At 37.3% G+C, this 136,875-nt stretch overlaps 14 protein-coding genes and 4 pseudogenes across 20 annotated transcripts; 10 read left to right on the forward strand and 8 right to left on the reverse strand.

Annotated features, from left to right (window-relative positions):
* Positions 1–6,769: 6,769 nt before the first annotated feature.
* On the forward strand, positions 6,770–9,308 carry LOC149385446 (CASP-like protein 2B1). The gene is made up of 3 exons (XM_089625094.1): positions 6,770–7,147; positions 7,245–7,377; positions 8,836–9,308. The coding sequence occupies exons 1-3, from the start codon at positions 6,924–6,926 to the stop codon at positions 9,088–9,090; spliced, it is 612 nt and encodes a 203-aa protein (XP_089481220.1). The 5' UTR covers positions 6,770–6,923; the 3' UTR covers positions 9,091–9,308.
* A 6,200-nt stretch (positions 9,309–15,508) lies between these two features.
* Positions 15,509–18,804, forward strand: NAR1 (ferredoxin hydrogenase). Its single transcript, XM_089627441.1, has 11 exons — positions 15,509–15,690; positions 15,855–15,925; positions 16,080–16,233; positions 16,403–16,589; positions 16,736–16,862; positions 16,949–17,126; positions 17,235–17,284; positions 17,359–17,530; positions 17,809–17,935; positions 18,027–18,118; positions 18,215–18,804. Exons 1-11 carry the CDS (start codon positions 15,565–15,567, stop codon positions 18,365–18,367), a joined length of 1,437 nt encoding a protein of 478 aa, XP_089483567.1. The 5' UTR covers positions 15,509–15,564; the 3' UTR covers positions 18,368–18,804.
* Positions 18,805–22,328: 3,524 nt separating this feature from the next.
* LOC149385448 (uncharacterized) lies at positions 22,329–23,922 on the forward strand. The gene is made up of 3 exons (XM_089626938.1): positions 22,329–22,569; positions 23,153–23,309; positions 23,626–23,922. The coding sequence occupies exons 1-3, from the start codon at positions 22,567–22,569 to the stop codon at positions 23,670–23,672; spliced, it is 207 nt and encodes a 68-aa protein (XP_089483064.1). The 5' UTR covers positions 22,329–22,566; the 3' UTR covers positions 23,673–23,922.
* Positions 23,923–24,099: 177 nt separating this feature from the next.
* LOC149385449 (structural maintenance of chromosomes protein) lies at positions 24,100–26,450 on the reverse strand. Its single transcript, XM_089626936.1, has 5 exons — positions 25,699–26,450; positions 25,116–25,334; positions 24,826–24,924; positions 24,621–24,725; positions 24,100–24,528 (listed from the first exon to the last, which is right to left on the reverse strand). Exons 1-5 carry the CDS (start codon positions 26,257–26,259, stop codon positions 24,316–24,318), a joined length of 1,197 nt encoding a protein of 398 aa, XP_089483062.1. The 5' UTR covers positions 26,260–26,450; the 3' UTR covers positions 24,100–24,315.
* Positions 26,451–26,775: 325 nt separating this feature from the next.
* Positions 26,776–27,937, reverse strand: LOC149385450 (serine acetyltransferase 1, chloroplastic pseudogene; annotated as a pseudogene).
* Positions 27,938–36,598: 8,661 nt separating this feature from the next.
* On the forward strand, positions 36,599–41,487 carry ADA2B (ADA2 2B). The gene is made up of 13 exons (XM_089625270.1): positions 36,599–36,893; positions 37,428–37,483; positions 37,869–38,044; positions 38,336–38,401; positions 38,546–38,671; positions 38,760–38,835; positions 39,103–39,148; positions 39,276–39,322; positions 39,411–39,467; positions 39,998–40,217; positions 40,293–40,503; positions 40,583–40,783; positions 40,884–41,487. The coding sequence occupies exons 1-13, from the start codon at positions 36,847–36,849 to the stop codon at positions 41,073–41,075; spliced, it is 1,521 nt and encodes a 506-aa protein (XP_089481396.1). The 5' UTR covers positions 36,599–36,846; the 3' UTR covers positions 41,076–41,487.
* Positions 41,488–41,597: 110 nt separating this feature from the next.
* Positions 41,598–47,420, reverse strand: LOC149385452 (uncharacterized). 3 transcript variants are annotated; one of them, XR_016301218.1, is made up of 8 exons: positions 47,176–47,420; positions 46,526–46,915; positions 44,199–44,269; positions 44,001–44,117; positions 43,084–43,893; positions 42,711–42,921; positions 42,000–42,443; positions 41,598–41,878 (listed from the first exon to the last, which is right to left on the reverse strand). XR_016301218.1 is itself a non-coding variant. In XM_089625269.1 (7 exons), exons 2-7 carry the CDS (start codon positions 46,815–46,817, stop codon positions 42,058–42,060), a joined length of 1,887 nt encoding a protein of 628 aa, XP_089481395.1. In that variant the 5' UTR covers positions 46,818–47,009; positions 47,176–47,420; the 3' UTR covers positions 41,598–42,057. The 3 variants fall into 3 exon arrangements, 2 of the variants coding, with proteins under 2 accessions (XP_089481395.1, XP_089481394.1); XM_089625269.1 differs by having other exon boundaries at positions 41,598–42,443; positions 46,526–47,009; XM_089625268.1 differs by having other exon boundaries at positions 41,598–42,443; positions 47,176–47,419.
* A 2,086-nt stretch (positions 47,421–49,506) lies between these two features.
* On the forward strand, positions 49,507–50,245 carry LOC149385453 (uncharacterized). Its single transcript, XM_089626615.1, has one exon. The coding sequence runs from the start codon at positions 49,647–49,649 to the stop codon at positions 50,106–50,108; it is 462 nt and encodes a 153-aa protein (XP_089482741.1). The 5' UTR covers positions 49,507–49,646; the 3' UTR covers positions 50,109–50,245.
* Positions 50,246–55,339: 5,094 nt separating this feature from the next.
* Positions 55,340–59,755, reverse strand: LOC149385454 (TPD1 protein homolog 1-like). The gene is made up of 3 exons (XM_089626338.1): positions 59,671–59,755; positions 56,661–56,744; positions 55,340–55,737 (listed from the first exon to the last, which is right to left on the reverse strand). Exons 1-3 carry the CDS (start codon positions 59,753–59,755, stop codon positions 55,385–55,387), a joined length of 522 nt encoding a protein of 173 aa, XP_089482464.1. The 3' UTR covers positions 55,340–55,384.
* A 13,750-nt stretch (positions 59,756–73,505) lies between these two features.
* LOC149385455 (uncharacterized) lies at positions 73,506–74,129 on the forward strand. The gene has a single exon (XM_089625398.1). The coding sequence runs from the start codon at positions 73,594–73,596 to the stop codon at positions 73,918–73,920; it is 327 nt and encodes a 108-aa protein (XP_089481524.1). The 5' UTR covers positions 73,506–73,593; the 3' UTR covers positions 73,921–74,129.
* Positions 74,130–77,185: 3,056 nt separating this feature from the next.
* On the forward strand, positions 77,186–77,831 carry LOC149385456 (uncharacterized). Its single transcript, XM_089625399.1, has one exon. It carries the CDS (start codon positions 77,397–77,399, stop codon positions 77,829–77,831), a length of 435 nt encoding a protein of 144 aa, XP_089481525.1. The 5' UTR covers positions 77,186–77,396.
* Positions 77,450–82,517, reverse strand: LOC149385457 (putative protein FAR1-RELATED SEQUENCE 10). 4 transcript variants are annotated; one of them, XR_016301235.1, is made up of 6 exons: positions 81,217–82,517; positions 80,333–80,776; positions 79,525–80,181; positions 78,750–78,901; positions 77,776–77,853; positions 77,450–77,670 (listed from the first exon to the last, which is right to left on the reverse strand). XR_016301235.1 is itself a non-coding variant. In XM_089625397.1 (3 exons), the coding sequence occupies exons 1-3, from the start codon at positions 82,261–82,263 to the stop codon at positions 79,579–79,581; spliced, it is 2,094 nt and encodes a 697-aa protein (XP_089481523.1). In that variant the 5' UTR covers positions 82,264–82,517; the 3' UTR covers positions 79,084–79,578. The 4 variants fall into 4 exon arrangements, 1 of the variants encoding a protein (XP_089481523.1); XR_016301234.1 differs by lacking the exon at positions 78,750–78,901 and having other exon boundaries at positions 77,452–77,670; XR_016301236.1 differs by lacking the exons at positions 77,776–77,853; positions 78,750–78,901 and having other exon boundaries at positions 77,452–77,670.
* A 6,639-nt stretch (positions 82,518–89,156) lies between these two features.
* LOC149385458 (two pore potassium channel a-like) lies at positions 89,157–97,568 on the forward strand. The gene is made up of 3 exons (XM_089626339.1): positions 89,157–89,645; positions 90,219–90,569; positions 97,418–97,568. The coding sequence occupies exons 1-3, from the start codon at positions 89,182–89,184 to the stop codon at positions 97,566–97,568; spliced, it is 966 nt and encodes a 321-aa protein (XP_089482465.1). The 5' UTR covers positions 89,157–89,181.
* On the forward strand, positions 92,195–93,113 carry LOC149385459 (microtubule-associated protein 70-5-like). Its single transcript, XM_089625472.1, has 3 exons — positions 92,195–92,517; positions 92,607–92,761; positions 92,870–93,113. Exons 1-3 carry the CDS (start codon positions 92,209–92,211, stop codon positions 92,880–92,882), a joined length of 477 nt encoding a protein of 158 aa, XP_089481598.1. The 5' UTR covers positions 92,195–92,208; the 3' UTR covers positions 92,883–93,113.
* Positions 92,930–95,712, reverse strand: LOC149385460 (pentatricopeptide repeat-containing protein At4g16390, chloroplastic pseudogene; annotated as a pseudogene).
* Positions 97,569–118,271: 20,703 nt separating the features above from the next.
* On the forward strand, positions 118,272–121,257 carry LOC149385461 (microtubule-associated protein 70-5-like). 2 transcript variants are annotated; one of them, XM_089625177.1, is made up of 10 exons: positions 118,272–118,500; positions 118,767–118,852; positions 118,961–119,026; positions 119,119–119,460; positions 119,564–119,719; positions 119,807–119,953; positions 120,029–120,100; positions 120,192–120,659; positions 120,749–120,903; positions 121,014–121,257. In XM_089625177.1, exons 1-10 carry the CDS (start codon positions 118,389–118,391, stop codon positions 121,024–121,026), a joined length of 1,617 nt encoding a protein of 538 aa, XP_089481303.1. In that variant the 5' UTR covers positions 118,272–118,388; the 3' UTR covers positions 121,027–121,257. The 2 variants fall into 2 exon arrangements, with proteins under 2 accessions (XP_089481303.1, XP_089481304.1); XM_089625178.1 differs by lacking the exon at positions 118,272–118,500 and adding an exon at positions 118,508–118,574.
* Positions 121,258–121,450: 193 nt separating this feature from the next.
* LOC149385462 (pentatricopeptide repeat-containing protein At4g16390, chloroplastic pseudogene) lies at positions 121,451–123,837 on the reverse strand (annotated as a pseudogene).
* A 2,008-nt stretch (positions 123,838–125,845) lies between these two features.
* On the reverse strand, positions 125,846–128,328 carry LOC149385463 (pentatricopeptide repeat-containing protein At4g16390, chloroplastic pseudogene; annotated as a pseudogene).
* Between the last annotated feature and the right edge of the window lie 8,547 nt (positions 128,329–136,875).

Below are 136,875 nucleotides of genomic sequence, written 5' to 3' on the forward strand. Positions count from 1 at the left end.
AACCAAAGAAATAAACGAGTTAGCAACGAAATGAACTCAAAGCCAAAGATGATGATTATTAACTAAAAACGCAAACATAAATAAAACACAAAATAAACGATGGTTGAACATATATGAGGAAGTCAAGGGCAATGGTTTCGCTAACTTTCCTATGGTCGAGATTCCTAGAATTACGCACGTACGATCTTTCGATTCTCTCTCTTTAATAATCACGCTTACGTATTAATATCGTTAAATCTCTCTCGAGCATCTAACAACTTATGTCAATATCTAGAAAATGATCTCTCGATCTCAATTCCTAAAAGCATGATAAACATTATGATTAAAAGTGTACACACGACTTCGTAGGAGTCTAACTATCTAGTCTTACAAATGTACTACGGTTATCTAATTCTTATGTCCGATCAAGTATTAATCACGGAATTATGTCCGATCTAATTCTTATCTAATTCCTAGAAAACATGTATAAGGTTGCGAATCTCACACAAGTATTAATCACGGAATTATTTAATAAAGTAAAAGAGATGATGAGCACAAAATATACTTCAATCAATAAATAATGAAGCCGCAACCATAATCAAGCACACTAAGCCATCACTCTCTCAGAGTGTTCATGGCGACGAGAGAGTAACAGAAGAAGAAGAAAAAAAACCAAACTAAGACAAATAAACACTATTCTAAAACCTAATATAAAACCTAGATTGTGTTTATGAACCTTATGCGCCTTTAAATATGATTGGACGGTCGAAAAAGTTTGAAAATCGCGAATTAATTGAGATGGAAAAGTCTTCTCTGCGGCGCGTCCACCCATCTGCGTGGAACGCTGATGGAATTGCGCGGCACGCTGGACTGCGAGCTGGATATGTCGAGTGATGAAGTTTAATTTAGCAGCGTTGCTGTGACGCTAAAAGAGAAAGCATTTAATGGCACTCAAACAATGAGCGCCACTAAATATGAAACTTATTTGAATTAAATAAAACAATACCTACATTTATTTTATATAAATTATTAAAAAAATAGAGAGAAAATTTGGATAAAATATATTTAAAAAATGATGTCAATTAAATACTAAAATATAAGAAAATGACTTTTTAAATAACTAATTTTAATTTAATAACCTAAAAAGTACAAAGAACAAACTCACCTCACCGTTGGCCTGTGAGAGTAAATTCGAAAAGAACGTACGGAAGAAAGTTTGTAAGGCATGTACAATCCAAGGCAAAAATTCAAAATCAGCACTAAAAATAGCATCCAAAACTATTTAAAAATCTAAAAACACAAGAAAACTTGATATTAAAAAACACCTACCTTATAAACAAGGTGAACTATGGAGACCGTAGGCGGAGTTCGAGAAGAAAAAGGAGAGAAAATTTATGCGGGCTGCATTCGAAGCTGTGAAGAAATCGTGCTGGGCGAGTTGAACATGGCATCGAGAATGTGCGGGTGGCAAAAATTGTAAAGCAAATCGTCGCAGAAGAGAGAGTACTGGGAGCGAAGAACAAATTTGAAAAGTAAAGTAAAAAATTATATTTTAAAATAATTTTAGCAGTGCTCAATATTTGTTTATATACGTCTACCACAATGACATGGCAGATGCTAAATAAGCAATATTTTTAGAGGCACTCGCAATTTAACGGCCTCTAAAAATGCTTCTTCCATGCGGGATCAACCTCTCACGGCAGTACGTTCTCGTTCTCCCCATTGCAGTACGTACGTTTTAGACAAAGTATTTGGAGATACTTTAAAATTAGGGTTATACAGGTGTATAGCCATTTTTGCTATAGGGGATTTATATTTAGCCAACATTTTCTTAATTTTTAGTAAATAGTCATACCAACCAATTTACAAAATGTAAAAAGACCAAACTAGCCTCAGTTTGAATCCCGCCCAAATTGAACTAGATATTAATTAATAACGACAAATATTTAGTCAATAACTGCTCCCGCTATTCGAGGTAAGAAAATTAAATCCCCTTAAATGAGGTAACATGCAACCTCTCTCTCTCTCTCTCACAATCTCACCGCTGGAAAAAAAAATCCCTAATTTCCGAACGAGATCTTGGCCGCGGAAAAAGCCCCGACTTCGAAGACCTCGCCTTTTTCCGACTAGACGAGTCCTCGCTTTCTGTGCCGTCTCTGACTCCAGCGTCCTCCGCCACGCGCGCGCGCTCTCTTCCCGCGGGTTTTGGTCGCAGTCGCATGCGTAATGGCTCTCGTCGGCGAACGGGTTTTGGTCGACGCACCGCGACAATGTCAGCGTCCTCTGCCACGCGCGCGCTCTCTTCCCGATTTCGTTCGCTCGATTAATCTTTGTTTTTTGTTTTTGTTTTTTTTTATATCTTTTGAGATTAGAACTGATTAGAGCCTTGATTCTGATATATCTGGATTGATCTTTGGAGTTATAATGGCTGTTTGTGTATTGAAAGTTTATTGACAGTTTTTTTTTTTTTTTTTGGTATTGGTTGTTGCTCACATTTTGATTTAAGCTTCGGTTTAGGTTGGCTTGGCTTGGGATAAATGTTGGATTATAGTGACAGTGTTGTTATTTATTCAATAATGGTGTATGTTCGTGTAAATAGAAAACATATTTACAGTATATTCGTGTAAATACAAAGCATATTTACAGTATATTCATTGTAAATACAAAACATATTTACAGTATATTCGTGTAAATAAACTGAAAAAAATTCTGGAAATATTTTGGGCCTTCTAAAATTATGAATATATGGAAGACAAAATAATATCAATAAATGAAGAATATATTTACAGATTTTATCCATAATGAATTGCCACGAAAATAGAAACAAATTAACTAAAGTCAACGCTGAAAACTTCCAAATACATAACAATAAATGCCCTGAGAACTTTCAAAATCTGCTGGAAATTTCAAATTCGGTTTCAATATTTGATTCGAAATTTAAAAAAAAAACTGCCTAATTAAAATAGCGGCCGAATTAAATAAGGGCAAAAATGTAAAACTAATTCAATTAATAAGATGCCACATAAGCAAGATGGCTATTTACGGGAAATTAATGAAAGATTGGCTAAAACCAAATTGTTAGTGTTTAAGATGGCTACGCAACCAATTATTTGTTAAAATTAACAGCCTCTAAAAATATTTCAGTCTCCCTCAGTGAAGCTGATATGGCACGTTCCAATTGACCTATTCGAATATTTATAATAAAAAGGTAGCTTTAGCACCACATTTTTTTAGTAAGCGTCTAAGGCATTTGTAATAATGGGTTTGGTAAAATTAGTAAAATAATCAAAACGAGTACTAGATTTTAATAATTATTTTTATTTTGTGATTAATTTTTTTGGAACTGATCAATTTCTTATATAAATCGTCAAAAGTTTTAACGATAGTACTGTAAAAAAAACATTTTGACAACATAACTTTGATTTTTTATTGAAAACTTTAATTATTTTCTCAATTAATTATTTTCAAATTACTATTTTATATAATTTTTCCCCAAATAAATCTTCTAAATGTAGTATTTTTGCTCGTCCAAATAGTGCCACAGGTTTACGATTTTTAGAAGATGATGATCCCTAATTCCAATCACTTATACTCTGAATAATTCAAATATAAAAGATCTTAAGTAAAAAATAATTTAAAGAAAATGGGACCACGGTGACACAGTCTATAAATTTATATCCAAATTAATTTCTGACTGACTCGGGTTTAGTCTTGTTATTATTATTTTTATTTTTTGAGAAAACATTACTGATCTGTAACAGTGGCTATGTTTTTTTTTTTTTTTTTTTCAAACCGTAACAGTGGCTATGTATGTGGTCTTGATAGAGATGCCTTACTGTCTGGTTCCTCATTTCTTTAAGCTGATAACCAATTAAATGATTTCATATTAAAGTAAAATTGAGCATAATAATAACATTTTACTAGCTACTAGTTCAGCGTTGATCCAAAAATGTTTTAGTCGGCCATTTGAACCATGCAAAGCATGTTTATCTTTTGTATATATTATTAATCGTGTTTTTTGGTTGACACTTAAAACCGTCCGTGGTTCGATCAAGGGGCCGGATCCTATGACCGCATGTAGGTTGAGTGTGGTAAAACTCTTCTCATATCGTCGTCACGGCCTCATCAATGAATCTCCTTCGTACTTCTTGGGTTCGTCCTACTCGCCATTCTCGTCGTGTTATATGGATCTTCGAGTCTCTGGTCTTCGGATCTTCCACGTCCTTCGTCGAGTCTCCGGATCTTCAAGTTGTTCTTGGATCTTCTAGTTTTTCGTGTTCCTCTCGTCGAGCCTTCAAATCCTCGCACCTTCACCTAGCACATGAGAAACGTGAGTCTAGAGGGACGTGGATGGTTTCACTCGTGCTCTGATGCTCAACATTAGTCATGTTGTATTGCGTTCTTGGAGAACGATTTGTCATCGTCTCTTTATTTTCCAGAGAGAGAGAGAGAGAGAGTCGTAGTCTCGATTGTGTAGAGTTTTGACAAGTTGAGAGAACTTATCTTATGTTGTGAGTTGAGGGGGTATTTACAGCCTTCATATTTTAAGTTTGAGTAGGTTTTGGAGGCGATTGAGCCTTGGAGGTTGGCGATTGGCCGATGGTTGGTGTCTGCCGAAGGTTTAGAGGCTCGTCGATAGTTTCATGCCTATAGTTCCACGCCGATAGTCTCGGCCATGAAGTTCGCCGATTTCGTGTCGATAGTCTCGGTCATGAAGCTAGTCGATGATTTTCATCATGCCTAAGGTTTCTTCTTGCCTAGTATTCTATTTGCATAAGGTTCCTTTTGCCTAAGGTTTGAGGCTGATAGTTTTGTTCGCCGATAGTCTTGGTCGCCGATAGTCTTGTCTGCCGATAGTTCAAGGATTCTTGTTTTCGCCGATAGTCTTGTTTTTCTGAAAACTTTGGGACGCCGATAGTCTTGGTCTTGAATTTCGTCGATAGTATGGCCGCCGATAATTCAAGGATTCTTTCCTTCGCCTATATTTTTATTTTTTCAAAGGTTTTGAGACGTCGATAGTTTGATCTTGAACTTTGCCGATAGTTTGCATGACGATGGTTAAGCACGCCAATAGTTAGATCTTGAACTTCTTCAAATTTTGTCGTTTTTGCTCTCGAGATGTCATTTTTATCTTGTGAAAATGACATGATATATATATATATATATATATATATATATATATATGGAGTGATATATTTGGAGGTTATGAAAAGGTTTAAATAAGTCTGGCCTTGTTACGCAAGTGGAATCCTGAACTTTAATTAAATTGTACATATTGCTCAACGCTAATTAAATCCTTACATGACTTTCCTTAATGTTAGAGCTTGTGTATAAGCAGCATAACACAGAGACAGGACATACAACTTTTTATCGCTCGTGATTCTCCTATATTGTCTGATTCTACTACTAGTTAGTTATGGAAGATTCTTAGTTATGTCTTTTCTTTTTCAAACACTCTTAAATATATACACACACGGCACCGTATTAATATTAACCACTTAACCCCATTTCACCTACCGCTCTTTATAGTGTCTTACCCACCACAAACCATTAAGCAAAATATATATAAATAAATAAATAAAAAGTTAGCAACTTTAATCATTTCTTTTCACCAACAAAATAAAATAAATCATTTCTACCCCACGCCTTAAACTTTTAGATACACACTGAATTGAGATTAAAAGGGAAAACAAAAAAAAGTAATATTAAAATGGGGTATTAATGAATATCGTATGAGATGGGTCACATTTAAGGAGGGCGATAGGGATAGCGACTATTCTAAGTGTAAAACCACCATACTCTTTCTCTCACATTCAATGTTACAATTTAAGATACCTCACCTTATCACTCTGACCCCCACAACCCTTCTTTTGCCTTGGGACAACAAACTTTTGCCTCTTCCCATAAATTCACTAACTATGAAATTTCGACAAGTGAAAGAGCTACATCAAAAACGCCAGAAGAAAAAAAAATGTGTAACCTGAGATAGGCTTTAAATACCACACTAATCGCTGATTATTATTATTATTAGGGAAAATATCAGGAGTATCCCTTGTGTTTAATCGAAATACGAGATTTATCTCCTCTATTTCTAAAAATATCAGATATATCCCTTCAGTTTAATATAAATGACATATAACTCCCATAAAAAATGTTATATTACAAATCTCACCATTTTCGTTTATTTTTTACAAAAAAATAATTTGAACTCCCCAAAATACCCTTAATAGAATAAATATGTATTTACTATTTTATTAAAAAAAATCAAAATCTCTCTTTATAAAAAAAATCCTTAACTTTTTATAAAAAAAAATTTTAATTTAATTTTTTTTTGTATAGAATAGAAAATAAAAAATTATTTCATTAAGGGTATTTTAGGGAGTTCAAATTATTTTTTTGTAAAAAATAAACAAAAAGGGTGATATTTGTAATATAACATTTTTTAGGAGATGTATATGTCATTTATATTAAACTAAAAGGATATATCTGATATTTTTAAAAATAGAGGGGATAAATCTCGCATTTCGATTAAACATGTTTTCCCCTTTTATTATTATTATTACGACTCTTTCATTGCGTTTCTTTGCCTTTCACCACTTGGCAATAATCCATGCAGCCATGTCACTGTAGAAAGCTCCATCACCAAACATTTTGGAATTCAAGGAAAAAGAAATAAATAAATGAATGAATGTGAACATGGGAGAGTGAGACAAAAAATATTTACAAGAAAGCTCTAGCTTACATTTAAAATGTATTATTTTATTCCTTAGAGTGGGACTATATAACTAGTAGTGGGAGAGAAAAGTACATAGTGGGCACTAAAAGCAAAATTGTTGGTTGTTTCTAGCTCTTAGTCTTCTTTGGGTTGTTCATTTCTTCCTTGTTCTTTTTCTGTTGCTTCTTTTTCTGCGCGTGTGTACTGTGTGTGTGTTTGGTGATAAAACATGAGTTATTTGGGCGTAGGAGTGAGTCCAGGGAATGTTCCGGTGTACCACAGCACAGACTCGAGGGTTGTGGATCGGAGAGTGAGAGTGGCTGAGCTGGTTCTGAGGTTTGTGGTTTGTGCCTTGGGGATTTTGGCTTCTGTTCTCGTGGCCACTGATACCCAAGTCAAAGAGATCTTCTCTGTCGAAAAGAAGGCCCAATTCAAGGACATGAAAGCTCTCGTGTATGAGATCATGAATAATCTCTCTCAAATCCCTCTTGATGATATGGAAAAGACGAAAATGACCTTGAGTTTATTATGTATTGATTTCTCGTTGCAGGTTTCTCGTGATAACCAATGGGGTTCTTGCTTCATATTCTCTGCTTCAAGCTTTGCGGTGTGTTGTGAGTATGGTCAAAGGACATGTTTTGTTCAATAAGCCTTTGGCTTTGCTCATCTTCTCTGGTGACCAGGTATTATTATTTTTTCTTTTTCTTTTCTCTTAATTTTGTGCCATTTCCATATATGCAAGGATTTTAACAGAAAATAGAAACCTGGAGCTATGTAGAGAATCTAAATTTGGGGTCATTATGACATTTGACTATCGTAGTATATGATGTTTTTGGTGGATATAGAATTACTGAGGTTCATTGCATTACATTAGAAAGGGGAAAAAAAGAAGAAAGCATTTCAACAGGGGTGCCCATTTTTCAATTTCACACAAGATCATGTTCTTTGTTGTTCTCTCTCCTAAATAAAGATTTCTAGGCGAGCTACTTTGAATGCAATTAAAGAGTAATTAGGTATATCCTTAAAAAAAATAATAAAAAAAGAAAATGAGTAGTTATGAACCTCCCATGCACATCACGTCCTTAATCCTATATACAGCTGGCACAATTTAATGAGCCGCCATAAACATAGTATGGACTTGTTCGAAATTGTGTCAATTTTTATTCTCTTTGCATGTTCCGGGCCCGAGAGATTAAATTATGCACACTACTTACAGGCACGAGCCAGTAAGTAGTGACTTGGGCTAAATCGTGTAATTTAGAAATACATATATATTATTAATTCGTATTTGATAGCTTTATACTTGTATTGACAAAATTAAATTAAATTGAAATATTAATTTTTAACAATTTTGAAGTTCTATAACTCATTAATCACAATCCTCATAGTCTATGAACATATTTTTGTCATTTTTTTTTGCTATATGATACTCATTTGTTTACACAAGTATTCGCGCCGTATATGTGATTCGTTATACTTGAAAAGAGATGCATACAAAATCAAACATATATCAATTGCAAAAATATGGTGTGAATATATATGTAAGTACTTACTTTTCATCTTAAATGTTGTATATTTAATCATACAATCAATCATTACATTGTTATCGAGTTTAACTATTTAATCTATTACATTATTGAGTTTCAAACAAATATATAATATTATAAATTTATATTAATTCTTAGCTTCTGATTCATGACTCTGTCACTACTTTTATCTTTAAAAAAAATCAAAATATTAGGTAATTAGCCAACTAAAACGTTTGAGATTACTATATAGTCAACGTTTCGTAAATCTTAGGTAAATAGTCATAAACATGACGTGACATTTTTTATTTTCCCTTTTATTGAAATAAAATAACTGGGTATTTACGTCAATTTACACGTGCAAATACGTGGACGTGGTTATTTACCTAAGATTTACGAAACGTTGATTATATAGCAATGTGAAACTGTGAATATGACTATATACCTAATGGACCCTAAAAAAATTAATAATGAATTTATCCGTACGTAAGAACACTCTATGAACGACACTTCAAAAAATCATTTCGTAAAAAACATAATTTTGTGTTTTGCATTTATACTAGTGATAAATTTTGAAATGGGGTTGGATTTTTTTGTTTTTTTTTTTAAATATAGGTAATGGCCTACGTGGCGGTGGCGGCGTTGGGAGCGGCGGCGCAATCGGCGGTGTTTGCGAAGATGGGACAACCGGAGCTGCAGTGGATGAAGATATGCAATATGTACGACAAGTTTTGCAACCAAGTCGGCGAAGGGATCGCCAGCGCTCTCCTCGTCAGCCTCGGCGCGGTGGTCCTCTCCGGAATCTCCGCCTTCAACCTCTTCCGTCTCTATGGCGGCGCCAACAAGGTCAAGAGTGTTGCCACGTGGTAGAAAAAAAAAAAAAGGGTTTTGACATTGACGAAAGTGGGCGTGTGTTTGTAAAGTTTACGTACTTACGGCTTTGTTTGTGACACTCTCATCAGAAATAAACGCAAGTTTTTTTTTTTTGGTCTTATTAGTTATGTAAGTGTGTGTTTATTTTTTCAGATGCTTTGTTGGTCCAAAAGTAAGAAAAACTATGTGGAATTAAGCAAAATATAATGTAATGGTTTATCAAGAAGAACACGATTCCAAATATAACTAAGGAAATTGAAAATAGGATGGAAAAGAGAATTTGAATAGAATATTAGAGGGAGGATTAAAATTGTGTATTGTGTTTGAAAGTCGTGGAAAATGAGAGAGGAATAAGAGGGTAAGTTGTTTACCAGAAAATAATTTTTTTTTTATATATTAGAGTATATTTTAGGTTTTAATTTCTTTTCTCTGTCATGCCTAGTGCCGGCAGAGATTGGAAATGAGTTTTCTGTTTTGATTTGGTCAGAATTGGCTATTCTAGTGTAAATTCGCTCGTAATTGTACTCGTTGCTATTCTTAACTGTAACCAAAACATTCTATTCCGGTCGCTCTCAAAACTCTAGTTCGGTCATAACAACTTTTTTGTGCGGTTGAACGCCCCAAGTTAGGGGTTATATAACTGATTTTAGAATATACCCTCTACTAATTGACTATATTTAAATCTAGATAAATTAAAACATATAAAAAGGAAATAAATAATTTTAAAATATCTTGTTTCGTATCAATTAGGGCTGCTGTTATATCAGATATAGCGATATTTAGAGAAAAACGTGATCATTTTGTATATGCACATTTTGTGGTGTCAATAATGTTTTTAAGATCAACACTCACTAGTTGATGTGGTTTAATTTTTAGCATCATACTACGGATCGCATGTGAGCTAAAACATGGTAGAATTCTCAAAGTCGGTCATTCTCTTCTTGCAAAAAAGCAGTCTCCGATCCTCTGCCATCTGTGAAAACAAGGAAGAGGAGATATCCGGGGCAAAATATTTCATTTGGCATGCACACCGACGTTTAACATTACTTCAGTTAAAACATGAGGCGAGGGATTCTAACATTTATTTTTATAATGAATTTTTAGTTCAAAACTTTGATTTCGATATGCAGTGACAAAGTTGTGGGTATGAATACTTTACATCCTCATTTAAATTCTTCCATGTTGGGATGAGGAATATATCTATTATTGATTAGGTATTGAATCAATACATATAAAAAAAATAAAAAATTAGTGTAAGATTCTCTTTTAATCAAATGCTCCATCTCCGATAAATTGAGACTACCAATTCACGACTCTTTACTTTCCTACCAAGACTTGAGATACCAAAATTATCACGCACTAAATCGTTTATATAGGTAACCGGTGGCGGTATACCAAAAACCGCAAAATTTTGTAAATACTGTTACTGGGCGGGTTAATGTTGATAGGTTTTTTACTCAACCTAATGCATTTATGAAGAAAATCACACCTTGCCATTAGAAAATTGTAGTAAAAATCTCAAATCCATCCCTTATAATGCCTCTTACCGCACTTTACAGATTTTGCGATTTTATTTTATTTTTCTGATGAATTTTTTTAGTTTATGGAGTTGTTTTAAGGTATTATATATGATTCATATATATATATATATATATATATATATATATATATATATATATATAATTTTTCATACCTCCAATTTTATTTGAATTTATCAAATATTTATTTTTATTTTTATAAAGGATTCGTGGTTCTAATGTTTGATTTCAACAAGTGACCAACGGTATATGTGCTCAATACTTTGAATCATGACTTTCGAATTAATCAGTAGTTCTGATGGTGTTATTTGTGGCATTCCATGCAACTAGTTCAATATTAAAAAATACGATTACTTTTAGCAGATGATTCTACTCTAATTAAATTATCCGTCTTAAAAAAAAATCGGCATTGCCAATTTAATAAATTTTGTAGCATTATGAAAACATCAAACAAATTATTTTTAGAATAAATAACACTGTTACTCCCTGTATTTATGGTCAGTGCTTCAGTTCGATCCATAAACTCTCAAATCTGTTTTAGTTGTTGTTAAATGGAGTTTGGAATTTTGGTTCCGACAATCCTCTTGTCCCTCGTGTTGTTCATCACATCACACGGGACATCTTTTATTTATCTATGTCAGGATGCAACGTGACTTCGCTGACAACTTTTTAACTGACCACGGTGGATGTACGCCATCTGTCTCTGTTTCGGATCAGAGGACATTCTTTTTGCTTGTCTCTTATAAAAGAGAATGTCTCACCCTTGGTTAGCGTTACACACTCATGTTGCTGAAATATTTTTGAAGAAAATGTGTGTCTTTTGTTATCTAGTGTTTGTGTTTTTCCGACGAGAACAAACATAGGCTTTTACAGTGGTGGCTGTTGGTTCATATATATTGATACACTGAGAGAGTGTTGGGGTGAAAAGTGAGGGGAGCTCGAGTCTAAGGGATGCCTTGATTAGTGACTATCTAGAATAGTTTGGAGCTAGGAATAGTGGAAGGTTATCATCCATGTGTATTCCGTTTATGTACTCATACTATTGACTAGTGAAGTTACTCTTTTCACTGAGATTCATATCCCCCAGAGTAGGCAGTTGAAGCCGAACTGGGTTACCATCCTTGGTGTCTCTTACTTTATTTGTTTACTTGCTTTTGTGGCTTGCTGTCTTTATTGTTGTTACTACACCTCTTAACAACACTTAACAGGTGAACTACTTCAGATACGTCTGGTCTTTCATTAGTGATGTATAAACTTTATGTTTTTTACATTTTTGGTCCTTCCGTCAACTTGTGAGTGAATCCATCAATTAAATTGACACACTTTTTGCACGTGATAGCTGATAAAAGAAAATTATTAAAATGACATCTTCTCTCTTTTCTATCCTTTTTATATCAAAATTTTTATTTTATTTTATTTCTTGTAAATTCCTCTCTCTCTCTCACTTCTTCTTCTTCTTCTTCTTCTTCTTCTTCTTCTTCCTAACTCTCGTCGGTCTGAGACACAAATTGCAGCAAAATCGAGAAAAAAAAAAAAAAAACTTCAGAGACAAAATTAAAAGAAAATTATTGTTTTTATTAATTTGTTCATTCTAAAGAAAATTATCACAAAATCGAAAAGAGATTTTTTTAAATAAAAAGAATCAACAACCACCACAATTGCTCTGTCGCTTCTCAATCTACCCCGTTGTCGCCTATACTAGCCGCCGTAAGAGACACACAGAGACATTTCTTTTTCTTCCTCGTCCGAGGATATTCGTGGGCTGAAGAAATTAGGTGCTGGATAGGGTGGAGAAGGAGCGGTGGATGTGGGTAAGCATGTCGGCGTCGCGTTTTCACTGCCGACAGGGGCTTTGACAAAGTGGGCGTAGAGCTTGTTGTTGGCGAGGTGCAGAGATGAGGCTGTGGTCCGACTCCGACTCGATCTCATAAATGTAGTACAACTGCCCCCATTCTCGATCTAGTCGGAGGTGACCTTGTCGGCGGGTGCGATCTGGGATTTATTCGCGCAGAATACTCCGAAGCTCCCTTATTATGATCCTCACCACGCTCGCTGTCCTCTAGGATTTATTCGCCTCCGAATACTCCGAATAAGCTCCTATCGCCTCCGGTGGATCGCTCGCCGTCAGCTCCAGAGACGCCGAAGACGGATAATTCTACTAGGCTAGGTCCTGAAGAAATACGTGTTCATCATCCTCAGAGCCGACGACCACGGCGAGGGAAGAACTTTCACGCTCTACCCGCTGCTCTGTCGCCACGCTCGCGTGAGCTCTCTCCCAAACGATCAGCTCGCCGACCAAGACTTGTCGGAGTACAGAACGACGATGGGAGCGAGAAAAACGACAAGCTTTGCGGTGGCTCGGCCATGAAAACGACATTGGAGAAGTACCAGGCTTTGCAGACCGATTTTTTTTGTACGGATTGGATTCATCACGGGAGAAGAGGAAGAGAGAGAGAGTGTGTGTGTGTGTCGAATAAATTGGGGGTTCTATATTTATTTTATTTTATGAATTTATTTTGTAAGATTACAAATTCGCCCTTACTTAAGAGGTACATGACACGCACATGTGAAATTTAACTGACGGATTGGGAAAAAATTTAGACGGAAGGAATAAAACGAAAAAATATTAAAGTTCAAATACCATTCAACCAGATTTTGGAGTTTAGGGACCGAAGTGACACAGCATCCATAGTACAGAGGGCAACAGTGTCATTTATTCTTATTTTTATAACAATTGTCGACGTCAAAGCCTGATTTGAATTTGTGTTTATAAGGACTCAATTATCGTCAATGAGATTCGAGACGATACAAATATAAACTAATGACAAACAATAAGATCTCATGAACATTATATAAAATTAAATGGTAAAATAATAGTTTATTTATAAGAATCGAGTATTTGAATTAGAAATCAAATATTTTTTCGACGAAAAAGAAAAAAAAAATAGATTTATTTTTACGTTACATACACTTAATTATAATAAAAACACATAACTAACGAGCTCCACGACTTGCGGGAGACATGTTCTCAACTCAATGGCTCTTTTTTGTAAATCCTTCGAGACTAATGGATGAACCAAAATGCTCGAGGACCATCGACCGTGGAGAGAGACGTTCGAGTGCCTGTATTTCCAAATTACTAACAGAGAGCTCTAACTGTAAATCCGATAGATGACTATATCATTTTTAGGACACAAAAACCACCAAAGATCCGTGAAAATGCATCAAAACATAACCATTCTAAATGCGAATTATAGACTTGACTAAATAAAACACCAAACAACAAGAACAGTCCAACAAACAAAATTTTAAAATAAAATATGACTCAAAATCAATCCTATATTTATCAACCAAAGATCACCCACATACGAGAAAAACTCACGAGGAGAAAGTGAAGAAACAGGACAGACGAGGACGACGGTTAGAACCAAGTAACCATTGTAGAGAGTGGGCTCTACCTCTAAGTGGCGATCAGAGTCGGCTAACAGGGGGCCATCAATCCCCTCCGTCCGGGGTAGCGACGGAAACAGGATACACCGATTGAAGATGATGGGTACCAATGAGATGTTCAGCCACGATATAAGAGTAGCATTGTCGTACGCCACCCTCGAGAGTGAGCGCCAGAGTTTCGCAAGCTTTCCTAGGAACAACGAGAAGATGAGATTAACGGGGTGAGCCGACACCCCGAGTCTACCTACAATGAGGGTATGGTTGTCGGTCAGAGTATACCCAAAAGGGCTTTAGCCATCAAAACGAGTGTTGTCCAAACACAACACCCAAAAAGACACTAGAATTATGCCTCAAGACGGGTCATCGGTGAACTCACGGATATGGATCTACTGTTCAACGACAGCGATAGAGGTGGCGTTACCAGGAAGTGATGACAGTGGCGGTGTGACCAGCAGAGAACCGATGGTGGCGACGTGACCGGTGAGCATCACCAACATCAGGCATGGTTAGAGATGGAGAGGAAGAGAAAGAAAGAAAACTCAAACAATAAAAAAATCGGCGAAAAGCACCGGAGAAAAAAGGTGGAATAACGAGACTCTAACCACCCCCCAAATCGGAGCCTTACACCCTAATTTGTTAGAGAAAAACTTCTTTTTTTTTTTTTTTTTTTTTGCAACAAGAACTTCTTTTTATTGACATAATGATTTGATTAGTGAAAAAAGTAAAGATAATATAGTTATATAATCAGTTTGAAACGTTAAAATTGTATTTTAACCAAAAGTTGGTTAATAATTAGAAATTAATCTCTCTTATTTTTAACCAAATTAACACATCATCAAATTAAATAGTTTCTATATTAAACAACGGTTAGCTAAAATACAATTGATAAGTTTCATCTAACTCAACTAGTTATGATTTTGAAAAAATTAATAATATACAAGTATTTCCTTATGGGTGTCGTGTATGGAGTAATATGAAGTATACTATATTTATATATTGTATGTAATTTTATGACAACTCTTATTTTTTTTTTGAATTTTTAAATTTTATATAGCGGTATCTCAATGTTTGTTTAACAGTACAAATGGAAACGGGTACGAGTCAGGCCGGATTCACCTATTCTATTTTTCCAATTCGGTTAAAAAAATTGACGCATTACCTAAACCCGTTTACCCGAAGTTTTAAAGCGGGACGAGTATAAATAAACAAGCAGAATAGTGGACCTATCGTTTATTTGCTTCATGTTTTCGGGTACCGGGTCGCAATCGGATGGACCGTTACCTGTTTGTATTAATAAAAATGTTTATATCTTTCACCGCCTCGGGGAAAAATTGACCTGCCGAAATTCCGTCTCCATATTTCGCTCCAAATCAAGTTTGTTGCTACTAAAGCCCCCCAAGAACCCTAAAAACTTCCTTAGACTCCAATTCTGAAAATCGTTGTTTCTCACAGAAATTCGAATTTGTACTCCTCTAATTCGACCATGGAAAAGTTCTCGCCGGCTCTACGGATTAGTGATCTGAGCGATTTCATTGCTCCTTCTCAGGGTTGTATAGTCTCTCTCAAAGGTCTCAATGGCTCTTCAGCGAAGCCTTCCGAAAAACCTCAGGTTCGAATTTGGTTTCTCATTCTCCTGGTTTGTTTTGATTCGTATTAATTACGACCTTTTTATGTTCTAATCATTTTGCTAATGAAAAAAGTCGGACCTTTTTCTGCTGGACTTATGTGTGTACAGTAAATTATTTACATGAATATTTTGACTCTTGTTTGAAGGTTTCGACTTCTAAAGACCTGTTGAATGACGAACCTGTCAAAATTTCGCTTAAGGATTGCTTAGCATGCAGGTAATTTGTATGTTAATGTTTTTATGATATGCGATTATTTTCAATGAAAGTAATTTGAAATCCGATTAAGACTTTTGCATTGATTTTATACTGATATAACTAGTAAGAAATAAATACAAGTACCTGATGTTGAGGATTTCATGTGCCGTTGTAGCGGGTGTGTCACGACAGCAGAGGTGTTCTTGTTAGAGAAGCAAAGTTTGGAGGAGTTTCTTTCAAATGTTGAGACAGGGAAGATTATTATTGTCTCTGTTTCTCCACAGTCAAGAGCTTCGCTTGCGGTGCATTTTGGTATTTCACCACTTCAGGTGAGAGAAAATATGTCTCCACAGTCACAGATCTCCCTGCTTTTTAATTTCCAGTAGACAGAAAGAGATTGTGAAACAGCTCTTGGTTGATTGTGTTATTTGATTCTGGAGCGTGATTAAGATCTCGGCATGTAATTGTTTTTGGTCTGTTTGTTCTTATGATTTGTAGGTGCTTAAGAAACTTACAACGTTTTTTAAGTCGTTGGGTGTGAAGGCGGTGTTTGATACGAGCTGCAGTAGAGATTTAGCGCTTATCGAATCTTGTAATGAGTTCATCACACGATACAGACAGAGCCAGCTAGTTGACAAGGAGCAATGTAAATCTTCACTGCCAATGATTTCTTCGGCATGTCCAGGTATTAAATACATGGACTAATAATGGATTTGTTACACTGTCACAGTCAACATTGTAAATTAAGTTTTTTTTTTTTTTTTTTTTTTTTTTTTTTTTTTTTTTTTTTTTTTTTTAAGTAATCTCGTCCCCAATCTTATTCTACTACAGGTTGGATATGCTATGCTGAAAAACAGCTGGGATCATATATCCTGCCTAACATTTCTTCAGTGAAGAGTCCCCAACAAATAATTGGAGCTATTGTGAAAAAGCATATTGGTGAAATAATGGGTTATAGGTAACTTATCTTATCACTCACTCTAGTTGGTTTTTATTTACTCCCTTACCTGAAGTATGTAAAATTGGCTAATGTGGATTCAACAGGCCAGAGGAGATCTACCTTGTAACAGTCATGCCGTGTTATGATAAGAAGCTTGAGGCTTCTCGGGATGACTTTGTTTTTCGACCCGAATCTCAGGGCAAGGCTAATGGCAATGAAGGACCTATGATTACAGAGGTAGACTCAGTGTTGACGTCGGTGGAAGTTTTGGAACTAATTCAGGTCTGAACTCTTGTATCAGAATCGCAACCTATTTCTTTATAACGCTTAGTTTTTTTTTCTTCTTCTTCTGAAAGATGTTAATACGAGTCTTTGGGTGGTTCGTTACAGTTAAAAGGAGTCGACTTTGAAACCTTGGAACAGTCTCCCCTTGATAGCATGTAAGCAGTAGAAATTTATAGCTTTCGTGTTTGAGTTCCTACTTACAAAATTGCTAATAGTCCGGTTCTTGCAGGTTAACAAATGTCACCAAAGAAGGGTTTTTGTATGGAGTCTCAGGAGGCTCGGGTGGTTATGCAGAAACAATATTTAGACATGCTGCGAAAGAGCTATTTGGGAAAACGATTGAAGGTCCTTTGGAGTTCAAAAGGATAAGAAATTCAGATTTCCAGGAAGTTACTTTGGTGGTAAGTTTTTGGGGATTTTACTTATAATCGGGTACTTAGCATAACGTACAGATTCATTCATAACTTTGGCTGCTTTGGATTAGAATCACACCTCGTGTACAAAGAGAATCTTTGAATCTAGAGACGATCAGTTCGTGATTTATTTCAGTAATATGAGCTTAATTGTTTGATTTACTAAAAGCATCCAGTGCATGTGCATCGCAATCGGAAGTTTGTTTGGGGTACATTGACCGTGCAACACATTCATGGATCACCGATAATTTCATTTCTTAATGCAGGTTGAGGACAAAACAGTGCTGAAATTCGCACTATGTTATGGATTCCGGAACCTGCAAAACGTTGTTAGGAAAATCAAAATTGACAAATGTGATTACCATTTCCTGGAGATCATGGCTTGCCCGTCGGGTATTTTTTTCTTTCCAACGTCATTAGTAATGTTAGTAAGTTTTGAGTTTATTGGTTCCATTAATAACTTGATTGATATGGACCAAATTAGGTTGCTTGAATGGTGGTGGTCAAATCAAGCCAAAACCAGGGCAAACCGGGATAAAATTGCTTCAGTCATTGGAAACTGGTTATATGGAAAACGTGAGTGAAAAAATTTCAGTATCCCATCCTGGAATGAGTCTGATACCTGAGTGCTATCTTAACAAGTGACTTGTTATCGTCGTTCAATTTCTGCAGGTTATTGTAGCGGATCCTTTTGAAAACCCTATTGTGAGGAGTTTGTACGAGGAATGGCTCGAGGAACCGGGATCAGAGAAAGCTAAAAAACACATGCACACAGAATATCACCCTGTTCTAAAAAACATCACTTCTCAGCTGCACAATTGGTAAAAGGTAAAACGAGGAGCTTCGCTTGTCCACCAAAACTTCACATTTGCTGTCAGGGTTGCTAGCTCTCGGAGTCCAATTTTGATTAGGAAATTCCAATACTTTTGTTCAGTTTTCACGTATATAGCTCGTGCATATATTTTGAACCGTCTTAGATAGGACAGAAACAAGAGAAGATGACGATATATAGTTTCCCGAATAAGTCAAGCTTGACTGCATTTTGCCTTTCTTTTGCTATTTAAATTGTCTTGATGCAAAATTATTTCCTTAATTGTATGGTTGGGAATAATGCATATACAATAAAATATTAAAACAATATTCCCGCTGTTTGGTCTGTCGATGTTAACTTTCGCATTTCTACATTATTAGATGAACTGCATTTCAAGTTTTGATGTATTGAAACGATTGAGAATAAAAATATAATTATGTGAATCCAACTGCCATAAGACTACGAAGACTTCACAACGAGAACTATATTGTAAGAGCATTTAGTCGAAGGTATTTTGAAAATTTCAGATGGATAGTCCTAATTTTTCTTCATATAAACTATGAGCGCCAATGTATGTTTTTTTTTTTTTTTAGAAGAGAGAATTGTAAACATACCTCTTGTTTTAGGTTTTTTTTGTAGGAGAATTATAAACATAACTCCCGTTTTAGGTTAGTGAAGACTTTGCGAGAGTGAATTACTATAAATACTAATATGTGTATTACTTTATTATTTGCGATTTCAATTGTTTGTTGATTAGGTTGAATTTTGGGGCTCAACTCTAGCGCATCGTGTATCATGGATTTGATCAGGTTTCCTACAAAATTGTCCATTTGTTTGAAGCAACAATTAAAATCTTGCATCTCGCGGTCGTACCGCACTTCTAATTTTGAGGTATCTCGTTTTATACCGTGGTGTCCCGTGGTATTTGATGAACATTCGGAGTATCTCGTACCGTGTGGTAAACCGCATTCCGCGGGATATACCGCCCAAAAAAAGGTATTCCGCGTGGTATTTAAACAACTTTTTAATTAGGATTTTGTTTATATTTAGGATACACAAAAATTAAATTTTAAAATAAAGTTTTCAACATTTCACACATAGAATTCTAAATAGAGTACAAATCAATACACATTTAGATCAAATTAATTACAAATTACATCTAAATCAACAAAATAAATATTTAAATTCGGATTAAAAAAAACTCATTTCAAAACAACAACATCAACATTAACATCTAGTTATTCAAATAACTACTTAAATTCGGATTATAAAAAATCCATATAAAATTAAGTGAATAAATACTCAAAAATTAAAATCTATGTCTTCTTCTTCGTACATCATAATTTCATCAACAAACATTCAAAAATCAACATCTAAAGTCTAAACCGGGCGGAAAATTCATTCAAAAATCAATTAAAATAAAAAATAAGACCTGAACACTTACCTCGCGGAAATGGCGGAAAACGGTGAGATTTGAGCAGAAATAGACATCCGGCGGACGGTAAATGAAGATCTCGCGCGAAATCGAGGGAGACGCGAGAAATATGGCGAGATTTCGTAGGATTTAATACACTTCGCGAGATATTCACATACCCCTCTCGCGCTTCTTAAAAACGCGAGATCTCGAGCGAGATTTTAATACCTTTTTTCAGCCACTGACAATAGTATTTTCAAAGTTCTTCGTTATGCCATCTTTTTTCACGACAGAAAAACGACACTCCTAACTAGAAAAACAACCCAAATCGCTTTGAAAGCTGAGCAACAAAATAGAGGCCTGAGCCTTAAATGACTATGAAGGCTGAGCAAAAAAATAGCTTGGAGGACTGAGCCTCAAAACGACACTGAATGCTGAATCTCAAATCGGGTCTGAAGGCAGCCACAAAAACGGCTCTCAGTTCTCTCTTGCATTACCAATAACCCGTCGTGCGTATTTAGATGAAAATTCTTGGGCAGACACTGTCCAAAAAGTTTTTCTTGGAATTTGGGCTGTCCAAATTTCAAAATAATTAATATGGACAAATTGGATGGATCCTTTATTAAATTGGAAAAGTTGGACAGATTCCATATTAATTCGGATTTCCAATTTTCCATATTAAATTTATTTATTTTTTTAATATTTTTGACCATTGATCCAAAGGCCAAAATTATTTGTTCATTTTATTACTTTGGACCTCTAAAATATTAAAAACAATTAAATTTTAAATCAAATTATTTTCTTCTTATAAATACATCCCATTAACACTTATTTATTCACACATCTCTCATTTCTCTCTCAAATTCACTCATTTCCCTCTCAAATTTACAACAAAGTTTGAAAAAAAATGTCATCTTTACACAACACATCTTCTCCTTCATTTGAAAATTTAAATTTGAATTTTAAATTTTGTATTTTTTTGTGACACTTTGTATTTCTCATTTAGTTGAATTTTTTTTATTCGATAAATGATGATGTTATCATATGATTTATATATTTGTATTCATATTTATATGTTTTTAACCGCTCAAACATATTTTATTTAAGTTTTAAAAGAAATTTCTTTATTTTTTACATTTTTTTTCGAATTTTTCCATAACTATAAAAATCTTTCAAACAAATCCCTTAATATAACATTGAAAATAATTATTTAAAAAAATATGAAAATATGAAATTTCCTATTCCATTCCAAATTTTGATGGAAAATAAATTATGGAATCCATAGAAAGTTGGAATAGAATCTTCATTCTCATAAATAGTTGAATTTTTTTTTTTTTTTTTTTATGGAATTTGGACAATATGGATGTCCAAATGCTCAGGATTGTACATCATACCAAGAAAACATCCTTAACGACCTGAAACCACACTTTTGAACAAGAAATAGGTTCAAAACGTCTTATAAATACCACGTGAATAAATGAGATGACAATTGAGACATGCTCACAAGGCAAAAACTATGCCAAACCCACTTATCTCTGAAATTTTCTCAAAATATACCCACCCCAAGGAAAAATAATGCTAGAATTACTCCACGTCTCTCAACTTCATTCTTAAAAACACACAAGAGATGAACAATCTTCTTTCTTTCTCTCTATCATTAAAGGAGAAACACTTCCTCTTTCTCATAATCAAGAGAAACTCTCTAACCTCAAAACCCAAAGATGAATGATTTACATATCTTCTCTCTAGAATTGAAGAAGAAATATGCTCTCTCTCTCTCTCTCTCTCTCTCTCTCTCTCTCTCTCTCTCTCTCTCTCTCTCTCTCTCACAGATTTCCTTTCACAAACAAAGGCTACAATTATGCAATATTACATTCACTCTAAAAAAAGTCTAAGTACTTGAGAAATCTAATTCTCATGTTCTTCACTTAATAAGAGGAACATTTCTTTATATCTCATCATTTGTATCTTCTCTTTCAATTAAGAGAAAAGAAGAGCACATAGAGTCACATCACCTACCTCGGTTTCTTAGGGTCTCCAACGCTGTCGTAATGCTAAGAGATATTCTCTATTCATTACGATTCTTTCGGAATTATGGAAAATTTGACACTCGCAACTCAAAATCGATACACATCACAAACTCGCACTCTGACACATGTCTCGTAAATGTTATCCGAGAAATCGTCACAATTTTATTAAAAAAAATGTACAGGCTATGATAACTCACAGTATCAAATCAGATTCTTACCTTGTTATTTCGATAATCAATTTGAATAGCTTACAAAATAGAAACGTACTTATAAAGCACATACTTAGCACCATCTATTTTATTGATGTATAATCAACGGAACGTTGTATCTTGATTGTGGCAAATGTAAATAAGGTTCTTTCTAATATGTTAATATCATATTAACATATAACTGAAAAAAAAAATTGTAATAAAGAAAGATAAAAAAAAAGACATGAGTACCAAGGTTTTTGGGTACAGGTCTTATGTTAACAAAGGCAGCTTGGAGGCGCGAAAAACGCAATTTAGTCAACCGTCAAAGTGTTGTGAGCAAAAAAGTCATCCGTCAAAATGAAAGGGTAAAAATGACATTCACTTTGTTTTTGGCATATTTTTTTATTATTTTCTCGTAAGTATGTCGTGTGAGGAAGGCCGATTTATTTGCCCAGGTCAGCGTCTTTCCTTATATTTGGCTTTGGAGGAAAGAAGTTTGTTTTTCATTTTTGAGAGCCAATTTCGAAAGAGGGTTTCATTCTTCTGTCGCCAAGGCAAATACCAAAGAAAACGCTGGAATGGTAATTACCCTCGAATTTTCTTGCGGTGTCGCTATTTCGTGTTGTGTATACAAGTATTGTATGCTTACATTTGCTCGAGTGAAATCAAAATTTGACAGCTTTCCTTTTGTATGAATATGAAGCTGTTATTCGGATTTCAGACGAAGTTAATTTCTTGTTCCAAGTCCATGATATTTTATTCAATTTTCTCTCTAGTTCTCTTTTTAATGTCTATTTTGTTTGAAAGCTGATTATTTGTTAATTTATTATTCAGAATCAGCTTGCATGCAGTTTCTTTTTTTTTTTTTTTTCCTTTTCTTTTGCTGCTTGCTTGAAATGAGAATCGACGCGCTTCTGAGTATATTTATTGACTAAAGTACATATAATAATTGAATTATCGTCCTGAAAATGAAACCCTGAAGCTTATGAGATTACTTAAATTGCTAATTCGACCAAAAAAAAAAAGGGAAAGTCATTTCCCAGTCAAAGATTTGGCTCTTTATCTGCGTACTAAGGTGAATGGCTCTTCGGAAAAAGCCATATCCCTTACATATTAATTTTATTATTGTGTATGACTCTTATTTGATTGTTTAAATAATGACAGACGACCTCAAAGCGAGTTGCAGAGAAGAAAGTTAAAAAGTTTCAGAAGAACATAACAAAGAGAGGATCGGTGAGTGAAAGCTCACCAAAGAAGGGACGTGACTACCCAGTTGCCCCAATCCTCATTGGCTTCTTCGTCTTTGTTGTCATCGGATCATGTAACTTCTCTTCTTTATTTCTCTCCATTTCGCTAAATAAATCATCTTACCATGATATTCATTAGTTCATTCGCTTATACAACGATCGTCCATGGGTTTGTCCTCAAGAACAAAAAAATGCTAATTACATTACCTTTGTATCAGTCAGAACTTATGTCATGTGGGTTCTTGAATTCATCTGTAAATATAACTTTGTCTCTGACATTGGAGCTTAAGCATACTTTTTATACCACATGATTTGTGCTGTTGTATTTTGTTTCAAAAAACCAATAGTTTGCTTTCTTTCCTTTTTTTTTTTTTTTTTTTTTTTTTGCAGCCTTGTTTCAGATCATTAGGACAGCCACAAGCGGAGGGATGGCTTGAGGAGAAATGGCCTTTGTGAAAGAAAATTTGCAAGGGTGGTTAAGAGTGTTGTATGATATTACAGTATGTACCACTTAAAAAGCAGTTATAACATTTGGGTCACTGCTATGTGAGAAATATGTTGTAGTGCTGGTTCCTTTTATCCTATAATGGTAATTAGATCTTGACACTAGTTAACAAGTTTGGTAAGAAATGTTGAACGTTTGTTGCTTCATTGTATAATAAATAAACCATCTTTCTGTCAACTCAACTGTTGTTCCATTTTCAGCTATTTCATTGATATAGTAGCAGAAATACTTGTTTCGGTGAGATTTTTAAAACAATCCACAAATAATGTATTTGATTGAGCTGATAGGTAAAATCATGACCAAAAATAAAGGAAATCGATATTAACGAATATTGAGTAATGACTCGGGTAAAAAATTGGTTGACCTCAACAGAACTTATTTAGGCTATTGAAAAGCACAATTTACAGCATGTAAATCGCTTTAAAAACAAATAATCACAATCACATTCCAATGCGAAGTACCTTGAAACTTTCTGGCTTTAGCTATATAGTATATGAAAAAAAAAAAAAAAAAACAGGCCGATCAAGTGCTGAATCATGGCCTAGAGAGAAAATATCAGCAAAAATGAGAACAATTTAAAAGAGTTTATGGTTGGTTTGTCTTCCATATGTGCATTTGGGTTCACCGGATCTTCTCGCTGTTTGGGAGATTGTACTTCCTGATTTCGAGCTTTGATGACAATCAGAACTCTTGGACAATTTCCGGTTGAAGGAGTTGAAGCCAAACTCCTTTTTGACTTCGGACAAGATTTTGCCCCGAGGAGAATCGTATCCCATTCTCTCGAATTCCTGATATATTATACCACAGCTTAATCAAAAACTTATAAACGCATAAGACTGAATAGTGATGAGGGTGATAATTGCCATGATACTAAAATTACCTTAGATTTAGAACTAGAGTAATAGGGCGTCAAGCAGGGATTCAAATCTTTGAGCAACATGTCATCGGGACTTGCAGGACTAGCCGGATCGTCCAAGCTAAAGTCCTGAGTGGAAAGAACAGGTATTTGTTTTAGAATAATTGAACCTGACCCGACCAAAAATACTTCTTAGAAAATTGAAGCAGGTGATATAATAATGACTTACCGAAGAATTGGACGCGTCGTTGTGACTGTATCTTGGAGTTCTAGGAGAACCGCTTTGACGATGAAATTCTTTCTTAGCCGAGTACTTATCGGCCTTAACCTGTTGAAAACAATAAGCATCTTAAATCTACATCCCTACCATTATGAAGAAAACAAAGAGCAAGTGCATGTAAAGTTAATCATTATTATCTTTTCAAATTTGGATTCTCATCATATTTGTTGGAGATTGAATTTCAAAGCAGACGTAACACTATCGAGTGAGCTCTGAGAGAAACAAGATCAATGTTATACCTCTGCGAGATCTTCAGCTAGACATTGGAGCTGGCCTGTAAGAGAAGTGACTTGTCTTTGAAGTGTCGGGATTAACTGTTTTGCTTGCTTCAACTCCGAGCTCTGCTTCTCTAACACATTTTGAAGCTGAGTGTTATCAACTTCAGGGAACAATATTGCATTCTTCAAAGCCTTGATTTCTTCCCTTTGCTTTAGGCACAAGTCCTTCAGTTTCTCCACCTATTCATTCCCAATTAACCAGTTAAATAAAGACTACTTAACTGAGAGAGAGAGAGAGAGAGAGAGAGAGAGAGAGAGAGAGAGAGGAATTAAATAAACCCATGTTTAATTACTTCAAATAGAAACTATATCCCAATTACTCCAATAAAGACTGAAGCTTTAGAGGATTAAATCTGATCTGTGGCGTGAATCAATGATATCGAATTCTTAGCTGAACCATTATGTTTAGTTAAATATCATAGTTACATATATCTTTCATTTTTGATCAATTAGTTCCACAATTCTTGGTTTAATATTGGCAATAGAAATATGGTCTTAAAATTGAGCACTAATAAGAAAGGAATCGAAAATAGAAAGTACAGACCTCAGTGTTCTTGTCTTCGAGCAAGGACTTGAGATCAGAGATCTCAATCTCCTGATCCTTGGTCAAGCTCAACAGTTCTCTCTCGCTCCTCAAAACCATGGCAAGAGTCCTCGTGTTTCCCTTCACCTCCGTCAAGGCCTTCACTTCCTTGTTCCTCTTCTTCTCCTTCTCCGACGACGAGGACGACGAAGGCGTTCCCTTCCCGAAGAGCTTCTTGTGCATCGTCGTGAAATTGGAGCCTTTCCTCGCCGTCTTTTTCAGATCCTCAGCGATGAAGTCCGACGGAATTACGAGACACGTCCGATTCTCCGCCTTCGTCTTCGCCGGCAAGGTGGACCGCTTCTCCATGAACTTCTTCACCATGGCGGTGAACGTCGGTTCCGACGGCTTGGACTTGGGCTTGGAGAGATCGGCGGGCTTGGCCTTGACGAGCGCGCGTGAGGACGACGTGGACTTGGGTTTGAGCTCAGCGGAGGACGAAGGGTCGGAGAAGTGAGACGAGGTCGAGGACCGAGTGTCGTACGAGCTGTACCGCGACGAAGCTTTTCCGAAAGACGCCATTGTTGCTCTCGGAGAGATCTAGACTAGAGAAAACGAATAAGAGACGTTTGGTTGATTGACTTTGAAGAGCTCAGATTGAGAGATAGAGAGGTTTGAAGAAGAAGGGACACGTGGCGGGTTTTCCAGGCGGGTTCTGTGGCGCTGTCTGAATTCAAATTTTTATGTCACCTTTGTTCGCGTGGGTCGCGCTTCTGTGCTTTTTGTGATAAACTTTCTCTGATTTGTGTGAACTGTGATTACGAATTTGCCCATTCCCATCGGATTAAATTACGTAAAAGCCTGGGATAGTGTTGGCGGGAAGATTTTGTATCCGAATCCAAACGGAGCGCTTACTAAAACGACACCGTTAAGAACCATCGGGAGGCTTTTCGTCGTTTAGTGCTTGGACATTATGGGTCCCACTTCCATTAACAAATCTTTCAAAATTGTGACTTTTTATGCGAACTCACTCTAGTTGACCAAGTAATTTAGTGCGACTGATTAAAAAAAACAAAGTAATTTAGTGCGACTAACTCGGAACTTGAGTTTACTTTATAGTTTATGATTATGTAGAGAGCCAGAGCGTTACAATGAAAAAACAAAAAAATGAACAACGTATAAATACAATACATGTTTGTTTATTACCCATATTAAAACAAAATGATGTCACCAGAGAGTGACTACATTACATATCTTTGACTTTGACCCTAATTCTTCCGTTCTATCAACCGCGCCGGATTTCCAACGGCGGTGGCGTACGGAGGCACATCCTTAAGCACGACGGAGCCAGCTCCGATCCTCGCCGAATCCCCAACCCTAACATTCCCCAAAACCTTAGTCCCAGCTCCGACGAACACCCCGTCTCCGATCTTCGGATGCCGATCGCCGCCGACTTTCCCGGTCCCGCCAAGTGTCACACTGTGTAGAATCGTCACATTATCCCCAACCACGGCGGTCTCTCCGATCACCACTCCGGTGGCGTGGTCGATCACGACGCCGCTCCCGATCCTGGCACCGGGGTGGATATCCACCGCGAAAACCTCCGAGACTCGGCTCTGGATCAGAGCCGCCAAGGAGGCTCTGTTTTGGGCCCAGAGTTCGTGGGCCAATCTGTGGGCTTGGATCGACTGGAAGCCCTTGAAGTTGAGGAAACAGTGCGCGTGGGAGAGGCACGCCGGGTCTCGCTCCTTCGCCGCCCTCAGATCCTCCCTCGCCGCGGCGACGATGGAAGAGCCTCCGTCTCCGGCGAGGACGCCGAGGAAGAGCTCCCGGAGCGCCGTCTCGGATATGCTCGGACTGCTCAGCTTGGCGGCCAGGAGATTCGCGAGCGCGCTCTCCAGCGAGGCGTGCGAGAGGATTGTCTTGCAGTAATGGTGTCTCAGGATCGGCTCTCGTTTCGCGTCGGAGATTGCTTCGTCGAAAATCTTCCTCCATATCGGATCGTCGTCGTTCGGCCGGGGAAATGCGAACTCCGCCGAGAAATTAGGTTTGCAGAGTTTGGAGAATCTACAAGAGGAAGTGTTGATTCGGAGATTACAGACTTTTTCAACGCTACAAGCTCCCATGACTGATTTGCTCTATGTCGTGGTGAGTGAAGCGATATCAGAAATTCCTGATGCCATTGGAGACTGAAGCGAGTGTTTATATAGGTATGTGTGTGTGAGTGTAGTGCTCAATGGTGAAAAACGAGAAGGTTCTTAGGCAGTTACTTTTTTTTAGATTTTGTGGTTGCAAAATGCGTGTGACGTTTGAGATGACGATTGGTGTTTGTTTTTGGTGGTTGGACTGAATAATGGAGGAAGAAGTAGGACTTAGACAACTCAAAGGACCCAAAAGTCAAAACTTATTTCAATTCAAATGCTTGCCCAACACTTCAATTCTTTCATTTTTTTTAACCCACTAATATTATATTGGGAAAATAACACATTTATACCATGTGTTTTAGTGAAATGTTGAGTTTAACCCTCGGTTTTCAAAAATGTCGAGTTAATACCCTCTGTTTAACTAAAATGACGAAATTATACCATCTGTTTAACTAAAATGACGAAATTATACCCTGAAATGAATAACAGCGTCACAAATATCCCTTTCATTGATATTAACTCTTATATAAGAAAAACCAAATCAAATCTAAATCAGTGCCCTAACTTCCAAATTCTCAATTTTGATATAAAAATAGCCTTAAATTGAAATTAAATAATAAAACTCATACCTCCTAAGAAATGACTTCATTCCGTGTTCGAATTGTAACTCTAAATCCTGGATACTCTGTTCGAATATGCGATTTTTATGACTATCAACTATCGATGTTTACCCCTTTGCCTCTTTCTGTGTTCTTCACGATTAAGAGACTGTTGTTTATTTTTTAGTTTTTAAATAAATTACATATATGGCGCGAATGAATAAAGATAATTGGTGTTTATATATAAATATTATAGTCAACGTCAATGAAAAGTCAATAAAAAGAATATTTGTGACACTGCTGTCTATTTCAGGGTATAATTTCGTCATTTTAGTTAAACAGATGGTATAATTTTGTCATTTTAGTTAAACAGAGGGTATGAACTCGACATTTTTGAAAACCGAGGGTTAAACTCGACATTTCACTAAAACACAGGGTATAAATGTGTTATTTTCCCTATTATATTATGCTTCATTCCATCCCGCTCTTCTGTTTTTACGTATTATAAATCGCATACGTTTCTATTGATGAACATGAATGATGGGTATGGTAAGGGGGCCATGGCCGTATGGGTACATATAAAACATGATCTTCTCTATTCTAAGAAAAAAATAAAATCAGGATGGTAAATAAAAAGCTCATTTAATTACAATATATTACTCACTAAAGAAATATATGTTACAGTTAGGATAATGTTCTCTTCTAATTTTGCTAATTGTCTTTCACACTTGATCCTTGATATTATGATTGAAAGACTTTGCTTCATGTTTACCATATTTTGATAAGAAATGGTATTATTCACTTCTAATAAAATGGGCCAAATTTTTAAAAAAGTCAAAATTTGTTTGAACATTGAAAATCGGCCAGATTTGTGAAATCGAGCAGCTTGCTTGTCACTAGTATTAGTAAATTTATCCCTATTAACAACAAGTGTTTGACCACTATTATGCTAGAAGATAAGGAATAATTTCAAAATTATGATCATTTAGAAAGAAAAAAAATTAAATCAAAATTCATTCAATACTCTATATTCCAAAAGTACGATCACAAGATAATAAGAGAGATACAAATTTTTGTTACCAAAATACTCTTCGTCATTAACCATATGACACCTATTTTTTTCCTCTCTCTCGGGTTCTTCCTCGCGCGCACAATTGAGTTTTGTTCTTCTTCCTCACAGTCATTAGACTGTTTGGAGGCGAGGTAGGATTTATTTTTACTCTTCATATGTATATTGTTCTTCATGTTTATTTGATTCTTCCTTTTTATAGTTTAAGTTTAGAAATCTTCATTAAACATATGTTTTATGAGAAATTAATTGGTATGTGAAATTAAAACTACACTTTGAGGTATTTGTTTTTAGTTTTTTTTCAAATTGGGAAATTTTCGTTGAAAATTTATTGATATTTTTGTCGATAAACTCATAAATAATATAGGGGAAATTAGACTAGTAGTCCAATAGCTTATCATTTTCCCGAGTGATTGACCTCTGTACGATGGACTGTTGAACTGTCTTTTCGGGGTGCTTCTGGGAGTTCGACTCATTTCAGCTCGCCTACAGCGAACTTGGCTGTGAGCAGATCCTTGACCAAGCGGCAGTCCTCTGTCTTGTGATCGTGGTATTTATGATGAACGCAGTACGCGTTCGGATCTCTAACCCACGTGTTCGTTCTCTGGGGGAAGTTACCATCTGTTTTTCAGTCTCCAGCAATGTTAAACACGAATCCTCCTAAATTTCTTCTTCCCTTGAAGGGGTGATGTTGTCCGTGCCCTGTTGGCCGGCTCACTTATTGTTTGTGTACTTGGTTGGCGTCGGTGCGTGGGTGGAACCCTTGTTGGAACCAAATTTCTTTGTTAATGCTGCCTACTCTTCTTTGACGATGGCCCAGTTTGAGGCCTTGGGAGTGCGTCTTCGATCATGGCTGGACGGTTGATGATTAGTAATTCTCTGAATTTTGATTCGTACCATAGTGCGTTCTTCAGCGCGGCTATGCCTCATGCGTTGTTGATTCCATTGACTTTGGACAAAACCATTTCGAAACGAGTCATAAAGGTGTGCAGAGATTCTCCTTGTTCTTTATGCAATCCCTAGAGGTCCGCATCCGAGGATCTTGTTTCAACGAACATTGAGTAGTGTTTCAAAAAGGTAGTAGAGAGCTGGTCGAAGTTGTCTATGGAGTTCTCCTTTGAGCTTTGAGAACCATTCCAGAGCTAGACCAGATAAGTGCTCGACGAAGAAGCGACAATATCCTGCTTCCTTCTCATCGAGCCTGTCGATCTCCGAGGTTGTGCTAGTCGCCTGTTGCACTCGGGGATTGACAACTCTCAGTCCCGCCTCCGCTTCTATCACAGACCTCTTAAGCTATTCGACTAGGATGGCCACATCGGGCATGTCGTCGATTAGTACAAACTCTTGCGATCTCATCCCTAGATTAGGGTTCTGATAAGTTAAGATGATATTTGAATTTTCAGTTCGCTGGGGAGCAGCGCCATTGTCTACATGTATTCCCAGGGGGTTGTTTCGATCTAGGGGTCGAGATGAATTTGGATCAACCGTCGGAGCTTTGGATTGACCGTCGGAGCTCCCCAAAAAACGGCACAAAACAGTTGAAGTCGAAAAATTGAAATCAAAATAGTCACGAAAAGATTGACTTGTTATATTTTTTTGGGGGTCTCGAATTCACGTTAACGATGCTCGAACTCAAGAACGGATGATGAAAAAAGATTAACACGAAAGCAAGAGATTTGAATAAAGGAAGAAAAGCTCAAAAGGCCCAATCGAGATTTAATGGCCTCTACAATAAGTTACTAAATAGATTGACTTAGATTTTAGAAACGTGATCATTGCATTGCAAATTAACTTGGGAGGAATAAAAAAATCCATTTTGCAAATCATAGTCTCATTAATTAGTAAAAAATCTAAAACGTTACCATAGTTAAAATATTGTTGATACAAATATCATATCATAAAATCTCTTGAGCGGCCACTTTAAATAAGATAAAAAAGTATTTAAACCTTAATTTCCGTATCATGAATTTATGTTAGTAATATTTCTTTTGGAAATGTTGTGTGGATTTATGAATTCGTGTTTGCAATTATTTTCCGTATCATGAATTTATGTTAGTAGTACTACTATATCATGAATTCATAAATCCACATCCTTTTTAAAACAAAATACACACACGAAAAATTCTATAAAAATCCACTAGCAAAACTATAGTAATATCACTAGCAAATCTTTCTACCAATCAAAATGGAAAAAATGTCACAATCACTAACCAATTCTGCTATAGTAGTATCGATGTTACTCTTCCAAACATTCCATTCCGGTGATTCTAACAACCCTATCGGATTTTCCATGAAGATGATAATGAGAGACTCTCCTGCATCGCATCTACACCCCGAAAATCTGACCAATTGCAAAGACTAGAGAGACTGGTGGGATTCTCCCAAGCTAGGGATAGGTACTTGGAGATTTCAACCAAAAGTAGTTGGAGTAAGATTGATCCTGAAAACGACGTTGTGATGGCTTTATTCCGGGAATCGTTCTTCTACTTTGTGAATTTTTTGATTGGGGAACCCCCGGTGGGCGTGTACTTGGTTATGGACATCGGCGCTTCTCAATTTTGGACCCAGTGCCTTCTTTGTCTGCAGTGTTATTCACAATCCGTCCCTATTTACAATTCCATCGCTTCTTCTACTTAGACACTGCTTCCTTGTACTTACACTTTGTGCACAGCTAACCCTAATTTCCCTATTCATACTTCTCTCCATAATTTTCTATCACTTTCTTACACAAATGATAAAATCTCTCTCTCTCTCTCTATAACATACTTTTTTTGTTCACTAATTCTTTAATAAACCATATTACTTATAAATATATAATAATCTGTATATCTATGTATTGAAAAAAATATATTTAAAAAGGAAATTCATATATACTAATTAGGGTTGAGAGATTTTAGTTTCTTTACAAAAAAAACATGAATATTGTGAAACCAGCAGAGAGTATAGCACAATAGTAAAAGACATCTACAATGCGTGTGAGTCTCACGTTATAGTGGAAAAATGAAAACCAAATATGTACATCATATGAAATGAATGACTCAAATATTTTTTTTTTTAATTTATAAACATGTAATAATTAAAAAAAAGGCTCTTGAGCGTTGTTCCAATGCCTAAGAAACAAATGCGTGTACAGCGTGAGATACGACAGCGGAGAGATCTCGGAGGGCGTGGTGGCGGCAGAGACCATCCGTTTCCTGCGCAGAGACACGACCGTCGGCTCCGCTGCCAACATCATCTTCGGCTGCTCGAAAACCACCACAGGCTTCCAGAGGCTGGCCAACACAGCCGTGGGCGGTTTCATGGGCCTGAGTTGGGCCCCGGAATCTCTGGCGGCCCAACTCGAAAGCAACCGCCGCAGCTTCTCGTATTGCCTCTCTTCCTTCGCCCTCCAAGCCACCGTCCCCAGCACCCTCGCCTTTGGTGATGCCGTCCCGGCCCCGCCACCACACCTCTTAGCAACCCATTTTCTCCGAAAGCCCGACCCGGACAACCACCACTTTTACCTCAACCTTCTCGACATCACCGTCGGGTCGCGGAGATTAGGATTTCCTCGGGGCACGTTCGGATTCTTGGGCCGCGGGAGACGCGAGGCCGGTTTCGTCATCAACTCGGGTGTGGCTTTTAGCTATTTAGCCGATACGGGCCGGATCTACCATTTTTCCCGAGTCGAGGCAGCTTTTCGAGGGCACTGCGAGCCCGAAGGGTTAGTGAGGACCGCGGTCTCGGGCGGGCTCGACTCGTGCTACAGATATCCCGACGGGTTCGACCAGTTTGTATCCATGACGTACCATTTCGAAGGGGCTGATTATGTCGTTGACGCCGTGTCGGGTAATCTTTTCGGGAACGACATTGACATAAAGTTTTTGTGCATGCCTGGTCTCAATGGGGGAAAGATTTCCATCCTCGGGGCTGTGCATCAGCAAAACATTAGGGTTGTTTATGATGGTGTCGTCAATGAGCTTCAATTTTACAGTGAAATTTGTAGATGAATCAAATTTTAGTGAAACTCTTGCTTAGTTAAAGTAATATACAACCTTTTCATTTTTATTAGAGCGTGTATAAGTTATATTGTGAATGATAAATACTTGTTTCAGTCACATTTTTTGTTTAATCAAGCAACGATGACAAATGACACTTACAAGCAAAATCTCAATTTTGGCCTCTGATCAAATGCGAAAACTCACGTCTAACAACTAGGGAGTCTAAAAGTCTTTTTTTTTAATCGCAGTGTGTATCATTAACATTCGTCATTGGTCACATATGACGTTGTTGACAACATTGCGCTTTCTTACACAAGCCAGAGATTAGAGAGTGCCAAGTGACACTCCATTTTTTTTAGGAGTGACACTATTGACCAAGATTACATGATATATTAGCAATGCAAAACGCATGTGACACTATTGTCCAAGATTACATAATTTAGAATAAATGCTAAGGGGGCATGCATTTCTGCAGCCCATGAGGCTTGAACCAATGACCTCTCCGTCGAGATATGTGCGAGATTACCACTAGACCAAGCTAGCTATCACGACACTCCCTTTATTACACATACTTAAGCTTGTTTTATTTTTTGGGTACACATTAGTTATAACTTATAAGTAGTTCACCTCATTCGTTTCTCCTTGATCTGACTAGTTTTCTATACAATGCCACTTTTGTCTTTATTCGCAAAGCATTCCTATAGGGCAATGTGTATCTTGGATCAAACTCCAAATCCAAACACTATTGATCTATGAGTAATTTTGGAAGAATTTTCTTTTATTATATAAAAAGGACACATCTATGATCACTTATGACAAATGTTATCGCTAAAACTTAATGATTATGTGACAAAGTTATCACGAAGTAATCGTATTGATCATTTTTAATGTATAAAAAAAAAGTTAATTTTTTTCAAAGATACGTCGATATCCCGACCCCTCTTGACATTTTACCGTCTTGCAAAGAAAACGACACGAAAATGTTGTGTTTGTCAAATGATCGTCAAAAGCCACTCTAGGCACGTTGACCAACGATATCCATGCAAACATGCACAATGATTCAACTAGCATTGAATGATGAGAAAATATCGGAAAAATAAACTCTTTTTACCCGGTTCCAATATTTGGCTTTCGAATTGCCTCGCCCTCTTTGGTTACGAGACAACTAGCATTGACATCTCAAATAGATTTAAGGTACATTCATGGTCGACATAATGTTGTGCCACTTCCTATGGATGGTTACTTTATGGGACCGGGTCAGATAAGTTTCTGGACAATGATGTTACTGATGTTGGTATACAACAAGAAGAAGCAAGGACAAGAGTGTAGTGAGGAAAACCAACGCTGAACATGCCAATACTATAATCATGATGACCAATTTTCTCTTACGAGTTGACATATGTATTTTGTTCACGTTATGTGTTGGTGTTATCTATTTGGCTTGTTTCTTTCAATAATATATAATTTGAAAGGAAATGCCAATTAAATGATTCTTTCAATTGTTTTCTTAATGTGACTCTTATCTCCAATGGCTATAAATAAAGTATATACTAACCTTGGTGTCTTTCAAAGGAACGAAAAATAATACTATTCGTTTTTTTTTTAACAAAACAAACGTGTCTAGTACTAATCTAGTTGTCGCTTAAAAGAGTGAAAAATTAACCACGTGTAACCAGTGACGGATCTAGGATTTCAATCAAGGGGGGGCAAATTTGAGAAATATTTTTTAGGAGGGGCATTATTGAAAAAAAACTTACAAATTTGGGTCAAAAACATAATTATTAATAAAATTTAGGGGTAAAATTATAAAAAATATAAAAATTTGGGGTTAGAAAAATAATTTTCAAAAATTAAGGGGGGGCATTGGCCCACCCTGACCCCCACCTAGATCCGTCACTGCGTGTAACGATGTAAGTTATAACTGTAATGTTTTTAACGAAAAACTCTAATGAATAGTGTGAAAAGCTAAACACAAACAAAAGAAACATATTCGTCTCTGTTTCAAAAGTTTAGCGGTCAAAAATCAAGTTTAGTGGTCAACTACACCAGACATGTCTTTGTTTATATCGTATTATAGTGGACTCATATAAAAAAAAACATTATACAACATAATATTGGAAATTTATTGATTAAGAAAATAATCCTAATTTTATTTAGCAAAATAGCTAATATTTAAAGTTTTTATAGTAAAATAATAAAATATAAACATATAAATCATATACAGAAGTAAATAAAATATTATACTCGTATATGTATGGGTACACAATTTATTTACATTTAGCACTTACAAATATTTTTAAAATTTGATTATTGCATTAATATTATATAAATTTTGACTGCTTATATGTAAAAAAAATTGTTGCAACTAACAAATCCCCTTAATTTCTTTTAAGATTGAAGTCAAAATTTCATTTTATTAAGAAAATACCTCATCATGCTGAAATAAATTAAATTATTTAAAATAGTCAGTCTGATGAACTATTTTTTAATAAAATGAAAACTTGATTATTTTTTAAAAAGAAGACAAACTATTAAACTATTGGTTTAATTGTCTAATTTATACATTTATTAGTTTCGATGTGCTATTTAGCGACGGGAATTTTATATAAGCATTTACTTTAATAATATTCTATAATTAATTGGCCTCCACAACAAAGAAATAGTGGGAGGAAACTAGACTACGTCCACGGTCCACTCTTTAGAGAAACTGGGGTTGACTTTTTGAAATTTTATGCACTACAGAAAACGAATAAAGGCAACGATTTTCTCTAGCGCAAATAAAAAGCCAAATGTTTGTGACAATAAAAAAAAAAAAAAAAAAAGGTTCAAATGTACAAATAAACTAAAATAAACTACTAGACCAGTACAACCACCGAGCAACTTGCAAACTCAGATTTCTCAGCCTTAAAAACCTTTTATGAACACACACACACAATGCTGGCTTTGTTGGAAACTTAGCTCTCAAATTGCAATAAAATAAAGTAAGTCTCCAAAGTCAATATATATATGTACTATATGCATGTAGCCATGTACTATTCGAAAAAGAAAAGGCTGTAACAAAAATTTCAAAAAATACCCCTCAAGTGTTTAAGCATTTTTGCTACTTGCCCAATTCCAACCAAAAAGGAAAATAATAATAATAAGTAATCTAAAACTCTCAAAACAGAGCCAAAAGTATTGAAAACCTTGAAAACGAGTGAGAAGTTTTTCAGAACTGACCCATTAATACTCAGTTTTGGAAGGTATTGACAGAACCAACACCAATTGCTATATCACCATTCACCATCCAATTCCTGTGCTCTGCCAAATTAAAATTAAAAAATAAATTGAAAAATAAAATAAAAAGCACGCACAGTTCGTGAGCTCGCACAGCAACAATGGGTCGTTCTCGTTTTCACTCGGCCGATGAAGACCCAACTCAAAGGTCTTTACTTTTAATTAAGTTTCGCTCTTTTTTTCTTCTTGTTACTATTACGCATTTTTTACTAGCTTCGTGGATGTTAAGGTTTTAGAAATTACGTACTTGTTTTTATTTTATTTATAAAAAAAAAAATTGATTTCTGGGTAGTCTTTTTTTATTTTGTTTTATTTTAAATTTCGTTTTTGGCTAATTTTATTTTTAGCTTTTAGTTTGTTCGTTGCTGAATTTTCAGTTTGCAGAAGTATCATGAAAATCGAAAGCTGCGTTTAGAAATAGTAACAGTTTGATGAACTGGAATTTGGAAGTTCAAATTCTTGATTGGTTTTCAATGCAATGTTGCCCCAAATTTCAGTTTATAGATTACTTAGAGCTATTTGAGTGTGATGATCACATAAATTTGTATATGAATGATCATAACGCTATGGTATTTACTCGTATCATGAATCCTAAACTATTCATGTCACTAAAATTTGACCAATTTGCTTGCATAATTATCACATTGTTTGACCCAATTTTCAACCGTGTTGGTTGTTACAGATCAAGGAGAAAGAAAAATGCATCCAGTGGAGAGAATTTAGAATCTTCTTCTGCAGGTAATTTTTCCAGAATTTCATCGATTAGGCTTCGCAATGCACATTTGCCCTCACAAGTACTGGCGATTTCGATTATTTATTTGTTCACTGTAATGCTTTTTCAACTGGATTATCATATCCGTGATTTTTATTATTTGGGCAACTTTGGATCAAATCCTTGCTTAAGCTTAACGAACTCACCTCATTTAATTTTCATTTCTTCTAACATAATTTGAAACGCACATTGGGGAATCTTAGGAGTACCTTTGCACTGGGTCTCAATGGAATGATCTCTCATATGAGCAAAAATATAAAAAAGAATTGCTGTCAATAGAATTTCACTTTTTAAATTTTCTCTCATTTTTATTTTTGTGTTGCTTTAACTTATCATCTTTATTGTCCTTAGGGCAAGGAACTAGTGATGGGAAAGCTTTATACCACTGTAATTACTGCAACAAAGACATTACAGGGAAGATTCGAATCAAGTGTTGTAATTGCCCTGATTTCGACCTATGCATAGAGTGTTTTTCAGTTGGAGCTGAGGTGGTTCCTCATAAAAGCAACCATTCTTATCGGGTCATGGTTAGTATTAAAATTTTTGACCTGTTTCCCTGTTAGAAAGTAACGTTTTCGAATTCTATTCTCCTTGAATTTGAGATCAAGTTTGGGTCAACATGATCCTTTTTTACTTTTTACCAACTTGATTGTGTTTGAACAAAACTCTTTTACCATCAGAACAGAAAAACCAGAAAATTTCATCTCCCGAATTTAATTTCAAAATAGCTCAAGTTTAATTCTTATTTTCGTGTAGTCATTTTCATTGAGTGAAAATATTCTCACGTACTTGATATTTTCATGTAAAAAACTTCACAGGACAACTTGTCTTTTCCTCTCATCTGCCCCGATTGGAATGCAGATGATGAGATTCTACTCCTAGAGGTATTCTATTTTTTTTTTTTTTTTTACATTATATATACAAAAAATTAGTCACTTATTTATTAGTACTCATTTGAGTGAGATGTCATATGAATCGTGATGTAATTTTTTCTCCTATGACTGCTTACTAAATCTCCTTTATGTTAGGGGATCGAAATGTACGGACTAGGAAATTGGGCTGAAGTTGCCGAGCATGTGGGAACAAAGGGTAAAGAGCAGTGTATAAATCACTATAAGGATGTATATATGAGCTCCCCATTCTTTCCTCTTCCGGTACGATGTGTTCTGTGGTAATCTGATGCTATTTTTAAAATATCAACATTCCATAAAAATAAATAGGTTTTTGATGTGTGTGTTCAAGGACATGTCTCATGTTGTTGGGAAAAATAGAAAGGAACTCCTTGCCATGGCTAAAGGGCTCAGCGGTGACAAGAAAGGTATGTGTAACAAGTTCCGCTTCCTCTATAGTTCCTCTTTAGTAATTTGAAAAGGGGGAAAAAAGAAAAGAAAAAAAGAAGCAATTATGTTATCATTAAATCTGCAGATAGGTTTATTGATCCCGTGGTAATAAATGATTTCGCAATTTAACTAAAGAAATAAACCAGGATGATAGATGTTGTCCGACTGTCTCGGTTTCCTATTTCATTATCAATATTTTAACAGTGTCTCAGTAAAATATTTTCCTATTTTTCCTACAATTGCAGAGTTTAATTTGAAGGCGGAATCTCTGCTTTCTCCTTCGCGTATCAAGTATGGTTATAGCTTATAACACACCTCGATATAGATTCATGGACTGTAATAGTGTGTTTTTTTAAACAGTTTTCTTGCTTTCTTATATAACGAGTGAATAACCTGTTTATTTTTTCCCCGCACTTAGAACTGAAGATTCTCTCAAAGGTGGTTCCACAAGTCGTTTAATGTCGGGTCAGACAAATTTATGTTCTTGTCTTTTTAAGTTCTACTAATTGGTACCACTTTTAGACTGTGATTCTAAGTTTCTTATTTCATGCAGAAACCGTGGGGCGTAATAGCTCAAATAGTGTTAACAAGAAGCCACCCAAACTTGAAGGTATGCCTTAGTGCTGTCTGTGATATGTTTATGGTTCCGTATATCTATGTGTATGTTTATATGCCCCTTTGGGTACAATTTATGCGTTGGAGTGAAATTTATCTCTGATTCTTGATTCTTGAAATCCTTGCAAACATATCCCAAATTTTTAGACCAAGAATGTGATAGAAAGTATAGAAGCTGTTACTCGGTATCTTCGTATCGATGATTATAAGCTTCTATAACTTTCTGTATGTGAAACCAATTTCTGCTTAACTGTGAAGGAGTCATGGAAGTCGGAACAGTGCATCGTTCTATTGCAGAAAAAAAAAAGATAAAACAGAAATCGCGATTAACAAAGTTGTAGACTTCTCGGAAAGATGAACATGCTTGAGTGATATTTGTTGCATATTTTTACGAAATAGATTGTTGTTTGGCCATCCAAACCGATTTTTAGTTACATTTGAGGAGTCCTATTGATTCAATTGAGAAGTTTGTTTTTAGGACAAAAAATGGCAAATACTTGAAAGCTAATATAATCGTGGTTTCAGATTCTCAGCCAGAGAGACCCTTCAAGGGGAAAAAACCAGTTCCAAGCAACGACGGGCCTTCCTTGGTCGAGTTAAGTGGTTATAACGCCAAAAGAAGAGAATTTGATCCCGAGTACGACAACGATGCTGAGCAGTTATTGTCCGACATGGATTTCAAAGAAGCTGACACAGAGGAAGAGCATGAACTGAAGCTGAGAATTCTGAGAATCTATTCAAAGAGGTAGCTCACAGGGAGAAAAAAAAATCAATCTTTATTGTAGTTCGTTCATTTATTCATTCCTGTTTGTGATGGCAGGCTTGATGAGAGGAAGCGAAGAAAAGATTTCGTCTTGGAAAGAAATCTTCTGTACCAAAACCCATTCGAGAAGGGCTTATTGCCAGAAGAGAGAGCGATGTGCCGGCGTTTCGACGTCTTCATGAAGTTCCACTCCAAGGAAGATCACGAGGATTTGCTTCACACCGTCGTCTCGGAGCACCGGGCTCTGAAAAGGATTCAGGAACTCAAGGTCTTTATTCGCACGTTTGTTTATACTTTTTTGCTCAAAAACAGACAAATCACGTGATCTATGACGCGACACCATTCAGGAGGCCCAAGCCGGTGGATGCCGAACGTCCAGCGAAGCGGAAAGATTCATTGGACAGAAGAGGAAAAAGGAAGACGAAGAGAACGCCCTTAGGTCCGAAGCTGCAGCCAAAGACTCAAACTCAAGGCCAGCGCCGATCTCGAGCTCTGTCGCCGATATGGATTTGATGGGCTTCAATGGTGCCGATCTACTCTCCGAAGCTGTAAGCATCGAACACGTTCATTCGCTTCGACTCAACTCTCATCTCTCTCTTTTTCTCAGTAAGTTTAGCTGAGTCGGCTGCGCTGAATTGAATTTGGCAGGAAAAACGGGTGTGCGGAGAGATCAGGTTGGCGCCGCCGATCTATCTGAAGATGCAAGAGATAATGTCGGTACAGATATTCAGCGGCAACGTCACTAAAAAATCGGACGCTCACCATTTATTCAAGATGGAGCCGAGTAGAATCGATAGGGTCTACGACATGCTCGTCAAAAAAGGAGTCGCTCAGCCATGAAGCCAATATCATCATCATCATCATCATCACATGCTTCTCTATGTATAGTACTATTGTTGTAATCATTATTCAATTCGTCCCCATTTTGTCACGGGGAATGAAAAGAAGACTTTCAGGATTCAGGATATGGCATGATAATTAATTTTGATTGAGTAGTAGTAGTTTTTATCAACTGTATACCGTTTGAAGAGGAGTGTAAAGCAAGTGATGACTTGTGAATTGAGTAACAGTATTTAGTATTTAGAGATGAAAAAAAAGTAGGTGGGTCCGGTTGTTATCAAGGTAGTGCTATTGGCAGTAATTTAGTATAAAAGAAGGGAATAGATTAGAAGAGTGAGATCATTCATTCAAAATTCAATTAGAATGCGGTCTACTTGGGAGAGAGAGAGAGAGTGGCCAGATTCCATCCTAAATTCTCCATTTTTATTTTAGTAAAGTACACTTTATTATCATCTATTTTTATTTTCCCTCTGTTATTATAATATAAAGCCATGCCAACTAAACAGAGCAATGAGACCGCACTAAAAATTAGATATTGAATAAATAAAAATGGTAACACATTTCATCCCTGTTGTTTCATAAAACCCAAAACAGACTTTAGGCTTTATCATGAAACTCAAGAGGTCATGTCTCTACATGTGTATAACTATACCTGCCAGAAAAAAGAACACTTTTGCTGCAAAATTGCAGATACATAAAAGAAAATTCCCAGACAACTCCTACAAAGGAGCTACAAACTGTCATTACAATTGCTAATTCTTTCTCGTCCCAAAAAATTTGAAATCTACCAGATTTTGTGTTCCCTGTACGCCACCCAATTCTTTGATGTTAGGAAAACTTCGGCTTCATCAACCTGTGTTTTATTCCTCCTGTGTGTCTATCTACAAAAAAGAAAAAGAACACCAAAAAGAAAAAAGAGAGAACCTGCTTCAAAGCCGGGCCTATCAAGCTTAAGACAGTCCCTTGTTTGCTTTCAACTACTTCACTTCTCTAATGAACAGAACGATGATCTTCCTTCAAGACCCGATTTACCCTCACTACCAGCACCGGCACTGTCACCTTCGGTTTTTACACTAATTGTTAGAGGACCGTCTCTAGAACCAGTGGACGACTCAGCAAGTCTCAAGCCCTGAACTCCTACAGCTAAATCTTGCGAGCCTTGACCACCTTCATCGGAAGCCCCATTGAGTTTGGACGGAGGTAACTTGGCAGTAACAGTCGAGCAGGGCTTCTTATTGGGTGGGTTGGCATGTTCAGGCAGATACGAAAGTAAGTCTGGCCTGGTTTCTATATCAACCCATTTTCCCCCAACCCAATCTCTCGAAACCCTTACAGCCTTCTTCTCGACTATCATATACCTACTTTCTCCTACAATAGCAAATAAAGAGATTCACAAGCGGTTACCAGAAAGAAAACGGCCATTATGTTGATGTGGCATTGTTTGGACGTTTTTTACCATTCCATTTATGCCATTGGAGTCTGATGATTTATTTACAATTATTAACGATTATTTACAACTAATAACGTCTTTTTGGCTTTGTCAATAAAATCTCGTGGCTATTCACTTAAAACTTACCAAAGGTTGGTTATATATCTAGAGCACCCATAAATAAATGTACCAGTTCCAGAACTTACCAGGAAGATAGACTTGGAGAGAATCAGGTCCGGAGATACCAAGTTCAGTAACGACACCTTCCCACCAGCCATCGCACCACCATGCATCCACTGGTGACCCAATCTCGATGGTGAAGTTAGTCACACTTGGAGGGCTTGGCCGGATTGTTAGCCGGCCTGGGCTTCTCGTGCCCAGTTTATCAGAAGCAGCCACTTTCTGTGTTACCCACTCCTACAATACCCACAAAAAAAAAAAAGAGAGTTGATTACTTTGTTCCCAGATCAAGCTTTCATATTATTCAAGGACCACACTTATAGAAGAAAATAACAAAAGCTCAACACTTTATAGAAGAAGAAAAAAAAATAGTAGCCGGAATTCAGAAGCCTTTCATACCACTAAGCGACCCGATCCATCTGCGTCTTCCACATCTTTATACTGAACTTTCAGAAGCTTGGGAGACATCTTAACGATCTTGCATTGAAACCAGCAGCCTCGAATTCCACTGTCTTGACAGAGCACCTCTAACTTCTCACCGACTTTATAAGAAGGAGGTCGTTGGGTCACAGGTCCAGCGGTTTGAGTCTTTGTTGGTTTACTTCCCAGCTTAAATTTCAATTTTGTTCCTGAGGGTTCAGACTTCGTCATCTGATTCTTCCCACCGGGATTTTTAAGAGCATGACTACCCTTTTCAAGTTCTTCTCCCGCGTAATTCCTGTTTCTCTTGGAACTCACTCTTACGTTCTCGCCGTTGCTCTCATCCTCCCCGCAAAACTTACTGCTCTTGGTAATTTTCTCGGGGGAAACATCAGCATCTAGAGAGGCAACAATGGCTTGAGAGGCGTATCCACGTAGTTTAGCGAGTGTGAATGGCCTAAGCTTGTGGCTTTTGAACTGCCTAAAGCACATGTGAATTCCAGAGGACAAGTTCTGGCCAGTCTCGGCCATGCATTTCTCGTAATGCTTAGGAGTCAAAACTATTGCGGGACCATCGATACACTCTGCACTGATCACTTGGACATTGGGTGTGATGAAAACTTCTCTGGGGTGTGGATTCAACAGAGGGATTACATCCTTGACTTCCTGATTATGATGAAACCATCGCACTTTCACCTTTTTCTTCCCCTTTTTGTCCTCGTACATGTCTTCCAAGTAACCGAGGTACGGATGATCCTCCAAAGCCATTATAAATACAAAGGAATGAACCTGGCCATAAGAAAGAAAGAAAAAAGTGAAAAGTAATTAGGTTGCTCACCGGTAAAATCACTCCAAATTGATGACAGAGATTCGAGTGAAGATATTGGGCTGCTCACCATTATTGGAATCTCATTCCTGATAAAGGCTGGGTAGTGCTTGAGCTGTTTGGAACATATCCAAGCAACGCCAGACCATTCAATGGACGAAGACTGAAATTTGAACTTTCTTGAACCCTGGATGACATAAAATGAAGTCAATATTTCCTTCAAACAAGCGTACAAACCAAATGAAATAAAACAATTGTGAATCAATACCATTTGATCAGACATGATGTTGTTCCGAGCACTGGACCCGGAAGCAAGAGTTGAGTGGTTTATCGGTGAATCTGTAAACACAAATGCCAATAAGAAATCTAAGCCGAATTCAATTGAATAAATGAATTGCAGTTACACGTGACACTACAAGAATTCTTCATCAAAGCTTTATTAACACTTCGAACAGCATCGAAATGCTTGACTCGATTTTAATGGAATAACAATCAAATAATCTAGCCCAGTTTTGAACATCAAAACAAATAACAAAATCAATTATGGTTGTCTTAAGCAGTGCAGCTAATGGAAGTACTGACTACAGAGGAACACAGGCGCTCTAAATGTGGGACCTCTAAAGCTACACAGTAAAATAACAGATGTGTGTGCTGCGACTCAAATAAATAGGTTATTTTCTTTTTCATATTTGAATTAAATTCTTTTGATTGAAAAAATATGAGTACCAACTGCGCCCGCTCGTTAAACGTTAAGACTAATATATCTTATTTGAAAGTACTTATTTTCCAGATCACCGAAGAAATTCCATATGCGAAAACCGCTTTATTGTCACTGAAAATTCTGATGATTGAAAAAAAAAAACCTAGTAACGTCAAATGAAAAGGCCAAGAATCACTTATGGAAAACGACCTTGACAAAATTAAATTCATAAAAATTTAGAAAACTAGATAAAAGAAAAGTAATTTCTTTTTAACGGTCACACAAGATAAAATCTATTTAAATCAACACTAACGCATCAGTCACAGCGCAACTTTACTATGATTTTCAATCTTCTGTAGTTGGCTATCATTTTCTTTAGGATATAACTTAGAAAAAGGTGTGTAAAAGAAACTGACGCTTAACGCTATAGCTAGGGCTCTATCGATATTTCTTCTCACCACCCGGCCTATCTCCATACCCAAAAATAAATAAATTTAATGGAACCAAACTATTAAAGGCTAAGCAGGCCTTTTATTCCCAAATTTCAACAGCATAGTAGAAAACAAGCCATAAAGAATGATAAATATATAAATAACTAAAGGAATGGCGTCATTTTGGATTGTGTACCAATCTCTGCGAGCTTGAAAAGCCTGTTAACTCTCCCCTTCTCTGTCTCTCTGTCTCTCTGTCTCTCTCTCTCTCTCTCTCTCTCTCTCTCACACACACACACACACAATATATGTTTCTCTCCTTTGGTAAACTCTTATCGTATGAATAAAAGGAGAGTTTGTTGGGTCTTTGAATCCCGAAAAGTAAAAAAGGAAAGAAGGTCTCATATGACAAAAGGACAGGCTGTAGCGAGTGCTTGAAGAAACACGATATGCAAAGACACGTAAATAGACAGCCTTTTTTCTCTTAACAATATAAGAAAGCAGAATAAATGCGTCTTTACCACAGTAGGCATATTGAGAATCTTTTCACCAAGTAAAAAAAAAAAACACTGAGACTCCATACAGTTTAGTCGTCAAAAGATTGACGTGCATTTGGTGCAAGAGATATTAGTTAAAAAACGACATCGAAGTAACCAGTTTGACTTCATCAATAATATTTAAATACCTAGATATAGCACCCTCCGTAAACAATTACTAGACACCACTACAAACTAACCAGAAAAGGATGTGTAAAATCTTGCATATTCACATATATAATGTTAATTGATGCGCCGCAAACGTAGAGAATTGGGGAGAATTTGTAGTGATTGTTATCCAAATATATTCTTCAGAAAATTTTAAAACAATTACTTGAACAGGTTAAATGAGCATTTTGTTCCCAACATATATATTTCAAGGAAAATCTATATGGAAACTTTTTTTTGACAAGGCATTGTCTTGCATAGAATCTATGTTTCTAGAAACATCTATCTTCAGTAAATGAGTGTAAACAAAAATTTGAATACACAAAAGAGGGTAGCTCAGTGGTAAATGCCTCCACCCACACATAAGAGGTCACGGTTTCGAGTCATGGTGTACTAAAAAAAAATTCCGAATAAGTTCATTCCATTTTCGAGGAACTACTTATCAATCCACAAAACTCAGCAATCGATTCTCCTTTTTTCTTAGAAGATCAATCAATATCATTTTAGGAAAGCTATTAAGTTACAAACTTAACTTTTAAACTAAAGTCAAAAAGCTATTTCATCAGAAGTAACGAATAACCGCCCGAAAGGTAAAAATAACACATACAAGCAAATCATGATTATATTTTCTTCAGCAATACACAATGGACTAAACACCATATCATATATTTCATTCCAAAAGGCTTTAAAAGCTAAAAACCCAGAACATGAATACAAAAAGTAAAAAAAAAACGTAACGCACAAGTGAAACGAGACGTACTTGGAAGTTCCGAGGTGTCCGGAGCGGAGACCAAGGACGAGAGCCACTCCACAACTTCCCTTCTGGCTCGCCATTTAGTACAAGCATTGACTAAACCTTTGGGTCCGAAAGTGGCCACGAAATCGTCCGTAACGACGTACATCATATGCCTGATGCTCCTCTCTGTGCCCACAACAGCAAGAACCAAATCGCCTGATTCTTGCTTCAGGAAATAGTGAACCACTCGGTTCCCACGCTCGTGGCACAGAATGTGCTCTTCCCAAGCCACAAACCCTTCCTCATTCTCGTCCATTTTTAAGTTAGGTTATATGATCGATTAAGCTTTCAGTACCAGTTTCAGTTCCAGTGACTCCTTGTTTGGTGTCACATCGATTTTTTATCATCTAAATCCTGAAACAAATATCAGTCCTTTTTATCAGGTTTCTCTATATATTCAGTGGGTTTCTTTGGCTTCTCCCAAAAATCAAACCCATTCTGTTCAGGACTGCGATCATAAAAAAAAAAAAAAAAAAAAAAAAAAAAAAAAAAAAAAATCATGTGTGAAACTGTGAATACCAGAGAACCTCAAACAGCGAAATAGTATTCACTAAAAATAAAATAAAATAAACGGGTTCAGGAGAGAGAGAGAGAGAGAGTGAAACACAACGTACCGAAGCGCAGGGGATATGAGGCGGAGAATCAAAAGCTTATCCGTTTCGGGGGTTTAGAAGAAGAACAAGAAGAGAAAAACGGAGACAAAAGATGTGAATTGAAAGAGAGTTTTAGAGAGAGAAAGATAATTTTGTTGTTGTTGTTGTTGCAGAGAATGGTTTGAGGTCGAAGACAAACACAACCATGAGTCCCTTTGAGTCTCTGGGAGTGAGGCGGAGAGAGACGTGGGCAGTGCCGGAATATCCGCTTTTATACGAGGGTATAAATGTACCTTCCATATATGGAATGCGAAATGATTTCATTCGATATGGGCTTTTCTGGGACACGTGGCGAATCACTTTTGTCGTTTCGTTATATCTCTGTCGTTTCTGATGGTTTAAGAGCGAAATTGACAAAAGCCGCATAGCTTTGCTGTTTTTACTATTTTTCCTACTAATGAAATTTGTTTACGAAGGTAAGATGATAATAGAAATCTTTTAAATAATTTAATAGTCTTTAGATATTTTGTTAAATATACAAAAGCGTCATTTATTTATACTCATTTATTCTTGATTTATTTCTACTTATTCATTCTGTGATTTATTTCTTATTAATATTATTCATGCCCCTGTTTGTTCATATATAAATCCATATCATCTTGGACTTTTTGTTTTTTTTTTCTTGAAACCTTGGACTTAATTACTCCTCCTTGGTTACCTTAAATATATACCCCACCACCGCCACCACCATCCCTTCCATCACCACCACAATCACTCCGACCCACCACCACCACCACCACCATCACCTCTCTCCGACCCACCTCCTCTCCGACCCACCATGCCAACATCATCACCATGCCTCTCTCTCTCTCTCTCTGTTTAGCCACGCTCGCAACCCTGTCAAAGCCCCGGTTGAAGCCCCGTCGCAGTCCTAGTCGAAGCACGTCGAAACCTCATTTTGTGCGCCATATTTTTAGAACTAGAAGCCGACTTGTCGCTTCTAAATATGTCTCTTCTAATGCTAGACGTGACTTTAGAAGCGACTTACTTTTAGAAACGGACCTTTATCGCTTCTAACGTCGCTTCTAATGGTCCATTAGAAGTGACTTTTTGACTTCAGAAATGACTTTTGTCGCTTCCAAAGGCCTTATTTGTAGTAGTGCAAGGTGGTTTCTGGAACGAAATATCTTAAGACGCTCTCGAGTAAAGTCATCGAGACGACTTATCGAGCGAAGATCTTAAATAAATTTATCGAATGAAGTCCTTAAGTTAAACTCCTTGACAAAATATTGAAGACAAAATCACGAACAAGAGCACTTGGCCAAAACCACTTGGCCAAGACGTACCACCCGGCCATCTCCATCACTCGTGCAAACGAGACCACTTGTCCACAAGACCACTCGTTCATGAGACCATCGCGGGTGACCTCCCACGCGTGCATGTTACCACCTACATGTGACCTCCCATGCTCAACCCGCACATGACCACCAGCGGGTGACCTCTCATACAAAACCTACTGCACATGACCTTCTGCAACCCCTCGCACACCACGACCTCCTGCACGCGACCTCCTGCGCACGACCTCTTGCGCCATGTACCTTCAGCACCGAGTACCTTCCGCGCCAAGTACCTCTCCCCAAGCCTCGAGGGAAAAACTATATATACCTCTCACTCATAACTCAAGGTAAGTGTCTCTTAGCTTAAAAAACCTATGTCCCCTCTCACATCAGTTACTCTCATTATGCATATACCTCATTTAAACTCATTGTTAAAATTTTACTCGAAGTTTATAAAAATTTAAAAAATAGCTCAAACTCAAGCGCATGTCGCCGTATGATGGAGACATTTACACGAGTTAGACTATTTTTTTTTAATATTTGAATAATTGAAGTATAGTTCTAATTTGTAGTAACCCATTGGCTATTTCATATAGTTCTTTTCGATTTTTTTTTTGTGAGAATTGGAGTGCCTCCATTTGACCTTAAACATTTAGATTGTGTGACATTATCTCTTGCCTGTGAGATTTTCTATCTTTTATGAGATCTTCTCATGCGCGTAAGAAGATAAGTTCAATTCCTCAAAATAAATTTTTTTTATTAATATTTTAAATTAAGAGCTCAAACATGTTCCATATGAATAAAAAAATAAATAAATAAAAACGCCACCATTTTAAGACTTAAAATTGGTGTTTCAAAGTTTTAATCGTTTCTTCTGGCATCGTACATGTTTAAAATGAAGAAAATGGGCAAGATGCTCTTTTTTTCTTTTCTTACCAGGAAGTTAATATTTATTTTTATTTTTATATTTTTATGTCCCTATAAATTATCATATCGCCTATGCGTAAAAGAAACACACAGTATGTCACATATGCACATGTCAGAGGATAAGGATCTATAGAAAGAACAGAAAACCCAAACTAGCCACACATTAACAAAAAAAAAAAAAAAAACTCACATAGCTCATGCCCTGAAATCTCAAAATCACCAGTGAAAATGTTGGCCTTAAGATATCAAGTCCACCTCCTAATAAACTGCTCTAATCCCACCACAAATCCCCCCAAAAAACTGACCCCAATCTCACGCCTTAACAACCTCCCAAAGAAACAGCCAAACATCGCCGCCACAAACGACCGTCGGGTCTCGAGGCGCTCGGTCTCCGTGGGGCTCGCGGCGGTTCTGATGGGCCTGGGCCGCGACGACAAAGCGCTGGCTTTTGGGCCGGAAGGCCCATTAATGGAGGAGTTTTGGGACAACGTGAGAAGATATGCTCTCTACGCTTTGACGGTTAGTACGGGTGCTTTATACGCTGTCTTTGAGCCGTTAAGCCAACTGTTCAAAAACCCGATCTCTGCGATCCTTGTTTTGGTCATTTTGGTTGGAGGGTTCTACATTCTTACCCAGGTGGTCACGGCCATGATCGGTCTCGGTGATTTCAGTTACGATTATAGTTACTAACCTAGTTCAGTCTTTCAATATGTGTTTTTCTGTATCAATTATTCATACAATTTTGGTTCGCCCTGTAGCTAAAGCACGAGTTCATGAGAACAGTTTAATATATATATATATATTTTTCAATAAGCCATTGCTTCGAAGTTTGAAGTCTGATAATTGTTTTGATGGACACGCTTTATCTTATAGTCACACACACACACACACACACACACACACACACACACACACACACATGTATGCACCTTTGTATATATGTATATTTTGGTAGTTAAACCTGTAGAGTGTAGACAATTAATTTAACACAGTGGGAAAGAAACAGAAATGACTCAGAATATTGATTTTTGCTTATGTGAATATTCATATGAATTGTAAATTTTATTGTTCTTAAGGGTGGGTCTATTTGATGCCCAGCTTAATTATGGACAATTCTAGGTTAAAGAGCACATTGTATAACATAGATTCCTAATGGATTTGGGACATTCCGGTAAATCTCAAAGATTCCATCACCTTTGCCTAATTTTTATTTTTATTAAAATTTAAATCTTTGTTCACACTCTATATATGTTTAAATGCGTTTTAGAAAGGATAACTAAATAGTCCATTAGAATAAATAAATTTGTAAAATAGTCAAAATTTATTTATAAATAAAATAGTCAAAATTTTAAAAAGAATTGCAAATATTAAATTTCAATATAAAGGATAACTAAAGTCGCACCTATTTTCCTGCCAAAAGCAAAAAAAAAAAACCTTCAAACCCTAGAACACACAGATTCGGCCAAATCAATTCCAAATTCAGAATTGAGAGCGAGAGAGAGAGACGTACGTCACGGTGCCGGGGAGGTCACGGCGGCAGAGAGACGCACGGGCGGCGGGGAGGTCACGGCGGCAGAGAGACGCACGGGCGGCGGGGAGGTCACGGGCGGCGCGGGGAGGTCACGGGCGGCGGGGGACGACCGGGCTGAGCTGAGGTGCTCACGGGCGGCGGGGAAGACCGGGCTGAGCTGAGGTGGTCACGGGCGGCGTTGGGGACCTGCAAGTCGGAGAGTCAGAGAATAAGAGAGAAAGAGAGATAGATAGAGAGATCGAGAGAGAGATAGATAGATAGAGAGAGAGATAGAGAGACGTACCTTGGTCCGGGCGGCGCGGGGAGGTCACGACGGCGGCGGAGGAAGATAGATAGATAGATAGAGAGAGAGAGTGTTAGATAGAGAGAGGCGCACAGTTTAGGCGAGAGAAAGAAGACGCTCGGTATTTAAAATACCCTAAACTATTAGGTGTGACATGTCGCACCCAATATGACTATTAGGTGCGACATGTCGCACCCAATATGACTATTAGGTGCGACATGTCGCACCTAATGTGAAATTCAAGAACCAAAAATTTTTGGGGGGAATTTCTGACCGTTTTAAATTTTTTAACTCATTAGGTGCGACTCGTGTCGCACCTAATGGTATTAGGTGCGACATATGTCGCACCCAATAGTATCCGATGCGACAATTTCATATCAGGTGCGACAAAGTCGCACCGGATAGCCATAATCATCAGCGAAAATTTTAGGCGCTTGGAAGACTATCTGGTGCGACATGTCGCACCTAATATGTTCTTAGATGCGACATTTAGGTGCGACATGTCGCACCTAATACCCTTCCGCACCTAATATGCTAATTTGTAGTAGTGCATGTGATTTCCTTTTTCTAAAAGTATGTGCGTCAATTTTTGTTGACTATTTTACTAATCAAATGTCTACTTTGTATCATGTTTTTTTAGAAATCTATAACTCAAAATAATTATAGTGGATGGTAAACATCAAAGATTCGAATACCACCGTTACCGCTGTTGTATTGGAATTCAGATTTTGTTGGGTTACCGGAAGATACGCTTGGTTTACTGGAGTATACAGTGAAACTGAGGGTATATCGTACCAATGAACTTATCGTTAGCGATGTGATTTACCGACAAATATCGGACTTACCGATGAGGTATCCAGTGAACAAATAATTATAAAATGTCATATATAACATAAGCTAAAAATGAAAATAATTTACAATATTTTTACATAATCAATTTGAAATAGTTCAACACAAACCTAATGAAAATAGTTTAACACAAACGTAATTAAAATAGTTCAACAATCTACCAAATATCCAAGTGTTCAACAAAAAAAACCCAAAAAATGACTACTCCGGCAATTTCCCATAGTTAACGGTCATACAATAATCGTACCAACTCAAAAAATGAACGTATGAAGTTTGATACGTTTTCAAATGATAGTCGCATTCCCATTGAGTCATACATGTAGAGAAAAAGTATGCGGGATAATCTTGTAGCGATCAGACTGGGGTAATGATGGGAGGTGGTGATGGACAATATTGGTGAAGACCCTTCATAATATGGGTAAGAGTACCCCGTGTCTTGAGGAGTAATTGCCACCGATCCGAAGTTGGTCGACAAGTCATCAACGTCATTGCTAGACTTAAATGACATGACATCGTTCATACCTCCGTCGTGGCCGCCCCCATAACCTGTGTAAAAAAATAGGGTGGAAACAGTTACAATCTTCATCACTTGGTACGTATCCACCGCCACCACTATAGGAGCCTCCACGTCCGTCACCACCACCACCACCAACACCACTATAGGAGCCTCCTTCATAGTCACCACCACCACCTCGATCGTCACCACCCCCTCCAACTCCACCTTCTCCGGAACCTCGACCTCCTCCATCATCGCCATCACCGCCATCGGAATCAGAATTGTCGCTAGATTCGCGTTGAGGAAGAACTTTCTCCTCCATCACGCGCTCCAGATCAAGTCCAAGCTCTCGGGCCGTCTGAGCTACTGTCGGATCCAGGTTCTGGTTGTCATCATCCAGTGAAACCGAGTCAATCCATCGAAGCAGTTCATCGTCTCCCTCATTATCATGACCCGAACGCTCAAAAGCTCTTTCGATGATATCCAAAGGATCCATCGAGGCCTTTGAGTTGTCGTGAATCCGGGTCAGTTCTCTGATCTGCATCTTCATGTTGTACGAGCAGAAGACAAGTTTCTCTAGCCTCTCGTATGCTAGGTGGTTCCTTTGTTTGGTGTGGATCAAGGCAAAAGTACTCCAATTTCTCTCGCAAACAGATGATGATGAAGTCTGAGACAATATTCGAATGGCCAATGCCTGCAACATCGGCGTTCAATTCCATAGCATTCCCACAATTCACCTGTAATCATGTCACACAAAGTCATATAATTTCATTTCATTACAATCCATGGCATAATCTTCATATAACAGTATACGCACTTACTTGCACACAACGTCCCTCATACTGAGATAACACTTTTTATTGAGAAGTCCCCTCTAGTTTCTCGAAAAGAGATCAACTTCAATGTGAGTACAAATACTAAATCTCATTGAATAACATATGAGCAAAACTATACTTCTCTTCTCAGTAAAGCATCATCTAACTCCGGATGCAATTTATCGAACACTTTTGTGACAGCCGTCATATGCGTGTTATCCATTACTACATCCGAGTTATATTGCAACTTTGGATTGAGAAAGAAAGCTGCAAAACAAACCCATGTTACTAAAAGAAAAATGTCAATGAGTGGTTTGTTTGCGAGAATAAGTTTACCAGCAATATGTAATGGATGACACATCTGACTAGTCCATCTACGCTCCACGATGTCAAAAACCTATTTCTTGCCGTTGAGCGCCGACAACTTCTTCTTCATCTCGTTGAACACGTAGTAGACTAGACCCATCGTCGGATGCACTTCGGTATCAACCAATCGAAGAGTGGTGTATATAGGCTAAAAAATTGCACACAACTCGTCGACGGATTGCCAAAATCGCGGGTTCAAAACAGCCTCCGTGATGGATTTACCGGCAAGTGTATGACTTAATCTGTCATCGTCTCATCGCTGACTAGTGAACAACGACCTCAACGCAACTCTTTTCTCTCGGAGACTTCTGAGGGTGAGGTAGTTCATTGCAAACCGTCGCACCATACACCATTATGTTGATGATACTCAACTTGGACGGCCCCGTTTATAGCCATTAGCCAGTATGGTGCATCCATACATCTTCCACCACTTCTTCTACTCTTTCACGAAGTTCTCGGCATCTACGACGACCTCCATCTCGAGGTACTTGTTGTGAACTTCGTACGCCGATGGAAGATGAACCTTAGGACCCGCAATAGAGATGAACATCACATTCAAATAAAAAAAATTCCAAACATATATATTGCAATACAAGTACAACAAGTTATGAGAATTACCGAGATCTTGAGCAGTCACAATCATTAGCTCATATCACATAAACATACACATACACATATTCAAAATTCGAATTTGAATAACATTAGCTCATAATCATGTTCAAAAAAATAAATTAAGTTTAACCATGACAAATGTATAAAAAATTTCAACAAAATCAACCAAACACATTCAAAAACCTAATTTCGCATTAAAAATATCAACATTTCGAAACCAAATCAGATTAATGTTACTAAACATGAAAAAGAACTTAAAAAAATTAACAAAACTAAAAAATGCATAAGAAATTTTTTTTAAAAAAACTCAGATTTACTCATACATTGATATGTCGCAATCTGATGGGGATACCAACAGTTCTCGCGTTTCTCGCAAGGAAGAAGGAAGCTTTGCTCGTCTGGCTACCAGAATCTTCAAGATCTCGGCGGGAAGTGGCGACTTGGCGTGAGTTTTCTCTTGCGCGAAGACGGGAAGCTCTGACCTAATTCTCGGCGTGAATGAAGATGTTTGGTCTAGAAGAAAAAAAAAAATGAACTGGAGCGGGCCGGCTTTACTGAATCGGGATGAAGGATGAATCCTGTCCGGTTCCCAGGGAACCACACGGTTTTGTATTGAACCGTGCTGGATAGTAGCCAGAACTCGGTTCTCGGACGGGAACCGGCCGATTCTCACGGGATTTTAAACCTCGGAGAACATATATATGTAAGAAACTTTACGGGCGGTGCAAAATCTCAAATTTTGCAATGACGCCTTAGGCTTGATAGTATTTACATCCAAAATAGTTCAGAAATAAGATTTTTCAAAAGAGAGAACGCAAGCTCTTGTTGACCACTGTCTTCACGCAAAATACAAATTTGATTGTCCATTATGAAAAACAAAAGTTATTATCAAGGTTTGCCATTAAATATCCATCACGAAACAGCCAACTTCTTCTAATCCTCCTCCTCCTCTTTTTTTTTTTTTTTTTTTTTATACAATCAAAACAACCAACTGTAAAATAAATCGACGAGATATCAGCAAGAAATAGAAGAGACAGAAAGCGGGTAACTAAAACTATTGGAGTACTCAAAGGAGATAATACTTCCCGGAGGAAGAGGCTGTCCGTCGTTGACCAGGCAGTCGTCGTAGTTGACTCGCCTGAATACGGCCGGATTTATCAGCTGCACGGAGCTGAACCAGCCACACTTGACGTGGACGTCGGCGATGGGATCACAGCCTGTCACAGAAGACACGCACGTGTTCATAATCTGAACGGAGAACTCTGGAATCCCGGTCGGAAAAGACGATGTTGGCCCTTGGAATATAGATATGTCCTCCTTCGAGCACCTCCTTGGGCTGTCTCCGTCGTCTGTATCGCCGCCGTAGTCTGATTTGTTTCATTGCAGCGTTATAATTATGTTGGTGGATAGGTTGATTGCTAAATAAGCTGATCAATCTATCTATTTTTTTTTTCGAGATAATGTTTCTTGGCTAGTGTGATGGAAAACACGAAGTCAATTGATTAATTAAAGTAAATTAGCAGACCAATTATTGATTGACAACATAATTACTCTGACCAAAACTCCTGTCTTTTGAAAATCAAGCTTACTCCAATCTCCAAGCCAAATTGCTTCATTTTGAAACATCAGAGTAGAAAATATTAGATCAACCCTAAAAAAGTCTAGCTTCGTCCGATTTGTTCTACATTTAGATATAATAATAATAATACTACATATATATATATATATACATATAAATTCATATGAATTGAGGATTTCGTATGAAAACCTCAAAAAAAAAAAAAAAATTGTATGCTTGGAGATTTTGATCATGCAATTATAACTAAACAATAAAGAAGTGTGATTGAACCAAGGGCATGGGCTGGTTGTTGCATCAATATAGACAATATATATATATATATATATATATATATATATATATATATGTATGCATTATATATCCACAAAATATATATCAACTTTACCAGGTAGTGACTGCAATAAATTCCTGCCAAGGGATGGGATTTCCTTGGAATAGACTACCCTAACTTCCCTTGTGAATGCTAGCTGAAATACCTCTGTCGTCGCTGCATGCATGATAAGATTATTCCACGGCGATAAAGGAAGTATTATGTGTATATACTATGTATAGATATACATAACAGTGTCACCCATGTTTGTTCAGCATTCATAAGTATGGTCCCACTTAAATGGAAACACTCATTCACTCGTCTGAGACTACTGGTCTTAACAATATATACAAAAGATTTCATGCATGTCAAATGGTTGAACTCTAAGTGGAAGTGGTTACCGGATAACAAGAAGTAACATGCAAGAACCACAGACGATCGAAGAGATCTTGAGCCTCTCATCATCGATATTTTATTGGGAGAACCTGCGTTTCAAAACAAGAAAATCCCATTTGATAGCTAGCGTTACTTATCAGTGAAGAAATGAGCTATACATAACCTATTTAATACCCATTAAAATTCATTAATTGATCTTAGACCTAATAGGCTCGGGGGACTGTTTTGTTGAGGACTGTGATTTTTAATTGTTCTGATGAGATAGCGACGTAGATAACTAGAAATGAGTGAACGTACATAATTATATTTTTAAAATAGTCTGTCTTTCCCTGGTTCTTCTTTATAATGCCTTAACTTTTTTGCATGGGAAAAGAATTAATATGCATGGCATTTTGACTAAATCATGGCTTTGCGTAGACTGGAGGGAGCCGATTCAGAAAAATCTCAAACATCCTCCAATAAAGAAAGGAGAAAAACTGAAAAATAAATAAAGTGAAAGAAAAAAGTTGATTCGATAAAGCGGACATGATTACGTATTTGCATTAATTATGGATTATGCTCATGTTTAGATGCATCGTCCTATATAAAGAAATACAAGTCTAATAACTTTAGTGGGCATGAAAAAGTAGGGTCATGTCTGTATGTTTTCTTAGTAATGGATATATTACTCTCCTATATGAAAAATCATTAAAGTGATAAATTGGAACTTGAACACTTGAATATTCATCAACACCGAAGCCCTTATCGTTTAGCTCAAGTGACAAGACCTTCTACATGACAACAAAAGTTCAATGCCTACGAATATAAAAAAGATATGAAATTTTAATGCTATTTGTTGCAATTTATGTTTAAATATTCAATGTAAATGATTGTCTATACAATATTGAAATTCAATATACATTCAAATTATATTCGATAGATATATATTATATATATGACAACAAATTATATATATATATATATATATATATATATATATATATATATATATATATATATATATATATATGACTACAAGTAGCTGGGACCAAAATAAAAAGGCATTTATTGAAGTTATCGTGAAACAACAACCCAGCATAAATTCCTGCTGGGTTTGGGTGAGGTTTGTTGGACTTATAATTTGTATTTATTTTTTGTTCATAATACTATTGGTCTTCATGAATATATATATACATATATATATATATATATAAATTATATATGAGGAGAGTTTTTTTTCAAATGACTTTTTGGAACATATATATATATATAAATTATGTATGAGGAGGGTTTTTTTCAAATGACTTTTTCGAACATTATACGATTTGAAACAAACCCTAAACTTTTATATCAATTATCAACTTTAACCCTTAATTTATGTAAAAATAAGATCATTGTGTTAATTTTTAGTCAGATAATTCAAATATTAAATTGCTATAAGTACTAACATTGATGGGTAATATTAATTTGATAATGTTATACAAGAAAAATACCAAATATATTCAGTTTTATTTTTTCCAAATTTGAATTGCAATTTCTTAGTTTTTGACAATTTATTTATTTATTTTTAATTTTGAGTCAGTTTTTGGGTGTAACTAAGCCCACACACAATTTCCTTCTATTAGAACAAGAAATAGTATCTATATTGACTGGTGTAACTTAAGCCCGGCCACACACAATTTCTTTCTATTAGAACGAGAAATAAATTATATATATATATACATATATATATATATATATATATATATATATATATATATATATATTGAGCCAACGTTAGATGTTCATCATTAGACGTGAATGTGTGTATCAAAGAGTCTCGCGTCGGTTGTATGTCTAAACGAACGTGCTTCTCATGAGTGTTCGATAACAATTCACACTTCTTACCTAATCCTTTATAATAAGAAGAAAATAAACATTAATTCGGACCAGGCTAATTGGATGTTATTATTTTTTTAGGTTTATATTTTTTTAAGGAGTTTATACATTTTTTTGTGCATATCTAAAAGAATATTTGTCATATAATTCATATTTCTTGTATCATTTTGGATTAATTTATGAGATCACTCGACATATTTAAATCTGGCAAGCATGGCAAGCATTTAAGTACTCAACTTTTATTAAAATATAACACGAAGACTACTTGTCTAGCAAATCAAAGTTGAAAGTTGATCATTAATAGTTTTATATGTTCAAAGCAGATTTTTTTTCCCTTTGATTAATGTTCAAAGTAGATCTTTAAACTATATTTTATTCAGGGGCATCAACAATAATAAAATTTCAACTAGAAGAAGATTAATAAATGCAATGAGGCATACATGAGAGAGTTTACAGAATTTAAAACATTCTAGCAGCATTCAGATCACCTGACCAATAACTATGGACTAACCATCTCGGTGGAAACAGTTGGGCAAACATTTACACAATTCAGTAAGAAATCTTTATGAGCCATATTAGATCACCATTGCTATTCCCAAGATAATTAGTACTAAGCAATGATATCAACTCAGATTAAGAAGAAAGGGCCAAATGGCGAATGAAGTCATTTCGGTGAATGAATTCTCACAAACACGTAGCACCTAGAGGCATCTACAATTTTGAACACTATTTAAGTACTGTCAGAAGGAAAGTATGCGAAAGCGAGATTCATTAAGTGAAATATATATATATATATATATAGATATATATATAGATATATATATATATATAGATATATATATATATAGATTACAATTAGCACATCTCTTCCACGTATAAATTAAGTGTATTATCATGAATATAAATTCATTCATCTTTTCTCTAATTACATATTTACATGGTATCGAAGTCTTCAAAATCTCAAATCTGACATTCCCTTAGTTTAACATTTGTTTCCATTTTGTCCAAAATTAGAATTTCGAAACTCTAATTTTCAGATTCCATATGCTTTGTCGACTATTAGCCTCACTACCCACCCAGAACAACCAGAAAACAGTTTTCGTTCAAGTTTGTGCCGACCTTCAACCAATTGGCAACACCACACGTGTTACTTTGCACCGCTGTCTTCCATGTCCGTGAATCCCATAGAGCGCTTTTGTTGTCCTTTTTCAAGTTCCATCGCCTTCCACCACTTTTTCTGCATCTGCTTGACCCATTTGACTAATTTGTGTAGCTGCTTTCTCAATCTGGCCAAAGGTTTGCTCCTGTTCTCATGTTTTTTGTTTTGCTCATGTGTCGCTCGTTGTCTTACTGCAAACTCTGCTCAGGTCGGAATGAATGAACAAAAATTCGTCGGTGTATCAAAGATTGTGCCCGAACTCTTGAAGATGAAATGTGTTGAATGGTTTGAACTATCTATGTTCCTCCAAAGTATTAACGAAGACAACCACTTGATCGATACTTCCATAGTGACGAGTCATGCATGGAAAACATGGTTTCACTAGGATGCTCGTCTTTTCATAAAAATATGGAACTCCATAGATGTTGAGGTAATTTGTGTGATCAATCATTATGTATTCGTTACAAACTTCATATATCATTTTGTTGCGAAATATCCGTACGCAAGTGCACGTAGTCGCAAATGTAGTATATCGTAGGAATGAGTAGAATCTCATGAGGATTAAGCTTAATCGTTAACTAAACTAACTAGTGACGAATTGAACTCAGTATTATGATGAAGGTGATTATAACTATTTTGAACACGCAAATAAATAAAAACAAATAAACTATGGATTTTACGGTAATGAGAATGAGAGGACTATGTCTTCACAAGTTTATTCGATGGTTTGGATTCACAAAATCAACTCATGATGTAAACACTTATACTTTGCTAATCATGCTCAGGCTATTGGTATCACCAAATCTCTCTCGAGCATCTAGCAACTTAAACCTATACCGGAATTTTATCTCTCGATCTCAATTCATAAAAACAAGGCAATCATTAAACATAGGAACGCAAACTAGACTCTATAACAGGCTAGCTATCTCTAGCATATGAATGTATTATAGTAATTCAATTCAAGTACATAATCTTTCTCAAGCATCACTTTATATAAAAATTATGAACATGGTAGCTAATCTCATTCAAGCGTTAAGTGTTGAATTGAATTAAGCAAAGCAATATAGAGCGAATAAATACTTCAATCATAATAAAATCGAATCCAAAACCATGTTCAAGATTTGCTACACCATAGCCTTTAATGGGATAAGCTCATGTCGGAGCGGAAAAACAACGAAAGAGAAGAAAACGAGAATTCAATAAAATCAAAATCATAATAACGATCATAAAAGTGACGGTATTTCCATAGATTAAGAGAAGAGAATAAAAACTGTGAAAATTGATGGTGGCGTCGACGACGATGAAAGACTCTCCGTAATCTCAGACTCTCCCAAGGTTTTCAAAACAACGAAAAACGTAGAACAAATCTCAAAAGAAGGCTACAATATGTTTTTTGAGATTCTAGGTCGTTTACATAGGTTTTCTCCCAATTTCGGATTAATTTGGGTCGTTTACATAGATTGAACGTGCACTTCGCGCGGCGCACAAAGGGTCAAATTTTCGTCTCTTCGCGTCTTTTGCTCCGTTTTGACTCGTTTTGACTCTCGGTTGCTTCATTTTTTTTAAATGACTCCACAAAGCCTCTAGTAGCTCTTTAACTCATTCGAACCTATGGATTATCATAAACACAGTAAAACCAAAAAAAAAAAACACCCAAGAACTCGCAATAATTATGGTCTGAAAGTAATGATTATCACTCATGAAACGTTCCTATCAAATACCCACAAACTTGAACCGTCGTTTGTCCTCAAGTGACAAAAGGAACCTAAACACACAAAAGAAGTTATTTATACTAAAAAGGTAAAACTTTGTGCTTGAAATACATCGACTGATTAATGTCAACTACTAATCTATAGTCTTACATTGACATGAAAATTCACGATTTTAAACTTTAAGTCAACTACCAAGTATGAAAGAAATCATACAAGTTTGTGATGCATAGGCCATTTTGCAATGTTTTCCCATCTCGCGAACCTTCAGGTACCAAGTCTCGTAACCCTTCCAACCACCCTCAAAAGAACACCTAAAATCGAATTTTTGAGGATTTGGATTCAACACAATCATATGCCCCCTCTTCTCCCTAAATCTCCACTAATGTACGCAAAACAATTTATAGTTGGTCCGTGGGTCTTAAAGGCTTGTAATGTTTTGGCTATGGTCATGGGAAGGTATGGAAAAAATTATCTGCTCATAGTCAACCTAGCAAGGATCGCAAACCAAATATCTCCAAACGAACTCACATACACAAACTCAAATCCATTATAGAATTCAAGCAAACCAAATAACACTCAAACATCCTCAAGAGAATAACTTTTCACTTCTTTTTCGGCTCAAAACAAAAATATCCTCCAAGTCTAAATATTCGTCTAAAGACCGTAGTTAAAACCAAAACAAATGAACATAATATACATGACGCTAGGGGTAGCGTCCCTATGAAACTCACACTTTTTTTGAACGGTACATAAATAAATAAAACAAAACTGAAATACACCTATGGTTTTTAAACGTCTTTTTACTCTTTTCTCTCGGACTTGGAGGATCACTATAGAACTAGTCGAAACTCTTGGAAGTGGTAAGCGATACGTCTTTGCCAGCTCAATTGGATTTTTGTGGAAATGTCTTCTTTGTCTCGGCTCGTTTAGTGGCTCAAATCGGAATGGATTGTATTTGGGTCTTTGTGACTGGGTTCTACTTGATATTAATTTTTCTGTCTAGGCTTTTTGGCTCGAAGTGTGACTTATCCTAATGCCTACATCATTCTAACTTAGATTAGTGTGCACTCAATTTCGCATCAATTAGGGATCGGATAAGGTTCTAGTGTGTTGTAGGGGTTCTGTTTTCAAGTGATAGGTTATGTTATTCCTCAAGGTCCCCTAGCCTTCGAGACATTCATTTTTGGGTCTAATAACGGTAACACAAAACTCTACAAAAGTCTTTCACATCACGTAATTCATGAACTATATTCCAAATCGGGGTCGCGGCGCGCATAATGCTCCGCGCGGCATGCTGAAGGGAGCTCGCAGATTGAGGGCGGAATGCGCTAATCGCTCGGAGATTGAATGTGCAATCCGCGTGGCGCGCGGAGGCTCAGATTTTTGTCCCTTCGCCTCTTGTGCTCCTTTTTGGCTCGTTTCGACTCTCGGTTGCTTCTCTTTGCTGGGACTCCAAAGAGCCTCTAGTAGCTCTTTTACTCCTTTGAACATGTGAATCATCATAAAAACACTAAAAGCCATCAAAAACACTTGAGAAATCGTAATAATTCAAGTCCGAAAACAATGATTATTATGTATGAAACGCTCCATATCATATTTGTACTTCATTTAGTTTGTGAAACCTCTTGCATGTTCGATGTGTGTAAATTTTTCTATAGGAATCTTAAAAAGACCAATCACTCACGACTTACTTCAAGGAGAACAAGAAGACCTATGAAGAGCTTAACGTGTCGCCACCCTTTAGCGTCAATGTGAAATATCAGCAACAACGAGATCAAATGACCATCATGAGCTTTATTGCTTGACTACTCTCAAAATATGAAAATATAAGATCTCTAATTATCTCAAGTCATGACATTTCCTTCCTCCGAGAGACATTCAATTGTGTTCTTCGTACAGAAGCACCCCAATCTAATCAAGTCAATGGAGCTTTGATATCTCAAAACACATCAATCCCTATGAGTTAAACTTAAATTTCAACTAAATTGATCTCATAGTAATCGATATTATTTGAAAATAAAATTGACCATATTTTGTGTGTTGGTGGATCTCATATTATTCGATTTTCAATTTTGTGTTTTCTTTTAAAAAATAAAAAAAATCAAATTCATGGGCGTATTTTTAGTGTTTATTTTCTAGAATTCCGACCATTCTTAGAACGAAAAAAATTAGAGCTATTCCAAGACGGAACTCCAATTACGTCCGATTGACCATGTATATGTAAATGCTTTGCCGATGAGTAATTGATGCTTACCGTGGGTATATGAACCCTTGGTTTAAAATTCAATGCATGATTATGTAAGATATACATTACGAATATAGAATATATGGATACTAATTACCGTATATTGTATATGGAGTATATTAAGTAAATACGTTATGATATATCTCTCCATTTATGGTCTATCAAATCCCATAAGTATAACAACGAATCAATACACATTAAACCTCTCATTTCCGTTTCTCTTTGATGGAAAGGAACCGGTTTATAAATTGAGAGAGAGTTGTTTTGGTCCCTAAGCCTTTTAATCTCATTCATAAACACACACCATCTAGTTCGAGGTTATTTCGGTTTAGAAGAGCAAAACGACGTTCCTTGACGCCGGCGAAGCCATTCCGAGTCACCGATAAAGCTCCGACGATTTTCCGATAACAATGGCCGGAGGTAAACGCTTGATCCATTTAGCTTCCGCTTTAAGGTTCATGTTTCTAATCATATGTTTTTGGATTAGAGACTATATTATTCTTACATTTGGTATCAGAGCCCCACACAACCTCTACCTTGTTTTTTAAAATTTCCATATTCTTGTGTGTTTGTGTTTTGCGTTTTTTCGACGTCAAAATATTAATATTATTATGGAAATCTTTGAGAAAATTATTTTATGATTCTTTTGGCTTTTGAATCACTCAATTCCGTGCTAAAATGAGGGAGAACGAGTCGGATCTTCACATGGGTCTCAACCGGGTCGAAAATAACCCATCTAGAGGTTGAAGACGACTGAAAACGACATGTCATTTTTTTGTTGTGACAGTTTGTGTCGTTTTGTTGAGAAGAAGCTGTCGTTTATTTGCTGCTGCACGCTGGGCTGATAAAATCTTTAATGGGCCTGATATTAGTTTTCATTTTGGGCTTTTGTGTTTTTGCTTTTAAAACCCATTAAGTGTGTATATATGGAATCGTACACATATTTGAATCTGTTTGCTTTTGGTCTGTTTGTATCAACTGTCATACGTACTCTTGTTTTGGACTTTAGTTACACAGTAAGTTGTTTTTAAATGCATATTACGTGGATAATATGATGTGCGCTTTATGCACATTCTGACATAAAGAAAACAAAATATTGTGTTAGTCATATGTCATTTAATTTAAAGTTATATGCTTTATTATTTTATTAATGTTTAATATGCATATAATATTAAGAAAATTAATGACTAACACAATATTATTAAGCTATTGTTTTGTGATTAATACGATCTTTATTAATTAGAGAGTAGCCACAGCATCTTTAATTAATCTAGGTTGTATATTTAGAATTAAAATCACATTAAAATAATAATTGTGGTTAATCATATGCTATATTATGAAATCTACCCACATGAATTTTGTAATATTTGTATGATTAATTAGGATAAATATCAAATTATATTTCCTAATTAACCCACAGGTATTAGGAAAATGAACATAGTTTGATAGTTTTATCATAACGTGTGAATATAATGGAATTAGAATTTTAGCCCACAGGCAAATTTTATGTCTCTAGATTCATTAAGTACATGTTTTGCATCGGTAAATCATGATATAGTTAATTTCTTCAAAAACATAATTCTTATAAGCATGTTTAATTTCTATAAATTGCAGCTAGTCAAACTGTTAGTTACTCTGATGTTAAGTGCGATGTCCCCGAACTCAAAGGGGACAACTTTAAGGTTTGGAAAGAAAGAGTTCTCCTTCAGCTGGGATGGATGGATATTGATTATGTCATAAGGAAGCCTGAACCCCCTAAAATCACTGAGAAAAGTACCCCTGATCAGGTTGATCTTTATGAAAAGTGGGAGCGATCTAATCGCCTCTGCGTTATGTTCATAAAGACCAAAGTATCTGCTGGGGTTAGGGGTTCAATTGAGGAATATGACAATGTTCGTCTCTTAATGAAAGCAATAGACGATCAATTTGTCACTTCAGATAAGGCTTTGGCTAGTACTCTTATCATGCAGTTCTCATCCGTGAAGCTCACTGGAATAGGAGGTATGCGTGATCATATCATGCGTATGAGGGATATTGCGGCTCAATTAAAGACACTGGAAGTTGAAATGTCTGAAACCTTTCTGGTTCACTTTATTCTGTGCACTCTGCCCCAACAATATGGTCCATTTAAGATTTCTTATAACACACATAAGGATAAATGGTCAATCAATGAACTCATGACCATGTGTGTTCAAGAGGAGCATAGGTTGGCTATGGAACAGGGTGAGAAAGTGAATCTGACTTTCTCCGAAAGGAAGAAGAAAGATCGTGCCAAAGGCAAAGGCAAGCTCTCTGTCAAACCGGACATTAAGAAAGAGTCAAAGTGTTTCTTTTGCAAGAAGAAAGGACACATGAAGAAAGACTGCTCTAAGTTCCAGAATTGGCTTGAGAAGAAAGGTATTCAATTTTCGTTTGTATGTTATGAATCAAATCTAACTGATGTTGATCATAATACTTGGTGGATTGACTCTGGTTCTACAATCCATGTTTCAAATACTTTGCAGGGTATGCAAAACCTACGGAAGCCAGTTGGTAGTGAGTGCTATATCCTCTCAGGAGGGAAGATGAGCTCACATGTGGAGACTGTTGGTTCTTGCAATTTGGTTTTGAGTACTGATTTTATTTTGCATTTAGAAAAGACCTTTTATGTTCCTAGTTTTTCAAGGAATTTAATTTCAGTTTCGAGACTTGTACCTTTTGGTTTTGGTTTTAACTTTTTGGATGATGGTTTTACATTATTAAATAAATCTAAAACTGTTGGTTATGGTACATTGTCTCATGATGGTCTTTATTCTGTTACTTTGCAAAATAATACTGCTTATAACTCTTTGAATGTTACTGCTGGGTTGAAACGTTGTATTATGAATGAAAATTCTTCTCTATTGTGGCACCGGAGATTGGGACATATCTCCATTTTAAGAATCAAGAGGTTGGTGAATGAAGGGGTACTTAGTACTCTTGATTTTACTGACTTCGAGACTTGTGTGGATTGCATTAAGGGAAAGCAAACCAATAAGTCTAAAAAGGGTGCAAAGAGAAGTACTGAATTGTTAGAAATCATACATACTGACATTTGTTGTCCAGACATGGATGCTAGTAGTCCAAAATACTTTATCACTTTCATAGATGATTTCTCACGATATATGTATCTCTATTTACTTCGTTCTAAGGATGAAGCTATAGATGCCTTTAAAGTTTTCAAGGCTGAAGTAGAGTTACAATGCGGTAAACAAATTAAGATAGTGAGATCAGATAAAGGTGGTGAGTATTATGGTAGATATACAGAGAATGGACAAGCACCTGGGCCATTTGCGAAGTTTCTTCAAGAACATGGGATTGTTGCCCAATATACGATGCCTGGTACTCCAGATCAAAATGGTGTATCAGAAAGAAGAAACCGAACTTTAATGGACATGGTGAGAAGTATGAGGAGTACCACAAAACTTCCTCAATTCTTGTGGACTGAAGCACTAAAGACGGCTGTGTATATATTAAACCGAGTTCCAACCAAGGCTGTTTTAAAAACACCTTTTGAGTTATTCAAAGGTTGGAAACCCAGTTTGCAACATATACGCATTTGGGGATGCCCGTCTGAAGTGAGAATTTATAATCCACAAGAAAAGAAACTAGACCCTAGGACTATTAGTGGGTATTTCATTGGATATGCCGAGAAGTCTAAAGGTTATAGATTCTATTGTCCATCTCACAGTACTAGGATTGTGGAATCAAGGAATGCAAAAATTTCTTGAGAATGACTTGATTAGAGGGAGTGACCCATTGCGTGATTCGGTCTCTGCAATGGATCACAATGAAGCTGAACCTTCTAGTTCAAGTGATAGATTGATTATCATACACACTCCTCAAGCTCAATCGTGTGTACGACAACCTGTTGGGGAATCAAGTGGGTAGCAGACAAGAACAATCGCTCTGATACCACTTGTTGGTGAATCGAGCGCGCATCGGACACGAACGATCGCTCCGACGCGCCTCTTTTGAGATGATTCCACCATATAACCATATTAATGCGGAAAAATAATTAATTACGCTGATCATAAGCTAATTAAATTATGGTTATAATTAACAAGATCTAGTTATGTTTAATTAATTTAATTCACGAGAGCATATAAGTCAAGCAACCGATATAGAGCGAAAAACGAATACTTACAGTTTTTGGCTCACGAACTGAAAGCTTTCATAATCCGTCTTCGTCTTGAACGTCTTGATGAAGGACTCGAGGATGACACCTTAGTCTTCCGAAACGTAATCTCCGAGGCGAATAAGAAAGATGAGTGGGCACAGTCTTTATCTCACTAGATCACGAAACTAGGTCTTTCGAGATCTCTCTCTTATTTTACTAAGAATGGAAACAAATTTCCGAGGGGGAGAAGCAGCAAATTTCGCACGGCCAAGAGGGAGGGCCACGAAATTTCTAGGTCAAAATCCTTCAAAATAATTACTTATTTTTGCCTTCTCATGAACCCCTATTTATAGTAGTAAAAGGAGATATTCATGGAATCTTCCAGAATATTTTATTTCCTTTTATTGTGTTCACACTAGAGGATTTAATCTAGGCCCTTGGATCTCAACAAGTGAATCCTACTTTTTCTCTCATCTATCAGATCAATATCTATGAGATATTTAAATAGAGAATAATTTATTTAGTGAGATAATAAAGGAGAATATATTATTCTCCTAAATTTTCTCCTAAATATTCTCCTAAATATTCTCCTAAATACTCTCCTTTAAATAAGGAGAAAATATAGGAAAATATCTTATATTATTCTCTCTCTTTTATTTAAACAACTAAAGAGAAAATATTGGTAAATACCAATATTATAAAAATCGGTTTTTAGGCACACGGCCAAGGGGATTTGCGCAAACCCTAGTGCCAAAACCCTAAATCCGACTTTCATATTTTGTGCAAGGCCCAATTGCTTAAAACCCAATTAATTATTTATTTACTTGGTCCAACAATAAACAAATAATTAATAATTGTTTATTTACTTGATCAAAAAATAAATAAACAATTCTACCATAAATATTTATTTAATTCTGCGAATACCCGTTTTCCAGAATTAATGCTGTCAATCACAATTACAGCAAGTGAGATTAATAATGATAAACATTATTATACGAAAGTTCTTATCTGCCTTTATCAGAGCCGAATCGGGGACTATGGACCTAGTAATAGGAGCTTAACAAATCCGATGAAAAAGACGAAATAGTCCTTTCTCTTTTGTCCATCGATTCGTCTAATCTTGGTCAAATACTCCACCTTGTAAGCCAAGACTGAACTCTCCTTTATACTAGAATTATATTTACTCATCGTGACGAGTGTCCACTGATATAGTCAGTTCGTGATCAAGATCCTCCAGGTTCAACCCATATCGAGAGAAGTCAATTTTTCCGTTATACTTCTCTTGATACATATCAGCCCTAAGCATTGTTGCTTCCCCAGCGAAAGATTCTTTCGAACGTTACTTACTTCGAAAGTGCTAGCAATCTATCGGTTCTGGAATCAACCCTTAGGTGAGTGAACATTAACCTTCTTTCAGGAAGGCTGGATTCCGTATCTGTAAATCACTTCCCACTCGAATCATGCTCTGAGAAAACTCCCAAGACATAAGCTGTGATTAGCATGAATAGCCTTTTAGCGAATGAGTCAAAGAGCCCAGTAACATAACCCAGTGTCCATGATCACTTCAGGATTTAGATCAAGTCTCACTGTGACCATCATAGTGGCCTCGGTTAGTGTGTCGTAACGGTCCTTAAACGACACATCTACACCAAGACCTGTCCAGGTCGTACACTTACCACAAGTGTAGAATGCTCCCACATAGTGATCAGCCTTCACCCATGTGTTCCACATATATGACTTTAGATATAGCTTTCCAGGCGTATATCAGTCATCGACCATGTTTTAGCACACCGCCCGAACTCAGGTGCCCAGCACGTGACTCAGTTAGATACGGAGGCTATGGAAGATAGTTGTTATTGATTCTAATTGTTTAGAACTCAACCCACTAATCATATAATGCTAATAAAGTAATCTTATTATCGAATTTAGTAATCATTTATTCATTATCTTCAAGTGGGAAATATTCCCAACACAACCAACTATTGAAGTTCCACAAGTTGATAATGCTGATCCTGTAGATCAAGTTGCTGATCAAGATCATGTTGAACAACCTATTGAACAACCTGTTGAACAACAAGATCATCAAGATCATGATGAAGCACCATTAAGAAGATCTACTAGAGTTAGAAATTCAACAATCCCTAGTGATTATGAAGTATATCTGCAAGAAATGGACGGCAACATTGGAGCCGAGAATGATCCTGAAACGTTTTCACAAGCTGTAAGTTCTAAAGAATCTAACTTATGGCACGAGGCTATGATTGAGGAGATGAACTCTATGGGAAAGAATAAAGTCTGGGATCTTGTCGAGTTGCCTGATGGTGTAAAAGCCATCGGATGCAAATGGGTCTTTAAAACAAAAAAAGACTCACAAGGCAACATCGAGAGACATAAAGCAAGACTTGTAGCCAAAGGGTTCACTCAAAGAGAAGGAATTGATTACACTGATACATTTTCGCCTGTATCAAAGAAAGATTCACTTCGCACAATTATGGCATTAGTAGCTCATTTTGACTTCGAGCTACATCAAATGGATGTGAAAACGGCATTCCTTAACGGAGATCTAGAGGAAGAGGTTTACATGAAACAACCAGAAGGATTCTCCTCTAGTCACGGTGAGCATTTAGTCTGCAAGCTTAATAAATCCATTTACGGTTTAAAACAAGCCTCCCGCCAATGGTATTTAAAATTTCATGATGTTATAACTTCTTTCGGTTTCGAAGAGAATGTCATGGATCAATGTATATACCAGAAGGTCAGTGGGAGTAAGATATGTTTCCTTGTTTTATATGTGGATGATATTTTGTTAGCGACTAATGATAATGGAATGTTGTACGAGGTTAAACAATTTCTGTCTAAGAACTTTGATATGAAAGATATGGGTGAGGCATCTTATGTCATTGGCATTAAGATCCATAGGGAAAGATCACGAGACATTTTGGGTTTGTCTCAAGAAACCTATATCAACAAAGTTCTAGAGAGATTTCGGATGAAAGATTGTTCGCCAAGTATAGCACCTGTTGTGAAGGGTGACAAATTCAGTCTTGATCAATGTCCAAAGAATGATCTTGAGCGGGATCAAATGAAGAATATTCCATATGCTTCCGCTGTGGGAAGCCTTATGTATGCTCAGGTCTGTACCAGACCTGACATTGCATATGTTGTTGGAGTATTGGGTAGATATCAGAGTAACCCAGGTCTTGACCATTGGAAAGCTGCAAAGAAGATTATGAGATACCTTCAAGGAACAAAGGGTTACATGCTTATGTTCAGACGAACCAATGAATTGGAGGTGGTTGGTTACTCTGATGCTGACTACGCAGGCTGCATAGATTCCAGAAGATCCACTTCAGGATATATGTTTATGCTAGCCGGCGGAGCTGTATCTTGGAGAAGCACGAAGCAGACGTTGGTCACTACTTCCACCATGGAGGCCGAGTTCGTATCTTGTTTTGAAGCTACATCACATGGTGTTATTTGGTTGAAGAGTTTTATATCTGGGCTTAGAGTTGTAGACTCTATTTCTAGGCCTATTAAGTTGTACTGTGACAACTCAGCTGCTGTCTTTATGGCTAAGAATAACAAAAGTGGTAAGCATATCGACATCAAGTATCTAGCCATAAGAGAACGTGTTAAAGATGGAAAAGTGCTCATCCAACACATTAGCACTGAGTTGATGATTGCCGATCCTTTGACTAAAGGCATGCCACCAAAGAAATTTAAGGATCATGTGGAAAATATGGGACTTGGTTCCATAATGTAATTTTTCATAGTACGCTACATTTCCATTTATGAAACTCGTATTCAGTTTAATATTTCTCATATGGTTTGTGCACATTCATTATCATTATTGATTTGAGAAGTATTTTATTATGTTTGGACCTAGAATAAACATATGGTTTATTCATTATATTTTGATGGGTAATTTGTGAAAAGTAATATATATGATACATGGAAGATAATACTCATTTATAGAGGACTTATCGCCATGATCTATATATTAATTTTCTTGTGACATATATTGAATTTATAGACCAAGTGGGAGAATGTAAGATATACATTACGAATATAGAATATATGGATACTAATTACCGTATATTGTATATGGAGTATATTAAGTAAATACGTTATGATATATCTCTCCATTTATGGTCTATCAAATCCCATAAATATAACGACGAATCAATACACATTAAACCTCTCATTTCCGTTTCTCTTTGATGGAAAGGAACCGGTTTATAAATTGAGAGAGAGTTGTTTTGGTCCCTAAGCCTTTTAATCTCATTCATAAACACACACCATCTAGTTCGAGGTTATTTCGGTTTAGAAGAGCAAAACGACGTTCCTTGACGCCGGCGAAGCCATTCCGAGTCACCGATAAAGCTCCGACGATTTTCCGATAACAATGGCCGGAGGTAAACGCTTGATCCATTTAGCTTCCGCTTTAAGGTTCATGTTTCTAATCATATGTTTTTGGATTAGAGACTATATTATTCTTACAGATTAATCATCAGTGTGAGACCTCATAGATTAAAACTGCTTTTTTTTTCGACAACAAAATGGATCGATTCATTTTAGGATATTGCATGTATTGTTTTAGACTAGAAATTTACAAATAGGTGGCCTTCGGTTCAGTTTCCAATTTTTCGATAATCCTTATTACTTTGTATTTTGTTAAAGCCTATGATCATTTTAGAAATACGGACAATAATCAATGTTATTTTATTTATTTTTTAATTTTTAATCTTTTTAAGTTCCGCTCATCAACACTAAATACCATTGTAATCGACTATATGCTACTCATCAAAATTTAATAAAAATGCGGATATATATTAGTTTTAGATTTTGTTAGGCGAAATCCCCAACTTATTTAAACAGCTTAGAATCCTCTTAAAACATCTTTCGTATGTTATTTGGTGTCAAGAGCTTGAAAAAAAGAAAGAAATTACACGACACCGTTCATGCGTTCACGCATATATAATTGGAAAGGGTACACATCAACAATTATACAACTGTATTAGCTGCCCCATTAAATAAAAATAAATTGAATGATCACAAATAAAATTAATAATAAGAGGTCTAGAAGAACCCAGAGATTTCGGCTGAAGATACCTGAGTGATCCAAATAAATCAGTTTGTTTTCCAATGTTTAAATGTTACATATTGATCAGGTAATACACAGCTGTTAGCCAGAGTTGTCTATATCATATTCATTTTCAACTTCATTTGGATAAGTTTCCATTGAAACATTAAATTAATTAAATTTTTTTCCCTCCTTAGTCATGTCCTAGAGCCTTCTAATTTTCTTCGCCTTATTAATGCAAATTCATATACATCATAGTTCCTAAAATTAAAATCTTCATCCGAAAGCCACTCAACATTATTGACTATATGACATTGTGTTGTCAACAAACTATCCCTCGCTTTCAGGTACGCAACCCTTGTCAATTATTTATATTACTTAATCATACGATTATAAACAATTAAATAAATAAAGATCTCAACTTTACTTATGCTACGCTGGCCTCTGAAAACACCATACAAGTACACAAGGCCAAACCAAATTTTCAAACCCATGTTAATAAATATTTTATAAATATTCAGCTAAAAAATACACACGCAAGGAATTTTAATTCAGCCGAGCATTTAATAATTCAGTAGTTTGTTGTTCACGTAATAATTGTTTGCTAAAAAAGCCAACTATAAATACAAGTGCTAGCCCTCTTCAAATTCTACTCAAACAAGAAGAAGAAAAGGAAAAAAAAAAACAAAAAAACAAAAAAACAAAAAAAAAACTCACTCCCCTCTAAACTTGGCAAAAAAAAAAATGGCATCCTTGAAGTGGCTTGTTCACTCAGCTTGCCATGTCATATTAGGGAACCCTACAAAAGAAGAGACCACCAAGAGCAACAACAACAACATGGTTTTAGGGCTGTCCCACAAAACATGCCCTAATTCATTATCTTCATCGGCGGCGATCACGGCTTTCGAAATGCCTCTTCATTACCCTCGCTACTCCAAGGCCGACTATGAGAAGATGGAAGAGTGGAGGCTCGACTTGCTTCTCGCCCAATACGGCCTTTCCTTCGAGGGCGCTCTCGAGGCCAAGAGAGAGTTCGCAAAAGGCGCGTTCTTGTGGCCGGATCAGTATTGACTATACATATAATCAATTATTACACGTAAGATGATGAAAAATTATAAGGCTGTTTTACATGCTCTATGATCTATTGATGTACTAATATGTTCATGTTTGATAAGGTCACTCGTGCTTATTGAAGGGACAAAAATAAGTGTAATAGAGAGAGTATGCAATATGCAATAGTTTGTATTTGGCGTGTTTTAAGTTTTCTTAGTATTTTTGTATCCTATGTTGTTAAATTAATGGCCAGTCTTTTCAATTCAGTAAATACAAAATAATATTAAAAGACAAAGGCCAGTGTTTTTATTTTCTTTAAATAACGAGTGCATAGGCAAAGTTAGTATATCAATTTAGTTTAATCTCTCGCAACATTGTTCAAGGAGGAGGAGATTCTCTTGAGCTTATTAAACGACGAAACATGTAACAGTTATTAAAGAGATATGGACAAGACTATATAAACTTCTTAATGATTTCCTTTGCCGCAACTTATAAGGTTCTTTACTTTTTCTTTGGATATTTTCCAATAGAAGAAGAAGAGAACAAATTTAAGATCTATTTTACCTGTCCCTCAACGTAGGACATAAAAATCTAACGCTTAAAAAAATAGTGCAAGCGTGTCTAAAATCCGAACGCGAAAAAGATGAGGTTATTCTCGTGCATTAATATTGATGTCGATTCAAGCTACAATTGTTTTTATATGTTAAATATTAAAAACGTAAAGAAGACGGCAAAATGTGTAGGAAAATGGATTGTATTACTCTAATTTTTTTAGCAGTAGACATTTATACCTTATTTCACATTTGTTTCAAAATTAATATTCTTTTTTAGTGTAAAATTATATGTAAATGTGTGGTATTTTTAAGAGAAAAAGATGAAATGGACATAGAAGCCTACTAATTTCTAATTTCGAAATAGAGGCAATAAATACTATTTTCTCAAATGCGTAGAAGAATATATACTATTTGCATATTCGTGTTGCTTCTTTTAGCTTCACTTTCTTTGTTGTATCTCGCTGAGTCTATGACAATTTAATTAAAGAGAGAAGATGCAATTAATTGAGAAAATGACAAAAATTAATGTCAGAATTTTTTTTAAGCTTGCGTTATACCATCAATACGTTACCAATTACATTGGAATAACCTCTAACCTTTAATATAATTTTTGTTTGTTTGTTATCTTTAGTAGAAGATTAAACCTTCGTTGGTTTGTCCAAGGCAAAAAAATTGTCCTCTGAGGATCGTCGTCTCCCATCTACCTCAATTATCTTTGCCTTTTGTCGTTGCTCATTCAAAAGTCCAAAAAAAAAAAAAAAAACAAAAAAAAACTATTGATTAGCGAGGTTTTGACATGCAAACAACTTGGCCACATATAAATTATATATTTGTTTGATGACAAAATCTGTTCGCAATATAGCAAGGAAATTTAAAAAAAAAACGTTAAAAAAATTATTATGTGTAGTGGTAATATAGATCAAGACAAAGAAAATAGTGTGTGAAAGAAAAATAAGTTGTAAACAATATATAATACACGATTTAATAATTATTGAGGTGGTAAATAAAAAAACAAAAAAATTAATTAAAATATCAAATAAGTGAAATAAATACTATAATCAATTTAGTATTTAGTAATAAAATTATTATTATTATAAGAAAATATATAACATATTATATATAAAGGATAAATTTAAAAACGATAATAATTTCAAAAAGCTAGCTAGTTTTAGATTATAAAAAAACAGAAAAATCAATGATAATAATAAATAAATTTATTTTTCTTGAATTAAAATTTAATAACTGAAACATAAAAAAATAGTAGAATTAAGAAAGGGAATTGACTGAATAATGGCCTATAAAAAATAGTGCAATTTCAACAAAAGATTGAAATGCCGTTATTGATGACGTACTGGGATTCAGATGTTTTTGGTATACCGGGAGATACCAATGATCTACCATGGTATCCAGTAAGAAAAATTGTAAACTGAAATGATTAAATTACCATAACAGACTTGGTAAACTCACAAATACCGTATTTATTGAGCGATATTCAATGAAAAAATAATTATCTAAAACATGTTATATATACACACTTAACAATAATAAAGATAAACTAAATATTATTAATATTTAATATAGAGATTTGTAACTAACTAGACCACTTTAAACATGTGATTTTGGATCTAGCCTATGTTTGACAATTTTTAGGGATATAGCCAAATGGTTTATGTGGCAATAATTAAGGTCTGATTTGCCCTTATTTATTAATAAATTCGTCACTTTCTCTCTCTTATTTTTTTTTCAAATAATTTTTTTTGCATCAAAACTTCAAAAATTCGTATCTTTCTCATACGAACTCGAAATTGAGTGATTTCAAATCCTACAAATTCGTGGCGTCGAGATCTTAAAAAATAAACCCAATGTGTTTGATGAAAAATTATGTTTAATGCATCATATTTACATTTCCATTTTTTTATAATTTCAAAAAATTTCCGTTATTTCCATATTTAAGGTAGATTTTTCTACATCTATGGTATTAAACATTATTTTTCATCAAATACAATGGATCTATTTTTGAAGATCTCGGCGTCACGAATCCATAGGATTTGGAATCACTCAATTTCGAGTTCATATGAGATAGATATGGTTTTTTGAAGTTTTGATGTAAAATAAGTGTAGGAAAAAATAGGAGAAAGAAAATGACGAATTTATTAATAAATAAGGGTAAATAAGACCTTAATTATTGCCACATAATCATGTTGGTTATTTCCCTAAAAGTTGTGAAACATAGGCTAAAAACAAATTTTATAGTTTCATTTTGGCTATTTCGCTACAATGCCCTTTAATATATTATATTTAAGTATTAAAATTAAATTATCATATATATTATAAATATTATGTTTGATGAGTAACTAGGTGACAAATTTGAGAGTTTACGATAATTAAAAAATAATAAACAAACAAAGTCAAACATTGATAATAATAGCACAAGAAAACAATATCTGAGACAAGCCCACAATAAATAATTAGATGATAAATTTAAGAGTTTACAATAATTAAAAATTTTATTTATTGATTTTTTATTAGTGTTGAAAAGTTGATAAAACTAAACAAAATAAATAAATAAAGAATAAAAACAATAATTTTTTTTTTTTTTGAAACTAGAGTTGTCCACACAAACACACAACTAAAACCAAACAATTCACTTTCAAAAAGTCCCACGTATTTTATATAATTCTATGAATGCGAGAGAGAAAAAGAAACCAACTGTTTTTGTTTTCAGGACACACATGCATATAGCTAGAAGCTTCTGTTTTACAAGCCATGATGATGTATGTAATATAAAAGGCTAAATTAGAATAGAAATTTAACACTTAATAATAATCATAGGACTTTATACATGAGAAGGAAGAAGAGTGCCATCAATTCAGCTATAGTAAGTCCAAACCAAAACACCCTTGAATATTTTCTTATTATTTTCACAACAGCAAAAGTTAAATGGAGAAACAAAGAGATGATAATCACGATCAATTACTTAACAAGTACTATCTGTTGAGAAGGACTTTGTTGGTCATTCTCTCACTCTCTGTATTACCCTTGCTCTTCCACTGCTATTTCCCCGGAGTCACTATCTTCCCTTATAATTCTCTCACTCACGCCCTTGAGAGAAAGTACGTGTTTCTCATCTGCAACGGAATCCTCGCCTTCCTCGTTAGAACCTCGGTGACCACCGATTCGGATGAGTCACTCGTTCGAGATCGCGAAGAAATTTCTGTAGTAGAACACAAAGAAGAGAGTGGATTGTCAACAACACAAGAAGAAGAAGAAGAAGTATTAAGTACTGAGGAGTTGAACAGAAAGGTTGAAGAGTTCATACGGAAGATGAAAGAGGAGATAACGGTTGAAGCTCAACAGCCGCTAATAGCAGTGTAACATGTAATAGTTATCAATCATCCTATAAAAAAAAAGACAAAAACTAATTATTGTATAAAAATCTCATGTTAATTTTTTTTTTAATTATTTGCGTTTCTCGATTTTGACCACCTAGTATTGTCTCGTTCTGTGGTTATTTCTCTTTCAGTCAATTTCTTTGACTTATGAGTTTAACTACATGGCATTTTGCACAGAAAATGTATAATTAGATTCAATAATCAGAGTATTGTAAAAAAAAAAAAAAAAAAAGATTCAATAATTTCACAGTACTCTAAACTTTTAGAGGGGCCATAATCGATGATTATGGAATTAGAACCCAAATTTAGCATATATTTGACTTGGTATATAGACCAGTAACTTTCTGAGTTCAAGTGCTTCCATACACAACTTAATCACAGAGACAACAAGAATGAGAAGGGGAAAAATTACAGGTCCAATCTATGTGGCTTTAAGTCATTTTAGCTGCCACTTTCACACTGATCGCATCAACAACTTACAATTTCAAATATCACCGCTAGGTAGGTCCCACAGTGCCCTCAAGTAGTGGGACTTCATCTCCAATACCCATAACGGTATATCTTCTAATTATTACGGAAAGAGAAATCTAGAAGAAGAACCACATATTTTGTTGACGCATTTGCATTTTTCCAAATCCAAATAATAAATAAGTAATAAAACTGTCTACTAAGATAACACCACGAGTGTCAAACGGATTGGTAATATTCACAGAACAGTTCGAACAATTAACACTTTTAGAAAGGATGAAATACCAAGTTACTAATTAAAAATAAATTCCTTATTTTATTCATTAGTCCACATGTCCACCCACATCATCATTATGATATCGTCTTAAGAGCCATTATTTCAGACGAACCATATACTGATCAGCCAAAGGAAGTTTTGGGAATGGCTTATAACCTTATATACGGGTAAATAAATCAGCAATGTGATGGAGATCTTAGCCACATGAGATAGATCAGGCCATGAAAATGTGTGGCAGCCAATTTTTTTTATTTTTTTTTGGCAAGGTCTAGACTCGAGGCCTGCTTTTACGGTGATCATACTAATTCCTACTCAGAAAAAGAAAAAAAAAATTCAATCAGAACAAAAGTCTGATATTACTATATGAGATTCATTCTTTTAATATATAAAAAATACTGTCAACATTCTACAGTCTTCAAGAAGAGTCAGGAAGATGAATTTATTCCCAGATCAACCGACATTCAAAATTTCCAGAAGGGATGCAAGAAAAGGATTAAAAGATGAATAAATTAAATCCTGAATCTTAGATAATGGCACTTCAAAGATTGTCTTTTAAACAATTTTGATGCCTTATTTATGGTAAATGGTAACTAAATAAATAAGAAGTTCAGATTAAACACAGCTAAACAAAATGAACAACCTAATTCCTATATACAAAAAATCCATATTTTGTTAGGTTTAACAATGTGCAAATGGACTAGTATTCTAAATACAAGAATTTACATTCAGTTACAAGAAGCAAATTAGAGACAAAAATAACGACACAAAAGGGTACTTTAACTAAATTAATTTCTACTTCACAAAATTAATCAAATTAGCAATTAGAGCAACCATGCGAAGCTAGAGCTAGTAGCCATTTATCATACACATTACACCACCTTAACGACGTCTAACTTTTTCTAGAAAAAAAGGTCTAATTTTTAACACAAACCTTTTATGGCTTGTTCGAATCTTGAAATCCGGTCACAAGTGAAGCGTCAAAACATTAACCGGCAGGTGAGAGTGTGACATCCATCGCACCAACAACCTCGGTCTCAGGCATATTTCTAACCTCGGCCAATATCCTCGACACTTCTCTGGTGAGTTCCGAGCGGGCATAGTAATACCGCTCTTTGGTCACGGACGACTCGGCGAACAGACTCTCGGTTAGTCCCCGAAACTCTTGGAACCACCCGTCCCGATCTTCACAGTCCCCGAGACAGCTCTCTCTTCTCCACCTGTCAAGATAGTACTTTTCGGGGAGCTCGAAGTAGTTCTTTGCCACGAACACCCTCAGGGCGTGCCTGCACAGAGTTCCCGAGGACTCGAACTCCTTGCAGTAGCAGTGAATTCGCTCCTCTTCGGGGATCCAGATCACGAGACGCTCTGCGTCCATCTTGCTGAAGTGGCGCACGAGATGGGGCGACCCGTCGGCGGCCATTTCCGAGGCCGCGTATTGCATCGCCAGAGCGAGCTCGTGTTGAAACGCGTTGAATGCGAAAGGAGTGAGGATTCTCCGAGCCTGGTCTTCGATCGGGATGCACGTCTTTGGGTGAGCGTATTGAATCTCTGAGCGTGCCTCGTTGTGAACATTGACGGTAATACCCACCTGAGAAAAGGGTTTATCAGTACAGACTAAAGATGAGAAAAAATCAGGTTTAAAAATTAACCGAAATTAGTGTTTTTTTAAGGGTCAAAAAGGGCATCTTTAGTACAAAGATGAGGAAAAAAAATGTTTTTATTTTATAACCGAAATATACTTGGTCGAAGAAGCTACGCAAACATGGTTGACCATTGAAGAAGCCATTCAAGAGCACGTCGACGGATTTCGAAAAGATGTCCGTGGCCATTCGAGCGAGCATATATACACGTGTATAACACGGAGCCCAAGACGCCCTGAACAAACAGAGTAATTCTATGTGTTTATCTGTACCGAGTCCGAACGCGGAAACCATTTGGTTCCATTGAATCTCGAATTCCTCTGCGCTTTCTAGCCGACACAGTGCGTCGAAATCAGACTTGAATTCAGCGTAACGAGATCCAAGCGATTGGTAGAACCAACTCGATAGCTTGGAAAGTACATCCCCAAGGAAAATCACGTGGTTTGTCCCAGGTAGTTCTGTTCGAATAGCTTCCTTTAGCCCCGGATAAAGGTCGGTCAGAATCGTCTGTGGGCATCTTCCTCTCATGAAACGAATAAAAGTCTGCATAATAAAGTCGGAAAATAAATCACAGTAAGAAGCAATAATGTTAAGGATCTCACAGGAAAATTTGAACTCGAATGATAAGCGATAAAAGCAATACAAGATCCCCTACTAACAATTATTTCCATCTTAATAATATTAATTCTGATCATAACAATTCACTAAAAATTTCATTGCCTAAGTCCTATCAATATCCCACATCTATAAAATAAAGGGACACAAGATCATGGATCAGTCATTCCATTCTCAATTAGTTTTGAAATGGGACCTCCGAGCCCAACATACTAAAACGAGCAACCAGTCCAAAATGAATGAAATCAACAAAATGAGTGAGCCAAAGAGTCCATATCTCGAGGATACATGCTAATTTACTTCTGTGATCGATCCTCATGATTATTAACAAACCACACTGAAAAATCACGAAGGAGATATCGACAAACCTGCAAAGCCCACGAGAAGGAACGAGCGGTCTCGTCTCGCAGCAGCGCACAACCGAAGAAGATTGTCCTCCCATTGCCGTCGATCCCAAACCACGCTCCGAAGAGCAGGGAATACGTGATGGAGCGGTACGAGGCGTCGAAATAGACCACGTCCCCAAAAGCTTCGTACGCTCGGACCGAGTCCCCGTACGACCAAGCGATGTTCTCAGCCCTCTCGTTTTCGTCCACAATGAGATCGTACACGAAACCCTCCTCTTTCGCCGCAACAGCCTTACACGCCTCGAGAAGCTCGAGGACGTCGTTCTCGCGCTTCTCCGCCAGCAAGGCGTCGGACTCCTGTACGAGCTTCTTCCGATTCTGAACAAAGTTTCTGACGTCTCTCTCGAGAAACGGCAATTGACCGCCGTGGATTCCTTTTTCCAGCTCCAAGACCTTGACGATGCGGTGGATCGGAAACCCGGCCTTGGAGAGGAGCAAAATCCGCTCCTGGTCGGATTCTTGAATCTTCCGATACGCCGGAAGAAGCCGGACCTGGTCGTCCTCGAGAAGCTCATGGTTGTGGACATTGCTGAACTGAACCACGATCCACTGTGAAGCGCCTTCTTCGACGATCTCCTTGGAGAGGTACATCTTCGAGTCGCAGCCGCACCGAGCCGACTTCCGGTCGCGGTGGTGTTCTCCGGCGGCGGCTCCGGTGGAGGGCTTCTTCTTCGCCGGAGCGAAGCCGGAGCGGTAACAGACGAAGTCGCGCTTGTAGACGCCGAGCTGAGGGCTGAGTCTCGATCGCTCTTTCCTGATCGAGAAGCCGTTTCTTCTCGCGAAGCTTCCGTAGTACTCGAACGCCTCGTCGTCGGTCTTGAAGACCATTCCGACGTAAGGTGCGACCATGGAATCGGAGGTCGAAGCTTCGTTCTTCCGAAGCTCGGATGACGTGGCGGCTATGGATGTGTCTTCGATGTCTCCCTCGTGTGTTACGTAGCATTTCCAATCCCCGCACGGACATTGTTGCCGCCGAATCCATACATTCTTCGAAGGTATTGACGTCATCAATTCAAATTCTTTATCGCATGGAATCAGAATTTGGGAACTGCAGAGAATGATGATATCCAGAGATACTAGCTAGGGCATTTACGTTCCATGGCGTCCGAGGGGTCAAAAAGAAAATTGAAGTTTGGAGATTTATTTAGATTGAAAATCAATTACCGGTAAAGTAATCTTAGGTACAGATGAAACGAAATAGCTCTTCTTCTTTCTTGCTCACCGGGTTTTCTTGGTCCTTTGCTTCTGCCTTCTGCTGTGAAATGAACATTCAGAGCTCACTTTAGCGGTCACTACTCAGAGTTGGGCCTAATTAGTCTATTATGGGACTTGGTAACCCATGGAGCCCAACCATACTTAGCTTTCGCAGATGAAACATCACTGTATATAGTAAATAAATAAGTTACACAGATATAACGGTAAACAAGGAAAATATTATTACTATACATATATGAAGAAAAAAAAATATAAAAATAAACGAGGTATTAAACTTGAAAAGAAGGTAGTGCATATCATTCCTCCTATTTATTAGGATCATACTACTTTATTTGCACGCAGATACATGTACCTCATTTGAAAATGATAAATTAAGAAAACCTTCTACATATACTTTTTTTTTTAATTTTTATAAGATTTTTCTTTTATTCTAAATGAAACTATAAATTAGAAGAAGAAAAAATAAGATAAATTAAATTGTAAATGATATAAATTTTTTTTTAGATAAATAGCCAAATAAAACGTTTGAAATTGCTATATAACCAACGTTTCATAAATCTTAGGTAAATAGCCATAAAGATGACGTGACCTAATAAATGGAAGTGACTATTTACTTAAGATTTACGAAAGGCTCGCTATTTAGTTATGTCAAACTGTAAATGTGGCTATTTACCTAATGAACCCATATAAAAAAAATCAAATAGAACTAGAGAATTAATGACAAGAAAATACTGTAAAAATAAATATTACTGAAATTAAAAAAAAAATTGTTAATGGTGCATTTGAAGAATTAAGTTTGAAAGCAGGTTATGGAAAATAACCTCATTTATTCTAAAGAGAAAATGGCGACATAAATACACATTGCCCAAGAGTAGATATGCACTTAACTACCTTTTTTCGGAAAAAAAATACCTCATGTTAAAATTTTGTTGCGCCGTTACTACTAAAACCGTTAAATGCTAACGGAAGTACACGTGTCGTCATCATCTTCTAAAATTAGCTATTGCATTTTAAAAACTCAAATTAAGTCTAATATTTATTGAATTTTAAAAACAAAAATTCGAATTAAGTCTAATATTTATTAGAGCCGATTGAGATCAAATCCCCAATTAAAAACCCTAGATCTGTGATTCTTCATCCACGATTCTTCTTCGCTTCGTTTTGCGTTTTTCTTCGTATCATTATTCTTCTTCATCTTAAACTCGCGGAATCGTCATGGAAGAGCCGGACTTACGGTGGTCATGTTGCGACTGTGGCCTCCCGTTGATTGAGTGGTCGTCGTGGACCACTGACAATCCTGGGTGACGGTTATTTAGTCATGGCCCTGCTTTTTCTTGTTGTTTAAACTCGTTTGACTATTTTTTTCTTGTCTTTGTTCAATTTTTAGTTTATTCATAACAATCGTTCATCAAAACTTTGGAATCAATTCGCGTCAAGTTAATTTAAATATTACTAGTCTCTGTGGGAGTGATATCGTACTTCACGTACATTATATTACTTGGGCGACATGTCCGCTTGCGTGGTGATTTTTTTGCAGCAATGAATGCAGTAAATCTTACCCAGTCACGGGGCCTTAAGTGACTCGATTATGGGGATTGAGCGACCATAAACCACAGGGGTCAAGATTTACAGAGCCACAGAGGCCTTAAGCGACTCGATCACGGGGATCGAGCGACCCTATACCACGGGGGTCAGGATTTTTGAAACCACGGGGCCTTAAGCGACTTGATCACGGGGATCAAGCGACCATAAACTACGTGGATCGAGATTTTCGGAGCGGCGGGGGCCTTAAGCGTCTCGATCACGGGGATCGAGCGACCCTAAAATAAAATTGAATATGATACGTTATAATGAGACTATTGTTATTGTGATTGTGAATTGTGGTTGTTGGATATGAATTGAATTGAAATCAAATAAAATTGAATATGATATGCGATTACGAGATTATTTTTATTGTGAATTGTGATTGTTCAATAAGAATTGAATTGAAAAAAAGTCAAATAAAATTGAATACAAAACGTTATTATGAGATTATTGTTATTGTGTATGTGAATTGTAATTGTCCGAAATAAATGGAATTTAATTGAAACCGAATAAAATGGAATACGATATGTTATTACGAAACTATTGTTATTGTGATTGTAAAATTGTGATTATGAGAACACCCATTTGGCATACTAGTTAAATCAGTAATTGAAAACAACTAATTGAATATTGATTTTATGTTTATAGTTATAAATTAATAATTTTACATACATAATATTAATCGTGTTTAACTGGGTCGTAATCGTGCTATTACTCGTAATCATATTAATTGGGTCATATTCGTGCGGGTCATAATCGTGTTTCGTGTCGATCATTTAATAATCGTGTTAATCGGATTTTGATCGTGTTATCGTAATCGTGTCGTTTTGACCAATTATTTAATCGTGTTAGCGTGTTCGACCCAATTAAGAACCGACCCATTTATTGAGATCCAAATCCGCTTTAAATCGTGTCGTAACCGTTTCGTGTTTCGTGTCCGGATCTAATTGCCATCCCTAATTATTATTGGTTGAAATAATTTTGTATGATTTTGTGAAAATAGAAATAAATGGACATGGATGGCTACCAATTTTTGAAATTGCGAATGTTTATTATTTATTATTATTATTTTTGCAAGGTCGTAGAAGGATGAAGAAGCTGAGTGGAAACCTATCGTTTGTTGAATTTATATTTTATTTGGAGTGGAAACCTAGAGTCGCCATAGCCCAAAGCAAGTCGTCGCCGTTAATGGTCTTCCTCTTTTCCCTTTGGCATTTATCACTAGCTCTGAAAAAATCAAATTACAAACTTACAAATCAAACAACAACAAAAAAAGCACATACTCGCTGGTAATGAAGCTGATAAACTCGGAGACGCATTCCTGAACGGTCTCCTTGGCGTCCTTGGCGATCTTTCCGTTCGCTGGAAGAGCCTTTTTCATGATCCGACTGATATTCGCGATCGGAAGATACCGATCTTGCTCTCGCACGTTTGACGATCGCGGACTCTGATCGTCGCTCTCGTGGCTTCTGGCTCGTTTCAGTCCAACAGTAACCACTTGCAGCTTCCAAATATTGGATCGAAGTTTATTTTCCTATTCTTCTTTGTTTTTCTCGTACACAGAATGAAGGCGAGTGCAATTTTTCCTTTGGAAAGATCCTGAAATGTGTGAGAGATCCAAGGAAGTGATTTCCGGACTGATCAGTAAGAAGAACAAACTAGAGTGTGAGACTAATGCGCTTCGATCCAATATTTGGAAGCTGCAAGTGGTTACTGTTGGACTGATTAGAATTGTGATTGTGTGATTCCTATACTGATTGCTCTACTGCGATTCTGACTTTGTATTAATTTGAGTTTAGGTGTGATGTTGGTCTAATGAACCTGTAATGGTAGTATAACCAAGTGTGTGTGCGTTTTGTAAAAGTCTGAGTATGTTTTCTGTAATGGTAGTAATCAATTATGTGGCTTGAGTAATTTGTGTCGATTATGATCCTGTAATAAACCTGTAATTTTGTAATGAAGAGCGTGTTCATATCAAAATATTCATATGATCTAGATATTGATATTGAAATATGATCCTGTAATTAACCTTTGTTATAACAAAATGAGTGTCATCTTGATATTGAAATATTCATATTCATATACAACAGTTGTGGACAAAAATAGTCTGTTGCCGAAAATTAACCATTACCATTGCCTAAATTAACCATTACCATTACACAGAATCATAATGTCATCAAAACAGGTCTAAGTACTATATCTATGTCCTAAACTGAATGATTTCAGATAGCTGACTGGGAACTTCATGGCTTGAACGTGCTTGAGAAGCATTGGACTTGGCTTTTTGTCGTTGCCTTCGCGCATCTCTCTTCACTGCCTCAGGGGCTCGGTTAATTTTAGGTGGCCTTCCTCTCTTCTTTGGCTGGTTGACCTACAATATGTATATGGATTTGTTAAGAGAAATAACAATTAAATTAAATTTTTGATCAAGTCAATTAATTACCTTCTCTATTGCTCCATTCTTGCACATTAGTGTCGAATGTTCTGGTTGACCACATTTACTGCATCGATTGAGGTGTCCTTTCGGAGAATGCTTCTTCGCATGGGATGGCTCAGGAAAACCTGGTGGTGGCTCGTCATTGGCCTTCTTCCTCTTATTCTTTGGTCTGCCAGGTAAAGCTATCTCAGAATATGATGAAATTGGATTTTTTCAAGGCTTTGGTCATTTGTCCGGGTTGGTCATTGGCTCTATAATTCTATTGTATGCCAAATTGAATGCATCTTTTTTATACCAGTTGTCGACGTAGTCTATATGATCTAGTCCGGATGCCCAAATACAAGCTAATACATGAGGGCAAGGAATGCCACTCAATTGAAAACCCCGACAAGTGCATTCCTTGACCCTCAAGTCAATCACAAATGACTCGGCGCCAAGGAAGGTAACTTGAAATTTTACATTACCTGGAATCACGTAATGCAATAATAAATTACGGAAATTAGGAATAAATCACGCCACACAAGAATTTTCAATACCTGCTAATGTAGACTGGCAATATCTTGCAATGTTTTTGTGTTTCTCAACGAGCCCCCATATCTGCTTGCCAACCGGGTGTTGCCACTTTTGAACATCATGTTGTTTTGTTGTGAACCTGCACACAAACCAAAATCTGATAGTCTCAAGGAGTGTGATTATCGGTTTGTCTCGTGCAGGCAGAATCGCGGAGTTGAAGCTTTCGCATAGAATGTTGAGAAGCATATCACACTTCAGTCATATTCTGAATTGTGATTTACTCTACTCTTTGGGGGTTTTTCTTTAGCAGCCACTCCTGAGCCTTTACATCCTCAGCTTCGAGTAACCTCATCCTCTGATCAAACTCAACGGTTGTTTTAGCTCGTGCACAAGACCATAGCATTTGCTTCAACAGAAGCCCATCAAGGTCCTTCTCGAAGTTAGCATGCGAATGTCTCATACAGAAGCGTATCTCAGCACCAAGAAAAACATCACCTAGAGCTTTCTCCAGTTCTTTTTGCCTGTCACTCATCATTGTGAACCTAGCTTCATTCTGAACTTCAAGATCCTCATGCAGCAGGTTCATGAACCACGTCCAGGTCTCTGTATTTTCTTTCTCAACCACTGCAAAGGCTACCGGAAATTGGGAATTATTCGGAATCGTTCCAACAACAGCTAGTAACGTACCTCTGCAGTAGCCTTTCTGGAAGCATCCATCAAATCCTAACAACAGCCTACAACCATTGTTGAATCCATTTTTGCATGCTTTGAAGCATATGTACACACCCTCGAACACTTTTTTGCCGTGATCGAGAGTAGTCTTCAATAATGCAGTTGTACCTATAATTAAATCACAATTCAAAACAAATAAGCCTCCTAATCTGAAACATTTTAAACATTCAAAACAAATAAAACATAATCTGATATACCAAACAATCTAAATTCTATACATGGGTTAGTGGATGTCAATTGCTTACAGTAATTCTCTAGAATAGCATATTGATCCTTCACCGACTCCTCCAACGCAGTCTAGCCTTTTTCTTTGCTCTGTAGAACTTGTCCTTAGATACGTTGCTGAATTTCTGCACACACACCATGCTCTTATTAAAGCTTGTATAATCCATGTTTGGGTTGAGACGGAAATTTTCCAAGAAATTATTTGCTAACCACTTGCTTGTCACGAGCGGATTATCAAAAACAATTCCACAATCGTGCTCATCTATAAGTGTATTAATCCTTACTGTTTTGAAATCGGAATTCTTAACTCTCGCTTATAGAACCCACTTACAACCTTTGCCTCGACACTTTGCTCGAACTCTGTTACTATCGTTGAATACATACTGAAAATTTCTATATATAATTCTGAATGGAAACTTTTTCCAGCATATTTCTTAGATGAGACATGGTTAGGAATTCTATACCTATTTTGAGCTTGAAACTATCAAATTTTGACCTTGGATTGAATTTGTTTCTGCCCCTGCCCTTCCTCGTTGACCATAGCGATTGATTTCCGTCTTGATGACGCGGTGTGGTTAATAACACCCAAACTACTTACTCTGAATATATATTTTCGCTCTCTTGAAGCCATAGACGTATCCTTTTTTCCTGCCTTGCAGTTACTTACGTTGCTGCTATGTACACAATATATATTCCCAAAATTAAAATCTAAAATCCTTATTTCAATTAATAGCTCTACAAAACATCGTAAAACCGATTATCTTCGTCCTTCCATAAATCGGTAATTTCTCTATCTTTCCTTTTTTATTTTTACACTTCTTTGATTAAATTTGTTACGTATGTGGCCAGTTTTGCATGGATATACATTTGTGTATGCGACATCCATGCACAGGCATACCTTTGCTTTGAATTAACAATTCCAGTATTTAAAATCATATACGTACGTGTACTCATCATCTTATTTATTAGCATTAATCAGATATTAAGAACAATTAATCTTTGGAATGACTTTACACGAACAGTTAATACATTCCGGTCCATCGAATCTAATCTCCATGGCCTATATATAGTAAACTTTTTCAAATGGCTCTAAAAGTTGAAACAGAACATATTCAACGCATAAATTCGTCGATTAGAAAGAAAGAAAAAAAAATGGCATATACCACATACAAAAAACTGAAACCCAAGTACCCTAATTTTTTATTTCTTTCAGATCATCAATGGACAGTGATAACAGTGCCAACGAGGCCAAAGAACCCTTGATCGGAGAAACGACAGGTCGTTCTCGTAGCACGAACGAACCCGACAAAATATTAATCCCTTCCATGCAACAACAAAACCAACAACTAAGCCTAAACCAAGTAATAGCCTTGATCTCAATCTACCTAGGCCTCGGAACCCTAACGTTCTTCCTGGTCCGCGACCAGATAGCCGGAAAAAAGACAAACGGAATACTTGACTCCGTCTACTTTTCCGTCGTGACGATGACCACCGTCGGTTACGGCGACCTCGTCCCAAGCACCGCCGTGGCAAAGCTCCTCGCGTGCGTCTACGTCTTCGCCGGAACAGCCATGGTCGGACTCATCCTCGGCAAAGCCGCCGATTACGTGCTCGACAAGCAAGAGGCTCTCCTGGTCCGTGCGCTTCACGCGCGAGAGGCGGTCCACGTGGTCGAGACTCACAGGTTGGTGCGGATCTGCAGTCATCAATCAAACCTTATTAGTTTTTTTTTTTTTTTTTTTTTTTTTTTTTTTAATATATTTTAGCCCCTGAAAATAAGTTTTTATGTCATTCTTAACTATTTTATTTTTGCAGTCAAATTTAAAATTAAATTTTGTTTGTATAATTACAATTTCAATTAGTCAGAGGAAATGTTTTAATTTTTTTTATTGATATGAACTAAATTTGATTTGATCCAGAATGTTAAAACTTCAAACTATTACCCTTAGTAACAAATAACTATGTCGTTTCAGCGACAATTGGATGGACTCAATTTTTTCTGCCACGCCTGGTGCAGTCGTTTCGGCGACAATTAAACTATAGTTCTCTCCATAATTTGTTAGATTTTTATATACATTTTGTGCGAACAAGTTATATTTTATTTGAATTTTTGAAACCCGGGATGATAACCCAAATTTATTAAATTCTTATTATTACTATTTTCTAAAATTTACAAAATTAAAAAAGACTTATTTGAAAATTCACTTTTGGCCTCAATTAAATTTTATTTTTATTTTTTACCCTAAAATTTTCACAGGGTAGAGTACAGGTTCATTGCAGCGTCGGTGCATGTGGTGGTGTTCGTAATCGGCGGTACTTTATTCTTGTGCTCCATCGAGGGCTTAGGGTTTGTGGACGCCTTCTACTGCGTGTGCTCGACGATCACGACGCTCGGGTACGGCGATCGGAGTTTCTCGACGGGAATCGGACGGGCTTTCGCGGTGGTTTGGATAATGGGAAGCACTGTGGGTTTGGCTCAGGTGTTTCTATACCTTGCTGAGATTTGGACGGAGAAAAGGAGGAAATTTCTTGTGAAGTGGGTTGTCAATAGGAGGTTTACGAGGTTGGATCTTGAGGCTGCCGATCTTGATCATGATAGGGCTGTAAGGTATGTTAAAAGGAGTCGTTTCTATTAAAAAAAAAGTTCGATTTATTTGCGATTTTTGCAATAGTTAGTGATGGTTTTCATTGAAATTTAATATATTTTCTTCTATGATATAGTAAAAAATGGAAACTTTGTTTTTTTTTTTTTAGATTATTTTCGTGCGTGTTCGTCAAAAACTGTTTGAAATCATCGGAAATCGTCGAAATTTTTTCAAAGAGTGAGAACCGAGAGAGATAAAGAAGTTTGGAGGGGTAATTTTGTCCAAAACACAACAAAAGTCTAATTCCGTAAAATACACCTAACATGTCCAATCTTAATATTGTGTTAGTAATTAAATTTATAAGGTGAAATTTCACTATGTTTGTATATATATAACTTTAAAAAAATGTATTTGTGTATATGTGTATACATATATGTGTGTATATGATACAATTAAGGCCACTTTTCTGAAGATTGAAAGTTGATTTTGTTGCTTTGTTATAGTGCGGCTGAGTTTGTGGTTTACAAGCTCAAGGAGATGGGCAAAATTAAAGAGGAAGATATATCGGTTCTGATGGAAACTTTTGAGAGGCTTGATCTTGATCATTCTGGGACTTTGACGCCTTCAGATTTCTTACCTTCTTAATCACATTGACATGAATTTTTTTTATTTATCGTCCCCTTTTATTTCTTTTTACGATAGTTGACTTTTCTAGCTCCTCAATTTCATGTTTTCTCCTATTGACCTTGTCTTGCCATGCATGCAAAAGAAACGACGTAAAAAACACACGGCCATCTGTAGAAATACGACAATTTGTTTCTATTCGTTGTCGTTTGCTTCTTTCATTTTTAAATGACAAGTATACAATATCTGTCTCTGTCAGTTACCTAAACCTTGACATTTTTTCGTTCTATATCTGGTTCTTTTGTCGCCACTAAAATTCCCTAATCAAGGAAGTGATGTCTCAAACTATGTAAGAGTTAAATGGTTCCGAAAAATTAAAAATAATAGATGCTAAGAATATCGAATATCGTGCTATAGAAAGAGATTAATTTGGCCCAAAATATCATTGATATGTCAACAACGTTGACATTTATGTTAACAATGTTGACATTTTGGGTCAAATTAATCTTTTGGTAAAAAATAAAAAAATGTTATGAAATTAATTGCAAATGATGCAATTTCTCAAAAAGAACAGGAAAAAAAAAATTGGCACGCTTTCTGTCATTTTCAAGAGCGATGAGGTGCACGAAGCACGATTGAGTTCTAGGAATATATACAGTATAGTATTATATCGATACACCGCCTAAATAGTAACAAACAAAGAAACAAATTAATTGCTTTCGTTCACATAAAAATAAAATAACTTCAACACACAAGAAAATACAAATACATGGCCTTCAAAAAAAAAAAAAAAAAAATACAAATACATGTATCACGTGAGACAACAAGATCACGTGCCGTGGTTATCTTCGTCGGCCGTGTACTCGTTTTGGCGGGCGACGTAGTCCATGATATTTTCGCCGGGATTTTGACCGCCGTGAATGTGGTCAACGGTGAGATAAGAGAAGGCACTGAAGGCCGCGATGGCCGTCACGAAAAGCGCCGTGGAAGCTATCAACGGCAAGAAAAAGGCCACGATCGTCCCAACCGAGGGCTTCCATGGCCGCCAAAAGCTCTTCTCCGTCAAACAATCCAAACCCTGCCAAGAAGGGTTTATGGGCGTCGCGGAACAAGATCGTCGATATCGGCGAGAAAGAGAACGGAGACATGAGAAAAGCTGCTACTACAAAGACTGTCTCGGTGGAACTGACATGCGACGAGTTAGTTGAAGAAGCAGCTGTGAATTCGGATAATGGAGATACGGTTTCAGGGTATCTCTATGACCGGCTTCAGAAAGAGGTGATTAGTCTGAGGAGGGCTGTGGAAGCCAAGGAGAACGATTTGAGCACTAAAGATCATGAAATCAGGGTAAAGTTTGAATCTTTCTGGGTCACTTACTCATCGACATTGTATTATATGTTATGGTACTAATTCCAGGATATGAAAATGTTGTGCAGATTCTCATGAAGAAGGTCGAGGCACAAACAAAAGCCATGGAAATAGAGATGAAGAGGGTGAAAAGAGAAATAACAGCGAGAGAGAAAGAAGCTGCGTTGTCTAAGACGGATGATAGCAGAAAGAACAGAGTCATCACTGGCTCGTCATGTAAAAGGTAAATAAAGACCCTTTTTTTTTTCTTCTCCCCACTCTTTCTCTTCAGCTTTTGTCTTGTTTAAAAAAAAAGAAACAAGTCATTTATTGGTATTTGGTGGTTTTGCAGGATGACAAAATAACTCTTGAGAGCTATTCAAGTCCGAGAAATATGAAGCCTGTCTAAAATTTCTTATTTTTTGTTTACATGTAAATATAAAGGACAGAGTGTTGCGAATTGTCAGCAGTTGAAGAAGGTAATTCTACGACAGAAAGAAAGAATAAAAGTGTTTGTACATGATAGAATGCATTTGACTTGTGTTTTACTGTTGCTTGAGATTACTACGAATGGAATTATAAGAAATTTTTATATCTTTTTGTCTGCAAAACATACCAAAGATTAGAATGATTGAAAAGTTAGGAAAAAGCCTACTTTTTTAATTACACAATCAAACTAGTTTAGATGTATTCCTCAAGGACCAATTTCTTATTTAATGACATATACAGGTTGATCAACGTATTCTTTAATCACGGAACTCAGATCTTGGTTTAGCTTTAGATGTATTCCTCAAGGACAATTCTTTTAGCGATATTAAAAATGAAAGGGCAACTTTAAAAAATCGTTTCCACCAGAGAAAATTTGTCAAAAACATTTTAGGGGGAAAGAATATATTCACAAGCCATATATATGTCTGTGAGGAAGGAATAAAAAAAAAAAGATCTCTACGGTGAAGGGAAAAAAAAAAAAAAAACTAAAAAAGCTCACGTAATAAGACGTCCTAGGTGAGAATAACATCTTGAGAGGCTTTCCGAGACTCCAACCACGGCTTGACCGCGACTCTGGTGCTCAAGAACCAGCCGGGCTTGTCCGGCGCCTCGTGGAACGGAGCGTCCAATTCCTTGAGGCACGACTCGAAAGCTCCGGCGAGGCCTTTGCCCGAGTACCTGTGTTTCCCGTGGCCGGTGTTGATCCCGAGCAACGGCGGAAGCTCTTCGCCGGATTCCACCGCCTTCGTCAGATCACCGATCCAGACGTGCACGAGCGTGATGGCCGCCCCGTGAGAGAGACCCTTCAGGTGGAGAGACCACTGGACTTGACTTTTCGCCTGCAAATTCGTGTACACCCCCTGAGAGATACCCAATTGGAGGAGCTTCGAAGCCCCGTCCGAGAGACCGAGGTTGATACACAGATCGATCAAGCAGTTGCAATATGGCTTCTTCATGTCCGCCCCGATCGCGTCGATGAGCTCCGTGGCTTCTGCGTTCAAGGCTTCTCCGTCTTTCTCCTCTTCTTCTAGTATGAGCTTCACGACTTGTCCAAGCTTCGGGTACGCCTTTTCGACGCAGGCCGTGAGCTTGGGAAGCTCTTCCTTCGGCGACTGTATCATCACGCCGACGAGACAAGCGCAGAACAGCTCGTTCGGTTTGATCCCCAAACCCACGAGCCGGTCGAAAGTCTTCACAACATCGTCGACCCGCTTGGCTTTCCCGTAGCACTGTATGAGCGAGGTCAGAACGTAGATTGTGGGCTCGAAGCCCGCTTCGATCATCTCGTTGAGAGCCGCCTCGGCTTCCTCTACGGCTTCCTCTACTTGGCCGCGGCAGGCATAGATCGTGACCATCGACGAGAACGACCAGCTGTCGGGCTTGGCGGTCGGCGAGGCCTTCATGTCGTTGAAGACCTCGATGGCTTCGTCGGTGTATCCGATGTCGGCGCACATAGACAGAACCGTGTTGTAGAGCACCACTGTCAGCTCGATCCCTTTCTCCTTCATTTCCCTGTACATGTTGATGCAATCGTCGCCGTAACGGGCTCTTCCGAAAGCCCGTAAGAGAGCCGCGTAGGTTTTCACGTTCGGCGAGATTCCGGAGGCGACCATCTCTTGGTAAATCTTCTTAGCTTGCCATGCCCTCTTGGCCTTTCCCATTATGTCCAAGAGAGTGTTGCAGATGATCAAGTTCGGGGTAACCCCGATGGTCTTCATCTCCTCGTAGATGTTCAAACACCCGTCGTAGTTCTTCGATTGGCCGTAGATCTTGATCAAGATCGAGAACGTCACGGGGTCGATCCTCCATCCCTTCGACTTGGCGTTTTCGTATAATTTGAAAGCCATTTCGGCATTACCGGACCGCCCATAAGCATCAATCATGGCCGAAAAGGTAATCTCATCCGGTTCGAGACCAAAGCTACTCATCTTTTCAAACCACTCCACGGCTTTACTGGGCATGTTCACGGCCCGGGCACAGCTAATCAGGGTCGAAAAAGTCACGTTATCGGGCTCGAGGCCTCTCTCAAGCATTTCCTCAAACAGCTTCTCTGCACTCGCCAAATTTTTGGACTTTCTAAACACCTTCATCGTCACGTTGTAAAAGATCACCTCTTTCTTGAGCTCCGAGTTCTTCTGGAAGTACTTGAGCACGAGATTGGCAGTGTCTTGGTTCACCATGTTGTTTAAGACAACCACGGCGTCTTGTCCCGAGACCTTGGGACCCAAACCATCCAAGACTTTGGAAACCGCTTTCTCATCGGCTTCACAATTGTTCAAAGACTCGGCGGTTTTCACTAGAGTGGCGTACCTGGACTCGTACGGCTTCTTCCGAAACTGCACAGCTCTGTTGCTGTTGGGGTTGACCCACACTTGGCGCTTGTAAGGAGACTTTCCGTTCGCTTCTTGGGGCTTCGCTTCTTCTCCTTCTTCTTCTTCCTGACCTTGTTGCGTTATTATAGGGTCTTGAACAGAGACGTGGGTCGTTTGGAGAGAGGAGGGTCTGGGCTGAGCTTGAGGCGAAACGAAGCCGAGTTTCAGATAGTGATTTAGGTTTCTCGAACATGGCTTTCTCTGCGAAGATATCGATTGAGAGAGAGCTTGACATTCGTGGATGAGAGAGGAAGGAGTAGAGCAGAGAGAGTAAGCCATTTTCGTTTGCCTCTCTTTGTGGTCGCGTTATCTTCGCGTTCACTGATATTCTGAATTGTGGTTTACTCCGCTCTTTGGGGGTTCTTCTTCAGTAACTGCTCATGAGCCTTTACATCCTCGGCTTCTGAATTGTGGATTTTTTTCAAGGCTTTGGTCATCTGTCCGGGCTGGTCGTTGACTCTATAATTCTATTGTATGCTAAATTGAATGCATATTTTTTTTATACCAGTTGTCGACGTAGTCTATAGGATCTAGTTCGGATGCCCAAATACAAGCTAATACATGAGGGCAATGAATGCCACTCAATTGAAAACCCCGACAAGTGCATTCCTTGGCCCTCAAGTCAACCACAAATGACTCAACGCCAAGGAAGGTAACTTGGAATTTTGCATTACCTGAAATCACGTAATGCAATAATAAATTACGGAAATTAGGAATAAATCACGCCACACAAGAATTTTCAGTACCTGCTAATGTAGACTGGCAATATCTTGCAATGTTTTTGTGTTTCTCAATGAGCCCCCATATCCGCTTGCCAACCGGGTGTTGCCACTTTTGAACATCATGCTGCTTTATTGTGAACCTGCACACAAACCAAAATATGATAGTCTCAAGGAGTGTGATTATCAGTTTGTCTCGTGCAGGCAGAATCGCGGAGTTGAAGCTTTTGCATAGAATGTTGAGAAGCATATTACACTTCACTGATATTCTGAATTGTGATTTACTCCGCTCTTTGGGGGTTCTTCTTCAGCAACTACTCATGAGCCTTTACATCCTCAGTTTCGAGTAACTTCATCCTCTGATCAAACTCAACGGTTGTTGTAGCTCGTGCACAAGACCATATAATTTGCTTCAACAAAAGCCAATCATGGTCCTTCTCAAAGTTAGCATGCAAATGTCTCATACAAAAGCGTATCTCAGCACCAGGAAAAACATCACACCTAGAGCTTTCTCCATTTCTTTTTGCCTGTCACTCAATAATGTGAACCAAGCTTCATTCTAAACTTCAAGATCCTCATGCAACAACTCCATGAACCACATCCAGGTCTCTGTATTTTCTTTCTCAATCACTGCAAAGGCTACCGGAAATTGGCAATTATTCGGATTAGTTCCAACAGCAGCCAGTAACATACCTCTGCAGTAGCCATGTTGTTTGGTTTTTCGGGTAACCCGATATGCTAATGCTTCCTTGCACTTGTCCGCCGGTTTTTCTTCCGGCCAAGACATCCATCAGAGTTGTTTTTCTGGCGCCGGTGACACCGACTAAGGCCGTTAAAATCCCAGGCCTAAAAGCACCGCTGACATCTCGGAGAAGTTGGAGATGTTCTTCTTCGAATCCCCTCTTCTTCATTTCCTGGCATGAGAGAAAAGATATCTCTTATGAACAAATATAAAACAAACAAAAAAAAAAATCTCATTTCAATGAATATAATTTAAGAATTGAAAGGTTGGGAGTCAATTGACAAAAACAAAATTAAGGGTCTAAAAAAATGAAGTATATGTGAAGCTACCTAGAAATCAAACATAAACTTAATTCACTAAACCCTATTAATGGAAATAGGACAGATTTGAATGAGACTTTTTGGCTCTTAAACTTGTCTCGTGATTTAAAGAATTTCTTTATAGTCTGACCTTAAATGTTCCATGTAATTAGTATACAATGTATGAATGATTATTATTTAAAAAAAAAAAAATGTATTTGTATATATGTGTGTATATGATACAATTAAGGCCATGTTGATTTTGTTGCTTTGTTATAGTGCGGCTGAGTTTGTGGTTTACAAGCTCAAGGAGATGGGCAAAATTAAAGAGGAAGATATATCGGTTCTGATGGAAACTTTTGAGAGGCTTGATCTTGATCATTCTGGGACTTTGACGCCTTCAGATCTCTTACCTTCTCAATCACATTGACATGAATTTTTTTTTATTTATCGTCCCCTTTTATTTCTTTTTACGATAGTTGACTTTTCTAGCGCCTCAATTTCATGTTTTCTCCTATTGACCTTGTCTTGCCATGCAAAAGAAACGACGTAAAAAAAACACGGCCATCTGTAGAAATACGACAATTTGTTTCTATTCGTTGTCGTTTGCTTCTTTCTTTTTTAAATGATAAGTATACAAAATCTGTCTCTGTCAGTACATAAAACTTGACATTTTCTTCGTTCTATATCTGGTCCTTTTGTCGCCACTAAAATTCCCTAATCAAGGAAGTGATGTTACGAACCTCCTATCCTATGTAAGAGTTAAATGTTTCCGAAAAATTAAAATAATAGATGCTAAGAATATCGAATATCGTGCTATAGAAAAGAAACGAGGCATGCTTCAGGAAAAAAAAAACGGCACGGCTTTCTGTCATTTTCAAGAGCGATGAGGTGCACGATTGAGTTCTAGGAATATATACAGTATAGTATTATATCGACACACCGCCTAAATAGTAACAAACAAAGAAACAAATTAATTGCCTTCGTTCACATAAAATAACTTCAACACACAAGAAAATACAAGTACATGTATCACGTGAGACAACAAGATCACGTGCCGTGGTTATCTTCGTCGGCCGTGTACTCGTTTTGGCGGGCGACGTAGTCCATGATATTTTCGCCGGGATTTTGACCGCCGTGAATGTGGTCAACGGTGAGATAAGAGAAGGCACTGAAGGCCGCGATGGCCGTCACGAAAAGCGCCGTGGAAGCGATCAACGGCAAGAAAAAGGCCACGATCGTCCCTATCCGAGGCGCCGCGTACAGCACTGACGTCACTACCGCCGACACCGAAACCGCTATAATGGCCAACTGGTATCTGTATTGCATTATCTGTGTTTTAATATCCATATTAGATATTACCTAGAGAAATAGAGAGAGAGAGAGAGAGAGAGAGTTTTTGTTTTCTCTATCTCTGGGAAGTGTGATCTTAAATTAATTTGTGTTGAGCCTTATTTAGATTAGCGTTTGCTTTCTCTATCTGTTACTGTTTCGTATTCCCAAAGCATCCTTAACTATTTTTGGTTCATGATCGTTTTATTTGGATTACCCTATTACCCTCGGATTGGTATTCTTGTACTAAAGAGTGGCAAAAATATTGCCATAAATGTTACTTATTATGGCGTTGTGTGTTTTGGGAAAGCGAAATCGAAAGCGTGGAGGCAGGGGCAAAATAGTAATTAGGGGACACCAATAGGATGGTTAGACGTGGATGCTTTTGTCCATTTCTTGAAGAAGTCGGTTTGTCTGACTCCATTCCCATTTTAGAGTGTTGGAGGGAAAGGAATAGCATCTGTCGTTTGATTTCTTTGAGGCTGTGATTGTTTTGGGAAAGATTAGTCCACCAAACTAAACAACGAATTGCATTTCTCACTGATCATCTTAATCTTTGTTGATTCTACTTCTTTCGGGGTTTAACAAAATTCGTTGAAAAGGATTTGTATATTTAAATTGTATTAAGTATGTAATTTATATGAATAGAATATGTGTACAACTTTTTGCCCCTTGCCCATATAATAGTCCTCCGAGTAATTAGTATATTTTATAAAGAATGGCCATGTTTCTTTTTTTAAATAATGGATAATTAAATATTATATATATATATATATATATATATATATATATATATTTAAGGCAATTAAATAATATAAATTATAAGGTTGAATTGTTGAAACTTGAAAGTGTGTACCAGTTTACGCTTTGCATAAATGGTAATTCATAAAATAGCAGCAGTATACAAAACACACAGAACAATAGAGAGCCAATTATAGACACGTTACACACACACACACACACACATCCTCAGTCAAACCAACGGCAATATGTCTTCCGATACCTTCCGACAACCTCTGCCATTTCCATGTGCCACGCGGAAGAAAACTGCCATTTCCGTGCCACGCGGCAGATGGCACTTCCGCGAGGCTCACTTCACGTGCGGAAGCCATTCCTTCCGTGGGACTCCCGTCCGAGAAGCCAGGATGAATTGCAACCATATTGACTGGATCTCCAAAATGAAGGCAAACGGGTCGAACAAAGAGAAATGAACGAATTTATTAGCATTTGACGATTCATTTATCATAATCAACCTAAATGTTAATTTGGATTTTATTAGTGAACTCAGCGTGCCAATACTTATCTACCCTCATTTATTTCTCTCATTTCCCCATCTCTCTCTGTTTCAGCAACTCACCCAAAAGCTAGGGTCCGCCGTGGTCTTCACCGTGACCTCCACTGCCGCCGAGCTCCGTGCCGCACCGAAAGCTTGGGGCCGACTCGCCGTCACCTTCATATGGAATTCATCGCTGCCGTGGTTTACAACAGGATCGTCGTAGTCATAATCGCTCTCTCTGTAGCCTTAATCATGACCTCCGCTGGAGGAATCGCGGTGCTAGTCGTTCTAGTCCTACTCTACCTCGTCGGATTAGTCTACCTCACCGTCGTTTGGGACCTCGCATGCGTCGTCTTTGCTCTCGAACCGATGTACAGCCTCTCTCCAGTGAAGAGAAGCTTCAGGATCAAAGGTAAGATTCAGGTGTCCGATGGACTCGTGGTCATTTTCGATGTTCTTTTCCTCGGAGTAGGCTTTCTGTTATGAGCCTCATTTTCTCCAAAGTCGGAGAAAGAATCGAAGTTTAGATTCCGATTGCGATCTTGTCGTTTTTTTTTCACACGATGATGATTTTGATCGGACTTGTGGCTAGGACGGTGATTTACTTTGTGAGCATTTTGGATATTTAACTCAATTGGTTTTAGTTCATTCGCAAATTGGTGAAGAGTAATCCTTGTCCCCCATTATTCATCATGAAGAGCTTCAATGACATTCTTTGGCTCAATCCTGGAATTGAAACAAACATTACCAATCATTTCCAAGTAGTTCATTGGATATTTTCTTCGAGTAATAATTCCCTCATTATACTCGATTGGAAGGTTTCTTGACAGGGGTATTGGCAGCATCTTCATCTTCACTTGAACAAGAGTTAGAGTCTTCATTGTCATTACTGGTGTTAGCAACACCATTTAAGACATCACCAGAGGCAAGGCTGGGAGTAATGACAACTTCATCTTCATCTCTAGCACTCACAACTCTCTCATCATCATTAATCATCACATTAATAGACTCTATGACAACCTTGGTGCGCTTGTTGAAAACTTTGAAAGCACGACTGTTGGTGGAGTAACAAAGGAATATACCTTCATCACTTCTCAAATCCAGTTTCTTTCTAAGATCACGATCAGACATAATATTTGAAATCGGGCTTCCTCTCATTCCATATTTTATAGTTAGTGGAGGATGTACCTGGTCGAATAAAGACCCATTTATGGATATTATATGCAGTGTTGATTGCTTCAGCCAAAAATTTGTAAGAAATCATTTTAGTATGAAGCAGTCAACACTGTATGTAATATCCACGAATGAGTCTACATCTTGAATTGTTATGTTTTTGCCACTATGCCATTTTGTTGAGGAGTGATATGAGCTGAGAAATCGTGCATGATTATCTCTAAGTTGCAAAAATCAGAGAACCGACTGTTCTCAAATTCTCTATGGTGATCACTTCTGATCCTCAAAATTTTCCATCTAGTTAACTGACTCTTCTCACGTTGTAGCTTGAGACACAATGAGTGAAATGCTTTGAGGGAATCAAATTTCTCATGCAAGAACTTAACCCAAGTATATTTGGAATAATCATCAACACAACACAAAGATGTATTTCTTTCCCCCAACATTCTCTTCTTCTGTTTCAGGGTATTAGATTCATCTTCCCATTTGACAAAGTGAGTTTTGTAAGCTTTTTGAAGAACTTCATCACTGGGTTCTTCATTCTTAGCATGAGCAGTATGAGTGAGATCAGAAGAGCTAGATCCAATCGGAGGATTAGTAACAGACTCCTATGTGGTAGATTCAAAAGTATATGAAATTTTCATAGTAAAGAAAACAAAGTTATCGACATGAGATTCATCTTCTCCACTGTTAGAGTCAGTTCTTCATCACTGAAAGTGGTATCGTAGTTCTTCTGCCGCTTCCTTTGATAGTTAGGATATTCAATCTGAATGTGATCAAAGCCTTCACACTCTCGACACTGAATACCTTTGCCTTTGTTTTGTTGACCATAGCCACTATCTTCTCTCCATTTCCTATAGTTATACCAAGGTTTGTAACCCTGAGTAGCTTTATCTTTGTTGAAAGGAGCACCAGATTGACCACTGTTGTTGCTTGGACGCTTCTCAAGCCTTCTCATGATCCTGCCAAAATTCCCAGCTAGATAACAAGAGAGTCCTCATAAGACTCATTAGTAACATCAAAATTCTGAGAGGCTGAGTCAAAATTTATTACTCTCTCTCAGTCTTTGTGACTGAGGTAACTCCATCTTCAAGAAGCTTTGTTGGAGGACTCCACCCATTCACAACAAATTTCCAAGTCTTATGGTCAATAGACTTGATGAAAGTGTTGTCAACGGTACCCACAAGAAGAGTTGTAGCCTTTACTTTCGTACATTTGATGTAATAAAGTCTCACGAAAACTCTTGCTTGTAATTGCTTATTTATTAATAAAAAGTTGAAACGTTCATTCATTATTCCTTGTTAGTTTGAAGCTTTATGATAAAACATTAGTCTTTATCAAGTCTTAAACAAAAGTTAAATCCTAAACCAAAGACTAATCATAAACTTGTTTCAACTTTTCTAGGCAAAATGTCTCTCAACCCTCTGTCAACCATTCTTTCCTCGAACAAACTCGAAGGCGACAATTACATCGACTGGAAACGTTCATTCATTATTCCTTGTCTGTTTGAAGCTTTATGATAAGACATTAGTCTTTATCAAGTCTTAAACAAAATTTAAATCCTAAACCAAAGACTAATCATAAACTTGTTTCAACTTTTATAGGCAAAATGTCTCTCAACCCTCTCTCAACCATTCTTTCCTCGAACAAACTCGAAGGCGACAATTACATCGACTGGAAACGTAACCTCGACATAGTCCTTACTGTCGACAAGCACAAATGTGTTCTCACCACCCCCTGTCCTCAAACGAATGATGATTCGACACAAGAGGAAAAAGACGCCCTAGCGGACTGGCTCCGATCCGATGAGATTGCGAGGTGCTATATTTTAGCATCAATGAACAATGTGTTGCAACAACAACATCGTGACATCGAAACTGCCACCGATATGCTCTATAATCTCCATGAGATGTTTGGAGGGCAAGGACGTCAAGCTAGGCAACAAGCGGTCCGACAGTTTATGAACTGTCGCATGAAGGCTGGAACTCCCGTTAGAGATCATATGATGCTGATCATTAGCTATCTAAAAGAAATGGAGATCCTTGGATCTGAGATTGATGGGGAGACTAAAATAGACATGATCTTGGAAACTCTCCCCGAGTCTTTTGATACCTTCAAGCTGAACTACTCCATGAACAAGCTAGAGTACACTATTACCGAGCTTATGAAGGAGCTTCAAACCGCTGAGGGACTCACTAAAAAAAATAGGACTGAAGGAGAGGTAAATGCTACTGCCTCCATCTCTGGATCTAAGAAGAGACCTCGCAAAGCCGAGAAGAAGAACCAACCTAAGGTTCAAAAGAAGAAGAAGACGACGTAGGCTCCGAAGGTGGACAAGTCTAACGACAAGTGCCACCACTGCAATGAGCCTGGTCACTGGCTTATGAATTGTCCTGCCTACCTCAAGACTAAGGAAAAAGGTATTGTACTTATAACCGAAGCTTGTTTAGTAGCTGATAATGTATCATCGTGGATTATTGACTCCGCTGCTACTAACCATATTTGCTGCTCCTTAACTGGTTTTAGGAAAAGCAAAAGCTTAGAGGATGGCGACTTCTGCTTCAAGTGGGGTGATGGGAGCGTGGTGTCTGCGAAGGCTGTGTTGGGAATATTGCCCACTTGAAGATAATGAATAAATGATTACTAAATTCGATAATAAGATAACTCTATTAGCATTATATGATTAGTGGGTTGAGTTCTAAACAATTAGAATCAATAACAACTATCTTCCATAGCCTCCGTATTAAACTGAGTCACGTGCTGGACACCTGAGTTCAGGCGGTGAGCTAAAACGAGGTCAATGACTGATATACACCTGGAAAGCTATATCTAAAGTCATATATGTGGAACACATAGGTGAATGCTGATCACTATGTGGGAGCATTCTACACTTGTGGTAAGTGTACGACTTGGACAGGTCTTGGTAGTAGATGTGTCGTTTAAGGACCGTTACGACACACTAACCGAGGCCGCTATGATGGTCACATTGAGACTTGATCTGAATCCTGAAGTGATCATGGACACTGAGTCATGTTACTGAGCTCTTTGACTCATTCGCTAAAAGGCTATCCATGCTAATCACAGCTTATGTCTTGGGAGTCTCTCAGAGCATGATTCAGGTGGGAAATGATTTACAGATACGGAATCCAGCCTTCCTGAAAGAAGGTTAATGTTCACTCACCTAAGGGTTGATTCCAGAACCGATAGATTGCTAGCACTTTCGAAGTAAGTAACGTTCGAAAGAATCTTTCGCTGGGGAAGCAACAATGCTTAGAGCTGATATGTATCAATAACAGAAAAATGGACTTCTCTCGATATGGGTTGAACCTGGAGGATCTTGATCACGAACTGACTATATCAGTGGACAGTCGTCACGATGAGTAAATATAATTCTAGTATAAAGGAGAGTTCAGTCTTGGCTTACAAAGTGGAGTATTTGACCAAGATTAAACGAATCGATGGAAAAAGAGAAAGGATTATTTTGTCTTTTTCATCGGATTTGTTAAGCTTCTATTACTAGGCCCATAGTCCCCGATTCGGCTCTAATAAAGGCGGATAAGAACTTTCGTATAATAATGTTTATCATTATTAATCTCACTTGCTGTAACTGTGATTGACAGCATTAATTCTGGAAAACGGGTATTCGCAGAACTAAATAAATATTTATGGTAGAATTGTTTATTTATTGTTTGATCAAGTAAATAAACAATTATTAATTATTTGTTTATTGTTGGACCAAGTAAATAAATGATTAATTGAGTTTTAAGCAATTGGGCCTTGCACACATGGAAAAATTGAATTAGGTATTTTGGCACTAGGGTTTGCGCAAATCTCCTTGGCCGTGTGCCATCAAGTTCGAAAATTTCAAAATTGGTATTTACCAATATTTTCTCTTTAGTTGTTTAAATAAAGGAGAGAGAATAATATAAGACATTGTCTTTTATTCTCTCCTTATTTAAAGGAAAGTATTTAGGAGAATATATGAGAATATATTTAAAAGGTAAATAATATATTCTCATTTATTCTCTCACTAAATAAAATATTCTCTATTTAAATAGAGAATAATATCTCATAGATATTGATCTAATAGATGAGAGAAAAAGTAGGATTCACTTGTTGAGATCCAAGGGCCTAGATTAAATCCTCTAGTGTGAACACAATAAAAAGAAATAAAATATTCTGGAAGATTCCATGAATATCTCCTTTTACTACTATAAATAGGGGTTCATGAGAAGACAAAAATTTAAAGGATTTTGACCTAATAATTTCGTGGCTCTCCCTCTTGGCCGTGCGAAATTTTCCGCCTCTTCCCCTCGGAAATTCGTTTCCATTCTTAGTAAAATAAGAGCGAGATTTGAAACACCACGTTTCTCATCTAGTGAGATAAAGATTGTGCCCACTCATCTTTCTTATTCGTCTCGGAGATTACGTTTCGGAAGACTAAGGTGTCATCCTCGAGTCCTTCATCAAGACGACGCAAGGAGTAAGCGATTGGTTCAGGAGCGTTCTGTAGCTGAACCGAAAATCAATGTAAGTATTCGTTTTTCGCTCAAATCGGTTGCTTGATAAATATACTCTCGTGAATTAAATTAATTAAACATAACTAGATCTTGTTAATTATAACCATAATTTAATTAGCTTATGATCAGCGTAATTAATTATTTTTCCGCATTACTATGGTTATATGGTGGAATCATCTCAAACGAGTAGCATCAAAACGATTGTTCGTGTATGATACGCGCCTGATTCCCCAACAGGCTGTGGGATCCGTGACGCTATCTTTTGAAGATCGCACTTTAAATTTGAATAATGTTTATTATGTTCTTTCCTTTGGGAAAAACCTAATATCTGTTGCTCAACTTTTCGAGCAAGATTATTATGTAAAGTTTATAAAGAATGGAATTCGTATTTCTTTTTCAAATTCTTTTGTCACTGATGCATGTATGAAGAATGGTCTTTTTTACATTTATCTCACTCAACCTTCTCTTTTAGACACCGAAATAGATAACGATCTAATTAGGGAGCCAAAGAGGATCAAACTTTCTGAATCCTCCGATCTAACAAAATCAACATACCTATGACACTTAAGACTTGGTCATATCAGTCTAGATATGATTAAGAGACTTGTGAGGGACGGTCCTCTCCAAGCCTCTGCAATAGGTTCACTACCAACTTGTGAATCCTGCATAGAAGGAAAAATGACAAAGCAACCTTTCTTCGATAAGGGTCGAAGAGCCACTGAGTTGTTGGAACTAGTACATTCTGATGTATGTGGTCCGCTCAGCCAACAGGCACGTGGAGGATACGAATACTTCGTTACCTTCACCGATGATTACTCGCGATATGGTTTTGTCTATTTGCTCAAACACAAATCCGAGACTTTTGACGTATTTAAGGTCTTTAGGGCTTTAGTGGAAAATCAAACTGGCAAAGTGATCAAAACCCTTCGATCTGATCGAGGTGGTGAGTATATGTCTGGAGAGTTCGATGACTTTCTTAAAGAAGAAGGTATCGCTTCTCAGCTTACCGCACCTGGCACACCTCAACAAAACGGAGTGTCAGAGAGAAGAAACCGAACTCTTATGGAGATGGTTAGATCAATGATGAGTTACTCATCACTCCCTCTTTCCTTTTGGGGACATGCCCTCGAAACAGCCGCTTACATTCTGAACCAAGTTCCGTCCAAAACGGTTCCTGGTACTCCTTATGAACGATGGACTGGCCGTAAAGTAAATCTTGGCCGCATCAAAATTTGGGGATGCCCCGCACACGTGCTGAGGCAAAAGACTAGCAAGTTGGCTAGTAGGTCAGAATTGTGTCTGTTTGTTGGATATCCAAAGGAAACCAAAGGTTTCACATTATATAGTCCCGAGGACGATAAGACTTTCGTTAACACGAATGCTCGTTTCCTTGAGGAGGACTTTATGAAGGATGCAAAACCTAGAAGCAAAATTGTGCTTGAAGAAAAGTTGGGTGAGGAAGCTACTACCTCATCTGTAAGAACTGTTCTTACCCCAACTGAAACACAACATAACTCTTCAGAATCTCGTCAAGTAGTACTTCGACGTAGTAGGAGGGCTACTCAAAAGTCTGACAGGTACATGTCCTATGAAGACTCTCTCGTAGCCGTCTCCGACATGGATGACCCTGTTTCCTATAGCCAAGCGATGGCTTGTTCTGAATCAAACCTTTGGCTTGACGCCATGAAAGTTGAAATGCACTCGATGTATGTCAACAAAGTCTGAAAACTTGTAGACCTTCCTGAAGGGATTAAACCCGTAGCGTGTAAGTGGATATACAAGAAGAAAAAGGGTCCTGATGGGAACGTCGAGACGTTCAAAGCACGACTTGTGGGTAAGGGTTATACCCAACAAGAAGGGATTGACTATGAAGAAACCTTCTCGCCAGTCGCGATGTTTAAATCCATCCGCATAATTCTATCCATAGCTGCAGCTCTCGACTATGAGATCTGGAAAATGGATGTCAAGACTGCCTTCCTGAATGGAAATCTTGACGAGCGCATTTATATGGCTCAACCAGACGGTTTTGTGGATAAAGGTCAAGAGACCAAGGTTTGTGAGTTGCTTAAGTCCATTTATGGACTAAAGCAAGCATCTAGGTCATGGAATATTAGATTCGATGAAACTGTGAAAAGCTTCGGCTTTGAACAGTCAATAGATGAGTCTTGTGTTTACAAATTAATACACGAAGGCAAAGTTGTGTTTCTGGTACTATATGTCGATGATATATTACACATAGGTAATGATGTGGGTAAGTTATCTGAGGTTAAGGTCTAGTTGGCAAAGCAATTCGATATGAAGGATCTAGGAGAAGCCGCGTACATTCTAGGGATCCAAATCTTTCGAGATCGGAAAAACCGGACCCTGTCGCTCTCTCAAGCATCTTATATTGATAAGGTGATGGATCGTTTCTCGATGCAAGAATCCAAGAAGGGCCCAACACCCTTTAGACATGGAGTTTCACTCTCTAAAGACTAGTCTCCCAAGACTGCACAAGAGATTGAAGACATGAGGAAAATTCCTTACGCCTCTGCCGTAGGAAGTCTCATGTATGTTATGCTTTGCACTAGACCTGACATCTGTTTCGCCGTTGGCGTAGTTAGCCGTTTCCAATCCAACCCTGGACCCGAGCACTGGATTGCTGTTAAGCATGTTTTTAAGTATCTTTGAAGAACTAGGAACTTGATGCTTACATACTCAGGTACTGACCTGACTATGACGAGATATACCGACTCCGATTTTCAAGCGGATAAGGATTCCAGGAAATCCACTTCGGGATCTGTGTTCATCCTTAATGGTAGAGTTGTTGTATGGATGAGTATTAAGCAATCTTGCATTGCTGACTCCACAATGGAAGCAGAATATGTGGCTGCTTGTGAAACATTCAAAGAGGCTTTATGGCTTAGAAAATTCCTTAAGTATTTGGAAGTTGTTCCAAACGTCGACGAGCCCATGACCCTTTATTGTGATAATAGTGGGGATGTCGCTAACTCAAATGAACCTCGAAGCCATAAGCGCTCTAAACATATTGAGAGGAAATACCATTTGATTCGAGAGATCGTGCAGTGCGGAGACGTGGAAGTGATGAAGATCTCAACGGTGGACAACCTGGCAGATCCATTCACCAAGGCCCTAGCAAACAAGGTCTTCGACCAACATCGAGAGAGATTAGGCATGAAGGACTACACACATCTTCTTTGACTCAAGTGGGAGTTTGTTGTCAATGGTGCCCACAAGAAGAGTTGTAGCCTTTACTTTCGTACATTTAATGTAATAAAGTCTCACGAAGACTCTTGCTTGTAATTGCTTATTCATTAATAAAAAGTTGAAACGTTCATTCATTCTTCCTTGTCTGTTTGAAGCTTTATGATAAAACATTAGTCTTTAGTCCATAAACAAACTTAACAACTTACGAAGAGACAAATGTAGATTTGCATGAACAAACTCTTTGTAGTTTGCTTAAAACGATATATTCGCAATCTAAGGGTCAACAGACTATTGACCTCAGTACGATTGTTAGCTAGGAGAATCTATGATGTCTGGTTATGCGGCATTGAGAGTTGGAGACTCTATAGTTCTTCTAGGTATCTTCTGAAGGTACTGAATTGACCAGTGCACTTCTAGAGACAAAATAAGAACAAACTATTTAACCTCTTATGTCTCGAAGTCACTACGTATGAATTGCATCGTGCTTACCTTAATCCTGAAATGAGACATGCCATTTCACAGCTTACGTATTCTCATTTGATAAAGTCAGAGTTCGGACTCACTATGTGATTCCGAACAGGACCTATTGGTGAAGTACTAAGTTGTGAAAATGTCATGAGTAACTTTGTGAAGTTCTCATAGATATGGAATTCATGTACAAGATTGCTGAAATGCAATGTATATCACATCATGCTTTGTTCCTTGGAATGTGAATAAATGAACTGGCCAGTGTCCAAATTGAGTCTTGACTCTTTTGGATGAAACAGTGTGACTTGTTAGCTCATTGTCAATACATTGTTTCTAACTTATTTACAAGCGACAAAGGAGTTGAGGAAATAATAGCTAGAAGGGTAAAATGGTAATTTTGTAAATCCCGACTAGCTGATGATATTCATGAAGGGTAAACATTGATAATATTCTGTGGATCTGCTCATTACAATTAGGTTGAATTCTTGAGTAGAAAATAAATTCATTTGAACCGAGAGATTTTCAGTGTCAACTCTTTAGTGGAGTCAGTTGACATTAAGCTAAACTTGGAAAAGGTTTGTGAACTTTTGAGTCCAAGTATTTAGCTCAAGCTTTGTTCATTTGGATCCATGAGGTCACTGTCACAAATCACATCGAGTAGGAATAGTTAAACTAGAAGCTAAGTCAAAACAAGAACGAGACAAGTTTTACGAAAATTATCGAAAGGGTATTTTTGTCTTTTTGGACATAGGATGAAATGAATATCAATAAATTTTTTGACATGGTCATGTGATGACCTATATCACTCGGCCATGATGAGTTCATTGGGCCTTGTGGATTAATTTCATTCCATAAGAATTTTATTGAAAATTCTTAATGGGTCTCTTTCATGTTGTCATGAACAAATGAAGAAGCTTCTAGAAGTCCCTTCTAGAGAGCCTCTTGGGCGCCCATCACCCAAAGAAAGAGAGAATATTGTTGTCAATGGTGCCCACAAGAAGAGTAGTAGTGTCTATTTATGTACATTTGATGTCATATAGTCTTACGAAGACTCTTGCTTGTAATTGCTTATTCATTAATAAAAAGTTGAAACGTTCATTCATTCTTTCTTTGTTTGAAGCTTTATGATAAAACCTTAGTCTTTTAGTCCATAAACAAACTTAACAACTGACGAAGAGATAAATGTAGATTTGCATGAACAAACTCTCCGTAGTTTGCTTAAAACGATATATTCGCAATCTTAGGGTCAAAGGACTATTGACCTCAGTATGATTGTTAGAAGAATCTATGATGTCTGGTTATGAGGCATTGAGAGTTGGGGACTCTATAGTTCTTCTAGGTATCTTCCGAAGGTACTGAATTGACCAGTGCACTTCTAGAGACAATATAAGAACAAACCATTTAACCTCTTATGTCTCGAAGTCACTATGTATGAATTGCATCATGCTTACCTTAATCCTGAAATGAGACATGCCATTTCACACCTTAGTATTCTCATTTGAGAAAGTCAAAGTTCGGACTCACTATGTGATTCCGAACAAGGCCTATTGGTGAAGTACTAAGTTGTGAGTCTGTCATGAGTAACTTTGTGAAGTTCTCATAGATATGGAATTCATGTACAAGATTGCTGAAATGCAATGTATGTCACCTCATGCTTTGTTCCTTGGAGTGTGAATAAATGAACTGGCCAGTGTCCAAATTGAGTCCTGACTCTTTTGGATGAAACAATGTGACTTGTTAGCTCCTCGTCAATACATTGTTTCTAACTTATTCACAAGCGACAAAGGAGTTGAGGAAATAACAGCTAGAAGGGTAAAATGGTAATTTAGTAAATCCCGACTAGCTGATGACATTCATGAAGGGTAAACATAGAAAATATTCAGTGGATCCGCTCATCGTAATTAAGTCGAATTCTTGAGTAGAAAATAAATTCATTTGAACCGAGAGATTTTCAGTGTCAGCTCTTTAGTGGAGTCAGTTGGCATTAAGCTAAACTTGGAAAAGGTTTGTGAACTTTTGAGTCCAAGTGTTTAGCTCAAGCTTTGTTCATTTGGGTCCATGAGGTCACTGTCACGAATCACATCGATAGGAATAGTTAAACTGGAAGCTAAGTCAAAACAAGAACGAAAATTGTCGAAATGGTATTTTTGTCTTTTGAGACATAAGGATGAAATGGATGTCAATAAATTTTGACAAGTTCATTTGATGACTTAATGTCACTCGGCCATAATATGATTAATTGGGCCTTGTGAATTAATTTCGTTTCATAAGAATTTTATTGAAAATTCTTAATGGGCTTTTCTCATATTGTTATGAACAAATGAAGAAGCTTCTAGAAGCTCCTTCTAGATGAGGATAGGCGCCCAAGTACCCAAGGAAAAGAGAGATTATTTTGTGCATAAATGTATCAAGATACTTGCCAAACGAAAAAGAGGAAACAAATCTCCTCTATGAGGAAAGTAGATGTTCGGCCAAAACAAGCCAAGAGAAAGTCAAAGGCAAGGCATGGAATAAAAGAGGAAACTAATCCCTTGGGGATGTGTTTGATGTAGGCGCCCATTTAGGGGATTTGGGCAATAAAAGATTGCTCAATAAGGCTTGGAAAATAAGAGGAAACTACTTCCTTCCAAGGCCAACCCTTCTCCTATAAATAGGACCCTCATTCCTCTCATTCCATTGATCCCACACAAGTTAGAGATTGAGAGACTCTCTCTCTAGACATTGTGGCCGAAATCCTCTCTCTCTCTCTCTTTCTAGTTTATTTTCGATTTTTCTTGTTTTGGCACCTAGGTCCTCACTCGACCTAGTGTTTAGCTCTGCGACTTTGAGACTCGTTCTTAAGTCGTAGCGTTTAAAAGTGCCCACTCACTGATTCCTTCTTTTCGAGTGATTTAGTGATAGAAACTTTCGTGGTTGCTCGAGGTGCCGAGGAAAGAAAGAGAGACGTGCTGCGAGGGGAGACGAGCGTTGCAAACTTTCCACAAGCTTCTTCAAAGTTCAAGCTTCAAGAAAGGTTAGTAAACTTCTAGCTCATATTGGTTTTTAATTACATGTACTTGCACTTGTCTAGGTTAGTAAAAACTGTTTTACTTGTAAAAGAAAATTTTTAAAATTCCGCCGCTTACCGAAGCGTTAATTATTTTCTCAAACCCTAGATCGATTCCAACAAATATTTTGTGCATAAATGTATCAAGATACTTGCCAAAAGAAAAAGAGGAAACAAATTTCCTATGCATGGCATAAGGGAATTCGGCCAAGACAAGTCAAGGGAACAAAAGAAGAAACAAATCCAAGCCTTCTAGAAGGCTCCCTTGGCCGTGTGACTCATGAAGGAATAAGACAATATTTGCTCATGAATATGTGATATTCTATAAAAGAGGAAACTACCTTATTGAAGGTAAAGTCTCTCCTATAAATAGGGGCCTCATTCTTCACATTTCATTCATCCCAAGTTTTAGAGATTGAGAGCTTCTCTCTCTAGCTTGGCCGCCCCTCTCTCCTTCTCTCTCTAAGTTCTTTTTGTTTTTGTTTTGGCACCTAGGTCCTCATTTGACCTAGCGTTTTAGCTCTTCGACTTTAAGACTTGTTCTTGAGTCGTAGTGTTTAAAAGTGCCCACACACTAATTCCTATTTTTCTCGAGTGATTATAGTGATAGAAACTTTCGTGGTTGCTCGAGTTGGAGAGGAAAGAATAGAGACGTGCTGCGAGGGAGACGAACGTTTTTCAACCTTCCGAAGGCTCATCAACGTTCAAGCTTCTAAAAAGGTTAGTAAATTTATAATACTCATAATAGTTTTTATTTACGTGTACTTGTTCTTTCTCTAGGTTAGTAAAATCGTTTTACTTGTCAAAAGACATTTTTAAAATTCCACCGCTTACCCGAAACGTTAAAATTTTTCTTAAACCCTATATCAATTCCAACAGAAAGCACTCCTCCTGACTTTCCAGTAAGCGTAGTTCAAGACATCGAGTAGAGGAGCACGACTGACAGAACCACATTCTTTGAAAGCATAAATCTCAACGAAAAAAGTCAAAACACCAAGGAACACACCCTAGATAATTAATAAGTAGGGTGCCCACTCTGATACCAATTGAAAAAGTAAATGTATTATTTTCATGATTTCTCTTAAGATGTTATAACAAGTCAAGCAACAACAAGCAGTTTCCCAAATTAGTGAAAAATAAAATGTGAATAAACCGACAAGAAATTGGTAGCCCATTTCGACCGATTGTGCCTACTTCTGGAGGGATGATACTCTCGATGGAAAGAGAAATTCACTAAACGGTAGAGTAAATACAACGACAGGCAAACCATGGATGATCACCTTCTAGGTTTCCTAAAATTCAAAACCACCCTAGTGAATTCTAACCCAGAATCCCACTATGTTTGAGCTCCCCTCACTTTTCACTCAACACAATGACCAAGTGTTTGAACAACGCTTATAACAATGCGTGTTTTGCAATACTAGAAATACACAAACCAATTCTATAAAATGACAGTCAAGAACAACATAATAACATCATACAAAGGACACCATTTTTCGGCAATGAAGACTCTCTAAAAAAATAAGTGTGTAACCCTACCAAAGAGGAAAAACATTCTTTTTATATGACACATTCTTAGTTGTGTGTCATATGCTAGAGTTTTCCAATGCACCTGGTAAAATTTAATTGGACGATCAGAAAAAACGCCGAAGCATATCAGACAAAAAACATTATGCGAAAATTTCACGTCACATATTCTAATTTGGAAAAAAGACACCAGATATCCTAGCACACATGTTCCCAACAACATAGAGAACAACAGTTTTTCCAATAACAAAAACGGTCAATCCATAGTAACAACATTTTTTTATATTTATTTATATATAATAACTTGCGGTAAACTTTCGACACTTATCACGGTATACTACGGAAGGTAAGCGATAAACTAGTAAAATTGAAGTAGTGGTACGATAGCGGTAAGCAGTAATATAATCCTTGGTTTTACCCAAATTTTAATGAAAAAATTTCGGCAGCATGAAAAAATATAATGCACAATTTACTAGTATAGTAGATACAAAATGAACGCCCATGCGCTGTTGTGGGTTTTGATATACTAATATACACAACAATAATCATAACCACAAAATTGATATACTAATATATGTTTTTATTTGTGTGTTTAACTTCAATTAAAAAAAAATGTTTGTAATTACAGAAGGAAAAAAGTTAAAAAAAAATAATTATGATTAATATCTTATGTATCTAAAAAAAAAGTTTAACCAAACTTGGTTCATAAAAAATAATCAATATAAATTGCTTAATAAAATAGAAAAAAAATTAAATATAAATTTGTGCATTGCAAATCCATATATTGAATACACATTCTTTAATTTATTGAATGTATAATTTACTATTCATGAAAGGAAAGCAAAATAACTCTATTTGTGATGATTATTGGAACAAATAATCTATGGTGGTAAATATTAGGACAAACAGCATCACACCAAGAATGAAAATGTGGGAAAGGAGTCCAACAGTATAGCACTTTTTTTTTTTTTTTTTTTTTTTTTTTTTTTTTTTTTGCTTTCTGACCAAGTATTGCACTATGAATATTATCTGACATTGCTAAATTTATTTACAAACATAAATAAATAGCTATGGAGGAATAAAGTCAATAAACTGGTTACTTAGTTAATGAACACAAATAACATTGTAAATCATTTTCTAAAAATCAATTTTCTAAAAAATCAATTTAGTTGGGCTTTAGTTCGACCAAAGCCCAACAACCGACCCAATCCGACTCTCGATGATTTATCCAAGCCCAGATCGACCCTTAAAGGTCGGCCCAAGCCCAATCAGCAACCCAGTTCGCCAAAGGAAGGACGAGTCGACCGTGTTGACCCAGTCGAAGGAATCAGTCTTGGTCAGACAGAAGACTTCACCGCGAAGATCGGATCTGAGATGACTTCGACCAGCGACGTGGCAGAGCCGAACTGATCAACACGTGTCATCTTCAACAAATTCTCTTCTGCTATAAATAGAAGCCGATATGCTGATTTTCGCACACACAAGCCTATACAATTACTTTGAATATTTCTCTACGGTTTATTTTCTTATTGTTGAGCTCGCCTGCTAGAGTTCGTCACTTCGCCCATTTGTAATACGTTCGTTCATCAATAAAGATATTGTTGTTCTTTTGTTCATCCTTATTCATTTCTTCCAATTTAAATATTTGTTTCTTATACGAAATCTTCTGAAACTCATATCTAAATAAATCAAATATATACCATATTATAATTTGTGATTGTTGACGATCCGGAAATCGACATCAACACATCTTACATTGAAAAAACTCATCATTGTAAGATTATTCTAGGGATATCAAGAGAATATAGAGAGCATTTGATGATTTTTTTTTTTTATTTCAGCAATTGTAATTTAATTATTATATAGAATTCATTTTATGCTGGTATTAATGTTAATATCTTGATAATAAAGAGCAAATTTGTAATTTCATTTTAAGCTGAATAGTAAATTAAGGGTGAAAAGAAAATTATTTCTTCCTTTTATAATGTTATAATATGTTTACACATATTCTAATTAGAGTTGACGATTTCAATCAAACGGGTAGTTTGCTCTCTTCGGTGCAGCATGATTCATCAAAGTCCTAACTAAAAAGTAATTAACCGATAGATATAATCTGGACTCCACTACATAAAAAGCATTATCAGCCAGGCTAATAACGGTAAATTTAATCGTTCAGCTTTATTTTTTTTATGGTTTATTTGTTAAAAGGTTCTCCTTCTCTTGAAAGTTCGATCCTACTTTTTTCCAATATGACCTTCCATTCTTATTATTAGTGATTTTTTTTTTGTCATTATTATATGTTTATTATTATTTATATTGATTTCTTATACCGAATTTATAAAAATAATGGATGATAATAATAATAATAATAATATGGGTTCATTAGGAAAATAGTCAATTTAAACGTTTGATATTGCTAAATAGCCAACGTTTGGTAAATCTTAGATAAATAGTCACTTTCATATATTTACAAACGTAAATCTTAAGTAAATAGTCACTGCCATATACTAAGTCATGTAATCATTTATGACTACTTATCTAATATTTACGAAACGTTGGCTATAATTTAGCAATATCAAACGTTTAAATTGGTTATTTCTCTAATTTTTTGTAATAATATATATGAATAAAGCACCCTGTTTTAAAAAAATATTTATTCTAGTATTTATCTAATTATATTATTATTGTTGTATATAATGCATTCTTTCAACTATAACTGATATCCATACCTGATAAGTCATCGATATATCATCTTAAAATGAAGGGTCTATCAAGTATATAGTCATATTTACAATTTCACATTATTATGTAATCAATATTTCGTAAATTTTAAGTAAATAATCACGTCCACGTATTTACATGCGTAAATTGATATAAATATTCTATTATTTTATTTCAATGAAAAGCCAAATAAAGAATGTCAATTATTTCACTAGTGTTAAAAAAATTAGGCATATCAATCATAAGTTTCAACTTTCTAACTGTTCCATCTAAAGAGACATTGGAATCCTCGAATCTGTAAAATCCTTAGGAACCATGATCATAGAATAGTACCTTTGCAATTATATAAGTTTAATCATCTATCCATCGAACCAAAACGTGACACGCCATATTAGAGCTTAGCTTGATCCCACTCGATATCATTCTCAAAACCCATTAAGTTAAAGAGTTCAATTATGACATTATTAGAATCGAAACCTCAGACTTTTATAGTACTAAAAACCCAGTTGACTGTTTTGGTGGTGGATAATTTGGTAACAGCGTCTCTCTCACTATCAACTTGTTAATTATATTTATTTTTGTGGAAATATTCTGCGTAGTTGGTATGAGGTATTTCTTCAGTATATAAAAGAAATTAAAAAATTGGTGAAAACTATCTCTAAGCAATTGACATACATAACATACAGCTGGGGATATACATGCAGCACTTTTTTTTCTTCTTCCTATTTATAAATCGAATAAGTCTTTAAAGCAAAGATGAGAAACCTTTCTCTCAATATAATACGTGTAAATACTGTAAATAATTTGATTCTTTCAAGCCACTTTTAGTTGGTCATTTTCACAAGGCACATTCATCACTGCCTCGTTATCTTTGAGCCTAAATTCAAGAATTCATTTGAGTAACTTCCACTAAGTGAACGGATTAAGGAGGTTTTAGCGCTTAAGCAACTAGGTAACTCCAAAACACACATGAGCTTTCTCTCCACATTGCTCGATTTTGACACGATATTTTGTCACTCATAAACATCATTAGTGCAAATTAATTTGCTCTTATTATCCGTAAATAGAATAAAAATCGAAAACATATTGTTGAAGAATCAAGGTGATTCAGTCAGCATATTGTCGTCAAGTTAAGAAAAGGACTCCAAATTATTAAATTGAATTAGTACTTGTTTCTCTTTTATTTTTGTTGGTTATACTTGGTTCGGAATATTCAAATATATCCTTTTTAATCATTTATATTTGATTAATCCTTGGCTGTATATATCGACATAGGAAGGTAGGGACAAATGACACCAACTAATACACTTTCTAAAGACTCCAGTCTAGAATCTAGACAATGTATTTGCTCATTCTGAAAACGGCCTAGGAGTGAATTCCCATCTAATTAGGTAAGAGCTAAATTTTTGGCATCACTAATTGCTAAAATTGTAAACTAAATACACGGAATTTAGTTCTAAAAAAAAAATCAAATATTAAGGATTAATCTTGTTGGCTCTCTGTTATTAAGTTAGGTAGTGACTTTGCAAATGAAATTACATCTCCTAAACATATCCTAAAAACGTATGAAGGACAAGAGAGAGAAAATTAAAGGAAAGAAAAAGAAACGAGGAATAATTGTTACTACCAAGTGGAGGAAAACTGGCCGAATTTGCCGGCTCATTGATTTGTCACTAAAATTTTGCTTTACACAAAGGAATTATACATAATTATAGGAGCTATTATATTTATATTATTATAATTAATCATTATTTAGTATTATTATCTATCCGTTACAGCCATCATTTTATTTCCTTAAACCTCACAACACTGCTCTCATTAAAACCCACATCACATATCCAATAACCTGCCACAATTCTACTCTCATCTATTCTATTACCAGATCAAGCATATCCCTCTCTCTCTCTCTCTCTCTCTCTCTCTCTCTCTCTCTGTGCATAATTCAAAGAGTCTGAATAATACAAACAAAAAACAACGGTGATGAGTCACGATTCTCATGAACAACAACACTATTATGGTGTTGTGGAGATTTCAGGTGTACACTCAGACGCTGTGGCCTTGGAGCTTGACCGTTTGAAGAATCAGCTGAAAGGTCAGACTCTCAAAATATATTCATGGTTGACCAAATGAAAAGAAGGAAAAAATTAAGACGATATGTATCTCTTCGTAAGTTTTTTCCTCAATATTACTAATGTTATAATTAACGTTACGTTCTACATTTTGATCATAAGATAAAAGATTTTTTTTTCTAATAACAATATAATACAATCTTTTGACATGCCAAAGGAACTCTTGATAACACGTTCGTTTTTTATTTTTTTTATTTTTTTTTCCCTTTATATTATTGTTATTTAACAGAAAAGGAACGGGAATTAGGGGTCGTTCGGGGTGAAATGAAGTCAGTGAGAGCAACTGAAGCTCAAAAAGATAAGGCTGTGGAAGAGGTATATCCTTATTGATTATCTCATTCAAACATGAAACCATGAAACTTAAAAACATTTTTAATTATATGCTTAGTTACTTGTTGAACTTTTCTTTTGCCCTGATTCCAGCTCCATAACCAAGTCGATAAACTGGATGAGAAACTGCGAATCAACCAGAGTGTTGTCGAGAACAAGGTAGATTAAGACCCTTTTTTTAACTTCTCATAAATCATTTAAAAAGAAAGAGAAAAAAAAAGAGACTAATTAATTTTGTTGAAAATTGAAAGAATTTGGAAATCAGGAAACTAACAAGCGAGAAGAAAGACGCATTGGCCGCTCAGTTTGCGGCCGAAGCAGCTCTCAGAAGGCTTCACACAAATGTTAGAGACGATGAAACGATCCCTCTCGCCTCGATCATCGCTCCTCTCGAAGCCGAGATCAAAATGTACAGGAATGAGGTATCGGCTCTCCAAGAAGACAAGAAGGCCTTGGAACGGCTAACAAAGTCAAAAGAGTCGGCTCTGATCGAAGCCGAAGGGATTCTGCGCAGCGCTCTAGAGAGAGCGTTGATCGTCGAAGAGGTCCAAAACCAGAACTTTGAGCTGAGGAGACAGATCGAGATATGCCAGGCACGAAGACCAAATATTTTAACAAGTAATCTTTCGAGCGTTTTGGATACCTGACATGTTATACTAATCCTCGAATATTTTTTTTGGTCATATAAAAACACAGGAAGAGAACAGAATTTTGGAGAAGACAAACCGCCAAAAAGTTTTCGAGGTGGAAAAGCTGAGCCAAACCATTCACGAGCTCGAGGAAGTAGTGCTTGCCGCCGGAGCCACAGCTAACGCCGTTCGTGATCACAAACGAAAGATTGACGAGTTGAATGTAAGTTTAGCCAACTCTTTTTTTGTTTTTTTTCTTGATCAGGTTTTTAGAGTTGAAATGGTAATTTAATCGCACATAATTTTTCAGGAGGAAAAGAGGACTTTGGAGAGAGAGCTCTCAAGAGCGAAAGTCACTGCGAATCGTGTCGCGACAGCTGTCGCCAACGAGTGGAAGGATGAGAACGATAAAGTCATGCCGGTCAAACAGTGGCTTGAAGAAAGAAGGGTTATTCAAGTAAGTCTCTGGTACTCTTAAGAAAGCACCGAAAATAGAGCAAGTCTAAGTTATGGGTGATTTTCGGTTGTGCAGGCAGAGATGCAAAGGTTGAGAGAGAAGCTAAGCGTTTCGGAACGAACAGCCAAAGCAGAGGCACAACTTAAGGTGATCACTCGATTTCGATGAATCATGATGTTGTATAGAGAGTTTTGTTGAGGCAGAGGTTTTTTTTTTTTTTTTTTTTTTTCAAATGCAGGAGAAACTGAAGCTGAGGCTGAAGATTCTCGAAGAGGGACTGAGACAAGTGTCGGGTGCCTCGACATGTGGCTCGCCCAAGTCCGGTGGAAACTTCTTAGGGTTTTTGACGAGCAGCGCAGGTCTGAGGAAAAGGTCGACGTCCCAACCGAGGGCTTCCATGGCCGCCAAAAGCTCTTCTCCTTCAAACTATCCAAACCCTGCCAAGAAGGGTTTATGGGCATCGCGGAACAAGATCGTCGACATCGGCGAGAAAGAGAACGGAGACATGAGAAAAGCTGCTACTACAAAGACTGTCTCGGTGGAACTGACATGCGACGAGTTAGTGAAAGAAGCTGCTGTGAATTCGGATAATGGAGATACGGTTTCAGGGTATCTCTATGACCGGCTTCAGAAAGAGGTGATTAGTCTGAGGAGGGCTGTGGAAGCCAAGGAGAACGATTTGAGCACTAAAGATCATGAAATTAGGGTAAAGTTTGAAGCTCTCTGGGTCACTTGCTCATCGACATTGTATTATATGTTATGGTACTAATTCCAGGATATGAAAATGTTGTGCAGATTCTCATGAAGAAGGTCGAGGCACAAACAAAAGCCATGGAAATAGAGATGAAGAGGGTGAAAAGAGAAATAACAGCGAGAGAGAAAGAAGCTGCTTTGTCTAAGACGGACGATAGCAGAAAGAACAGAGTCATCACTGGCTCGTCATGTAAAAGGTAAATAAAGACCCTTTTTTTTTTCCTTCTCCCCACTCTTCCTCTTCAGCTTTTGTATTGTTTAAAAAAAAAAAAAAAAAGTCATTTATTGGTATTTGGTGGTTTTGCAGGATGACAAAATAACTCTGAGAGCTATTCAAGTCCGAGAAATATGAAGACTGTCTAAAATTTCTTATTTTTTGTTTACGTGTAAATATAAAGGACAAGAGTGTTGCGAATTGTCAGCAGTTGAAGAAGGTAATTCTACGACAGAAAGAAAGAATAAAAGTGTTTGTACATGATAGAATGCATTTGACTTGTGTTTTACTGTTGCTTGAGATTACTACGAATGGAATTATAAGAAATTTTTATATCTTTTTGTCTACAAAACATACCAAACATACCAAAGATTACACAATCAAACTAGTTTAGATGTATTCCTCAAGGACCAATTTCTTATTTAATGACATATACAGGTTGATCAACGTATTCCTTAATCACGGAACTCAGATCATGGTTTAGCTTTAGATGTATTCCTCAAGGACAATTCTTTTAGCGATATTAAAAATGAAAGAGCAACTTTAAAAAATCCTTTCCACCAGAGAAAATTTGTCAAAAACATTTTAGGGGGAAAGAATATATCCACAAGCCATATATATGTCTGTGAGGAAGGAATAAAAAAAAAAGATCTCTACGGTGAAGGGGAAAAAAAAAACTAAAAAAGCTCACGTAATAAGAGACGTCCTAGGTGAGAATAACATCTTGAGAGGCTTTCCGAGACTCCAACCACGGCTTGACCGCGACTCTGGTGCTCAAGAACCAGCCGGGCTTGTCTGGCGCCTCGTGGAACGGAGCGTCCAATTCCTTGAGGCACGACTCGAAAGCTCCGGCGAGGCCTTTGCCCGAGTACCTGTGTTTCCCGTGGCCGGTGTTGATCCCGAGCAACGGCGGAAGCTCTTCGCCGGATTCCACCGCCTTCGTCAGATCACCGATCCAGACATGCACGAGCGTGATGGCCGCCCCGTAAGAGAGACCCTTCAGGTGGAGAGACCACTGGACTTGACTTTTCGCCTGCAAATTCGTGTACACCCCCTGAGAGATACCCAATTGGAGGAGCTTCGAAGCCCCGTCCGAGACACCGAGGTTGACACACAGATCGATCAAGCAGTTGCAATAAGGCTTCTTCATGTCCGCCCCGATCGCGTCGAAGAGCTCCGTAGCTTCTGCGTTCAAGGCTTCTCCGTCTTTCTCCTCTTCTTCTAGTATGAGCTTCACGAATTGTCCAAGCTTCGGATACGCCTTTTCGACGCAGGCCAAGAGCTTGGGAAGCTCTTCCTTCTGCGACTGTATCATCACGCCGAGGAGACAAGCGCAGAACAGCTCGTCCGGGTTGATCCCCAAACCCACGAGCCGGTCGAAAGTCTTCACAACATCGTCGACCCGCTTGGCTTTCCCGTAGCACTGTATGAGCGAGGTCAGAACGTAGATTGTGGGCTCGAAGCCCGCTTCGATCATCTCGTTCAGAGCCGCCTCGGCTTCCTCTACTTGGCCGCGGCAGGCAAAGATCGTGACCATCGACGAGAACGACCAGCTGTCGGGCTTGGCGGTCGGCGAGGCCTTCATGTCGTTGAAGACCTCGACGGCTTCGTCGGTGTATCCGATGTCGGCGCACGTAGACAGAACCGTGTTGTAGAGCGTCACTGTCAGCTCGATCCCTTTCTCCTTCATTTCCCTGTACATGTTGATGCAATCGTCGCCGTAACGGGCTCTTCCGAAAGCCCGTAAGAGAGCCGCGTAGGTTTTCACGTTTGGCGAGATTCCAGCGGCGACCATCTCTTGGTAAATCTTCTTAGCTTGCCATGCCCTCTTGGCCTTTCCCATTATGTCCAAGAGAGTGTTGCAGATGATCAAGTTCGGGGTAACCCCGATGGTCTTCATCTCCTCGTAGATGTTCAAACACCCGTCGTAGTTCTTCGATTGGCTGTAGATCTTGATCAAGGTCGAGAACGTCACGGGGTCGATCCTCCATCCCTTCGACTTGGCATTTTCGTATAATTTGAAAGCCATTTCGGCATTACCGGACCGCCCATAAGCATCAATCATGGCCGAAAAGGTAATCTCATCCGGTTCGAGACCAAAGCTACTCATCTTTTCAAACCACTCCACGGCTTTTCTGGGCATGTTCACGGCCCGGGCACAGCTAATCAGGGTCGAAAAAGTCACGTTATCGGGCTCGAGGCCTCTCTCAAGCATTTCCTCAAACAGCTTCTCTGCACTCGCCAAATTTTTGGACTTTCTAAACACCTTCATCGTCACGTTGTAAAAGATCACCTCTTTCTTGAGCTCCGAGTTCTTCTGGAAGTACTTGAGCACGAGATTGGCAGTGTCTTGGTTCACCATGTTGTTTAAGACAACCACGGCGTCTTGTTCCGAGACCTTGGGACCCAAAACATCCAAGACTTTGGAAACCGCTTTCTCATCGGCTTCACAATTGTTCAAAGACTCGGCGGTTTTCACTAGAGTGGTGTACCTGGACTCGTACGGTTTCTTCCGAAACTGCACAGCTCTGTTGCTGTTGGGGTTGACCCACACTTGGCGCTTGTAAGGAGACTTTCCGTTCGCTTCTTGGGGCTTCGCTTCTTCTCCTTCTTCTTCTTCCTGACCTTGTTGCGTTATTATAGGGTCTTGAACAGAGACGTGGGTCGTTTGGAGAGAGGAGGGTCTGGGCTGAGCTTGAGGCGAAACGAAGCAGAGTTTCAGATAGTGATTTAGGTTTCTCGAACATGGCTTTCTCTGCGAAGATATCGATTGAGAGAGAGCTTGACATTCGTGGATGAGAGAGGAAGGAGTATAGCAGAGAGAGTAAGCCATTTTCGTTTGCCTCTCTTTGTGGTCGCGTTATGTTCGCTGGAAGAAGAATAGAGGATAGGAAGAGGCTGCTTTGAATTTACGATATTACCCTTCAAACTGGCCAAAGATGCACGGTTGTGAGGAACAAACCACTCTATATGACTGTACTATATTAGAAATATCTATAATTTTTTTTTTATAAGAGGAAATATCTGTAAACTTATGATGATGATTTGGCTAGTTTTTGCATAAATATCTACCTAATCATAATAAGTGATTTATGCAAAAATATAATAAGAGTAATCTTAGATTTTTGTATTTCCAAACAGCTGCTTTATTCATTTGAACTTTAATTTATTTATCTATATTACTACAAGTTTCACAAAAGGATTTGAATTTTATGATATTGCGTCGTTTTTGTAGTGTAACATCATCCTTTGTGCGCCTTGTGATTGTCGTTTTGCATCATATATCGTTTTCCGTCATGTATAAAAATTAAAAACAACATTTTTTTTTCACAAAATAGAAATAAGTTATTCAATTATTGAATTTCAAAATAACTCTTGTGTTCTCATTTCATGTAATGAAAGATGACGGATGAAGGAGTAAGAAAATATTTTAATAAATTTAGTTAATACCCCAAATCATTTCACATGCAATTAGAATACCGCAAGAGAAGAGGGGATGTGACCACGCGGGCGGAGTAAGAGGGGTGGTCATATATGTTGGAGTAAAAATAAAAGGGCTATTAAAATATATAGTCAATTAAAACTCCAGTTTCTTTTTCATATAATTAATTTTTGGTAATTTTTAAGTAAATAGTTATGAGATTATATTAACAAAAAAATATTAATAGATGTAAATATTCGTTAATAATTGTAAATAGTTATTACATTTGAAAGACATAAATGGAATTCTAAAAAAGTCTAAAAATTGCCACATCACCATAATGAATATTTACTTAAACTTTACAAAGCGTTGGTTACATAACAAATCTCCAAATTTTAGTGACTTAGTTAATCAATTAATTGAAAATAAAAATCGACGAAAGTCACTACCACCTTATAACACACATATTCAAAAAAACACAAACAGCATAAATTTCTAACTTCTTCTTCAAAACTTTTACAAGAGTATGTCTTTTCTTTTATATACTTGTTCTTGTGATTTTTCAATGATAATAATAATAAATAATAAATTATGAGTATTCATAAGTAAATAAAGAAAATAAACTGAGTAATTAGAGTACTTAAAAGGAAAAATATAATGCATGGTGTCTTAAGATAAAAAATGTATTTGTAAAAATGTTGAGTAATTACACTAGTTAAAAAGAAAAATAGAATATACATGCCTTAAGATAAAGAATGCATTTGTAGAGATGAAAATGTCAAATAAAAATAAATGTGTATTCTTAGCATTTTAATACACATATATAATATATATATATATATATATATATATATATATAATATAAGAATTAGATTTCATTATAGAGTATCGATACACATCAGCTGTCAATGGATCATTGATGTGACAAAGAAGTGAGAATATCTTTTTTTTTAAGGCGAAGAAGTGAGAATATCAATAACATAACTAATAAGTACTCAAGCAATTCATTCTCCTTGTGACACGTGGATAAGATTTTTAAAGATCACTTTGTCCAACTTTGCCTAAAACTCTCTCCCTTAAATATCTTTGATAGAATGCTCCGTGCAAATTTTCCCATTTTCATAAGGAAAAAGCACAATTGTAATTCCGTATTTCATACTAAATATTATTTAATTTGATTGCTAAGTTAGGCAATTATCCATCTTAACTCATAAATAAGCCAAATTATAAAAAAAAAAAATTAAAAAAATCAGACCATTTAAAACATTACATGATTTCTAATAGCTTCTTGGTTATAATTTCTAATTTTATGTGTTCTGTGTGCTCACAAAACACCATCATCTCCGTCTCATAATAGCTTAAAGCCCAACCATCTCGGGCGTTTGACTGATCTTGTATCTAAAGTTTAGAGGTCGTACTTACTTGGTGCATGATCAGTCCATCGGTAACAGTTTTCCATAAAATCGAGCAAATGATTTACATGTCCCTATCGTCACTTCAAACATTCAAAGAAACCTTACAATCGAATCATGAGCTTAAAACTTCATTCAAATGTCTATCTTAATCAAGGAGGCTATTCCTCAATTACCAAATTCCTTGAAATCTATGAAGACCAAATAGCAAGTTTAAAATCTCATTTCGCAAGTACAAAAATTACGCTGATGTGAAAAAGGATTAAAAAAAAAAATCCGACCGGAAAACTATGCCACAAAAATATTCACAGGCAATAGTCAGTGTGCAAAGTCTCCAACAAATATACAGCCTAGACTTGTGTGGGTTGAGATGATTTTCTAGATTCCAACCAGGGCTTGACTGCAACTCGAGTGGCCATAAACCAGCCAGCCCTGTCCGGGGACTCGTGGAACGGCGCGTCCATTTCCCTGAGCCGCAACTCGAACACCCCCGCCAGACCTTTCTCCGAGTACCTGTGTTTCCCGAGCCCCGTGTTGATCCCGAGCATCGGTGCAATCTCTTCACCCGAGTCCACCGTCTTCGTCAAATCCCCGATCCAAACGTGCAAAGCCGTAACCGCCGCCCCGAGAGAGAGACCCTTCACATTCAGAGACCACAGAGACTGGTACTTCCCCTGCAAATCCGGGTACGCCTCTCGAGCCACACCCATCTCAAAGAGCTTAGAAGCTTCGTCGGCGAGGCCGACAGTGACGCACAGATCGATCAAACAGTTGAAATAAGCCTTCCTCACATCGGGTCCGACCACGGCGAAGAGCGACTCCGCTTCGTCTTCAAACGCCCCCCCGTCCCGGTCTCCTTCGACCAAGAGCCTCACGAATTTCCCGAGCCTCGGGTACGCCTTTTCAACGCAGGCCGTGAGCTTGGGAAGCTCTTCCTTCGGCGACTGTGTCATCACGCTGAGGAGACAAGCGCAGAACAGCTCGTCCGGGTTGATCCCCAAACCCACGAGCCGGTCGAAAGTCTTCACAACATCGTCGACCCGCTTGGCTTTCCCGTAGCACTGTATGAGCGAGGTCAGAACGTAGATTGTGGGCTCGAAGCCCGCTTCGATCATCTCGTTCAGAGCCGCCTCGGCTTCCTCTACTTGGCCGCGGCAGGCACAGATCATGACCATCGACGAGAACGACCAGCTGTCGGGCTTGGCGGTCGGCGAGGCCTTCATGTCGTTGAAGACCTCGACGGCTTCGTCGGTGTATCCGATGTCGGCGCACGTAGACAGAACCGTGTTGTAGAGCGTCACTGTCAGCTCGATCCCTTTCTCCTTCATTTCCCTGTACATGTTGATGCAATCGTGGCCGTAACGGGCTCTTCCGAAAGCCCGTAAGAGAGCCGCGTAGGTTTTCACGTTCGGCGAGATTCCAGCGGCGACCATCTCTTGGTAAATCTTCTTAGCTTGCCATGCCCTCTTGGCCTTTCCCATTATGTCCAAGAGAGTGTTGCAGATGATCAAGTTCGGGGTAACCCCGATGGTCTTCATCTCCTCGTAGATGTTCAAACACCCGTCGTAGTTCTTCGATTGGCCGTAGATCTTGATCAAGGTCGAGAACGTCACGGGGTCGATTCTCCATCCCTTCGACTTGGCGTTTTCGTATAATTTGAAAGCCATTTCGGCATTACCGGACCGCCCATAAGCATCAATCATGGCCGAAAAGGTAATCTCATCCGGTTCGAGACCAAAGCTACTCATCTTTTCAAACCACTCCACGGCTTTACTGGGCATGTTCACGGCCCGGGCACAGCTAATCAGGGTCGAAAAAGTCACGTTATCGGGCTCGAGGCCTCTCTCAAGCATTTCCTCAAACAGCTTCTCTGCACTCGCCAAATTTTTGGACTTTCTAAACACCTTCATCGTCACGTTGTAAAAGATCACCTCTTTCTTGAGCTCCGAGTTCTTCTGGAAGTACTTGAGCACGAGATTGGCAGTGTCTTGGTTCACCATGTTGTTTAAGACAACCACGGCGTCTTGTTCCGATACCTTGGGACCCAAGCCATCCAAGACTTTGGAAACCGCTTTCTCATCGGCTTCACAATTGTTCAAAGACTCGGCGGTTTTCACTAGAGTGGCGTACCTGGACTCGTACGGCTTCTTCCGAAACTGCACAGCTCTGTTGCTGTTGGGGTTGACCCACACTTGGCGCTTGTAAGGAGACTTTCCGTTCGCTTCTTGGGGCTTCGCTTCTTCTCCTTCTTCTTCTTCCTGACCTTGTTGGGTTATTACAGGGTCGTGAACAGAGACGTGGGTCGTTTGGAGAGAGGAGGGTCTGGGCTGAGCTTGAAGCGAAACAAAGCCGAGTTTCAGATAGTGATTTAGGTTTCTCGAACGTGGTTTTCTCTGCGAAGATATCGATTGAGAGAGAGCTTGACATTCGTGGATGAGAGAGGAAGGAGTAGAGCAGAGAGAGTAAGCCATTTTCGTTTGCCTCTCTTTGTGGTTAGGTTATCTTCGCTGGAAGAAGAAGAATAGAGGATAGGAAGAGGCTGCTTTGAATTTACGATATTACTCTTCAATCTGGCCAAAGATGCACGGTTGTGCGGAACAAAACAAACCACTGTATATATTGACTGTACTATATTAGAAATATCTATAATTTTTTTTTTATAAGAGAAGAAATATCTATAAACTTATGATGATGATTTTGCTACTTTTCCCTTAAATATCTACCTTATCATAATAAGTGATGTTGATATTAGTTGTGCCTTAACCACGGTTAGTGTTAGTTAGTTTTATATGTAAGCTAGTTTAACCATGATTTATAAATGATTAAGTTAGTATTAAGCTTAAGTTAGTTAGGTTGAGTTGTTTGTACAAGTACTGTGCTAACGGTTTGTTGACACACAGACACAAAAGAAAGAAAGAGAGAGAGAATCTGATTGAGAGTTTGAGCGAGAGAGTTGGGGATACAATTCTTGGGTAGTTCATCTTCTTCTCCATCTCTTGTCTTTAGGTTGGGAGGTCTCGGTTTGTGAGATCACCAGGGAGAGTGTTTGCAAAGGTGTTTGATCATAGTGCAAAGAATTCCGAGAGGGGAATTCCGAGGATTAGGTCGTTTTGACTGAACCTCGTAAACAATCTTCATGTGTTCGTGTGTATTTGTGCATTTGAGAATTCTGTTTGAGAGGAAAGAAAACATAGCATTGGTATCAGAGTCTCGTCGTCTTTTTCTCTAAAATCACATCTCGTGAAATTTAAGTCGTTTCAAGCTGGCGGATCTAGAGTCAACATCGGATCAGATCAAGAAAGAATCGTCATAACAAGAATCCATAGTATGAGGAGATACAAGGGCGATTCAGAGTCGAAGCCTTGGGGAAATTCAGTTGTTCTAGAATCCAAATCCAACGAACAACATGAGAATCGACATCGAAAAATTTGATGGCTCTGGAGACTATCGAATATGGCGGAGGAAGATCAAAGCACTCCTCGCACAACAACGTCTTCTCAAGGCGATAAAGGATCCTATAAACTGGCCAGAATAGACGACTGAGGATTAGAAGACCGATATCCTGGAAACAGCTACAGGTACCCTGATTTTTCATCTCTCTGATTCAATTATTCGCCAGATAGATAGTGATGATACACCTGCTAAAATTTGGAAGAGGCTTGATGAACTTTTTCAAGTGAAATCTTTGACCAACAAAATTTTTCTGAAAGAAAGGCTGTTTGGTTTCAAAATGAATTCCTCCAAATCCTTAGAATAAAATCTTGATGAATTTCGAAAACTCACTATCGAACTTGCTAACTCTGGCGAAAAGGAATCAATGAGTGATGAAAATCAGGCCATTATAATTCTTAATTCTTTGACTGACACCTATAAGGAAGTGAAATCTGCAATTAAGTATGGTCGAACACAGATTACTCTAGATGAGGTTGTATCTGCTCTGAGATCCAAGGAATTTGAAATGAAATCAGAGAAGGCAGCCTCATCTAGAGCAGAGGCATATTATGGACAGGACAAGGGTCAGAACAAGAATTCAAACAAGAACAATAAAGGGAAAGCTAGGAGCAAGAGTCCTCAAAAGCCATCAAGTTCTAATGGGAAGGAGACAAGAACGTGCTTCTACTGCAAGAAACCTGGGCACTTAAAGAAAGACTGCTACAAATGGCTGAAGAAAGAGAAAGACAAGACCAACACAAGCAACAGTCAACAAGACTCAGCAGACTATGGCGATGGATATGACAGTGGAGAAGTCCAGGTCATCTCAAATGAGAAGGAGAAGAGTGAGTGAATTTTAGATTCTGGTTGTACATATCACATGACTTACAATAAAGATTATCTCACTGATTTCAGAAGCCTTCAAAGAGGCAAAGTGGTTCTGGGAAACAGCGACACGTGTCTTGTGGAGGGCATTGGCAGTGTCAACTTTAAGATGTTTGATGGCTGTTGCAGAGTTTTCAAGAATGTAAGGTATGTTCCTAGCGTCACAAGGAATCTTGTGTCTCTGGGAGTGCTAGATGATGCAGGCTACAGCAAAAAGACTGAGAAATGAGTAATGAGGATCTCCAAGGGGTCAATGACAATCATCAAGGGAGTCAAAATTGATGGCCTCTATTACCTTATTGGAGATACTATTTCTGGATCAGCAACAACAGTGACAACTCACCAGAAGATCTCGAAGCCATCTTGTGGCACAGAAGATTAGGTCACATCAGTGACAAAGGGCTCCAAGTCTTGAAAGAAAGTCAGTACTTCGGTAAGGATAAAGTCTCCAGTGTTGGTTTCTGTGAACATTGTGTTCTAGGAAAACACCATCGTCTAAAGTTCAAGGTTGGAAAACACACATCTACTCTCATTCTTGAGTACATCCACTCGGACTTGTGGGGTCCGGAAAAGAATCCTACTCATGGTGGTAACGTGTATTTTCTCTCTTTAATTGATGACTTTTCTAGGAAAGTGTGGGTCTTTTTACTGAAAAATAAAAGTGATGCTTTTGAGAAGTTTAAAAATTGGAAAACTCTAGTTGAAAACTTGTCTGATAAAAGAATTAAAATCTTAAGGACAGACAATGGTTTAGAGTTTTGCAATGAGGTTTTTGACTCTTATTGTAAGGAAGCAGGTATTCAAAGGCATCACTCAGTGAGACACACTCCACAACAGAATGGAGTGGCTGAAAGAATGAACAGCACTCTGCTAGACAAATTAAGATGCATGCTATTCAGCTCAGGGCTGCCTAAGAGATTTTGGGGTGAAGCTGTTGTAACAACTGCTTATCTCGTCAACAGGAGTCCTTCAAGTGCACTTGAATTCTAAACACCTGAAGAGGTGTGGTCTGGTAAAATTTCTGATATCTCACATTTAAGAACTTTTGGTTGTTGTGCTTATGCTCTTCAGAAAGAGAGTAAGCTAGACCCTTGGGTTGTGAAGTGTGTTTTTCTAGGATATCCTGCTGGTACTAAAAAGTATAGACTATGGGTTAGAGGTGAAAGAGGTTTTAAGGTCATTAATAGTAGGGATGTTATCTTTAATGAAAATGACTTTCCTTGCCTTGATAACTCTGGTGTTGTGTCTAGTTCCACCAACCCTTCAGGTACTGTAACAAGTGAAGTTACAAATCTTTAAAGATATGAGGTGGCTGATCTGGTGGAGTCTAGATTAACCCCTCAACAGAGTCATGAAAGTGATGTTGAAGAAACAGCAATGCCCATCAGACCCCAATAAAGAGTGAAGACCTTGAAGAAAAAGTTGGCCTCCAAACTCCCTCGAGCTATCAACTAGTCAGGGATAGAGAAAAAAGGGAACACAAACCTGTGGAAAGATATTGGTTTTCAGCTTACACATAACTGCTTGCCTATGCATTCATGGCAGCAGTAGAGATCAGCAAAACTGAACCGGAAACTTTCTCACAAGCCATGAGGTGCAAGGAGTTCAAGCAATGGAGACTTGCAATGAATGAAGAAATTGAGTCACTTCATAAGAATCAGACTTGGGAAGTGGTGAAGAGGCCTAGGGACAAGTCCATTGTTGATTGTAAGTGGATCTTTAAGGTAAAAAAAGGAGTTGTGGATGGTGAACCAGTAAGGTACAAGGCGCGTTTAGTGGCGAAAGGATTCACTCAAAAGGAAGAGATTGATTACAACGAGATATTGTCATCTGTGGTCAAATATAAGACTATTAGGGTGATGATATCTCTTATAACTCAGTTTGATTTTGAGCTAGAACAGATGGACGTTAAGACGGCTTTCCTTCACGGGGACTTAGATGAGGTCATCTATATAGAGCAGCCTGAAGGATATAAGAATCAGAGAAAGCAAGACATGGTGTGTCTTCTCAAGAAGTCGTTATATGGACTCAAACAGTGTCCTGGGCAGTGGTACATTCGTTTTGACACCTTTATCACTGCACAAGGTTTTTGTAAGAGTTTCTATGATCCTTGTCTGTATTTCAAAGGGACAAGTCCTTTAGATTCAGAATTTCTCTTGCTATACGTGGATGATATGCTTCTCATTAGTAAAGAAAAGCACAGAGTGAATAAGATGAAGGAGCTGCTGAAGTCAAAGTTGTTTCTGAATCAGCTAGGATACCTGGAAAAACTGGTTGAAAAGTTTGGAGTTGCAGGTGCTAAATGTAACAGATTGCCTCTTGGAAACCATGTTCAATTGTCAAAGTCTCAGATTCCAACTGATGATGAAGGGGTTGATTTTATGGCTGACAAGCCTTACTCAAATGTTGTTGGATCTGTCATGTACGCCATGACCTGACGCGTCCAGATTTGGCTTTTGCAATCAGTTCTCTCAGCCGCTACATGGCTAACCCAGGGAAGTTCCATTGATTTGCCATCATGGGGTTGTTGAAGTATATAGCAAGGTCGACGCGAACTGGCCTGATGTACTGTGGTAAGCCAAGTGAGGGAGTAAGTCTACATGGTTTTGTTGACTCAGATTATGCAGGTGACAAGGACAAAATGAGGTCCACGTCAGCATACTATTTCCTTGTCTGCAAGAACTGTGGAAGCTGGAGGTCTTAACTACAGTCAGTGGTTACCCTTTCAACTGCTGAGGCTGAATATATAGCCGCAACAGAAGCTGTGAAAGAATGGATTTGGCTACAGGGAATGCTCAGAGAATTGACGTTCTTCACTGAGAAAGCAACCATATTCTAAGATAGTCAAATGCTATACATCTCTGCAAAAATCATGTGTTTCATGATCGAACGAAACATGTTGAAATCATGTACCACTTCATCAGAGAAAAGGTGGGACAAAGAGTGGTGGATATACAGAAAGTTGGTACTGAAGATAATCCAGCGGACTGTGGGACAAAGATACTTCCACTAAGTAAGTTCAAGCACTGCTTGAAGTTGCTTGGTGTTCAAGCAAGAAGATAGAAAGGTTGAATGATGATCCTCTCGGAACTATGCACTTGTTGTCAATGGTGCCCATAAGAAGAGTAGTAGTGTCTATTTATGTACATTTGATGTCATATAGTCTTACGAAGACTCTTGCTTGTAATTGCTTATCTATTCATTAATAAAGTTGAAACGTTCATTCATCCTTCCTTGTTTGAAGCTTTATGATAAAATCTTAGTCTTTTAGTCCATAAACAAACTTAACAACTTACAAAGAGACAAATGTAGATTTGCATGAACAAACTCTTCGTAGTTTGCTTAAAACGATATATTCGCAATCTTAGGGTCAAAGGACTATTGACCTCAGTATGATTGTTAGAAGAATCTATGATGTCTGGTTATGAGGCATTGAGAGTTGGGGACTCTATAGTTCTTCTAGGTATCTTCCGAAGGTACTGAATTGACCAGTGCACTTCTAGAGACAATATAAGAACAAACCATTTAACCTCTTATGTCTCGAAGTCACTATGTATGAATTGCATCATGCTTACCTTAATCCTGAAATGAGACATGCCATTTCACACCTTAGTATTCTCATTTGAGAAAGTCAAAGTTCGGACTCACTATGTGATTCCGAACAAGGCCTATTGGTGAAGTACTAAGTTGTGAGTCTGTCATGAGTAACTTTGTGAAGTTCTCATAGATATGGAATTCATGTACAAGATTGCTGAAATGCAATGTATGTCACCTCATGCTTTGTTCCTTGGAGTGTGAATAAATGAACTGTCCAGTGTCCAAATTGAGTCCTGACTCTTTTGGATGAAACAATGTGACTTGTTAGCTCCTCTTCAATACATTGTTTCTAACTTATTCACAAGCGACAAAGGAGTTGAGGAAATAACAGCTAGAAGGGTAAAATGGTAATTTAGTAAATCCCGACTAGCTGATGACATTCATGAAGGGTAAACATAGATAATATTCAGTGGATCCGCTCATCATAATTAGGTCGAATTCTTGAGTAGAAAACAAATTCATTTGAACCGAGAGATTTTCAGTGTCAGCTCTTTAGTGGAGTCAGTTGGCATTAAGCTAAGCTTGGAAAAGGTTTGTGAACTTTTGAGTCCAAGTGTTTAGCTCAAGCTTTGTTCATTTGGGTCCATGAGGTCACTGTCACGAATCACATCGATAGGAATAGTTAAACTGGAAGCTAAGTCAAAACAAGAACGAAAATAGTCAAAAGAGTATTTTTGTCTTTTGAGACATATGATGAAATGAATGTCAATAAATTTTTTGACAAGTTCATTTGATGACTTAATGTCACTCGGCCATAACTTGATTATTGGGCCTTGTGAATTAATTTCATTTCATAAGAATTTTATTGAAAATTCTTAATGGGCTTTTCTCATGTTTTCATGAACAAATGAAGAAGCTTCTAGAAGCTCCTTCTAGATGAGAATAGGCGCCCATAATACCCAAGGAAAGAGAGTTTATTTTGTGCATAAATGTATTTAGATACTTGCCAAAAGAAAAAGAGGAAACAAATTTGCATGTAGATGCACTAGGGTAATCGGCCAAGCAAGAGAGAGTCAAAGGCATGGAGCAAAATAGGAAACAAATCCAAGGCTTATTGAAGCCTAGTTTGGCCGTGTGACTCAATAAAGGAAATAGGGAAATTAGCTCATGAATATGTGATATTCTATAGAAGAGGAAACTACCTTATTGAAGGTGAGATCTCTCCTATAAATAGGAGCATCATTTCCTCACATTTCATTCATCCAAGTTTAAGAGATTTGAGAGACTCTCTCTCTAGAACTTGGCCGAAAATCCTCCCTCTCTCTCTCTAGTTTATTTTCGATTTTTTCTTGTCTTGGCACCTAGGTCCTCACTCGACCTAGTGTTTAGCTCTGCGACTTCGAGACTCGTTCTTAAGTTGTAGCGTTTAAAAGTGCCCACTCACTGATTCCTTCTTTTCGAGTGATTTAGTGATAGAAACTTTCGTGGTTGCTCGAGGTGCCGAGGAAAGAAAGAGAGACGTGCTGCGAGGTGAGACGAGCGTTGCGAACTTTCCAAAAGCTTCTTCAAAGTTCAAGCTTCAAGAAAGGTTAGTAAACTCTTAGCTCATATTGATTTTTAATTACATGTACTTGCTTCTTTGTCTAGGTTAGTAAAAACTGTTTTACTTGAAAAGAAATTTTTTAAAATTCTGCCGCTTCCCGAAGCGTTTAATCTTTTTCTTAAACCCTAGATCAATTCCAACAGCACTGTGGTTGGTGGTCAAGGGACAACTAAGGTGGAGTTTGTTGATATTAGTTGTGCCTTAGCCACGGTTAGTGTTAGTTAGTTTTATATGTAAACTAGCTTGACCATGGTTTATAAATGGTTAAGTTAGTATTAAGCTTAAGTTAGTTAGGTTGAGTTGTTTGTATAAGTACTGTGCTAACGGTTTATTGACACACAGACATAAAAGAAAGAAATAGAGAGAGAGAGAGAGAGAGAGAATCCGATTGAGAGTTTGAGCGAGAGAGTTGGGGATACAATTCTTGGGTAGTTCATCTTCTTCTCCATCTCTTTTCTTTAGGTTGGGAGGTCTCGGTTTGTGAGATCACCAGGGAGAGTGTTTGTAAAGGTGTTTGATCATAGTGCAAAGAATTCTGATAGGGGAATTCCGGGGATTAGGTTGTTTTGACTGAACCTCGTAAACAATCTTCCTGTGTTCGTGTGTGTTTGTGCATCTGAGAATTGTGTTTGAGAGGAAAGAAAACATAGCAAGTTATTTAAGCAAAAATAGAATAAGAGTAATCTTAGATTTTTGTATTTCCAAACAACTGCTTTATCCATTTGAATTTTAATTTATATATCTATATAACTACAAGTTTCAGAAAAGGATTTTAATTTTATGATACTGCGTCGTTTTTGTAGTGTAACATCATCCTTTGTGCGCCTACATGTGATTGTCGTTTTGCATCAAATTTCTTTTTCCGTCATGTATAAAACAACACTTTTTCCGAAAAATAGAAATAAGTTCTTCAAAAATTGAATTTCAAAATAACTTTGGTGTTCTTGTTTCAGGTAATGAAATATAGCGGATGAAGGAATAAGAAAATATTGTAAAAAACTCTTTTATTTTCATATAGCCAACTTTTGGTAACTTGTAAGTAAATAGCCACGAGATTTTATTAACAAAATAACAAAAAACATTAATAGTTGTAAATATTCGTTAATAATTGTAAATAACTATCAAATTCAAATGACATAAATGAAATGCTAAAAAAGTCTGAAAAATGTCAGATCACCATAATGAATATTTACTTAAACTTTATAAAATATTGGTTATATAACGAATCTCCAAATTTTGGTGGTTTATTTACTCAATTAATTGAAAATAAAAATCGACAAAAGTTACTACCACCTTATAACATACATATTCAAAAAGAACACAAACAACATAAAGTTCTAACTTCTTATTCAATACTTTTACAAGAGTATATCTTTTCTTTTATATATTTGTTCTCGTGAGTTTTCAATGATAATAATAAAAAAAAATTATGAGTATTCGGAAGTAAATAAAGAAAATAAATTGAGTAATTACATTACTTAAAAGAAAAATATAATACATGGTATCTTAAGATTAAAAAACTGTATTTGTAAAATTGTTGAGTAATCACACTAGTTAAAAAGAAAAATAGAATATACGGTGCCTTAAGATAAAGAATGTATTTGTAGAGATGAAAATGAGTCATCAAATAAGAATAAATGTGTATTCTTAATATTTTTATTTTTT

This window comes from Urtica dioica, chromosome 9 (assembly GCF_054948205.1).
Source record: "Urtica dioica subsp. dioica isolate 48M chromosome 9, U.dioica_male_clone48M_v1_H2, whole genome shotgun sequence".
In the NCBI taxonomy this organism is placed as follows: Eukaryota; Viridiplantae; Streptophyta; class Magnoliopsida; order Rosales; family Urticaceae; genus Urtica; species Urtica dioica.

Excerpts from the sequence above, each read along its gene's own strand:
- LOC149385446 (XM_089625094.1), top strand. The coding sequence starts at position 6,924 with ATGAGTTATTTGGGCGTAGGAGTGAGTCCAGGGAATGTTCCGGTGTAC. Across the intron at positions 7,148-7,244 it reads AAGGACATGAAAGCTCTCGT|GTTTCTCGTGATAACCAATG; the intron begins GTATGAGATCAT and ends TTCTCGTTGCAG. Across the intron at positions 7,378-8,835 it reads TCATCTTCTCTGGTGACCAG|GTAATGGCCTACGTGGCGGT; the intron begins GTATTATTATTT and ends TTTTAAATATAG.
- NAR1 (XM_089627441.1), top strand. The coding sequence starts at position 15,565 with ATGGAAAAGTTCTCGCCGGCTCTACGGATTAGTGATCTGAGCGATTTC. Across the intron at positions 16,590-16,735 it reads GATTTCTTCGGCATGTCCAG|GTTGGATATGCTATGCTGAA; the intron begins GTATTAAATACA and ends ATTCTACTACAG. Across the intron at positions 16,863-16,948 it reads GGTGAAATAATGGGTTATAG|GCCAGAGGAGATCTACCTTG; the intron begins GTAACTTATCTT and ends TGGATTCAACAG.
- LOC149385448 (XM_089626938.1), top strand. Across the intron at positions 23,310-23,625 it reads CTTTGTTGTCATCGGATCAT|CCTTGTTTCAGATCATTAGG; the intron begins GTAACTTCTCTT and ends TTTTTTTTGCAG.
- LOC149385449 (XM_089626936.1), bottom strand. The coding sequence starts at position 26,259 with ATGGCGTCTTTCGGAAAAGCTTCGTCGCGGTACAGCTCGTACGACACT. Across the intron at positions 24,925-25,115 it reads TAGCTGAAGATCTCGCAGAG|GTTAAGGCCGATAAGTACTC; the intron begins GTATAACATTGA and ends TGTTTTCAACAG. Across the intron at positions 24,726-24,825 it reads ACGACGCGTCCAATTCTTCG|GACTTTAGCTTGGACGATCC; the intron begins GTAAGTCATTAT and ends CTTTCCACTCAG.
- ADA2B (XM_089625270.1), top strand. The coding sequence starts at position 36,847 with ATGGGTCGTTCTCGTTTTCACTCGGCCGATGAAGACCCAACTCAAAG. Across the intron at positions 36,894-37,427 it reads GATGAAGACCCAACTCAAAG|ATCAAGGAGAAAGAAAAATG; the intron begins GTCTTTACTTTT and ends TGGTTGTTACAG. Across the intron at positions 39,323-39,410 it reads CACAAGTCGTTTAATGTCGG|AAACCGTGGGGCGTAATAGC; the intron begins GTCAGACAAATT and ends TATTTCATGCAG.
- LOC149385452 (XM_089625269.1), bottom strand. The coding sequence starts at position 46,817 with ATGGACGAGAATGAGGAAGGGTTTGTGGCTTGGGAAGAGCACATTCTG. Across the intron at positions 44,118-44,198 it reads ACATCATGTCTGATCAAATG|GGTTCAAGAAAGTTCAAATT; the intron begins GTATTGATTCAC and ends TATGTCATCCAG. Across the intron at positions 42,444-42,710 it reads TCTCCAAGTCTATCTTCCTG|GAGAAAGTAGGTATATGATA; the intron begins GTAAGTTCTGGA and ends TTGCTATTGTAG.
- LOC149385453 (XM_089626615.1), top strand. The coding sequence starts at position 49,647 with ATGTTGGCCTTAAGATATCAAGTCCACCTCCTAATAAACTGCTCTAAT.
- LOC149385454 (XM_089626338.1), bottom strand. The coding sequence starts at position 59,755 with ATGCAGAAAAAGTGGTGGAAGGCGATGGAACTTGAAAAAGGACAACAA. Across the intron at positions 56,745-59,670 it reads CACGGACATGGAAGACAGCG|GTTCTCCCAATAAAATATCG; the intron begins GTGCAAAGTAAC and ends TTTGAAACGCAG. Across the intron at positions 55,738-56,660 it reads ATGTTACTTCTTGTTATCCG|ACTACGGCGGCGATACAGAC; the intron begins GTAACCACTTCC and ends GAAACAAATCAG.
- LOC149385455 (XM_089625398.1), top strand. The coding sequence starts at position 73,594 with ATGGCATCCTTGAAGTGGCTTGTTCACTCAGCTTGCCATGTCATATTA.
- LOC149385456 (XM_089625399.1), top strand. The coding sequence starts at position 77,397 with ATGGAGAAACAAAGAGATGATAATCACGATCAATTACTTAACAAGTAC.
- LOC149385457 (XM_089625397.1), bottom strand. The coding sequence starts at position 82,263 with ATGACGTCAATACCTTCGAAGAATGTATGGATTCGGCGGCAACAATGT. Across the intron at positions 80,777-81,216 it reads CCTTCTCGTGGGCTTTGCAG|ACTTTTATTCGTTTCATGAG; the intron begins GTTTGTCGATAT and ends TTTATTATGCAG. Across the intron at positions 80,182-80,332 it reads TGCGTAGCTTCTTCGACCAA|GTGGGTATTACCGTCAATGT; the intron begins GTATATTTCGGT and ends CCCTTTTCTCAG.
- LOC149385458 (XM_089626339.1), top strand. The coding sequence starts at position 89,182 with ATGGACAGTGATAACAGTGCCAACGAGGCCAAAGAACCCTTGATCGGA. Across the intron at positions 89,646-90,218 it reads CACGTGGTCGAGACTCACAG|GGTAGAGTACAGGTTCATTG; the intron begins GTTGGTGCGGAT and ends AAATTTTCACAG. Across the intron at positions 90,570-97,417 it reads GATCATGATAGGGCTGTAAG|TGCGGCTGAGTTTGTGGTTT; the intron begins GTATGTTAAAAG and ends GCTTTGTTATAG.
- LOC149385459 (XM_089625472.1), top strand. The coding sequence starts at position 92,209 with ATGGCCGCCAAAAGCTCTTCTCCGTCAAACAATCCAAACCCTGCCAAG. Across the intron at positions 92,518-92,606 it reads CTAAAGATCATGAAATCAGG|ATTCTCATGAAGAAGGTCGA; the intron begins GTAAAGTTTGAA and ends AATGTTGTGCAG.
- LOC149385461 (XM_089625177.1), top strand. The coding sequence starts at position 118,389 with ATGAGTCACGATTCTCATGAACAACAACACTATTATGGTGTTGTGGAG. Across the intron at positions 118,501-118,766 it reads TTTGAAGAATCAGCTGAAAG|AAAAGGAACGGGAATTAGGG; the intron begins GTCAGACTCTCA and ends GTTATTTAACAG. Across the intron at positions 119,954-120,028 it reads AAGAAAGAAGGGTTATTCAA|GCAGAGATGCAAAGGTTGAG; the intron begins GTAAGTCTCTGG and ends TCGGTTGTGCAG.